Below are 140,822 nucleotides of genomic sequence, written 5' to 3' on the forward strand. Positions count from 1 at the left end.
GGGCCTTCTCCTTGGTTTGTAGGCTCGAACTCTTCTTCCACCTCTTGGATGTCCACGCCTTCCTTGGTCTTATAGGCTTGAGCCTATCTTCCACACACTTGAACATGTGGGTCTTCCTTGGTCATGTGGGCTTGGACCCATCTTCCAGCACTCCCTCTAAAAAATTTTCCAAGAAATATATTGAAGCCACCATATACTTTCTTCTTCATCAAAATAACCAATACTGACAATTGTCAACAACTGATAAGTCTTTCTTCAGTAATAGTATCTTAGTCAAAGAGACACAATAGCAACAATGGATATGGGCCAATGCCCAAATAATGAAAGTCCTTAATAAAGACACATGAAATAATTTGCAGTGAATCCATCCTTGAATAAGGAGAATGTGCACCAAATAATAAGTTGGGACCGAGTCATAAGTTGCATGTAAATGATGAAGTAAGAGAGTAATTTTCAAGCCTTGTAATCTTCAAGCTTAGAGCTAGAGCTATTGATTCTCTTAGGATTGGCAAGGGCTAATAATCAACTAAAGAAAGAATAGATATAGAACAAGCTCAAAAAAAAAAAAAATTTGTGAATAACTTTATCGCTAAACTTAGCCCGAGATGTCCTTCTTTGCTAAATTGAGGTAGCCCGAGTTGATGATGGGCATAGGTCAATTTTCCATCTCAATTTTTCATCCACTAATTAAGGAGGCTAGTAGTAATAACTTCACAATAGCTCAAATATCAATTGGCATAATTTGTTTAAGAAGAACCAAACCAAATCAAAGAGCCCAAGTAAGTGACAACATAAACCAACTTGGCTCAAGGAAGAATTTGAGCCCAATCTTCCAATTTCAACTTGAACTCAATTATTGACTTTAGTCAATTAACCATGCACTTAATTAAAGAAACTCTTGGCTGGCCAAAAATCATATTTGTCTTAATCTAAAGGATGGTAATCAAATTATCCACCAAATCATGATCTTGAGAAGATGTTTTATAAAATCTGCCACTTCCAAATATAAATAATGAAACTTTACCTTGTATTATGGCACCACTTGCCAAAAAATCAATCTTTCCTTTCTTTAATACTCAAGGATATCAAATTAGATTCTTGTAATATTACCAAATCACCAACAAAATCTCACAAAATTCGTGGCTGGCCAAAAAGGTTCATAATTCAAAATAGGAACACTTCTTCTCTTTGACAAATAAATCAAAGAATTTTTTTAAAAATAAGACTATCTACTAAAGACTTTTTCCAGATGTTGTTAGTTAACAAATAGAAATTGTCCATGGGTAGATCATGAGACTTTTCCTGAATCATGAGATACTTCTCCTTGACCTTTGTTGCTTCAAATGTCGATTTATCTTTCTAAAAAAAATTGATCTCAAAAATTTTTTTTAAGTTGAAAACTAGACTCAAATATATAATTTTCTATATGAAACATACAATAGGCGAGTTAAAAATCCAATAAAAAACAAAAATTATTTAAAGAAAACTAAAGGAAAAACGAGAAACTCCTCTTGTTTCTTTTTCTTTTTTCTTCTTCTTCTTCTTCCTTCCTTCTTCTCCATCTTCTTCTCCTTTTCCATCTTAGATCTTTCCCCATTCTGATACCATGTTGAATTGAGGATCCCACGATTAGAATCTTGAGTAAAGTCAGAGATGGAGAAGAGGAAAAGAAGAAGAGAAGAGAAGAGGGAAAGGGAGAGAGAGAGCCTTTAGGCTAAGAGAGAGCTTGGACAAATTAAGAGAAGGGGAGAAAGCTTGAATTCTCTAGCCCAAGCCAAGAGCCTCTATTTATAGTTTTTGAGAGGATGTTACAATGTCAATAATACCCTTAAGCCTACAAGTTTTACTTAAGAAAAGACATAAGTAGATATGTTCCTCCTTGACTAATTACTTGTGCCATATTTATGAGAAGTCTTCTTATTTACAATGATGTCACCTCTCTTGGACATGTGGATCTTCCTTGGTCATGTGGGCTTAGGCTCATAATAAGAGAGAAACTCTAGCTGCTCCCTTATGTCGTGCAAATTTGAAGTCATATCTAGAGGTTACCAAGACACAAACTCTGCTCTCTATTGCACTACCTTCTTTTGATGATATTTGGGCCATAATGCTTCACATCCCAACTAATGAATTTGAAACTAAAGCCATGCCTATAGAGGCATTTGCCATGTACACTCAAGGAAGAGGAGGAGGATCGCCTCAAAGAATAAAAACAAAAAGTATAATTGAATAATCTAACATGCTAATGGGGCCTTTATCACGAGTACTAGCTTGAGGGTGCTGGAGTTTGAGTAACATCCGAGCCCGAAGCGCCAATGGTAGGCTCAGCTACTGCAACCCATCCATCATCAACAGGAACTGTAAGCAAAATGAGAAAACTTAAGTGTTAATAGATCTACTTGGAAGATAATCTTTTTCATCAAATTTTGATGTTGCAACAGAGTCCAATGCATAAAAAACCTAAAAGTGGATTTGAAAATAACTAAGCAATTTAAATCCACAGAGAAATACTAATGTTTACCATTTTTATTTAAAAAAGGAGGTGAACAAAAAATATCACCTGGAGCTGCAGTCCATTCAACCGTAGGTATGCCAAGAATGACAGCCAGTGGAGCTATTGTTGTGTTCCCCCTTGTTGTTTGCCGAATACCGATATCAACAAAACACATTGGTGAATCTGTGTCACAGAAAGCAATTGTTGGGATGTTACTGTTGGGAATTAGACACCCTAATTCAATACTAATGAAAGCAATGATAATCGCAGAGGAAGAAAATAATCAAACACGAAAAACACAAGATTTATACAGGTTCACCTCAAGGTGAGACTATGTCCCGTCTTCTACCGCTGCAATAATTTACTATGATGATGAAGTAGTTTACAAGAAAAATTGTACACACTCAAGTATTTTTTCTCTAACCTCTCTCAGTCTCAACTGATGATCCTTCTTGATGATAACTATAATGATGGTGCCCTCGAATATAAAGAGAAAACTAGGGCAACCGTAATTGAAGTGTGAAATCTCCAAACTACCCTTAATGAAATAGTAATCAATATATCTTGGTTCCGGTCGATTCATGTACCAACTCTGTGTAAGGCTATAATTAGGTTCCACAACTTAACAGTTACCAAGTGTCGCTTCTTTGAGGCGATCTGAGGATGAGGATACATCGTCAGTCTTGTGGTTCCGGTCTCATCTTATCACCAGAGCCAACTATCTGTGGTGCCTCCTAACCAATAGTATCCTTCTGAACCCATGGGCCTCTCCATTTGGTGAAGTCAAACTTACTCACCTTCGTCTCATCAATGTTAATTTCCCTTGTTATATTGATACTTTCCTCATTGGTGAGGTCAACCCCAGAGTTTTGAAGGATGGCGGTGATCTGTTGAGCAAATGAGAGTCCATTAACTCTGGAGCTAGACGTGATGTCCATCATCTGACTGGCCATGAAATATCCAAAGTTAAAACTAACCTTCTATGTGATGGCCTACATCCAAAAGTTGTTAGTTGTGGTCAATCTAGAGAATGTGCCTTTCCTCGGATCAAGGAAATGGATGAAAATCTCCATAATGACCCACTGATCCATGCTAAGGTCCTTGATCTTTACCTCATAGGAGCTTCCCGCTATTTGCCAAAAAACTATCTAAATTGCATCATCTGACTGGCCATGAAATATCCAAAGTTAAAACGAACCTTCTATGTGATGGCCTACATCCAGAAGTTGTTAGTTGTGGTCAATCTAGAGAATGTGCCTTTCCTCGGATCGAGGAAATGGATGACAATCTCCATAATGACCCACTTATCCATGCTAAGGTCTTTGATCTTTGCCTCATAGGAGCTTCCTGCTACTTGCCAAAAAACCATTTGAATTGCATCATGTATAATTTGGAGAAGCTCACTATGTAAATCCATCGGCCAAATCTCCTAAACGTACTTAGTCATCTCAAATGAATGTTAACCCAATGGCATCATTGAGATCATTGGATTGGATGGAGATGGTTGTCTTCTAAGAAATTTCTATGCAAAAAATGAAATTAAAGATGAAATGAACAAAATGCACAAACTAATTTTACGTGCTTTAGCCCTAGGAGCCTAATCCCCAAAGAAAAGAGAGAATGGGAAATTTTATTGAATCAGAATGAATTTTATAATTAATTCAAGCCTATTTATAGGTTAATGGAGATTTTTTTATTCTGTAAATTAAGGATTCGAATTTCCTTCATTTAAGAAATAAAAAGTCAATCGATATTTTCTCTTGATTTTTGGAAATTATGACAAATCGGTTTCTTTATTTTCTTAAATTATTAAATAATTTAATTGTAAAATTTTAATTTAAAATTAATTTAATTTCTCTCTTAACATTCTCCCTCAAGTTGTATTGGGGGTAAGAAGAAATACAACTTGTTGTCTTGTAGGATAGGACCTTCATCTTGTGAAGGGAACTTTCTTTGTGCTTGGCATTGTTGATGGTGTAATGAAATGTCATATGGGTTGGAGAAAATTTTGATGAGATGGTAATTACTATGCAGGGGGCCATCCGACTAGCATGTCATATATCCATCCAATAAAACAAATTATACAAGCAAATAATGTGATAAAAATTAGACGAAAGAGAGGTAGATGGTGTATGAAAAATATATTAATATGATATTTAAATTTTAAAAATTGGTTTAGGATATGAGATTGTATCCGACACACAACCCCTATTCCTAATACCAAAAAAAAATCTCCCTATTAATTCAATAATAAATCACTTTTCAATTCTTCCCCCTTGTTTAAAAATAAATAAATAGAGGATTTGTTTTAGAAAAATAATGGTGAAATTTTCATATAAATTAAATGAAAAATGAGGAAAATATGAAAGTGTTTTGTTTGAAAAAAAAATTGGTCCAATTCAAGTTTAAAAAAATGAGACAACTAGACCAAAATAGTAAACGAATAGGGGCCCAACACATAAACCCAAGAGATCTCAAGGGAAGGAGAAGAGAGGAACTCTAACTCTTGGGAGAGAAGAGAAAAGAAACCAAGGGAGACAAGGAAGAGGAAAAGAGAGAGAGGTGTATTGACGAATTTGAGCCAAGAGGAAGATGCGTGAATGCTCTACCCCATGACTTGAGGTTGTATTTATAATTTTAGGAAGGTGCTTAAAATCACTACGATGCCCTTAGGTTTACATGCTTCAAAAAGAAAAAGACATAAGAAGACATACACCAGTTTACATAATTATAATTTTATGCCATCTCTATAAAAATTCTCCTTATTTACTAATCATGTCACCCCTACACACACGAGTGTCTCTTAACACTCCCCTCAGGTTGGTGTTTATAACTTCACTTGCAAATACTTTTGGTCAAGAAACTTACGTGCTTGAAAAAGAAATTTTGATTCCTTGATTTGATTCATCTTCTTCTTTTTCACATCTTGCTTGTACTCTTCATATTGTCTCCCCCTTAGTTGGATATTCTAGTCACATAAAACTTGATTACCACAACATGTGAAATTATTCATTGTAGATAATATTTCTTCTTCTCAAATGATAGCAACATCCATATTTCAATTCGAAAGAAAGGGTGACCATAGCAGAACTCAACTACCAATCTTATCATTCATACTTCTCCTTCTATTCTCCCCCTCAAGTTGGAAGGTAATGACAATGATACTAGTTTAAAACAAACAAAAAAAAAGTGTAGTAATTGTCTCCTCCATCAATGTGTCCCAAGGATAAGTACTCAATTGGACACAAACTCTCAAAAATTAAACATGGGTGATAAAGCAAAAGTCAAAACAAAACTTAAATGATTTCGAACAAAATAGTGATAATAATTACTAAAGTGGGTAAAGCCGATCACTCAAAAGATGGTGATAAAAAACCCAAAGGGTACCAATAAAAAAATCTCAATGGCCTTAAAAACACTCGTTTATAAAAAGGAAGACCAACCAAAGCAATGCACCAAGGGATTGGCCTAAGAGGGTAAACAAGAGTAAAAAAAGGATGGTAGGAAAAAGGCAACTGAGTAAAAAGGAACGGGGGATTAAAGGTAGAGAAAATAATTGTCATTATAATAAGAAGGAGATTGTAGTAATAGTACTGAATTAACTTAAAAAATTTGACCAAGTATGACTTTTGGGGGGTGACCAAGTTTGACTGAAGAGGGAGATAAAAAAATTATTCTTCTATGAACATGATGATTAAGTAAACTTTAAAAAACCCTAATAAGAAAAGTTTTGAGATGGAACATAATAATGGACACTTTCTAAAAATAGACTTCTCATATAAAGCAATTACCACACCTTGACCAATCTGGAAAGAAAATTCAAGAGATAAATTTTGGCAAGAGTGAGATTTAAGATAACTAATATTTCGAATTTAGAACAAGGAAACACGACTTTTTAATTCAAAATTTTCAAACTTTGTTAAAAAGGAAACTAAACTTATATAGGGAAAGACTTCTCATAAGGAAACTCATCTAATGTGAGACCAAACAAAAGAAACTTTTAACAACGGAAAGATAATCAAGCTGGTTAAATCTTGAGTAGAATTTGAAAACAAACAAGAAACTCAACCAAGATTAGAAACTCAAAAATTAAATACAAACTTCAGCTTAAATTCGGATCTTCACATGCAACAGGATACCAACATGATATTTTATTCTTCCAATGTGGATAATTTTCTCTAGAAAAATCAGATTGAGAAACTGTTTATTGGGAAAGAAAGTAAACTCAGATATTTTTCTTCTTAGATATATTTCTCAATATAAATCTTCAATAATGTTGGTACAAACCATTCAAGAATTTTTGCTGCTACACGAAACTTTTTTGTTGCGTGACCTTTGTTGCTTTAGATGTTGATTTCTCTTTCTAGAAAAATCTGATAGCAACAATTATATTTTAGTTGAAAAAATAGACTCAAAGATATTTCCAACAGTATATAATTTTATATCTTAAAAATACATCAAGAGATTCATACATCCAATGAAAAAATAAGAATTGGCAAATAAGACTTGAGAAAAAACGAGAAACTCCTATTTTTTTCTTTTTCTTTTTCTTTTTCTTCTTCTTCCTCCCTGTATTCTCCATCTTCTTCTCCTGTTCCATCTCAGATCATTACCCACTTTGATACCATGTTGATTTCTAGGGGCAACACATAAACCCAAGAGATCTCAAGGGAAGGAGAGAAGAGAAGAACTCTAACTCTTGGGAGTGAGGAGAGAAGAAACCAAGGGAGAGAAGGAAGAGGAAAAAAAGAGGTGTATGGACTAATTTGAGCCCAAAGGAAAAGGCTTGAATGCTCTATCCTAAGGTTGTATTTATAGTTTTAGGGAAGTGCTTACAATGACTACAATGCCCTTAGGGCTACATGCATCAAAAGAAAAAAAGATATAAGATGACATACACCAACTTGCATAATTACAATTTTATGTTATCTCTATGATATTTCTCCTCATTTACTAGCAATGTCACCCCTACACAACGAAACGGGTCGAATGTTCTATTCATATCACACGTTGGATTTGGATTCGAGAAGTTGAATGCAATGCGGATACTAAAGCATATGCAGTATATTTATGCAAATTCTTTGTCAACTTTCCAACTAAGATCCGAAATTGTGCATTGGATTGTGTGGCAAATCCTTGAGTCAGAACCAAACCTGCGTGCCGGATAGACAAGCGGTTAAGCGTTGTGGACCCGATACCATCGTATCGAGTCTACGCACGGTTCCTCCATTAGACTCAATTTCTGAAACCGAATGCGTGAACCAATGTGCCTATTATGGCGAGCCACGCTAGCTCATCATCTTCCTCTCGATGCAAAATAAACCAAAGATTTGAAATCTCAATTGCACCATCATTTCTTGATGGATTTTGACGAAACAAGAGAGGAAATAATCGTATTTGAGTCCTCATTCAAACTAGTGCTACAATTTAAATAAAAAACACTATATTGCAACGGAAAAGTCGTTAAAAAATATGGTGCCCATCGGTAAAAAACACAAAATTATAAACTATTTATGAATGGATTTTGATGAAAAAAGAGGCAAATGCTTGTATTAAGCCGATTTATCTAATTCATAAATCATTTTGAATTAAAAACAACGGAATAAATAATACACAAAAATTATGCAAAAATTAACAACGAAAGAAATAGCCAAAATCAGACCTTCGACTCTAATAACATGAGAAATTTCTATGCAAAAATAAAATTGAAGATAATAAGAACAAAATGAGCAAACCAATTTTACATGGTTAAGCCCTAGGAGCCTAGTCCACAAACGAAAAGAGAGAAATTTTATTTAATTATAATGAATTTCACAATTAATAAAAACCTATTTATAGGCTAATGAAAGATTTTTTTTATTCCTTAATTAAGGATTCTAATTTCTTTAATTTAAAAAAAATTAATCAATTTTTCTCTTGATTTTATGAAATCATGACAAATCATTCTTTTTAATTTCCTAAATTATTACATGATTTAATTCCAAATTTTTAATTTTGAAATTAATTTAATTTCTCTTGGGGACTAATTCTAGGGTTTTAGTTTAGTGTAAATCTACCATGAACTAATCCATTTGGATTCGATTTTGTTATTGGTGGGTCAAAGCAAGGGTTTCGAAAGCTCAAGGTGTGAGATTTGAATTGGGGATTTTCAAAATAATTTGAACCCTATTTAAAAAACTAGGTTTTGGGCAATGTTCGGTAACTGGTTATAAAGGATGATCGATCATTTGTAGGATGAGCAATCATTGTCTTAAGTGGATCATCGATCACAAGTTTAGTGACTTTCCAAAATTTGATAATTTTTTATTCTTTTCATGTTTTCATTTTATTTTAATGAGGGATACCTTCATTTATCGAAAAAGTTTACTTGAGTAGACTTAAGAGAGTTACTCATGCCTTGTTCTTCTCTTCACTTAAAGAATCAATCAAATCCCCCAAGTTTTATGAAAATGTCTCCTAGTCGTTTTTTGATATAAACAAATTCAATCTTAATTGTCCTAGTTTGAACCAATTCTTGAATAATATGGTGTCTAATTTTAATGTGTTTAGATCAAGAATGGGGAACTAAGTTCATAATAAAGAGGAATTTCATTTTGATTCAACCCTCCTAGCAATAAGGGGCAAGAGTGAAATTTTTTCTTTTAAGACAATAATGAATAACCTGGCCATTTTCCTTCAGCGTTTTAGAAATGGAAAACCATCCCGTCCTCCCATGATCGCAGCTCTAGGTAAAGTCTGTTGTCCTCCTCTCCGGAAGCCCCCATCATCCCTATCATCTCCTCTCATGGATTTGAACCCGGGAAGCTCGCGCATTGGAATCTTAGCTCAACAGCTCCGTCTCTACAAAGCCCCTAGTTGGTCCGACGAAAACGAAGAAGAAAGATCCGGTAGGATCATTTCTCAAGTTGGTGTCCCTGAGTCTGCATCGCCGATTAGTTCAGAGTTGAAATTTATCCCCAAGAGAGCTGCCGTCCTCATCTGCCTTTTTGAGGGAGATATGGGCGATATCCGTGTTATTCTCACCAAAAGGTCTTCTAATCTCTCGACCCACTCAGGTTGTCATCTTCAATTTTCTGAATGGGAGAGGAAATGTTTACTTTTTGAACTATGGGTAAAGATTTTTGTAGAAAATTGGATTTTTTTTTTTCTCTGCAATAGGTGAAGTGTCGTTGCCGGGAGGGAAAGCGGACGAAGCCGATAAGGATGACTGTGATACGGCGACGAGGGAAGCGAAAGAGGAGATCGGCTTAGATCCGTCACTCGTGAACGTTGTCACTGTTCTCGAACCCTTCCTGTCCAAGGTACGAGGTTACCATAATTTTTGTAAATTATGATCGATATAGTCTTGTTTACCACTGCAACAAGTAAGAAGGAAGATTAAAAGAAAGAATTCCAAGGTGCAGAGAATAGCTTCTTTTTTTCGCAACAAATAACAAAGGTTAAATGTTGCACGGTGCTACCGAAACTGTTCTTTCAGACCACCGACACTGACATTTCCTATTGTCCTTTGATCGTTTAAAATTTCTGGGAATGGTTAACGAAGAGACGGAGGCAGCTAGATCTTAGCCCTAACTTCTAAGAAGAAACTGAACCGACCGTTGTGTTCTGTCTAACTCTACAGCATCTTCTGAGGGTAACACCAGTTGTTGGCATTCTTTCCGACAAGCAAGCATTCAAGCCTGTATTGAATCCCGATGAGGTCGAGGCAGTATTTGATTGCCCATTAGAGATGTTCCTCAAGGTAGTCTTCTATTTCCCTTTTCGTCTTCCCTCTAATTCCGTCGATTCCTCAATTCTCTGTGATTTGGATGCAGGACGACGACAACCGGAGGTCGGAGAACAGGGAATGGTTGGGTACCAGTTACGTGGTTCATTTCTTTGATTACCAAGCTGATAATAAGAAATTTGTGATTTGGGGCATGACTGCTGGGATATTGATTCGTGCTGCTTCAGTAGTTTTCCAGCGGCAGCCGTGCTTTGACGAACGTAGGCCTAATTATAAGCTTCGTCCCGATAATGCCGAGAAGGATCCGCAGCCATAATTGACGTTTGTTGTTGTCAATTGCAAATTAGAGCAAGAACTTGCGCTCACTTCTGTGACAATTATTTGCTTATTACCATATGTAATGGTGTGATTCTATTCAATATCTAACATGCTATTGGAAAAAAAACATAAAGCCAGATAAATTTTCTAAAGCAATGCAGCACAGCTAATCAGGGCATGAGATCTGCCACAAACTTATCAAATGGGAAAATTATATTTGGTGCTTTCTGTTTCTGTAAAAATGTTCAGAACTTCATGTAAACTAACTGGAAGAAGAATTTTGTTTCTATTTGACGGAACAGAACAAAATCAGAACAAAGATTTAAACAGAGAATATTTATCTCTAGAATTAAAAGCTGAGTAAAATGCAAGTGTATATCTCTTTTGGAATCATTTGATAGGCTAACTCTTGCACAGACTGTATTCTTGTTAGAGATTCAACAGGTGTTTGGATCCTAATGGGTGTTATAGAAGAGGACAACAAATACTTTGAACTGATTTTATTTTCTGTCACAATTGCTATAGCCAACTGAAGCTTCAGAATGGATGATGATTAACCAGTTACTGCCTATTTGCTAGTCCAAACACTGACTTTCAGTGATCAAGGGCTGGTTAAGCGTAACAAACCAAATCTAATTTCAGGCAGTCCAGTTTAATAATAAAATGCAACAAACTCGCAAAGAGCCTGTGGCCCTATCAGATATGTCAACTTGCAAGAAACTTTTCTTGCAAAAGGAGGAGATTAAAAGAGAGTAGTGGACAAAGTTTCTCAATACAAGCAATGGATTGAAAAGTTCTTCAAAGTTGGCTCACAAAAGAAATCTTTGAGCAAAGGTCCAAGCCATTTACTGTAAATAGAGTTCAAGCAGAGGCAAGGATCCCATCACCAACAGGTATATTACATAATCCTAATGGCCACCTAATTGCTAAAAGTCTGTAACCTGAACCTTTACATTCAACACCTCATTTAAAAAACTGGAATAAATCAGAAACAGTAAGGATTCCCCAAGCTACAAGGTAAGCATACAGGTTGATTCCATGAAAACAGATTCATACAGATAGAAGCTATTCTCTGTAAAAAAAAAACTGATTTCCATTGATTAGAGAGCATTTTTCCTTTTTGGATGGTTATAAATCAAGCATTTGACAACAACATGCATAGGAAAGAGACAGGACTTACAAATGAGAGTATTACATGCATGGCTCATCCCACAATTCTTGATACACTCCAAGAAAAAACATACTGAGAACCCGTCAGCCCCAGCTCACAAATAGAGCATATTGTCAGTTTTATAGTGTCTCAACTCACAACCTATGTTGCAACCTATGAACTTTAAATTTGTCCTTGAAATAACAGAAAAGAAAAGAAGAAATGTTATACAAGAACTCAAGGTAAAACTTCCAATTGAAGTCGAGCAATAGAACGCAAACAGCTAATGGATGGTCAGAGAGATATGTCACTCAGCTAAACACTTCATAGAATTTCTCTATTACAAGCAAACCTGAATCAATTGATTCCAATGGATCCTTCCGCAGCCGGTGTCTCAAACAGTTTGGTATAACAGTGGCTATGTCTTCTGATGTCACTTTGTCTCTTCCCTTCAAAGCTGCCAGAGCTTTTGCAGCTCTATTTGTCACAATATCACCTCTTAAGCCATCAACGTTCAATTCAGCGCATACTTTTGATATCTTAATACGAAGATCATGATCAAGCTGTACAGAAGAAAGAGAACTCCTAGCTGCATCAATCTGGTTTTGGAGCTTCTCTTGCTCTGCCGTGTAGGAATCTCGAAACTCTTTCGGGTTACTGTCAAAACGTGCTCTCTCCTCCACAATTTTCACTCGAAGTTCAGCATCTCTCACGGTTCCCACTTGAGCATGCATTCCAAACCTATCAAGAAGTTGGGGCCTTAATTCCCCTTCTTCAGGATTTCCCGACCCAATAAGTATAAACCGAGCAGGATGAGAAATTGAGATCCCTTCCCTCTCCACAGTATTCCATCCAGAAGCAGCAGAGTCTAGAAGGACATCTACCAAGTGATCATCCAAAAGATTGACTTCATCCACATAAAGAATCCCCCTGTTGGCTTTAGCAAGTAAACCAGGTTCAAATGCCTTCACCCCCTCAGTGAGGGCTTTTTCTATGTCAATAGTTCCACAGACACGATCTTCTGTAGCACCTAGAGGCAAATCAACCATATTGATTTTGGTGGTCACAACTGGGAGCTTCTCCCCTCGCATCACACTTTCTCTTACTTCAATGCCCATGGATTCAGGATCTTCCGGGTCAGAATTGAAGGGATCACTGGCAACAACCTTAATTTCTGGGAGTAAGTCTACTAAGGATCTTACAGTGGTGGACTTGCCAGTCCCACGGTCGCCCATAATCATAACTCCACCAATCTTTGGATCAATGACGTTTAAAAGAAGACATAGTTTCATTTCATCTTGGCCAACGATAGCAGAGAAAGGATAAACAGGACGCTGACTTTCCTTTCTAGCAAGCTTCTCGGCCTGAAAACAATTAATTGCATTTGAAGTTTACACACCAACTAATCTAATCAAGGTTCTGATTTCCAGCCCCCATGCTCAAACACTAACAAATTTAAAAGACGGGATAAGTTCTTAGATGGTGAAGTGTAAGCAAATGTTTCTTGAAAAAAAGCAACAACACACAACGGGCTGGATATACGAATTGCATAGAGTTGCAGGTAAATAAGAAGCAGGCATGGAAAAAGGGGCTTATGAGATACATACTTGATCAGTGGAACTGATTTCAGTGGCGACATTGGATATGTGGAGATGAGGCCTGGCATTTTTCACCGGAACACCAAATGCGCTATGGAAACTGCGAGCATAAACTGTACCTGCAAAATTTCAGCTATGATGAGATTTTTGCGGCCGTATTGAAGTTTCAAAATTTTCACCCTAAAATTCGTTCCAACAAGAATTCAATCTATGATGACAAGAAAGAAATCAGCTGACCAAGTAAAGGTGAAGAAGCTAAAAGAAAGAAGAGGCATTCATCTGTCTTCTTTTCTGAATAGCTTCACATACCTGAAGTGTAAGAGACGGAAGGACTGGAAAACTTGGAATGTCTAGAAGCAAAAGGGAGTCTAGAAGCCAAGACAGCTACTGAAGTAGAGTAAGATCCAAGTAATGCCCCCATGAATGTTGTTCGTTCCTTCGGTTCAGTGAGCAGAACGACGTTCACTTAGCCATGAACTCAGGAAGATAGCATCTACGGATAAGAGGATAGAAGAGCCCGACGATTCTGTGCGTTCTCTTCTTGTCGACTTCCGCCGTAACTCGAAAATTCTTCGATGAAGTAGCTACCGACGCTCGATCGGGGTCTCCGCACGAATGCCAGCGTAACACGTATTTGATCAAATATTGTCCACTCAACGAGAATCGCGATCAGTAGTGGTGCGGGTCCACGATTTATAGGAGCCCAATTACTCAGGTTCTGAGTGGGCTAACTAGGAAGCGACCTGAGTGTAGTTTCTTGACTTAACCACGTAGGGCAAAGTCGAAGATGGCTAGGAGGTGGGACATGATCACAAACACATTATCATTGTTGTCTCCAAATTATATCTATAGAAAGAAATTACATAAGAAGGGTCAACTCAACCTTCTATGACTATAAGGTGACTGAAGGGTGCACTTCTTACCTAGATTTGGAGCTTCAACCAAGCTAGGCCTTTGTTAACTTAAACTTAGATGCATGATTTTTTTGACAAATGAGAGAACACATCAACCAAAGCATCTAGGTCAAAGAACTTGTTGATTGTACTTCCTATTAGGAGTATGTGGGTCTCCAAATCTTCATTGAGGTAATTTTGAAGATTGTAACTTTTTAAGTTACTAATAATGTGTATCAAACATGACTTAAAGCTAAAAAAAACCCAAAGAAAATTTTTGGTAGCATATTCATTCGATTGGCAAAAAACATTGAACGACCCATACCAAAAGGGACAAGAAACTCATGTTAAAAAGCACATTGTTCGATCAAGCTAGAAGAACTTATTGACCTAACAAGAGAGAAAAACTCTTTTGAAGCAGCTATTTCGGAAGCTGTTTGATTGGCCTCAAAGAATGTTCAATATAATAAGTAAAAGAAGGTATTTTCAACTAGATGATGAAGAGCAAATCAGAAACTCAACAAGAGAGAGAAAACTCTTTGTTAAAGACGGTTTGCCTAGTTGATTGAATGACCATCTCGACAAAGGCAAGAAGAGAAAAAAAAACAAAGAAAGATCTACAAAGAAGATCAGCCAATTGGACTACCACCATCCAACTAGACATGAAAAGAGAAATAGACATAAGAAAATCGAGGAAGCATTTAAGAAATTTGACTGGTTGGACCAAGACTGTCCAATTGAAGAAGAAAAGGAAAAGGCACTAGAAGAGTCCATTAGACAATCTGTTCAAACAACCAAGCCAAGGAAGTTGAATACCTAGAAGGCAAGAAAGAAGCATTTAAAGAAGACCGTCTGACTAGTTTGTAGTCGTCACAATGGTGGATTCTAGACAATTAAGGAATGAGAACCAATGTTTCAATTTGGCCACGATAGGTGGTTAAAATCTACGAGTGACCTATTTATGTAATTAATAGCTCCTCAAAAAAATTTTAGGTACTTTATCTAAAATTTTACTTGAGATTTTTAAGATGGCAAAAAAAATCTCTTTCAAGCGCGATGGTTCAAAATTGAATGTTGAGAACTTGTCCGTTAAGTCGATTTACCGTAATGTTTATTGCTCTTGACTCCTAAGGCTACACACACTTGACATCATATTTGGAGAGTGGATTTGCAGTTTCTAAAAGCAAGTAACTATAGAGCTAATTATCACTAAGGTCATATTTTTAAATTTTTGTTTGCTTGGCATTTTTTTGCATGTGCTCTTGTACTTTGAAATATTACCACTCTAGCATATTGAATACTAGGGCATTTTAAAAGAGGATATTTATACAATCGTAAATATTTGGGCGGTTGTTTTCAAAATCCAAGCATCACTGAGCTTATACTGTAAATTTATTGATTTAATTTGGTCTCACAAATTTGAACAAAAGTTATTATGTTTAGATCACTCACTAGCAAACTTGTATTGCAAAATCATACTTGAGTTAAGCTGATTTATGTGCTATCTTTTGTTTGCAAAACCAATCTAATTTTCATCAAACTTATATTGTTAGAAAATATAAGGAATAGGGGTGTTAGTATAATCAGTTCATGTTTTAGATTGTACTCCTACTCTTTATTTCATAATATGTCAAGAGGCATAATTTTAATTACAAAGAAAAATATTATAATAATAGAAAGAGAGAGGCCGAAGGCACTTTTTGCCCAACATTTTTTTTTGGCTTTGGTGGCATATCAACAACAAGGGTGAATTGAGCATAAAATAAAAATTTAAGTTGTTAAGGTGCAATTAAAAAGTAAGGGAATAAGCAAAATGAAATTGCATGCACACAATTATAAGGAGGCCAAGTTTTTTCATTATCAATGCCTCCCTAGTAATATTCCCCACACAAGAACCCTTGCTTTTGAAAAATTTTAATATCTTGCTCTAATAGGAAAATACAAAGAGATTTCGGTTATCTTTAGGCCAATTACACTTGCCCAATCTCTCCCAATAGATCTTCTCACAACTAGATTTTGGCTCTAATGGGCACTCCCTTTTAGATTTAAGATTCAAGAAAACCTCTTTAAAAAAAAGTAAAATACAAAAAGAAAACAAAAGACTTACTTGATAATAAGCTATATCAAGGAGTCTACGACGAGTCTCATGAAAACAATAGCTCACAAGTTTCATTGAGTCTAAGGTGAATTTCAAGCAATACAAGTCTCACAAGATAAGCAACCTCGAAGGAAAAAGTTGTAATTTAGGAGGATGTTGTTGACGTAGGTTGACCTAAGTTACCAAGGCCTTACTCCAACGTATAAATGTACCTGATTTCTATTGGGGACATGATGTTCTCACTGCATGTTTAATTATTAATTGATTTCTTTCTTTGGTTCTCTACAACAATTCACCAATACTCCATCTTCCTTCATGATAATGTTTTTCCCTTCCTTAGGTTTTTGGATGTATTTATTTTGTCCATGATACATATCTTCACACAACCAAGTTGAATCTTTGGTCTATTAAAGGTATTTTTTTTAATACTCTCGTACCCAAAAAGGATATATATATTATAATCCCTCCTTAAAAAGGTTGTTTATGTCAAAAGATGTGACTTTTTATGAGGAGCAATCATTTTATCAATTGGGCACTGCACCACCTAGATTCTCTCTTTCTATAACTTTTCCTAAGATTATGATGTCATTGGAAGATCCAATTACTTTTATCACAAACAACAATCATCTCCATCTTCTTGCTCCACTAGCTAAATACACTCTTGTAGAATCTACAAATCCTCTTGAAGTTAGTTCTTGTCGCTCTTCACATATTATGTTTGGTCCTTATATGTCACTCGACCCCATTACTATTAGGAAAGAACTATTGTATTGCACTCTACCATCTACATCTCACCCTATGTCTATTTTTTATCTACTCATTGGTATTCTTCTACTTGTTGCACATATCTTGCTTCTCTTTCTTCTACACCTCATCCTAGGTCTTATCATAAGGCTATTCAACATCTTTTATGGAGAGCAGCAATGGAAGAAGAATTGGCAGTTGTATGAAAATCAAACTTGGCAAACTATGAAAATGGGTGTTCATAGTTAAACATAACCCGATGGCACGAGGTAAGGGTTAAAGTTCGGCTTATAGCTAAGGGATATACTCAATGAAATGAAATTGATTATGAGGAGACATTCTCCTTTGGGGTTAAATTAAATTTGGTATGAATTATTTTATCTCTTGCTGAAAAAATTTTATGGTCCTTATATGAATCTGATGCTATGAATGTATTTCTTAATGGATAGATTAAAGAGGAGATTTATATGGATCAACCACCTGAGTTTATGGTTGAGGGGGAGACAGTGTGCAACTTATAAAAATCTTTATATGGCTCAAATAGTGATCAAGAGCATAGTTTGATAAGTCTAGCCAAACAATGCTTCGATTTGGCTTTAATAGATGTATAATGGATCACTCAATATTAGTTAAACATGCTAATAAGAAGTGATTCATAAAGTATCAACCAAGTGAAAGAGAGCCTATGTAATGAACTCAAGACAAAAGACTTGGGATTTCTTAGATATTTCCTTGGAATTGAAGTGTAGAAATCCATATATGACATTATTTTCTCATAAAGTAAATATATGTTTGACCTGCTTAGTGAGATAGGGATGCTATGATGTTGTCCTGCAAACACTCCTATGGACACTAATATAAAATTTTGTACTAGTTCTAGAGAAGATGTAGATGTGGGAAAGTCTCTAAGGATAGTAGGGAAATTGATATACCTTATTGTAACTAGACCTGACATTTCTTTTGCAGTAAATGTTTTTATCCATTACATGCATAACCCTCTGAGCTTTCACCGGCAACCTCTAGCATGTATGATTCGATACTTAAAGAGATCTCTTGGACAAGGACTCTCACACAAATGCCATAGTCATATTAATGCTAAAAGCATTATAGATGTTGATTGGATAGGTTCTCCAAATGAAGGAAAATCTACATCTAGCTATTGCATTTTAATTGGAGGAAATGGAAGAACAAGAAGCAAGAAGCAAAATGTAGTTGCTTGATCTAGTGCATAGGCAGAATATAGAACCTTGGCACATGCAATTAGGGAGCAAATATGATTTAAGTCCATGTTGATAGAATTTTGTTTTAGTAGTAATACTCCAATGAAAACCCATTGTGATAACTAAGCAGTCATCCATATTGCCTCCAATCTAGTCTTCCATGAGAGGAGAGCACATTGAGGTTGATTGCTACTTCATCTAACAAAAATTACAAGAAAAAAATTATAAGCTAGTATCATAAGCCTTGAGTATGTTTTGTATCAAGATCTAGTTGCTAAAATATTCACAAAGCTTGTTGATTCAAAAACATTGAGAACTACAAACTCCAAGTTGGGAGTTTATGAAGTTTTTGCATCAGCTTGAGGGGGTGTTCGAGAAGATAAGAGAAGAAGAGTGGCATACTTATAATCCGTCTTATGTTTTTATTCTTCATTTCCTACTAAGGTTTATGAATATTTATGTAATGGTTTAATTTTAAATCCTTAAATAAAGTTTAAGGGGGAGGATTATGCTTTTACTTCAAAACCCTAATCTCTCCACACCCTCTTTTTCATTCGAGCTCCTCTCTTCCTCTTCTCTACTTTGAACTCCCTTCTTCTCTCTTTCAACTCACCCTCCCTCTTCTTCTCCTCTCACCTTCCTCTCACCCTGAGGTCCTTTAAGGTCTTGATAATGGAATCCTAAGATTTAGCACAAATTTTTTTAAATCTGATTGAAAGTTGTAAAATCCCTTAAATTGGGACCTAAGGGCTTGTACCAAAGAGTTGCTAACCATAATCTCAAGGTGTTTGGCCTGGTGTTATATTTGTGTTTCATGAGGCTTTAAGTTGTGGATGTCATGTTCTCTAATTATAATAAAACCCTTAAATCTTGTTACTAAAATCATTTATAGAGATGACAAGAACCAAGAAAGTAGGGTACATATACAATAAATAGCTGACTAGAGCTGGAACTTACCTCAACTTATACTCATAGGCAAATATTTTGTGAGCACTCTTTTAAACCTTTTTTCATATTTTTTTCTCACTCATTACAAGCTCATCTTCCATTTAGAAAACCCTAGTCCACTCTTCTTTTCCGACAGATTCATCATCCAAATAATACAGAATAATCATGGCTTGGAGTTTCCATCTGTATAGATCCTGATTCTATCCACAACGATGGCTTGAACATTACCGTGTAATAATGAAATTAAACATGGGTAAACTCTGTAAAAAAACCTCCGATGAAATATCCAAAGAGATAAATTCCCTGTCTGAAGAATCAAATGAAAAGTAAATTATAATCCCTGATACGATACTTCACTGCCTCTGTAAATCCTCCACCTGATCGACCTCAGCAGAGACTTGTAATCTTCGATCCGATCTCTCTCTACTAAGTATCCTTCTGAAACTGAACGAGCTTAATCGCGAGCTTGACGACGCACTCGCTTTCGATGTCTGACCTGCGATGTCCGATGTACCCTCTCTATCCAACGGTGGCGCCGACGGTGGTACGCCCCCGGAATTTTTGGTCACCTCCTCTGGATGGGGCTCCGCCCCTGTCCGGCAAATAGGGCACGTCGAGTGGGAGTTCAACCACATGTCTATGCACTGCGCATGGAAGGTATGTTTGCAGTTCGGGAGAAGCCTCGCTGCTTCGTCTTCCTGCAGCGCGCTTAAACAAACTGCGCACTCGATCGCGGCTTCCTCAGTCGGCTGGGTTGGTTTGTAGATGAATATGGGAAGAGTAGAGATAACGGACGGATCAAGTCCGGTCTTGGGCGGCTCTGGGTGTGCCTCTGCTCTGGCGGATTCCACGTCGACGCCCATTTCACCCGCCATGGCCCGACGCCTTGCTCGGCGTCGGTTCATAACGCGTCTAAGGTATAGTTGAAGTAAAATTAGCAGGAGAACTAGGACGCATAAGGAGACGACAGCGGTTATCATGATCCTAGAGCCATTCTTCCTTCTCATCCACCAGTGATCTTCGTCTCCCATGGTGCCTGCAACTGCAAATTTTGCTCAATATCGCTAAAGATTAGATGCCGATACGCATGCTACTTGTCAAATAATAGCAGTGAAAACTCCGAAAAGTCATCGCGTCGGTCTCAAGTTTCTTCCATGGCAATGGAGCTTTCATCGAAGTCGGTCTCTTTGAAATTCTGGGGCTGTACTGAGATTTTTAAAAGAGATATAGACTTGAGGGGGGTCCGTGAAGGAGAAAGTCCATTAGGGGACCAGCAGTCGGCAAAGACGAGCCATGAGTTTGGTTGAATTCAGAGGGAGCTGCCGTGCTCCAACTTTCTAGTGCTAACGGCTCAGTCACGTTGAGAATTTTTCAACTTTTTAAATATAATTAGATAAATAATCCATTTTTTTAACTTATTTGCAAATACACCCAAATTTGACATGTTCAACTGTACATATGTACAATCAAGAGTGACATGTAAGCTTTGACCGATTACGTGGTGCCACATCAGCACTCGATGAATTGAACAACATGTCAACTTACACATCATCTTCAAAACACGTCATTGTCCATGTAGGATGACACATCATCTACCACTCACCCTCTCTTTTGCTTCGTTCCTCCTCTCGTCTAAAATATTTTTTTAATGAATAAATAATTTAAATTGATAATAATAGGTACTACATGGAAGATGACAAGGTTTGATGACCTCAAGGGTTTTAGTGCCATTTAATGATGTGGCATCCTATGTAGATAATGACGTGTTAGTTCGCTTACCGGGTCAAAGTTGGGTGTTTTTGCAAATAAGTTTAAAAAATTGGATAATATCCTAAAAAGTCCCGTATATATGTAAGCCAAAATGTCTATCTCAGGATTTGGTGGGAGGAAATTTCCTGCACATTGCGTGAGTAAAGGCGACAATGAGAGATCTCTCTTGCGTGTCTGTAGTCTTCATCAACCATTACGGATTCAAACAAATTGGAGTCTTTTCCCATTGCTTAGATGGTTTTTGAAAATAAAAGAGAGAACTGCGTTTATACGGTGGCGGCAGGTTATGGTTGTCGTGATTTTGATTTCCAGTGCCGGACTCATGCATCACTCCCGGAAGGATAAGATATTGGTAGGTCACCTAACTTGAGGTTCTTCAGGTATTCTCGATATGGACGTTGAGTTTAATAGTTAGTAGTTGACATAGCCGAGGAAAAATGGAACCAGGTAGCTCGCCATTGATGGGTTCCATTCCTGGTCAAGTAATGGGAGGAATCAGGTAGAGAAGAGGAACAAGCTGATTTTGAGTTAGTCTTGAATGCCCTATTCCTCCAACCTTTCACTGTTTGTAGAGGATTAGAAGCCTTGGATCTTGGGGAACTAGAAACCCATTATACTACGCAATTAACTCACTTACTAACCAACTCAAAGTAGGCTGCTGTGAGCTTGGATGCCATTCTATGCTACTTTAATGCTGATACTACTTTACTTGAGCCAACTCTATGCTTATATCTTTTACTACAAACTAATGTCCTCTAAACTTACACCTAATAGACAATTTTGTAAGGTCCAATGAAGAACAAACCTAGAGCGGGGCGGGGTTTTAAATTAATCCCATTGAGTGTTAACAATTTTTTCAATGTGCAAAGTTAATTTCTCAATCACAAGCACCAAACAGAAAATGAACGCTCTAGAATTGAGATGAAAAAAATTACATCACATTCTTAGAGGGCCATGACCCTTTGCGCCTCCAATATTTGATGAGACTAATTACCAAGTGTGGAGTATCAAATGGTAGTATTCATTTAGTAAGAGTTCCTAGATATGTGGGAATCCATATATCATAGACCCAATTTCCCATCTTATCGATTTTCAAGATTCCATAGCCCTAAGAGAGAAGAAGAGGAAGAGGGAAGAGAGAAAGAGAGCAAGAGAGACGAAAGCATGTTGGGAGAAAAAAGGAAAAAGAATAGGGTTATAGACTTTTGTGCTAACCCTCCCCCTTAAGTAGTATTTATAGATGCCAAATATTTAAAAAAGTACAAGCATACATTTACCCTAGAATGAATAAATAAGGGACAAAGATCATAAAATAATTACAGCAATGACACCCAAGTTTGCTTATGTCTTCTAAGACTCCCCTCAAACTCGTGGTCAAAAGACATCATATATCCCCAGCTAGGTACATGCAGTGGAGAGAACCTCAGAGTTAATTGACTTTAGGAATATAAGCAAGTTGTGTATGAGTTGAGACATGTTTAAGACTTATAATTCCTGCTTGAAACTTTTCTCTATCAAAGTAACAGTCCACCTCGAAATGCTTAGATCTCTCAAGAAAAATTAGGTTGGAGGCAATGTGAATTGCAACTTGAATGTCATAATGGAGTTCCATTGGGCCGTCTTTGTGGAATCTCAACTCTGTTAGAAGAGAATTAATCCATAGAAGTTCGCTTACCGCCAGTGACATGGCTCTATATTCTACTTTTGTGTTGGACCTTGCAACTACATTTTGTTTTTTACTCCTCCATGTAACAAGATTACTTCCAACTAGAGTACAATATCCTGAAGTAGATTTTCTTCATCTAGTGATCCAGCCCAATCCACATCGGCAAAACTTTCAACTTTGCAATGACCATGAGGCTTATATAGAAGTCCTCGCCCTGGTGCATTTTTCAAGTACATGAGAATCCTCTCCAATGCCTACCAATGAGACATCCAAAGTTTAAGCATATATTGACTTATCACACTAACTACAAAAGAAATATTTGGTATAAATAAGTTTCCCAACTAGCCTTTGGTACTTCCCCACATCAATTTCTTCTCCTGAGCAAGCACATAATTTTGTATTTGTCTCCATAGGGGTGTCAACATGATGACATCTCATCATTCTTATTTCTTTAAGCAAGTCAAGTACATATTTTATCTGTGATAAGATAATACCATGCCTGGACTGAAGAACCTCAATACTAAGTGTTAGATTTAGGATCCCATGATAAGGTACTCAACCAAGAGGGTGAGAGATGAAAGAAAAAAGAAGAGAAGAAGAAAAGGAGAGGAACAAGGAAGAGAGGAGAAAGGTGAGAGAGAAAGAGAGAGAGAGAGAAATGTCTGAGGACAAATTTGAGAAAGAAGAGGGGAAACTTAATGATTTACCGCTTGCCTTGAGTCTTTATTTATAGTTAAGGAAGGAAGTTTACAATGACTACAATACCCTTAGGGCTACAAGTTCTCAAAAGAAAAAACATAAGTAGACATACATCATCTTTTCTAATTACACCCTTATGTCATCCTTATGAAATTTACACTATTTGTCATCTCCTTGATGTGAGAAGGTATTTACCTTAATACCCCTTTGAGATGTCATCTGACACTCTCCCTCAAGCTGGGGGAGAGAAAACGTCATAGAGATGCAGTTTGCTGCATATAGTCGTCTATATCTTGGATGTGACTTGTTTTGTGAGTATATATGTCGTTTTTCCTTGAGATGAAACATGTTTCATGGACATAATGTCATCTTGAAATTTTTTCTCGTATGAAATGGCAATCTACTTTAATATTTTTGTTCTCTCGTGGAAGACTAGATTTGAAGTAATGTAGATGGCTACGTGGTTGTCACAATAGAGTTCCAAATGAGTCTTTTTGTGGAACCCTAATTCAGTAAGGCGTTATTTTATCCATAGAAGTTCATTGACTGCATAGGCCATAACTTTGTATTCTGCTTCATCACTGGATTTAGCAACCACATTCTGCTTTTTACTCCTCCATGTAACCAAGTTCCCTCCAACTAAGGTACAATACCTAGAAGTGGACTTCCTGTCATCAGGCGATCCAACCCAATCTAATTCCGCAAATCCTTCAATGTTGAGGTGACTATGACATTTATATAGAAGTCCCTTGCCAAGAGCTCCTTTTAAATATTGGAGGATCCTCTCCAATGCTTGCCAATGAATAACTTGTGTTTTATGGATGTTCTAACTAACCACACAACATATGCTAAATCTGGTCAAGTTACTATAAGATAGATGAGTTTTTCAACAAGTCTTTGATATTTTACCACTTCCACATCTTCGTCAGAGCTTGCACACAACTTGGTGTTAGCATCCATACGAGTATCTTCTGGTCAGTTAGAAGATGGGCTCAAGCCCACACGTCTAAGTGATGGCATATGGGTTATATAGGATGTTTCTCATAAAGATGACATGAAGGTGTAAATACTTGTCCTTTTATGTCTCTTCTTTTATAAAGTTGTAGCCCTAAGGACATTGTAAAAGCTATAAATAAACGCATTGGCTAAGAGGTAGAACATTGAAGCTCTCTCCTCCTTTCTCCCAAATTCGTCTAGCCTCCCTCCTTCCCTTGGTCGGCGCACCTCTCCTTCCTCTTAGTCCAAGCTCTCTCCCTTTTGTAGTAGATCCTTTCTTCCTCTCTTCTCCTTCCTCTTCTTCTTCTTGGTTGATCTAAGTCCTCTACATGGGATCCAAAATTCTACATGGTCGATATTTCATCATGCCCATGTCTTCAAGCAGATCAGGAACACACTTCCTCTAAGATAAAATAATCCCACATTTTGACAGGAAGACCTCAATACCCAAAAAATATTTCAGAAGTCCAGGTCTTCTGTTTTGTATTCCTTGTATATATTCGTTTTGATTTCTTGTATTCTTTTCATATTACTAACATTTAAGACAATATCATCTACATAAATTGCCAGTAATATGCTTCCCTTCAAGGTGTTCTTGACAAATACGAAATGATCAACGGAGCATTAATGGAACCCAAACCATAACATTGCTTGGCTAAACTTGTCGATCCAAGCCCGAGGAGATTGTTTTAAGCCATATAATGATTTTTTTTCAATATGCATATTAACTCCCCCTCAACTTCAAAACCAGGTGGTTGACACATATAGATCTCGTCCTTAATATCATTATTTAAAAAAGGTCTTTTTCACATCGAGTTGATATCCCGGCCAAGAAGAATTTGCAGCAAGTGATAATAGGATTCTTATCGAATTTAACTTGGTCATTGGTGAGAACGTTTCCTCATAATCAACTCCATAACACTAAGTGTAGTCTTTGGCAACAAGATGGACTTTAAGATAGACCACAGAACCATCATGATTGTGCTTATTGGTGAAAACCCATTTACAGGCTACAGGTTTCTTCTTGGAAGGAAGAAGAAGCAAGATTCATGTCAGACTCTCATATAGAGCATTCATTTCCTCTTCCATTATTGTCTTCCATCATGGATGTCTTAGAATCTCCTAATATGACTATGAGACAGATAAAGAGGAGATGGATGCAAGAAATTGACAACAAGAAGAAGTCAACCGATGGTGAGAAACAAAATTTGTATCATCTTATACTGGAATGGAAACTTTCATGTATGGTCATCATCTTGCTAGAAACTTTCCAGAATAATAGCAATGTGAAGGCTTCTTCCAATAATATTCTCTGAGTAGAATCAGCTTCCCCTTCCTCTAAAGCACACGTCTAAGAGATAGTAGCACTAAATCAACTTTCTGAAATACAACAATCTATCTAGCAATTCGAACAAGGGAGGCTTCTGAGTAGCAGTTGCATGTTGGGGATTACTATCAATGTAGGATCCCAGAAAAAAAAAAAAAAAAAGTGCTTATCAATCCAGGTTTTTCAAGAACAACACTCAAATATTCTCAGAGATTACTGCTCTTCAATCAATAACTCAGGAAACACCAGGTCATGACAACACCGAGACAGGATATACATGAGTTTTTGAAAACTCGTGAATATACCCTTCACACTAGAAAGAGTAAAGAAGAGACAAAAGATATAAGATATTTACATCAATGCCACCTAAACTTCTCTATATCTTTCAACATAACCTTTATCTTGGATGCAATTAACGTGTTGCAACAAACTCTTGTGGTGACTCCTTACAAAACCTTGTAACCTCCAAGTTCATATCATGTGATTGGCGTACTTCCTATCAAGATTCCCACTCAATGCCATACCTAAAACCTCACTCCCCAACCTAGAGAAGTATTTGTCATGCTCGAACTCTCATCGTTGTGTGTCTTTGTGTTGTTATTGGCAATGGGCGAAACACAAATCTTTGGCTTGATCGTTGGCAAGAAATGGCCATGTCTTGGATGACCAATTTCTCGGTTATGGTTGATCGATCATGCTTTATAATTCGGGCCTACACAGTTCTGGTTGATCGATCATGGTCAGTGATTGATCAATCATTCCAACGCCAAATAAAATTATATTTTATAAAGCATGAAAATTTCTCTCTAAGTGTTTTAACATGTTTCTAAGTGATATATATGTAATTCCAAACATGTCTATATGCAATTTAATATCCTAAAGCTCCAATCTCACAAGTACTTAAGGAACAGGAATTAAAATACTCACTTACATAAATTGATTGAATTTAAATGTTTGCCTATTGAAGCTCTAAATTAAGTCTTCAAGTTGACCTCTTCCTTATGGGTGCTTCTTGAAGAGAAGTTTTTCATTTTGTGTTTGAGGTCTTTATTTTGACTTTGATGTTATATACCTTGAGAAACTCTAGAAGGTTAAATATCTGAAATACTAGATTTACAAATTATTAATTGAATTAAATTTTGTTATCATCAAAAGTAATATGAGAGTCAACCTGTGGTCAACATACTCCAGGTGGATCTTTCTTTGTTGTAGCCTAGTCTAGTATATTCAAAGTGACCCAACACGAACCTTGTTAGGACTGAGGGCCCGTGGGAGAAGAGACCCACTCTACTGAAAGTCATATCCTTCTTGTGACTTTGTGGATGGGGTAAACCCAAGACTAAATCATGTTTGTTTTAGTGGGAGTTAGTTGATGACTCAATGTGTTTTCTTCAAGCCCACACTAAGTATTTTGAGCACATGGTTTTCTTATGCTTGGCTTTTTCATTTAGATAATGGCATGCAGTTTTTTAGAAATTTCACTCACTCTTGTCCTTCAAATTTTTGGGATTTCTCCTGGATGCATCTCCATTTCATCATGCAAATTTTATTTTATTTTCATTTTCGGAAATGAAAATTGTAGCATTGTTGTATTGGTAGTATGGCTAGAATGGAATTGTCTGGTGTTTGGGTGATGCTTGATCCCGGTTTGGTTAAGCTCGGCTACAACATAAGAGTATTTTAAGACAAACTATCGTTCTCTTGTGAATCATGATGTTCCCACCCTCATACCTTAAGTACATAGACTTCCCCTCCCCACATTGGGTTATTGTGACTTTGGATGGGGCCTCTTCCATTTATATATGTTTTGTAAGTGCTTGGTGCACTGTGAGTGATGCATTTGGGTGAATTCTTCTCTCGTTTGCTTTGTCCCTCTCACACAGTTCCAACAACATAGTTGTGGATTGACTGCTCTCTCTCTCTCTCTTTCTCTCTTGTATGTGTTTCATAGGTCATACATACTCAAGGGTGACTCCCTCCTCACCATTAGATCTTTACAGGGAGGTGCTTGCCTTTCATGGTCTTCTAGATCAATAATCATAAGCTAAACAAGTTTGTTGGATGGAGAGTGGAGAATATCTACTGAAAACTTAATCTTCAAGCAGTACAATTCAACATTTCCTGTGTTTATTTAATTTGTCTTTTGGTTTTCCATCTAGGACTATATCAACTGAACCATCTTCCATACTTTTGCTCTCTTCTATTTACTTGCATTAATTCTCTGTTGGTTTTCCAAAAAAAAACTGTGTCATCGTTGTCTGGTTTCCCTAAGGCGGGTTTGGAACTACTGGAAGCAGCCACCATAAACGAATTAACGACAGACATCTAAAATTTCTCAAGTAAATTAACTGTAACTCTTTCAAGTCAGGTCTCCCAGTATATGAAAATTCACTCGACGCAGTGGTGGTTCCAGAAATTTTCCCCGGACAGTTGGAGACACTGAAATGCCTTCCTCCTCGGGCAACGTTCCGTCATTGGATAATCCATCTCGCAGTATATGTCAACAGAGCTATGGTTAAAGGCCGAACCCATCCTCCTCTGTTGAAGGCGCTGCTCAGGTCTGGTTCGCTTGTCCCCCCAACAGACTGACTAGATCCTGTAAAGTTGCTATTCTTCACAGAAGAGCTGCACCAATCCAAGTAATCGCAACTAGTTGATGAGATCATCTTGTAAAAAAATTCCTGATTTGACATTTGAAAATGAAAGTAAAAACAAGCTAGAAATTTCCTCTGTAGAATCTGGGTAGTTCTATGTTGTCGAGAATGTTAAAAAATTAGAGCAGACAATGTGACATAGCGATGGGAAGGCCCCAGAACATGATTCCGGAATTGATGCAGAGGAAGGGTAAACTGAGCGCAGTCAAGAACCTTCTCAGCTCCTAATCAACCATTATCGCTCTCGTTTCCTCTGAGCTATCCTCTGAGTCATTAAGTTTTGATAATTGAATTCTAGTTATGGAAACGATGAAGGGATCTTTGAACTGTAATAAGTGTCAAAGAAAAGAAGATAAGGCAATTGAGTATAGTTGTCAGCTTACCCTGATTGCAAAATGCATTTCCCTTGGCCTGCAAGGCAGAAACAGGGTATTTTCATCAGCAGAGTTGCATTCCAGCAACCAGACAGAGATCAAACTGTGGAGATGGGAAAAGTGAAGACAGAAACTTACTGGGGTTCAACACGGTGACTGCTGCAGCACCATTGAAAACACACGCCTGCGGGTCGAGTCCGTGTTTCAAAAAGTAGTCATTGAAGGCGTAGGAAGCGTGAGATTGGATGTCTTGGGGCTCGAAGCAGTCCCCGCCTTGTTGAATCGCGCCGCAATCGGCTCCTCCCGGACCGCACGCCCAATCAATCGCCGCTTGCAAAGCCCCATCCTCTGCGTTGTTCTTTGCCACACACCACAGCTGCTGCTGCTGCTGGGCCTTTTCACCCCCGTTGTCCGCTTTGGAATATTCAACAAGTCCTCTTCGCTCCTCCCCATTATTCAGCCGCAACGAAGAGCTGATGATTATAAGGATGAAGGAAAGACGGAGAAGGGGAGAGAAGCTCGCCATCTCAGATTCTCAAACTTCACTTTTGTTTCGACAGCCGTTGGGTGAGAAATGGTCGTACTTGGAAAAAAAAAAAAAAAAAAACTTGCCCAAAAATAAATAGAAGGAGAAGCTCAGGTTACCGTTGCGGCCAGACTGGTCGGTCGCGGAGCGGAGTGATTCCCAGATGCCAAAGCTTAAGATCGGAACCTCAGAAAGACGACTGGATGGTGACCTAAATATATAATATAAAAGGTTTTCTGTAAAAAATTGTTGTCGTTTCTTCACCTTTTCTTAATTTTACATTTGGAGGGATTTTCTCTGTCATTTGAACAGTTGAGTGCTTCTTTGTATGCTCGAAGGATCCCCAAGTTTCCTACACATTTCTCCCATTTTTCTACTTTGGAAGTTTTAAGCCTCCTGGACTAATCACGACAAGTAAATTGTACCAGAGAAACAAATATCCATATTTGACCTAATTTTAAGAATAGCAAATAAAGGAAATTAACCCAAGTTTTTGAGTGAAGTTTAGTCAATTATAAAGCCATAAGAAACATCTCATGAAAGGAGATTCTGGTCAGTATTTAAATGCTCATATATCAACATTCAAATGGCAGAAATAATGACTTTGTAGAAAATATTGGCATTCAAATACTAAACCAGCATCCAAATGTCCAAATAGAAGAAACCAAACGAAGCATCTGAATATCAGTCAAGCAATATTCATTACCATATTGAGAGCTAAGGAATTATTTGGGCATTATAATGCCAACCCAACATTCAAATGCCCAAGACAACAGACATAGTTCTAGCATTTGAATATGAGACTGGCATTTTAATGACATTAAGTATAAATTCAAATCTTAATCTTGTGGGCTTTGATCTAGCCTGTTAACTTTTATAGCCTTCTGACATGATTACAAAAATTTAAAGAGAAGAATAGAAGAGACGGAAAGAGAAAGAAGAGGAAAAGAGAGAAAGGAACTTGTCGGAGAGAATAAGAGGAGAAAGAGAGAAAAGTCAAGAGAGGAATGAAGCTAAGAGGGATGGAGCTTGATGCTCTAACCCACACCTTTGGATCATATTATAATTGTGAGAAGTTGTTTACAATGTGTTAGAAGATGGGGCAAAATCCACACGATCAAGGAAGACTCATATATCCAAGAGTGTTAGAAAATGGGCCCAAACCCATAAGATATGAGACCCACCATGATCACGTGAGGTGGCATAAGAAGTCTAACAGAGTCACAATTATAATGGAAGTAGGTCTCATAGAGGAGTTTCAGTTTAAAGGTGTTTTAGTCATGTTAGTCTTCTATTTATATTGGGTTATTTAATTATGTTAGGACTTATCTTTTAAGTGTTAGAGTTTGAGTGTAATTGGGACAAAGGTAATTTAATTGTAATTGGACTCTACTATCTCCCTCTATTATAAATAGATGTTCATGTACTCTGATTACATTAAGTCAATGATGTATTTCTCTTTGCCATAAATTCAACATGGTATCTAAACAAGTTTTGTGAGTTGACTCGGTCAACCCACAGAGATAATTTGATACTTTTCTGATTTATTATCTCAAACAGTTTAGGTTCGTATTTATCTTTTTTTAGTCCTTATACCCGTTATTTGTTTTACATTTTTCACCTCTATACTACTGTTCTATTTATGGGAGTTTCTGGTTCATGACCATCGACCGCGACGATTCCTCTCTGTTTCTGAACCTGCACCACATTGATTGCTCTGATAGTTGGTATCACTATCTCTAGAATTATTTCTGGAAGGAAGATTGTATTTTCAGCAACCTTCAATCTCGTCCAGTAAATTGCCTTCAAGCTGGAAGATCGTATTTTTAGATTTTAATCTTACTTTGTTATTCCGGTATTGGTTCTTATTTTGAAAAGCTCTCCGCTGGAATTTTTATTTTTCTGGAAGGTCACTTCTGGATTGAATTATTTTCGAAAAGCCCTCTTTGTTCAAAAGCGCATTGTTGTTCCGCTCTATTCGACTAACAGGGAAAGATGACCCACTGTTGTTGATTTAAATTGTTTCCGAAGAGAACAGACTTCGCACGGTTCTCCACTCTGCTCGGCAATCACCAGCACTGAGTTGTCATCTTTGGCATTTCCATACCAAGATACAAATCCCATGAGCTTTCGAAAAAAAATTATCTTCCTTTACTGGATTGATTTTTATTCGGATGAGTTTATTCTGGAAGTCAAATTGCTCTGCTCTGTAAATTACTCTATCTACTCAATTGGAGCTTGATTAGCATACTGTGATTAATTTTTCTGGATTTTCGATGTTCGTCGCTATCTCTGCTATTATTCGTCACTATCTCTGGTTTTGTTTGGCGTTGTGGGGAAGAAGCACTGCTACCGTATTAATATTTTTTCCTAAGTTTGGAATGAGTTGATTAAATCCGGGCCAAGCCAGTTCTGCCCAACCCGGACCGACTGACTCACTACTTTAGAAGTGGCAGTAGATGACATTCGTGCATCACAGGCCGCTATCTTGGCAACTCAAGAGCAACTGAAGACAGGTGAGAACGAGATTCAAGCCGGTCTTCTTTGCCTCAAGGGTATGCTTCAAGTGATACTATGTCGTCCAACTACACCCTACCCTCTTAGCTAGGTGTACCCATCTAGTCCCTAGGACCAACTATTTTAACTCCTTTGTACTTGCATTTGCTTATATACCATTTGTATTCTTTGTGAAACATTTGTAATTAGTACACATTTTGTAAAGATTGAAGACATATATGAAATGGCCATGAGCCAACTCTTTTTATTACTCTTATGTCTTCATTGCAAATATTTTTGAGTATGACAAAAAGGGGGAGACAAAGATAGAAAGTTGGACATAGACCCATTAGGCATTCTAGAAGTTAAAAAATTGGAAACTAAGTGACTAAAAAAAAAATGCAAAAATTAAGGGGGAGCCTATTTCAAAATTACATAATTGATTTAGCTCCAACCATACAAATAATGTATGTTTTAAAATTTTCAAAGTTAGGTTTTGTCATCATAAACAAGGGGAAGATTGTTGACCATATGTTATCTCATTTCTTGCTTTTCATGATAACGAAATTGAATAGAGTTGACAAAGTGTAAATTAAGTATTTTAGATACTTTAACTTCAAAAGACATGCATCTCAAGGTTTTAAGCTTTAAAAAAAATCAAGTCACTCAAGACCTCAAGCTTCATGGAAAGTCAACTCTTGAAGAAGCACTCTTGGAAGAAGAAGACAAAGCGAAGACTAGAGTTTAGGATTTACCAAAACATATGAAAACTCAGTCCATGTAAAAGAGAATTATCCAAAATCCTTCAATGTGAAGTACAATGCGAATTTGGAGTTTTTAAGACATACTTTGCATTCAGACATATTTTAAAAATATCATATACATCTTTTCAAACAAGTTAGAATACTTAGGATCATTCATTCCCATACTTTTAAAAGTCAAATTAGATGAACTGACATTGGAATAATCGATTAAGCTTTGCCAATGATTAATCATCCAAAACATGGTCATTTCATACTATAATGCATGATCGATCATCCTACTTGGACTGATTGATTAATACTATCTAGGAACATGATTTTTACATTGAATGATCAATAACTAACATGACTGATCTATCAGACAAAATCTTGCCAATCAGAGACATAAATCATGATTGATCATAGGAAGTTCATTGATCGGTCATACTTGCATTGGACTGCCAGAAGGAACTTTGGTTGATTGATCATACAGGGGCAATGATTGATTAACTTGAAATGCCAGACCCAACGGGAAGTTATTGATCAATCATACCATCGATTAATAAGACACATTCTAACAAAAAAATAGTCGTTACACATGATTGATCAATCGGTCATTTTACAATGATTTATCAGTGTAAACACTAATTTTGACAAACAGGCAAAAACCGGCTAGTTGGGCTTGGAGAATTTATAAATACCTCACAAAACCTCAATTAGAGAAGTTAATGAGCATTTATTGGCATATCATTGAGCTTTTATTCTCAAAGTCTTGACATTACTTCTCAAATAGCTTTTGAGTGAAAGGGAGAGTTATTCCCTTGCAAATTTCTAAACTCTTTCCCCAATTCCTCTCCTTGTGTATGCATTAGACAAGTTCCCATTCATTACATTGCGCTATAGCATTGGATACATGGATCTCTCAAGGTAAATGTACTCTCCAAGTGAAAGGGTGTAAGTGTTTTACCTTTCTTTTTATTTTCCTTTTGTTAAAGGTTCATCTAGAACCTAGTGCAATCTAGATAGAAAGGGTTTAGCTAGAGCTAGAGTCAAACCAATCTCTTGGGGAGATTTTTGTAAAAGTGTGTACTTGAGTTACATGTGGCTTAAAGGGTAAAAGAATCTCTTTGATGTAAATTCCAGCTATTAGAGCAAAAATAGTGAAAATTTCCCAAGCACGGTTTCTTGGATGGTGAATACTAATAGGGGAACATCGATAAAAAAAATCGTGTGTTATCCTATTGTGTGTGAATGTGTTTACATTTAAATTACTTGATTGCTTGCTTTACAATTCCACGCTTTAGTTATATTTTAATTTGTAAATCTCAATTTTCCCTTCGCTTGAGAGGCCACCTAGGCCAACACATAACAGCTCTCATTAGAGGTTTTCATATTTACCACTTATGTCATCCCTACATGTGGGTGTCATTTTAACACTCTTCCTTAACTTAGTGCATTTGCATTATGCATTCCCAACTTAGTACAAGTGTCATGAAGAGTTGTTGTTGTTTCTACTTTGTTGAAGATGTCTTATGTCCCCAACTTGCAGTTTCTCTCTAATAAAATGGCAAACTATTTTAATATTTTTGGTTATCTCATGAAATGCTAAGTTTGTTGCTATGTTAATTGTTGTTTGATTATTACAATGCAGTTGTGTAGGTTTTTTAAAGTCAAAACCTAATTCTAATAACAAGGAGTTCAGTCATATCATCTCACTTACAGCATAGGTAATAACTCGATATTTTGCTTTTGCAGTAGATTGAACTACCACTGATTGTTTTTGCTTCGCCAGGTGACTAAGTTGCCACCAACCCCTGTGCCATAACTGGAAGTGGATTTTTTGTCGCTTGGGGATCCAACTCAGCTTGAATTGAAAAACCCTTCTATTGATATGTCCATGGTTTTTGTATAATAACCCATGTCTTGGATTTTTCTTGAGAGATTTTAGAATTCTTTCACAGGCATGTCAATGTGATATATGAGGATGATACATAAATTGACTAACAATATGTACTACAAAAGAAACACATGTCTGAGTTACAGAAAGGTAGATTAGTTTCCCAATAAGTCTTTGAAATCTTCCCACATCTACCTCATCCCCTTCTTTAGTGTGTAAATTGGCATTTGGATCATATGTGAATCAAGAGCTTGACATCCCAACATACATGTTTCTTCCATCAGATCTCATACAATTTACATGTGATAAATTGATGTCATGCTTAGATTGCAAAACCTCTATGCAAAAGAAGTATTTTAGCAATCCCGAATATTTCATTTCGAATATCTTGTTACATTCATCTTTAGTCTTTTGAATCTCACTTTTATCACTTATGATCAAGATAAACAACTATAAGTATTATACCAGAATTAGTAGGTTTGACAAATACAGAACAATTAGTTTCACATCTTTTGAATTTAAGACCAAGGATCACATTTATAGATTTGTCAAACCATGAACAAGGAGATTGTTTTAAGCCATAGATAGATTTCATTTAAAATACACTCTTGTGTGTAAGGGTGGCATGGCTAGTAAATAAGGAGAACTTCCATAAAGATGACATAGAATTATAATTATGCATGCTAGTATATATCCACTTATATCTTTTTCCTTTTGAAGCAAGTAGCCCTAAGGGCATTGTAGTCATTATAAATATATTCCCACAACTATAAATACAACCTCAAGGCATAGGGTAGAGCATTCAAGCCTCTTCCTATTAGCTCAAATACGTCCTTACACCTCTCTCTCTTTTCCTCTTCTTTCTCTACTTTTGTTTCTTCTCTCCTCTCTCTGAAAAACTAGAGTTCCTCTCTTCTCTCCTTCCCTTGAGATCTTTTGTGTTTATGTGTTGGCCCTACAAGTCACAGTGGTATTAAAGCTGAGATGGAAAGGAGAAGAAGATGGAGAATAAAGGGAAGAAGAAGAAGAAGAAGAAGAAGAAGACGGAAAGAAAAAAAAAGGAGTTTTGTCATTTTTCCTTTAGTCTTCTTTCCCAATTCCTGTATTTCATTAGATGTTTCAATCTCTTACCGTATGTTTTATATAGGAAAATACATACAGTTGAAAATATCTTTGTGTTTAGTTTTCAACTAAAAAAGAATCGTTAAAATCAGATTTTTATAGAAAGTGAAATCAACATCTGAAGCAGCAAAGGTCAAGCTGTAGAAAAGTTTTGTGTAGTCGCAGAAAGCCTATACTTTCTGAATAGTTTGTACCGACACTGCTATTCTGCAAGTATCTTGTTGGATACGAAAATCTTAATATAAGCCAATTTTTTTGCTTCACTTTTTGAGTTGCTAATGTTGATTAAGTTTCCTATTTGTTTTTAAAATGTAGTCAAAATTATACCAACTTGAGTATCTTTCCTTCATTTAATTTTTTTATTTTTATATCACATCATTTTAGTTTCCTTAAAAGAAGTCTTTCCCTATATGAGTTTAATTTCCTTTTTGACAAAGTCTAAATTTTTGAATTAGAAATTCTTTTTTCCTCATTCTAAATTTCAAATATTAGTGTCATAAATCTCCTTTATTCCAGAATTTATTTCTTGAATATTTCCTTTCCAATTAGATAAGGTGTGTTAAAAATTAATCACTTTATGTGAGAAGTCTTATGTTCTGAAAGTTTTAATTATTATGTTCCTTATCAAAACTTCTTAGTAGAGATTTTTTTAAAGTTTCCTAAATCATCATATTAATAGAGGAATTCTTTTTATCTTCCTCTTCAGTCATACTTGGTCAATTTTGTTGAGTTATTTCAGTATTACCATTACATTCTCCTTCTTATTATGGTGGTGACTATTTTCTCGTGCCTTAATCCTCAGTTACCATTTTACTTGGTTGTCTTTCTCCCACTATATTTTTTTTTTTATTCTTGTTTACCCTCTTAGGTCAACCCCCTTGGTGTGTTGCTTTGGTTGGTACTTTTTTTATATGTGGGTGTTTTTAAGTCCATTGAGACTTTTTTATTGGTACCCTTTGGGTTTTTATCATTATCATATGAGTGACAGGATTACCCTCTTTAGTGATTATTAGTACTAATTTGTTCAAAATTCTTTAAGGTTGGTTTTAACTTATATTTTACCACCCATTTCGAGATTCGGTGTCCGATGTTGGTACACTATGATGCAGGAGCTTATTACTACATCTATGTTATTTGGTTCAAGTTGGCATCATTGCCATTACCTCCCAACTTGAGGGGGAGTATTGGAAGATATGATGTAATTAGGGTAGCACTAATGTAATTAGTTTATGATTTATGTCTCTTATTTACTCTAGCTAGGGTAAAACATATTTTTGTAATATTAATACTTTTGATATCTATAAATACAACTTAAGGGGGAGGGTTTGGACAAGTTCATTAACCTAATCTTCCTCCTCTTTTCTCCAAATTCGTTTATCTTCCTCTTCTCCTTCTAAAACCTTCTCTCCACAACTTTTCTTCTTCTTCTCACCCCTTAATTTTCTTCTACTGTGATTATACATCATGGAATTCTAAGTTTCAATAGTAGCACAATGTTAAATGTTTGAAGGAGCATTGTCTATGTGAATGCAAGGATTGGATGAAAGAGATGTGGGATATTTCAAAGTATGTGGTTCTCTCCTTTTTTTTCCGTTGTTTCTCTTATAAAATCGATGGATATGTACTCTCTTACCACCTTTATCCTTGGAAGGATGATTTGTGGACACTTCAAGGGATATTCAATGTTGATTTTGCTGATACTCCTCTTTAAAGGTGTTACTTTAGTTGTTTATCCCTTTCTAGGCTTTTCTCCCTCCATTCCACTTTAGATTCAAGATTTTTATTTTATATAATTATCTTATTTTTATTTTTATTTTCTTAATGAATCTTTAAGCTAGAAATGGAAAGAGTGCTCAAAGATTCTTTGAAAGGATGGTGGTTCAAATCCACCAAAATCCATATTATTATTTTTATTTTAATATTTATATGTATTTTAGTTATTATTCATGAAAAAATTTCAAAATAAAGCAATCATTAATTCAGCACTAACTTTTTATAAAAAATAATCTAGGAATAGGATTGGATAAACTAAGGATAGAAGTTCAACCTAAAATCAGATTCTCCTATTCTGAGTTCTAAAAGGTAGGTAATGTGTTTGGATTTGCCACATTTGTTTAGATGTTCACTAATTATTCTTTTAGGCTAGATTGAGTCATTTCCATCATTAAAGCCTCTAAAAATTATTTAGAAATATTATTTTCAAAATAAAAAGAATTACTAAAATTATTTTCCTAAGATTATTTTAGATTTTACTATAAAAATATAAAACTAATGTCTTGAAAATTTTCAAATTCATAGAAATACTAAGAACACAACATGTTTTTTTATAATAAATTTACAAATAAAACTCTATTGATAATATGCCAAATAAAACTCTATTAATGATATAGTTAATATTTCAATACTAGTCGGTATTTCAGTTCTTAGGCTTGTTTTTCTATTTGATGTTCGCATCCAAACAAGAAATCCATTTCCTCTCTCATTTTTCATAGGCATCCAAACAAGAGAAACGGCTAGGTATTGGGCCATGTCCAGATGTTTTGTAGAATGTATAGGTTCCGTATTAAAGCGCAAATATTACTCTTTAAAAGTATTTCTTGCGTCTAGTTGAAGTCCAGGCGAAATGTTGGAGATGCTTTACACAATAACATATCAAATTTAAAACTTATTTTTGGTAGAGTATCGTAGTCTCAAATAAGCATACTTTCCGAGATGGGATTCTCTGGTCAGCCAGTTTCTATCCATGGCGTACGCAGTACGCAGTTAATGGAGCAATTCCCTTTACATGCCAAGCTCCAGTCCTTGTACATGACACGAGGATGGAAAAGAAGATATTGATCTGGGTCAGTGGCTCTTGCCCATAGACGCCTACTTTCTATCATATATATCCCTAAGCAATTCCCTTTCTGCATCAGTGACCTACCCACATCAAGTACTTCCAGGAAAACGGCAGTATTCTACAGATTTCTTCAGAAAAGAATCTGCATTAATGGAGCCATTTCAATGAAACCTACTAGGCAGGGAAACTGATACCACTGGGACCGAAAAAATGGTGTCCAGAAACGATAGACTCGGTACATCCTTCATGAGAAAGGGCGCTTTTCACTTTCCTTCCTCAAAATATACCCATTAATGGAAGGATATTATTTGCATGGGAAATCACTCATTCTAGATTGCATTTAATTGCAGAGTGGAGTTGAAGAACTCTCTTGGGTTTTGACAGTCTGGAACCTGGATTCTTCTCTCTCTCTCTCTCAAAATCTTAACCTCCCTTGCTTGCTTCGGTTCAAGGCTCTGCCTGGAAGTTGTGAAGCTACCATAACGAGGAGTTCAATTAACACTTGCATTCATGTGATCCATGTGGATGAGGAGAGATGGGGAAGTTGAAGTTTTTGATCAGTTACAGGCAAAACTTTCCACCTGTTCTACGATCGAAGCCTCGTTGTGTGAGAGAAAACGGGTGAAAACTCCACTCTCCATTAAAGTTCACAACAAAGGCAATTGGTTCTCTCTTGAAAACATAACAGTAGTATTTGGGCAAATGTAATAGACATTTACAGACTACCAACTAAAGGGCTTTTTAGAGGATGGATGGAGAAGAAGCTTAATGGAAGCTAACCAGGCAGCTCCTCTGTCACACTCCGTCTGACGTGAGGAATTGTGGGTTCTGTTGGACCTTTCGCAGAGAAAGGAAATGTATTCTTCCATAGTTTCAATACCACTTTCATGGAGTTGGTTGAGCAAGGGGCTAACCCAGAAAAGGCAAATGGATTCGGAAAGCAGAAGAAAGATCCACTGGTACGTCACCACAAATCGGAATTAACGGACCCATTGCCACCACCTTTTGCCCACAGTTGGTTGGATCTTGGAAATTTTACACCTTATATTGTCGGCCAACTGTATCTGTATATTGTATGGGATGCACGTCACAACGGCTAATATTTGACGGACGAGAAGTGTACAGAAGAGGGAAAGATTACGAGTCAGGATACCTGTATTCTGTGAAAGAAAAAAACAAAAATTGCAGGTGAAACGAAACAATTATAAAGAAATGGAAGTGATGAATATTTTATTGGGTTTCACATAATATAATCGCAATCTCCAACCTCCCAATTAGCGTTACTCAGAGATAGGATACACGGAAGGGTTGGATGAATCCACTTGGGGGTTTCCAACAAAGCCAGTGCCAAGTGCCAACAGCCATGGCGCGGAAAGGAGAAAATGCACCAGAGCAATGAATGCGATGAAGAGAGCTAAACGCCCCGAGCTGAGAGAGAAATCAATTTAATGGAGGCAGGACAAACCACGGATAGGCGAGCCTTCGAATCAGAGCCGCGTGGGTTCGTGGGTCCTGCGCAGAGGGTACCAAAGCAGCAATTGGTGGCTGCATAAAGAGGTAAAATGCCACGAGTAGTAGCGTAGGCGAGATTCTTGTTTTGGTACTAAAATGGGGTCCTCCTCTCGAGTCCGAATCTTCACATTTAGATATGGGGATTTGGCTGCATTGCTGGGAGCGATGCTAAATCGTGTGCCTTGAGCTGGTTTTAGTTCTATTGCGGTTTTTCTTTCTTTTCTTTTTCTGTTAGGATTTGGTTTTGGGTGAATGTGTTGGACGGTATGATCCGCAGGTGTTCATTTGAAAATATTTAAACAGTGATGGTGGTGGTGGTGTTGTTGTTGCCGGATTTCGAGGAGTTTCGGTGAAAAAGATCTATAGATCTATAGAGTCGGTCACAGGAGAAGGTGAAGCAAGAATTTGGGCGACAAAAGGGAGGGGAATAGATTCGATAACGTTCTTGGATTTGCGTGGTTTTCAAGGGAGTTGATTTGTCTCTCAGACAGAGCAAATGGGGGGAGAGATCTGCGCCTATCAAATAGATTAAAACCATTTTTTCTCTCTTTTTAAAAATCTTACTACTTTTTTGCTTTCCTTTAAATAGTCCGTATTTGACTCACGAGACCGCGAGATCTTCGTTTCTTGGCTGGCTTTTTCAGATGTGAATCGTCTTTTTCTTTTTCTCATTTTCTGCACTCTCTTCTCGGTTTTTTCGGATAATTGGGTAACAAACAGATTTCTCCTGTGTTTCTGTCTTGACTTTTCTCAGCCCTCTTTGTTGAGTATCTCATGAATTTTCAGAATCTTGACGCGATGCATGTTTTGCTAAGTGAATCGATGTGAAGGTTTTAAAGTTGATTCACAAGGCACTACTCCATATTTATAGCCACATTCCAAGCAGAAGAATTCGATCAGTTCCGTCTTCTTCATACCCAAAGAGGTGCGAGCAGTAGTTGAATCGATAAAATGCTGGATCTATTCTCTTGTACTGAGATTTTCCTGGCTGATTGATACTCTCTGTCGTTTGCTCGAAGATATTACCGTATGTCTCGCATCGAATGTTTCACCGAAGCATCAAATGGCTGTGATTTGAGATGAGATGAAACATTATGGTAATCCCTTTCTTGTGTTGCAGCGATTCGACCTCTACGGCCTAGTTAGTTGAACTCGAAGAGCGAAGAAGGAAAAGAATAAAGAATTTTGGATCCCTTTGGGTAGATGGCAGTTCTGATTGAACTGGTAAAATACAAGGATGCTACCCGAAGATCAGCTCCAGCACCAACATCAAAATCAAAGATCCAGCAACAGCAGTAGCGCTGGATGTGGGACACGATCTTGTAGAAAAATCAAGCAGAAAAAAGTGCCCCAGCGTGGACTAGGCGTTGCACAACTAGAGAAGATCCGACTGGAAGAGCAACAAAAGAAAGAGGCTGCTGCGGGGTCGTCTTCCTGTTTCGTTGTTCCTCTTCCCGCCGATGCTTCGTCCCCCAATTCTCACTTCCAGGCGGGGATTTCAATTCCCAACCTGGAAATCTTTAATCCTCCGCCACCCCCCCTTCCAGTTCCCATTACACCTTATATGCAACGTGACATCATCACCAAACAAGTAGTTTCAGGCCCCTTGACCATGATATGGAATGGATTGCGCTTTGATCAGCATGACGTTGATCCTCTGTTTTCATCTCGTTCGCTCTTGCACAATGATCCTATTCCGCCCTCAGGTCTTTTCAGTACAAAACAACTTCCGCAGCTGCAACAACTCTCTTCCCTGGTAAGGGAATTGAAGCTTTTAACTATACTGTGAATGGCTTGTCAGTAACCATTGAGTCTATCACTTCAATTTTCTGTCTAATATAGCTGAAATTTTTATTCAACACCTTGTAGGTGAATGTTTCACCACCTTCATCATCGTCTGGAGTCAATCTTCAGATGGAGCCCCCTTCAAACCAAAGCTACTGTAGCAATTCAACTCCTATATGGCCAGAGGAAGAAAGGGTACGTATCTATCTTTATCATGATTTTTCATTTTCCTTTTCTGGGTCTATTTTTGAACAGGAAAAACCATCTCAGAATCTCCAATACTTGTTTGGCTGAAAACTGAAAATGAGAATGGGTAACACTAGTTCTTCATCTTGACGTATGGAGCTACCAACTGTAAGTTGATTGTGGACATTCTAGGTGTGTTTATTCCAACTAGGTCTCTCTTTCTCCTATAAAGATGACCAATGGTTACATGCATACTGGACACCATTTGCATGCTGTTTAGTAGTTTATTTCAGCAATTTCTCTTTTTTCATTGGTTAATCAGTTGTGCAGCTTAGTTCACTTCATTCATTTAAGATTTTGTCACTCTTGTGTTTCTGGGAGGGTGGCATATGTATATTCTAGGTGAAAAGTTTGATTTGAAGAGTTGGGTCTCTTTGTGATTGTGGATTTGGTTAGAATGTAGTATAGATGGCTGGCTTAAAGCGCTCCTGGCCCTTTGCTGTTGAGCATGCACCAGGCAGCCTGACATCCTACCTCCGAAAATTGCCAACATTTACCTCATCATCTAATGAATTGGAAGAATTCACTGGTGTACCTGATTCTTTCAAATTCGATCCAGGCAGCACTATTTTCAGGTCAAATTGTGTTTTAAATTTATGTCCCTTGGCATTCTTCAATGTAGTTGCTGATTAAGTTGGTTATAAATTGATATGAATTGCTCCACTTGGACAGGGAGGGTCCTGGTCCTAGCTCAAATACAGTTCAACTGGAATACCCTAACCCTGGGAAGTGTACTAAACAGAGTGGAGCAATGGATGGTGGCTTTCTCTCATTAGCTCCCCCAACTACACCTCTTATTTCAAAATTCAAGCAGCCCATCTCCTATGATGAATTGGATTCACACAGAAATCAAGTAAGTGTGTCACTGCTAAAGATGAAAATTCCCAGTCTTTCTGATAAATGTGATTTTGACCCGTCTTTAATCCCCGTAAAATGTTCTAGGGGAGCATGGAAGAAGTGCTTGACAGGATTGATAGGTCGAAACAAGAACAGTCACTACAACAACAACCCTTCTATAGCTTCTTTCCGGCAGGTCCGACTAGCAGTGCAGCGACATCCAGTGATAGGAGGGGCAATGGAGCAGAGAGTGTAGATCTCAATCTAAAGCTGTGACAGGGTGATGTGGGTGAAGCTCATGTTGTGTTCTTTGGTATACAGAGATGACACCTGACTTGTGAATCCAGACCTCAACCCGAAGAGATCTGATGTGCACATTGGAGGAATTTGATTACTTCAGATACTTGAGTTAGCCCATGCGAGTTTTAGACCGGAATAGACGAGAAAGATTGTAGATTCGTTTTACTAGTGTGAAAAAGCAGAAAACTAGTAATCTTTTGACTTTCGTTGTTTTTAACTTGAATGAGGAGAAGAGTTGAGATAATTTGAGACCTGAAATTGATTGTTGTCTCCACCGAGGGGCTCAGGAGAAAGAAGCAGTGCAAGTAAATCGTAATGGCTTGAAGTTGTTATGGACTAGTTAGTGTGAAAAGCATCTCTGAACTGTGCATAGACCAAACTGATCATATGCAATTTCACATAATAATTTTGAAATTGATTGTGAAGGATCAATATAAAAAATTGTAAAAGTTGGATTGAAAAAATAAATACAAAATCGAAGGCACTTTTTTGGTAAGTTGAAACTTACAACTCTTCAACAGCCTTAGATCAATTAGGATTTTGATCAGTTTCTTGGAATTTGAATAGTACCTTAGAGTGGGATCCACAAGAAAATTTGGTGTAAAATTTTATTTTTGCCCCTAAGGTCACACCTATTAAGTTGTGGAGCTAGCTTAATAAACGCCCTATGCTGAGTTGGTACGCAGATTGACCTTCGCGGTAAGGTCACCATGGGGGTTGGAAGGGGGGCAAAGCCTTCGCCAAGTCCACGATATATTAATTGTTGTATCATTAAGGGCAATTTGGGAATTTCACTCTTATAAAGCGGTTGCCCTAATTTTCTCTTTATATTGGGAGGGGTGCACTACTAGGGTCTTATGATTATCATCTGAGGAGCATTGGTTGCGGCCCAGAGAGGTTAGAGAAAAACAACACATGTAAGTGTATGCAAGCTCTCTTGTAAATTATTTCATTTTTATAGTGGATTACTGCAGCGGCGGAAGACATGACATAGTATCACCTTGAGGCGAACCTTTATAAATCTTGTTGTGTTTTTTTCGTGCTTGTTTTTTTCCTTCTTCTGCGTTTATTATTATTGTTCTTATTAGTTTAAAATTAGAGCGTTTAATCCATAACAACACCTCCTTGCTTTCTTTTTGCTTTTATTGCCACCTTCACTTGCTAATTCTTGTTGTTGACTCTTCCACATATTATATTGTGCTTCTTTGATCTTCTTTCTTCTCATATAAGTTCTTTTGAGGGTTAATTGAGTACTTTATCATTCCACCCTCTTGGCCACCAACCTTGCCTTCAAGGTTGAAGAATAACAAAATTGTTGCAAGCTTTCTTCTAATTAGGTCGAAGTGCATATTGTGATATCTTCTGATATGCTGAAATGTCACCTAATGTCACCATGTACTAGAGTAGATATTTGTTGAATTATTTGAGCCTAAAAGAAGGCAAATATTTGTGCAACCTTGCAGGCTCAATTAGCAAGGTGATCATTAGCTTTGTATGTATGCAAATGGACTTTAGCTAACGTGTGTTGGAGGGATTTAGAAAGTGGAGGTGATTGGTTAAGAAGTGGTGGTAGTGGTTAATGTGTAAGGGACACATGTGTGGCATGAGAGTTAAGGTTGGGAAGGTGGTATGTGTGAGGTTTGATTGGTCGAGACAAGTTAGGGTTTGTACTAAGTGAGATGGGTTGGGGTTGAGTTGGAAAATAGGGAGGTAATGTGCAATATGGTTCTTAGAAGGAATAGGATGGGGATCATCATGGGGCCGGGTGGCTGGAAAAGTAGTTCGGTAGTGTATGGTTTGGTGGTTTGTTTTATGGTGTAGTGGGGGTGGAGAGGATTTGTTTGGGAAGGAGAGGGAGTGGTTGAGATTGATGGAGAATTGTTAAGTTTCTTTTGGTGGCACCTCCTCTTCTTTCTAATTTTCTTATTCTCTCCTTCTTTTGGTTCTTTGGGGGTTATTTGGGTTTCTATTTTCTACAAAGAATCAAATTACTATTTTTACCCTTAAGGTTGTGGCCCTTGAACTTTTTAAAAATAAGTGCCCCTAAATTACAAATTAGCCAATATTTGGGTTTGCATTTTCAAACTTATCCCTACACCGCAAACCTATTGTGACAAGGGTGCGCATATTGACTTTCCAACATGTATCATACACCCTAATATCCAATATGTATTAGTTGTATCAGTCAATAAGCTCCCACACTAATACATAAACCATATCAGTTGTATCTCTTATGGAAAATCTAGTACATATCAACGATGTGCCTACCCCTACACACCAATGAACCCTGTCCTTGCCCTATTCTTGTGACCCATGGGAGGTGCCCATGAGCCACATCTCTACTAATCCTCATAGCACACCCAAGCAATCTTTCTCATAAGTAGTCCCTACAATTTTATTATCTTACTTTTTATTTTAAATTTTATGTTGCCATCACTTATGTCCAGTTGAAGTTTTTAGGGCTAATCTCATTCCTATGCCCAATCCCATGCTAGTTTTTAAGGGGAAACCCATCCTCACTCGTAGGGTAAAATAAGAAATGTGTTCCCGCCTCAAGCAAGTTAATAGGGGTTGGTTCCGCATTTAATCCTCCCCATTGTCATTTCTATTCTTGCACACAACTTTGTAATTGTAACTAGTTAAGATTTTAAAATGACTCGTGTCATAATTTGCTGACAAAAAAACTTATTTTGCTAATGCAGGAAGACAAAACTAAATTTTTATAGAGAAAAAACTTTGAAGAAGTATATTTCTCTCTTGAGGAAGGTGAAAATACACAAAAATAGTGTACAATCTTAACATGTTATCATAAAGTCTATAGAATAATAGAACAACTACAAAATTTTACATAAGATAAAAATTTTGGCTAAAAAACCTATCTTTCAAACTAAGTATTTGTTTATCCACATCAAGTTTTGAATGTTTTGGAGGAAATGTGAGAGTACTGGGAGAGAAAGTGAACCATTAAATAGTGGTAGAAGAGAGGAAAGGTATCAGTTGCTAAAACGTCAAACTTTTTTTCTTTCCTAAGAATCCACAAAATCTCCATGCTAAGATGCAAGATGAATATAAATAAAAAAAACAAAATTCAAAAATAGAAATAATTAGCTAATCTAATACGTTTTTTAAGGAAATTCTTGTTATCTTTATGGTTACATAGGTGAAGTTTAGGAAGCTTGTAGTAAATAATACATGAAAGAAATAACTTCATTTCATATGGGTAATATAGTTAGTAACTTCAATTAAGAAAAGCATAGCTCAACTTCTCTAAGATCTCACTTCAAAACATCAAATTATAATAGATGAAAATGCATTTGCTTCCCCTCAAAAGAGATAAAAGATTGGTCACTAAATAACATTCCACACCATCAGTACTAATTGTTAGGTCCTGTGAGGAATAATACTAGAGGGAGACGAATGGGTTTGTTAGCTTTTACTACCTAATTTAACTCTTTTTTATCTTAAATCTATCTGTTTAATGTACACAAGATTTATATGGATTCACAATCCTTCCATAGATTGCTGATCTACTCCAAAATATTTTTGTACTTCGGAGTTCCACTAATTTTAGGTTGCCCTAAGGTATCTATAGTAAATCGCCTATAAGGACAATTATAATTGTTGCACACATATAAACTTAAGTCACTCAATTGACTATAATAGCCAACTTACAATAGCACACCCTCACTTAGTCTACAACTACAGTTTAGGCTTCCAGTCTGGACCCAACAAAAGGATTTTCAAAGGCACCTTAGGGAATCCAGCCTAGACCCATATATGATTCTCAACAGCAAAATACTTCACACGCAAGGCCTAAACCAACAATGGGATTTTCAATAGCATTTGCCTTCACCAGGACTTATGGCTCATAGTAGTAGCAAACAAGGCTTAACAACTTCTTCCCACAACTTCAACAGCTTAGAGCAAGTTTCTTGAGATGGGGAATGATCATGCCTTACCAAGGAGTGACATAATGAGCAAGAGTTGTTTGCTTTCACTTTCAACTCAAACTAAATGCCTTTTAATAGGTAGATTTCATAATATGTGAGCCACAAAATAGGTACAAAAATTTTAAGTACTGGTTTAACTTAAATCATAGCTTAATAAGTCCTTGTATGATCAAATTTTAAAATCAAAACTCCATAAAATGGGGGAATCAATCGAGTCAACTTGACTCAAATATGATTTTACAATTCATGCACACTAGTCAAGGATTGCATATCCAGTTTTTCTAAACCAAGTTCAATCAAAGAATTTCAAAGTATGTGTGCAATGAAACTTGGATTTTAAATATTGTGGCCCAATCAATCAATTAGGTGTAATAACCCATTTTCAAATACCCCAATCAAATTCAAATTTTATAATAGCCACTTCAAACTCTCTTGTTAGAATAATCAAAATGATTTCAAAATAATACGACATGAAATCTAGCAAGGATATAACTAAGTAGAAAAGATTTTAAAATTAATGCATAAGAAGTACTTAACTCTTTTTTGTGGGTTTTTAAATCACAAATCAATCCTCCACATTTGATTTCAAAATGTAATAACCCTTTGGAGTTGTCACTTTTCATCCAAAAGTCGAGAGAGAGAGAGAGAGAGAGAGAGAGAAAATTTAACACGAAATCAACTTAAATACTTGAATTTTTAACATTCAAAGATCATTGAGCTTAGAAAGGGAAGTTTTGTCCTTTTTTAAATACTGACTAAACTCGATTAAAAATCTTTTTAAATCTTTGAAATGAACTGCTAATCACATATATAGGTCACTATAGATTTTGGACAACTATTTTGGCCAAACTAAAACCTTCAATCTTATTCCACAAATTTTCTAGAATACATTGTCTGATCAAATCTCACTTGGTTAGTCGATCTTCTTCAAATACTCTTTCTTGTTCAACTTCATTTGATCCAGTTGTCCGATCATGTATGCAAACAACTTTGAACAAATATTTTTTTGTCTCAACTTGTTTGGTCGACATTGAATTGTTTGATCGACTTTCTTAAGTGCACCTTCTTCATCATGTCTTCGTACACATTATTGGTCTGGTAGCATAACCTTTTTATCTTTCTAATTGTTGGGGCAACTTGCAGTTTGATGGTTGGCCTTCTTTGTTTTTGCTCTAACTTTTACATGTAACATTCGATTGATTTGACTCGAACGAATGATTTTTTTCTTCCTTCATCTTTTCTTTTCTACTTTGTTTTGATTGGGTCATCTAGTCAACTTTGATCGTTTTGATGACTTGCTTCTCTTCTTTGTTTTGTTCTTTTTTTTCTTTATCTTCATTTTGGGGCTTTCTTGCTTAGTATGCTGAGCTTTGTCACTTTGGCAAATGGTGCTGGTAGGCCATTTAACAGTTTGCTTCTAACATGAGCTATTTGCTTTCCTCTTTGTGTGAGTCATCTAGTTGGATATGTGTCGGTTGAATGAATGTATTGCTAAAAATTTCTTTTTGGGATTTAAATTACAAATCAATCTTAATATTCTTCATTAGTAAATTCAAAGTCTTTTATCATCAAAATTATTTTTCATGGAGATCTTAAGCCCAAATAAATATCCAATTAGTCAACCCAAAAGGTTTGCTCTTGCCTACCCCTTTTAACTAAGGTCAACCAATCAATAGATGTAGGCATACTTATAGCTAAGGCTCAAATGCACATGAATTTTTTTGAACTTCTTCAAGCGAAAGTTTGATTGGGTCCCCACAAATTTACCTTATCGTAGTGTTTTGTTTGCTAACCTCCACATGAACATTGTCAATGCCTTCATGCCATAATTTGAATACTTTTAGTCGGTTTAAAAGTGAAGCTTCTCTCACCACTCAGTGATGCTTCAAGTGTGCCTTAGTGTGGCAGGCATGTCGATGACTTTTGGTGGTCAAGGATAAGTAGGCAATGTGGTTCTATGTTAGGTGTGGATGTCTACAAAAGTTCAAGACTATGGATCGAACACTAATTATAGTCAAAGCATGAGGGTGAAGTTCTAATAGGAGAAGCGAACTCAACCAATTTATCGATTCAACAGTTGAAACAAAGAAACAGTCGGTTCATTAAATTTTCACTCTTTTCTGATTTTTAAGTTTCAAGAGGTGAAAAGAATGTCTAATTTCGGATAAACCCAGTTTAACCAACCAATCTATAATTTGTAAAAGATTGGATCCTCTTTTTAAACTGAAATAGAGAGGTATAATGGAGCATCTTTGTGTCTAAAGTAGAGAAACATCTCATAGTGGGGAATATATTTTGACTCCTTCCCAAATTCAATCTTAGCAGCAACAATCTTCACCTTTTGAATCTGGGTCCCAGAACTACCACTATTGGCACATCAGAGTCAACTTCAATGTAAAAGCTGGAAATCTTACTCAAATTCAATCTTAGCCATCCGATTGTTGAACTGGGAATCTGATCACGATCACGATCACGATCACTTTGGAGTGCGAGGGCTGCCCGGGGTTTAATCAAAAGAAGAGCAATTCGAAGAAGAGTGGAATCGTTCTTATTCCAGCGGGTGGTCGCCTGGTAGCCTGGTAGGGTTTGCAGAAGTAACCGAGTGGAGAGGAGGCATAAGAGAGGAAGAGAGACACATCCCCGAGGTCCGAATCAATTTCTTCTTCTCCACCATCATATCTCAAACCCGCCATGGGAAGAGGAAAATTCAAGGGCAAGCCCACTGGCCGTAGGCACTTCTCTACCCCGGAAGACATGCGTAAGCACTGCCACCGTTGTCCTTCCCACAATTGTCTCTTTTCTATTACCCCTTTACCGAACTTCTTCTTCTTATTATAATCTTTTTGCTAGGTCTCTTATATTCTTGAACTACGTCCGGGAAAGTTCTGGGTTGTATTACGGTAGTTCTTGTATTCTACATGGGCTGCTTATTCTACTTCCATCGAATCACGCTTGTTGGTTTTCTAGAAAAAAAAAAGGGGAAAAAAAGGAAGAATTTCTCTTGTTAGCAGCTGTTCTATAGCTCCCACAACATTCGTAAGGAAGTAAAAATGTTGGACCTATTACTAAAAAGGAAGAAATTCTATCTATTTGTCGAAGTTAAAAAAAGTCGGCTTTTTTGTTCTATATTTGTGTAGATATCTCAGTGATTGTCAATATGGCTTATTGTATCTCCCCAGGAAAGAATAAAAAGAATCTCATTCATCAGGGCGCTCCACCTAATAGTGCACTCTGTATACTTTGTTTGATTTCCTTGCTCAGATGCTCTGAGAATTAGAGTGATTCACAGTATTATATATATTTAATTTCATCTTCATGCTGTTTACTACAACACCTTCCAATTTACGAGGGAAGATCCTGATTCCACATTCTTGTTTCTGAATGGATGCAGTTGCTGGTACCTCTTCTCGTCCTCGCTCCTTTAGTAGACAGGTAAATTACTTCTGGATAGGGGAAAGATTGTTATTTTGCTTAAGAAATGTGCACTCCTGATTGCACCTTTGTTCTGTAAATCTGTGAAAGGAATTGTGGTGCCAATAGCTTCTGTTTTGGATGTTATAAACTTCAATGCTATACTATGAGTAGCTCAAGTAGACATTGTTGAGAAAAAAATAAATCAGATCTACACGCTATAGTGGTATGATAAGGTGGGAAGATAGCCACAAAGGCTTATAGATGTAAACCAACCTGCTTGAACTGTGGAAAAGCTAGGTTTTACCACTCACATCCGAAATCTGCAATAAGCCATGTCATATTGTGTATGATACCAGAATACAAGACTTTTTTTTTTTTTTTGTTGAGTCAGAATACAAGACTTATCATGCATTTATATGTGTCCTGGTGTTTAAGCTACTCGAATTGACACATTATGGCCCATATTTATGCTGAGGAATAGCAGAATGAGTTGGTTATTTTCAAGCATTGAATTGTAAGTCGAACTGGTAGTCACATGATTTGATCCATTTGTAATCAATGTGAACACCTACTATAGATGCCTGAGATCCTTCAGGAACATGTGAGATCTGATCAAATACCTTACATTTAGAAACCCCTGACGGGGCCATTCGAAAGCCTCCATCCTCAGTGGATCTCTTTATTCATCCCCTAAATGGTTGGATCTTTATGAATTTAATCCCATAGTCCACCTTTTTTATCGGTGATCATCAATGAATGGTCCACAGAATGTTATGAGATGTAGAGAATAGACCAAATGGGTTATTCTTGACAAAGATGATAGAGAGATTATAGAATTGGAAAAAAAGGACAAAAGAAAAAAGTTAAGGCTGATATTTCCAAAAGGTATATATTTGTTACTTTGTTTTATTTCTATTACCTTACTTTTTTTTTTCCATTACTTAGGTACTAACTTTCTCTGATACTGCCAGGAAGAACCTGTAAAAGAAGAAGAGGAAGAATCAGAAGAAGGATCTGAAGAGGAGTCTGAAGATGAAAGTGAGGTTAGTGTAACTCCATTCATTTTAGCTACATCTCCAGATCCCTTTATACATCTTCTTTTTGGCACTATTTGATTCTCAAGTTGAATTTTTTTTTTATGATTATTCATGTGCTTTTCATTTTTAATTGAATGATATCAGAAAAAGAAAGGTATCCAGGGTCTCATCGAGGTTCAAAATCCTAATTTGGTAAAGCCCAAGAATGTGAAAGCCAGAAATGTTGATGTAAGTTACTATACCTTCCTAAGTTATTAATGATGTATGTAATCACCTTAAACTGTAGATTTTATTCGTGAATATAAGGCCAATGATTTGAACCTTTCTGTTTTCTCCAACTTCAAAAAATACCAAAAATATTGCCAAAACAGGATTCCTTTGTATTGGATAAACTTGAAATGCTGAAAAATGTATATTGTTTGCATTTATCATTGTTGATACAGACATGATTATGTTGCCTTGTGCAACTTTATGATCACAGAAAATTGACTTGACTTGCTCAGCTGATTATTGACCATTATTCTCTTAAATATGGCTTCATCTTGGTGATAAGTTTACAGTTAGTTGCTTCTTCCTTCAAATTTTATATGTATAGAGTGGGCCAAATTTTGTTCTTCATTTTGGTTCATTGTTCTGTTGGGTTCTATAACTTGGATTTATGTTTTATAAGGTGCTTAACTGCATAAGAATTGTCATTTTTATGGTTTGCTTTTAGATAGACATGCTCTGCTTGTATTATCTGAAGGTTTGAGTGAATGTAGATACTAATATCTTTTTTTTAACTATTAGTTCAGTTCTAGCACATGCAAGGCATCATATTATTTGGTGTATGATTCCGGTCTCTCAGGTTAAGAATCAGCTTTGCACATAATAATGGTGTACAACTCTTGTCTCCTCTTTGTTTACCTAGTTCCACATAGGAGTGGTGTGCAACTCCATCTCCTCTCTGTTGACCTATCACTGACATTTGCTTATTATCTTAACTCATTATTTCAGTATTTCTTATTTGGTTTGCTTGGTGTATATTTTGGTCCAGCAACTGAAGGGAATATTTGTCTGTGTTCATGATTTTTATCCTTTTAAACATTATGTTTAATTCAGTAATTCTGTTATGTTGAATAATGGCATTGCTACAATGCAGACAGAGAGGACAACGGAGCTCTCAAGGCGTGAAAGGTTTGTAAATGATCCAGATGACCTATTCAAAGCTTTGTTACATATACCTTTGATTTTTTTACTTGTTGTTGTGTTCTGAGGCATTTTATTGCATAGATTACTTTATCTAAAGTAATTAAAGAACGATTGCTTCACCAATCTGAAAGAGTTCTGAGTGGCTATGTTTTGCATGTTCTATTTTGCTTAACTCATTTTATCATCTTAAATGTCAATGTGTAGCTTATATTATATCTTGTCTTGAAATGAGCAAATTGTTTTTTTGCTATATTAGTTTTGTACATAGATCATGTGCTCAAGCATGTTTTTTTGTCAGCATTCCACAATAACATCTTTGCTTTCTAGATTGGCTCCAGCACTCAACCAACTCCTTGATTGATTTTCTTGCTAAATAGGAGGTGTCCCTTCAATCCCTCATTGTAAGGGTACCGGGTCCTAAATTTTATTTCCACTGCCTTTGGGCTTTTAAAATTTTTGCCTTCTCAAAAAGAAAAAGGATCTTCTCCTTTTGAAAAATGATGTTCTAAATGATTTTTATTTACTCTTTTCCCTAGTGATAATTTGTAAGTAACTATGAAACTCCATTCTAAAAACAAAAGTCATTCAGAAACTTATATGGTAGATCAAATAATTTGATATGGGAGCATATGCACAGTTAGGAGCATATTTTTTGTTACTTCTTTCTATTCTATATATTTTTCTGATTTTTCTCATAGATCATTAGAAGGTTCTGTTTGCTTATTTGGTTTTAAATCCATCAACTGGGCCTTCTCAAGTTCTGCATAGCCGGTATTCCCAATTATGCCCTATCTTTCATGTCTTGCCCTATTGCAATTTGTAAGATTATGGATAGGCTAAAAAGGCATTTCCTATGGAGAGGATCGAGCGATGCATTCAAGTACCATCTGGTTAGCTGGGATGAAGTATGCATGCAAAGAATATGGGTGGCCTGGGAATCCGGAAAACCAGAGAAATGAATCAAGTTTTGTTGCTGAAATGGCTATGGAAATTTAATACTCACTCCTCAAATCTCTGGAAGGAAATAGTTCTCACAAAGGTGGGTGGGGACCCTCACTGGTGGATGTTTGGTGGGAATCGTAGAGCCCTCTCCCCAATATGGAGGGCATTATATCTTCTGCTTCCTAAATTCCATTCGGCTAGCAGATTCTATGCAGGCAATGGTAGCTCGCTCATGTTTTGGGATGATTTGTGGATTGGGCAAGAACCCCTGCAGGTTGCATTCAGGAGTCTTTATCTTCTCACCACTCGTAGAGAGATATCAGTAGCAGAAGCTTTTGAGGGGGGGGGGGGAGGGGATATGAATCTACATCCTAGAAGCGGTCTCTTGGATAGTGGGGCTCTGGAGGCCAGTCGATTGATGGACCTTGTTGCTTCATTTAAAATTCGTCCATTGGAGGCTGATAAGCTCATTTGGTGGCCAGACAAAAAGGGCTCCTTCACGGTCTCATCAGCATATGGCTTTTTAAACAGCGGTAACTCGACTTGGAGGGTGAATGAAATCAAATTTGTATGGCATTTATGTGCCCCTCCAAAGGTAAAGTTCTTCATGTGGAGTGCCTATCAAGGTAAAATTCTCTCGGCAGCCGTATTGAGAAGAAGAGGTCATCCCTCAGTGGATCCCATATGTCCACTCTGCAACTCTGAAAATGAAACTACTAGCCATATTTTTCTCCATTGTAGCTTTTCTTGGAAGGTGTGGATCAGCATTCTTGGAAAGTTTGGTTTTCAGTTCTGCATGGCGGCTGATCTGCTTTCGTTCAGTAAATCTCTCATGGGTACCCCTATGCCGAGTCTTGGAAAGATGATGCTCTCTGCATGTGCTAGTTTTATCCCGTGGTTTTCAGTTTTGATGTTAAAAGTGAATCTTTAGATCGAGTTGCGGACAGAGTGGTTGGGCAAATATCAACTTGGCTATTGACCAAGAAAGCTTTCTCTCCTTATTTGGGTTCCTCCATTCGTGAAAATTGAAGAAACTTGGCATTGATGCATATTGGGAAAAAGCCTCCAGTTATGAAAGAATGGTCTCCTCCTGATCCTGGTTTCCTAAAGTTAAAATTTTGACGGTTCATCTCTTGGCAACCCTGGTATTTCTGGTTTCGGAGGAGTTATTTCAAGTCATTCCGGTAATCAGCTCTTCATTTATACCGGACCCCTTTGTATATAGACTCTACGTCTGCTGAATTGCATGGTCTCCTCTCCGGTCTTCGTATCTTCAGAGATAAATGTAGGGGACCTCTCCACATTGAAGGTGACTCCAAAGTGGTGATAGGTTGGTGTGAGAACGCATCTTCTCCTCCATGGAGGCATTGAGATACATTTAAAGAAATTTTAGATATTACCTCAATTATTCCTTGTATTTGATCTCACATTCCGAGATCCGCAAATTCGGCGGCTGATGTGCTTGCCAGGCAGGGAGCTACCCTACAATCACTGGTTGTAAGGGATGTGCTCCCTCAAATTTTGTAATTCTCTTTCGTTTTATAAATACATCTTCTTCTTCAAAAAAAAAAAAAAATCCATCAACTGGGCCTTAGGAAAGCCTTTTTCCCTTGTAGCCATCTTTTGCACTTTATCAATGTGGTCAACGACATTGTTTATGTCTTAATGTCACTTGCAATCATACTTCTAGATCAGCTAATAACATCACAGAATCACTTGCTAGATCTGTCTTCTCCCAGCAATGTCTCATTGTGGGAGATGGCCTTCCATTAGATTAGTTTTTTTGTTTCTTTTTGGTTTTTTTTCGTTGTTCTCTTTTTTATTGTATTTTTTCTATATGCTTGGATGTTTTATAGGGTCCTCTCGTCTTAGAATGCAATTTTCCCCTATTTAGTGCTCGTGTACCTCTTGCCTCTTCTTGCAATCTCATTCTGATTTTGTTAAAAAAAAGAAAAGAAATTGGTAATATATGAACTGATGGTGGAATCCTCTCGTAATATCTTTTTTGGTGTTATCAGTTTTTCTTTGGGTTATTTATTCTTTCCAAATTATTTGCATTTAAATCTTCTGTCTTGAGGTTTTGTTGTTATCAATTATGTCATGCTTGTTCCTTTGCCAAGGACATTTCTGTTTTTGAAGTTAGCAGTTTTCTGTTTTGAGTTCTTTTCACATTTTTTTCTTCAGAGAGGAACTAGAGAAACAAAGAGCTCATGAAAGATACATGAGGCTGCAGGAGCAAGGTAAAACAGATCAGGCAAAAAAAGATTTGGGTAAGTTACTCAGTTATCTTATAGTCTGTATTCCTTGTTTTCTTTTTGCTTTTATTGTGTAGCTTTTTGGGTTTTGGGTTTACTGTTTTGTGCTTAGATGGTTCCTTCTTCTAGCCTAAAATGTAATGAATTGCTATAAGTGTTTTCTGTGTTTAGCCTCACTTAAACATGCTTCAGTTCTAAAAACTAAAAAACTGATATAATGAGTCGTTTATAGTAATTGATGCAGCACCATCCTAATGTGGTAGATCTAGCTGAAGAATATCGAAGGACTAGCTAAGAAAATCCTAATGTGGCAAAATCTCTCATTTTTATGAAAGAAGAGGTAAGAAAGAGACTCAATTTAAAGAGACTTGAATATCCTATTTTGGACTCAAGCTCCAAGATAAAATGTCCTAAATTAGAAAGTCTCTCTAAGTTGTAATTTCCTATTCCAAACTTGCTGAAATTAGAAGTTTTATTGGATAGTCAGTGTTCTTTTTGCTGGATTTTGGGGTTTGTATGAGGTGGCGACTACATTAACAGTTCGAGAACTTTATTGGTGGTTGAAGGTTTGGAAGAGTGCTGGTTATACCACTTCTCAATAAATTTTACCTTTTCGATAGCATAAAAAACATTCATGATAGCTGGGAGGATACAGAATTCCTGTATATATGGTGTTCTATGCCACTAACATATCTTGCCATTAGATACTTTTAACTTTCTCTAACTCTTAACTGTAGCAATTAACTCATGACATTCTTTGGTATATTCATAAATAGAATGATTATGTTGGGTGTGTTTGTTAAACCTATCAACTTTTCCTCGTCGATAAGTGAAAGGCAAAAACTCCTCACTCATAAAACTGTTTCATGTGTTCCCATGTCCTAACTTCTTCTTGGGAAATTCCATTTTGGTGTATAGTGAGGGCTTGCCATCAAGCAACAGTTCATTCCCTTAATCTGTTTGCAATCATGAAAACTTCCGACCTTTGGCCAAAATTTCTTAATTTTGAACATATTGTCAGTGACATATGTCCAATTCAGATAATCATTGGCTTCTTGTCCATCGTTGAATTCAGGAATCTTCACTCTAGAACCAGTATCCCATTTGGTTTTTGGAGTATATGGGGACTCCTTTTATGCAAAATTATTGTCATGACTTTTCTCATAAAACAACTTGGATGTGAGCCCTTCATTGGTGATGGGTGGCTTGGATAAAGTGGCTGAGGGGTTACTCATTCCTTGGATTTATCTCCAACTTGAGAACTCCCAGCTCTGTGAAGCTTTTGAAATTGTTGAAAGATTAAGTCAAACTTGCTGGCCAATTTCGCTCGTAACCCCTCTTGGGCTTTTTGGAACTCTTCTTGGGTGATTGTGGTTTGACTTGCCTCCATGTTTTCAGTACAAGAATGAAATCAACAATTTCATAGACTTGTACGAAGGATTCCTTGAATCTGACTCAAAACACAAATTATAGTTCTGATATCAATTGATGCAGCATTTTGGTTTAGATCCAATGAATAACAAAGTTGAATATTTCCTTTAGAGTATGCATAACTTAGATTTCAGTAACATTTAAGTAAACTACAACCTGAGTACAAGTTTGTAGATTTTAAGAAAAATAGCAAACATAGAAAATAAAATCAAAAAAATAAGTTTATCCAAAGAGGGCAAAAACCAGAACTTTATTCAATAGCAAAAGTGTAATTTCTGAATCATTTAAAAAAAAAAATGTAATTTTTGTCTTACATATGAGAGGCTTTTATAGGCTTACAGATGAACAGTTTGGAGGGTGTTTTCTCAATATCCATTTGATTTGCTGAAATTCTGAAACTAGACTATTTACCAACACACTCCTTCCTTGCTGCTCATGATTGGCTCTTCCACTTTCACACCCATGAGGAAAAAGATGTTACCATCAAACTCTCCCTCACCCCTGGTGTGAACCCCAGAAAAATCAATGAATGGACACCCTCTGCCCCCAACCATATCATCGGATAATGGGATCAATATTTTGGGACTGTCGGCTGAGCTTTGACACGACTAAATCTTTGTCCAAATTGCCGAGGTTTTTGGTAAACCGGTGGTTCTTGATGACACCACTCCCCTGAGGACTTTTCTTGATTTTGCAAGACTGTTCATCATACCGCTAAAGCCTGGCCCATCCACACCCTTCTCAAAATCTTTGTCCAAATCATCTTTCATGACCTCTCCCCTTAGAGATATCTGGTCACAGTCCATTGCAAGCAGGGAGGACGATGAGTCCACTCGGCCACAAATGACTCACCCAGCGACTGTGAGCAGTGGCCAAATGATTCGACTGCCACTCTCTCACCATGCCAGAACGTTTCAAATTCAAATTTCAACCCTTCAAATCCTCCACCTGAACTGATCCTATCCTGATAGCCTGGTCTCCATATCCTGAATTCCCTTATGAAACCTATGATCCGAAAAGCCTCTGCCCAGAAAGTGCTTTTCATGTCATGACCCCTTACCATGACCCTCATCCCAATGCTGCACCTGGTCAAACGACCTTTCAACCTGATGGCCTGCAAACCAGCAGCGGTTAGTCAACCGACAGTGACCGATCAACACCCCAAAACAGCCCCTCCCCCCTCACCCAATCAAACCCGTCAAGGCATCACTCTCCAAACAAACCCACATTTCTAGTGAAGCCTCTCTAAGCACCTGGCACAAAAATTATCACATTTCAGCTAAGAGCACTTCTCCCCCCACCACCACAACAGAGCCCCTGCTGCACATCCCTCCTGCAGCCGTGCAGCCCTCTTCCACCAACCTTTGCTCCCCATTTTTGGAATGTCCCTTCCTCCGCCATCTCCCTCTTCCCAACACCATCCAACTGACCAGCTCTCATACACAGAATAGATGCTCCCATCACAAACAGAGAACGAAACCTGTTTCAGATTCCTGACCTCCTCCCAGAAAATACCTCCCATCCCCTTTTGGCCACCTATCAAAGATAAGGAAAAGCCCAAACCAGAAGACTTCTTGAGGGCGAATCAAGTAGCCCTTCTCTGATCCAGAAACCGGTCAAATTCCCTTCCCTCCTCCATGGGAAAACTCTCAAAAGCTTGTGGCCAAGCTGCAATCTGAACGTCCTAAGTATGATGATGAGACATGGACACATGATGTGATTAGCAGAGGTTATGGGAGCCATTTATCAGGGGCAGCTCCCTGGAATAAAGCAAAATTCGGGAGTCCAGAAAGCAAATAAGAAATTATTATTATCTCTTGGAATATTCATGGAATTGGCTCCCCACTTGAAAGTGAGCGACTATCTGAAATCTCTTTGCTTCCTGTAAGGCTTCTACTGTCTTTATTCAAGAAACCAAGGTTCAATGCATGGATGATCAGATGGCCCATGACCTGTGGAATTGTTCATCGCTCGCATGGACTGCTGTTAATTTAATTGTCATTCTAGTGGGAATCTTGCTTTCTGGAATTCTAGCGATATTGATGTTCTTGACGATTGCACGAAATCTTACTCTATTAGTTTGAAAATTCACAACCGATGCATGAGCAGCATCTAGGATCTTTTTGGTGTTTGTGGTCCCACCTGGTACAAAGACCGAAGCAGCTCTAGGGTGAATTGTCCTCTCTATCTCAATGATGGCTGCTGGCACGGCTCATTACCAGTAACTTTAGTGCAATTCGGTACAGCAATGACAAATCCGCCTCCTACAATGGCTTTAGTTCTTCAATGAGGAATTTTGCTGATTTCATTAGTAGGTGCAAACAGGAAGAAATCAATCTATTGGGGAAGAACTACACTTGGACAAACGGCCAGAAACAACGACCTGTCCTTTCAAAACTTGACTGTTTCCTCGTGAATGGAGATTGGCTTCATCTCTATCATCAAGCTATTGGAAGGATTCTCAACCACGTCTGCTAGGATCACTGGCCTATCCTCCTTGACACCAAGATTGGACAATGGGACCCCAAATCTTTTAGATTTGAGAACTCTTGGCTTCAACAGGATGACTTTGATAATTTTATCTCTGGCCAATGGTCATGCCTTGCCGACATGGGTGCAGTGGGATGGCGTCTTCCTCAAAAACTTAAATTACTGAAATCTCACCTCAAATCTTGGGCAACCGTTCGACATGCCACTGCCACCTCTGAGAATGCCTCTCTCCTTGCCAAAATCTTTGATCTTGATGAAATATAAGAACAATGACCGCTCTCGACCATTGAATTCCAAGATCGAGTCTCGCTACAATCTCAATTCCAAACCTTCTTTCACAGAGAAGGAATTTAATGGAAGTAGCATGCTACATTTAAATGGCTTTTGGAGGGTGACACTAACTCCAAATTCTTCCACGCGATTGCATCGGCAAAGCGTAGGGTCAACTGAATCACTTCATTATGCCTTAATGATGAAGTTACTTCAGATAGGTCCTCTATTTCAATGCTTTTTTTTTTTTTATGTCTTTACAAGGAGGAATGTTCTACTTGCTCCAAACTTCAACACATTCACCTTTCAAAAATTCCTGCCCCGGTTGTTACTCTATTCGAATTTCCTTTCTCTACCAAAGAAGTTGAGAGAGCCACCCTTGGTATGGCTGCTCACTGTGTTCTTGGCCTCAACAGATTCAATGGTGAATTCTACAAGCGATGTTGGGCTGTTATTAAGGAAGATATTCTTGCCATGGTCCCATCATTCTACCATCGTGGAATCATGTTCAAGAGCATGGGAGCCTCCTTTATTGTGCTAGTTCCAAAGAATGAGATAGTTGAGCACCCAAGGACTTCTAGCCTATATGCCTCATTTCCAACACATGTAAAATCATTGCCCATCTTCTTGTGCACCAGTTGAAGGCTGCTTTGCCCATGGTCATTCATTATGGACAATGTGCTTTTATAAAAGGTCGAGCCATTCCCGACTCAGCCATGGCCATCCATGAAGTCAATCAAGAGGTCCGAATGCCTGTGTTTTGCTCTTAAGCTGGACTTGGAAAAAGCTTTTGATCGGGTTAATAGGACCCTCTTTGATGACCTTCTTGGCAGAATAGATTTTGGGGGTAGGTGGAAATTTTGTATTTGTAGCTGCATCTCCTTGCCCTCCTATTCTCTCTTGCTAAATGGCATGGGTTTTGGATACTTTGGCAGCTCTTGAGGTATCCACTAGGGGACCCAGTCTCTCCCTTCTTTAACATCATCGTTGAGTATCTCTTGTCCTTCATATATTCAGGCAAAGAATTTTGTTGGCTGAGGCCTGTTTACCCTCAATCGGAGTTCGACATTTCTCTCTTTGATGACACTATCTTCTTTGGCATGGGCACGTTGGAGCAGGTCAAACAACTCGAAGCCCTCCTTGGCCACTTTGAGTTAACTTCTTTCTAGAAAGTTAATTGGAAGAAGACCATGATCATTGGATACCATATCGAGAATGAGTTGATAAACAACATGGCTTCCTATCTGGGTTGCAAAATCACCTAGCTGCCAATTACTTATTTGAGCTTCTCACTTTTTGACTGTCGGCCTCACGAGCATCTTTGGGATCCAATGATTGAAAAGCTTGAAAGACGCCTGACCACTTGGAGAGGTCATCTTTTGTCAAAGGCCGGTCGTCTCACCCTTTCAAACTCTTGCATTACCGGAATCCCCAATTACTTCCTCTCCTTTTTGCCTTGCCCTGTTGCTGTCTTCCAACAAATTGAAGCCCTCAAAGCATCATTTTCTTTGGAGAGGCTCAAGTGAGGCCTTCAAGTATCACTTAGTGAACTAGAATGAGGTATGCTGTCCCAAAGATCGAGGTGGCTTGGGCATATGGCTTACAAATGACATGAACTAGGCCTTCCTCAAAGGTTCTTTTTTTGAAAGGTTCTAGAAATTCAACTTCTCCCCAATGTCATTTTGGAGACTGATGGTCGTGGCCTAGCTGAATTCAACTGATCCATGGTGGACTTCTTGTGGTCGGCGACAAAATCTCCCCCCCTTGTAGCGATCTTTCTATTGTCTCCTCCACATGTTGGAGAATGGAATCTGGTTCTATGCTGGGAACGGTGCAACATTAAGCTTCTGGTATGATTGGTGGAGTGACAATGGTCCTTTTCTGCAATTCTTATGCTTTGCTACTTCAAATAAGTATAGGACACAACATTTTTGTTGCTGAATTGGTGGACTCCAAATGCTAGCTGGAATTTCAATTTCTGGCGTGGGTTGTCTGATGATGAAGCTCAACTTGTGTCTAGACTCATTGTGGAGCTTGAGCCAACCAGATTTCGTAAAAAAGCTCATGATAAAATTATCTACAGACACGAGGACATCGGCCAATTCTGCCTACAAGCTTGTTAGGTTGACTCTTCTCTCTCCCCCCCCCCCCCCATGAAGTCGCTATAGCATGGAGCCTTTCAGCACCTTTGAAAGTCAAGATTTTTGGTGCCCCATTCTCAATAAGATTATGATAGCCGACAACCTTAGAAAGCGTTGCAATAGCGCTCCTTGCAATCGCTACCCCTTTTGCAATGCAGACGTTGAAATGCTTTCCCACCTCCTCCACTGCCCCTTCACCTGGAAGGTTTGGGACTGCACAATCACTCAGACGAGCCTTCAATTTTGCCTCCCTAGCAATCTTCTTGCACTAGTAAGCTCATATTGGGTACCTCTATCCCAAAATTGGGGAAGATTTTGCTCTTGGCATGTCTCGGCCACATTCCTTGGGTCCCCTAGAAGGAGAGAAATAATGGAAGGTTTAATTGTAAAGTCAATAGTGCCAAGGATGTTCCAGCATCATTGTTGGCCAGGTCTCCTCTTGGCTTCACACCAGAAATGAATTTGCTAGCCTGAAAGGTGCCCTTCTTTGTACTAACTGGTGCGTGTTGGCTAGCATGTCTGCTTCCACCTGTCTTCCCGCTACTCTGGCTTAGAAGCCACCTTGCGTAAGCACCCTCAAGCTTAATTTTGAGGGCAGTGCTCGTGGAAAATCACAGTGGAGAAACTATCTTCTCCTATGCTGGGCCTGTGGGCATTGTAGATTCTACCACTACGGAGGTGAATGCTTTTCATCTTGGGTTGAAGATTTTTAAAGATAGACTTCAGGGGAAGCTATTGATTGAGGGAGACTCTAAAGTGGTCATAAATTAGTGCTCTAATTCAGCCACTCCCCCTTGGCGGCATTGGCCAATTACTTCTTCTATTACAGATATTGTATCTTCCATTTCTTGCACTTAGAATCACATTCCTAGGCCAGCCAATTCTATGGCTGATAGACTAGCTAAATTTGGAACCTCCTAGCAATCTCTCATTGTTTGGGACGGCTCCCTTTCCTTGTAATTTTGTTCATTTGAGCCTTTTAATATAACTTAGCACTATTTCAAAATAAAATAAAATATGTAGAGCCTCCTTGGAGGCATTGATAATCATATCATGAAGTCATGGACATAGCTTCAGATTTTTGTTGTCTTTGGAACAATGGTATGAGATCGTCCAATCATTTGGCTGATTCTCTTACTAAGTAGGGGACACCTCTATAATCCCTCATTTTCAGGGCTCCCCTCTTGTTCTCATGCCTCTTGGTTTTATTTCACCTTCCTTGAAAAGAAAAAAAAAACACCTGCAGGCCAAGATTGCAAACAGCTAAGAAGGGGGGCTTCTAACAGAGTGAGTGTTTTAGAGAGCTAGGGATATGAATCCAATCTGGAACATGATTTAAGGCTAGGTCTTGAATCTCATGAATGATATCCCATTGCCATTCTATTTGTCATTGGGCCTTTGGCTGTTTTTCTTGAATAATATTTTTAAAAAAGAAAAAAATTAAAATCGGAGCTGTTTAGAAAGTGCTCTTAATTCTTTATGTATAGGGACAGTGAAGAAGGAGATGGTTGAATGTCTCGCCAAAGGAACTTACAAGTGCTGTAATTAATTTTCTTACCTCCCTCCTAAGCTTATGAAGGGCACTTCAATCAAAGAAGAGAAACTTTGGAGTGGCTGAAAACCAAAAAAAAATTGGTGCATTTGGTTATGTGGGAGGATGTGAGCAAAACCAAAAAATATCGGTGGTTCAAGCGCTCAATTTGACATCTCAGTGATGCCATCTCTGGTCCTTTTGTCCAAGAGAGGCTACTGAAGTAATCTTGCAGCCGTCTTGGGAATACCTACACCCTAATTATTTTTATTTATTTATTATTGTACTCTATTTTATTTTATGCAGACAACGATCTATGGGTGAAAGAGTAGGTTATAGCAATCTTGCGTTTACATCTTATAAAAGTGACTGTTGGGCCTGCAAAGACTTTCCCATGTGCTCAAAACTTCTGTCCTTCTGTCATCAGATTGTGCCATCAATGAATCCTTCATTAACAGTCTTATTTCTCTTGTTAGAACGCCTATCTTTGATACGACAACAAAGAGCTGATGCTGCAAAGAAACGAGAAGAAGAGAAAGCTGGTAAGCCCCTCCGTGCAGTTCTTCAATTTTGGTTCCTGTTCGTTTTTCTTATTTTGCAGATACAGAAACTAAAAAGTGTTTTCTCTCAGCCAAAGAGCAGAAGAAGGCTGAAGCTCGCAAGTGATTGGTGCCCAGGGAAATTTCTCGTGTGTTCATTTGGTAGTAAGAAGTATACGCTTCATAGACTGTGTAATCATTTAATTTTCATTTCAAAGGGAGGTTGTCAAGGATGCATGATAAGTAATGGTTACTCGCTCTGTTCTTGTTTCTGATAACAAACGGTGCAATTGAAAATTTATAGTTTGGGTTTAGGGTGTTTCTGTGTATTAGTTTGCCGGACAAGTTATGCATCGCCTACTTCTTGCCTTTACCTGGTTCCTTTTGCTTAGGTCCAACCTATAAAATTTATAATACGCAGCAGGAGCAAAGCCTTGTGAAGAGCTTCCACTTCCTACAGGACATTGGACTTATCAACGCTGATGAGAGCATATGGCCAAATGAACTTTTCAGATAGTAAATGGGAGGAAAGCGAAAGTCATGACGACTCTCCATTGATATTTGCTATTCGAAAAAAGATTAATATTTTGGTTTATGGCGTGTGGGTTTCTTGCCAAAATAGCCGGTGTCAAATGACGACACCATGTTCCGTCCTTGACTAGTCATGTGGAGATGAGTGCCTTTTCTATTCAGGAGAAGTCATACTGAAAAATAAGCACAGGTAGGAGACAACTCTGATAGTAGAGTCAAAGGGGAAAGGGGGATGACAGGGGAAGACGACCTATTTACGCCTTTTCGTCGTCATCATTCGGTTCCTCCAAGCTTCTAAATCCCCATTGTTTTCATCTACAAACAAAAAACCGAGTTCATGATTGTGGGCCCGCCACGGCGGCTTTGCAAATTGGAACGAATCAAACTTCCTGAGCCAACCACGCCTCCTAACTCGGCATGATTACATTGACAAGGAACGAGTCAGAACTCATGAAGAAGTTACCAAATTTTTTAATATGTAAAATTAAAAAGCAGGTAGACAGTAAAATTACTCCAGACGCCACAGTTTACCCGTAAACGACGTGGCGAGGAAGGATTGGCCGGACGTGGAGGCTTGGGTCCTCTTTGCGTGCGATTACGTTATCCGAATTATACAAGGAAAGTGTGGGAATTTAAAATAAATAACCCCGTGGGTGTCGTGGGTGCCGTACCCCTTTCTTTTCGTCATTAGTCTCCCTTCCCCTCATCTCTTCCCTACAGCTTTCACCCTCCTCACGTTATTCGTCTGGTAGACGGAAGGTATATTTCCTCTCCCTCTCTCTCTTCGACGTCTGCTACTCGTATCATACAATTTCCCCTTTCTCCTTCTCCGAACAAATTTCTGTACTAGTTCTTCTCTTGATCGCTCTCGCCTGACCTTTGGTTGTTCCGCGATTTGTGGACGTCTTCGTCGGTTCTCGCAATCTGCGATCACGTTGCTGTTTTTATGATTTTTGAATTTTTGTGCGCCTCCGTGGAGTATTTTTCTCGAAATTTCTGTAATTTCTCTTCGACGCTTGATCGATATATTCCTTAACTCGGTGACGGAGGTGTTTTATTGTGGGAGGTACTGATCGTCTAGTTTTTTTTTTTTTTTTGCAGGAAGTTTCTCTCGTCGTTTTTCTTTACCTGGACTGGATTTTTCCTGTCATCGATAATTGCGGAGTTAGATTGGCACTGCCACTGCTGCTTGATAGACGTCGTCGACCTCTGCTGATTAAGGAGGTCTGATTTCTTTTTTGTGTTCTTATTTCTATCTTTTTTTTTTTCCGGATTAGATCACTTGTACACTTTTTTTACTTTCATGAAAATAATCAACGGTCATGCTTTATATTGGTTGTGCAACGATGCTTCTGTTAATGAATTGCATTAGTGTAATTTCATTACTTTATTCCGCTCTTATGGAAAAAAATGTATTTACGAAACTGTTGCTTGATTCCCAAATTCTCTCCCTTGATGTGGGATTAGGTAAACCCTTTTTGTTTGGCGTCGTATATAGAGAATATGTTTTATCTGTTCTTCCATTAGAGAATCTAAAGCTTTCTCTGACAAATTTTAGAGTAAAAGAAAAAAATAAATGTTTTTGAAGGCAGGAACAGCTAATCAGAGAGTCTTCTGTATTTTTAGCCTATGAACTGGCTATGTCTGGTTATGTACCCGAACATAGCCCTGTCAAGTGAGTGCTGGGAATCTGTTACCTACAGTTTTGTCTTATCATCTTCTTTGTTCTTTTCGTCCCATTTATCCCTTTTCCTATACTTTTCCCTAGTTCTACTCATGAGTGCAGTAATCTTATAAAAAAAAGTTATGGACTGCAAACAATGGTTGCTCTTGGGATCCTTGATCTTTCTCTTGATTTTGCTGTCCCTTTTTTGTCTAGGTTTTGAAGGCTGCATTCCTTATATGTATGAGAATCTTCTCATTAGCCAAGGTTCCCTGGTCCTATAATCGTCTCTTCTCTCTTTATGCATACTTCTATCAGCTGAAAAAGTAGTAGAAAAAAAGGCTCCTATCTTCTCTTGATTTTCGTATTTTATCTTTTGGTCGTTGTTCTGAGTATTGTAACTTAGCCAGGTTGACCGAGGGTGGATATCCCTTTTTCTTCTCTTTGTAAACTGATTGAGATCGTGGTGCAGGATAAAACTGGTCTGTTCTGTATTCGTACAGCATTGGCATTTAATCTTGTGGAATGGGAGTTGCTTCATCTCCACAGCGCATTGCTCAGTGTGCGAGGAGTAAGTGTGATCCTTTAGCAAGAGGAACCACCAGTCTGATGCAGAAAATTAGTTTCACTGATTGTGAGTGTTGGACATATAAGAATGTGGAGTGCTACTCTGTGATGTTTTTGATGTATTCCATCTCCATGTTTCATGGAATGACTATCCTTTCAGACTGAGGCCAAACTGTTACCTCATTTTTGAAATCCAGCACTGATACCAAACCTTGGACATCTTGCCTGAAGATGTCCATTTGTTTTCCTGTAAAAGTACATCTCGGTGGTTAAGCATAACTCATGCTTTGGAAGCTAAAAGAGCCTGATAAAGCTTCATGAGATTTCTAGGTGGTGCCATATCTCTATGAAAAGCCTCATGTGGGTGGTTGGTTCTTGATTCGATCCTTATTTAGGTGGCTTCTATTTCCATGGAGTTAATCGTGCGAGGTGCCCCCATTTCTGTTAATAAGGACAGATCGGCAAGGAATAACTCATCTTTCTTAGACTTGAAGCATCAGAAACAATAGTTGTTACTGTATAATGGGATTCTGTCACTCCCTGTGGTTGGCTAATGATTGAGATACTTTTTGCCACATTCATACTGGTCATGGTTTTAATCAATCTGTCAAGAGTGTAATTCTGTACTATGACATGGATTGTACTTTCTTTAAAGAAATGGAATATCAGATCGGCAAGGAATAACTCTTCTTTCTTAGACTTGAAGCATCAGAAACAATAGTTGTTACTGTATGACGGGATTCTGTCACTCCCTGTGGTTGGCTAATGATTGAGATACTTTTTGCCACATTCATACTGGTCATGGTTTTAATCAATCTGTCAAGAGTGTAATTCTGTACTATGACATGGATTGTATTTTCTTTAAAGAAATGGAATATCATTTGTAATTAATCTCATCTTATAATTCTCGACAGATTATTTATCTCGATGTAGTCGTATTTGAAATGTCAAGCAGCTACTTTCATTTTATTTTATTCATTGTTCATTAGTGGTACCTCTACCTGTTAGATAATACATGATCAAAATAATTTTGGTTTATGGGGATGGTTTAGAAATTCTTAAAAAATTAAATAATGTGGATCACTGTTTTCTCACCAAGTCTCTACCAGAGACATGGGTGAGGAACTTTTTGTATTTGACATATAATCAGAGGCGGGTCTGCATGCCCTTTTTGCATTTCAGGTTAAAAATACAACTGAGTAAAACTTGAATCAAAGAAGTTACTGCACTTTGAAGAATATTTCAATTTATTGTCATGGGACAAAAAAATAAATATGAAAGTGTATATCTACAACAAGTAGTCTAGCCATAAGAAATTTAGTTTTCTATGTTCATCTTTATTTACTTGCTTAATGGTGTCATCTTTTTCAGTCCATGTGGTTTCAGATTCCTATCAGGTGTGTCTGGCAAATTGTGGCAGCTCCACTGAGAGTTTCATTGTCTATTTGTTAGATTTTACAGCCAGTTTCAACAAAAATGTCGATCTTATACATTCAAGAGGTTGCTGGCAAAGTTTTAAGTTATGTCTATCACTATGTCCACACCTTAGGTGATGAATGTTGTAAAAGTGAGGGAACATATGTTTTCATGATATTATGTTGTGCCGGGAATGCTTCTATCTAGCACCTCAAATAAAGACATGATGATAGTTATTGAAACAAATTTTATCATGACGACTTTATACATCATTGCTGAGCTTATTCATGTTCTTATCCTCTTCTGTGAGATAGATGAAGCCTATGTATCTAGTCAATATGCTGCAGCAGAGAGGGTATGTTGATTACTAGAAAGTACTTGTTGAATCTAGCACTTTTCAGCACTAAATGATGCAAGTCTACAAACATAAATTGACTGAAGGATGAAATTTTAGACTGTAGAGTGGATCCAGTTTTTATCATTTTCAGGCGTCTTAAGTGACTATAAAGTATGGTCTTTGGGAACCATGTAACTTTGGACTTTGAATTCATGGAGACTTTTTGCTTTGTTCCAAATTCTATCTCTAACATAATATATGTGTTGTAATACGTCTAAGGATGATGTTAAAACATGTCCTGAATTGGAATAATTAACTGCTGCATGAACTATTTTGCTTCTCACTGGTAGGCACGTCTTCATGATGGAGCTTGGAATTTTAATGAAGGACATTTCCTGTTGAAGCCACTTACTTCGGTTTGCTGCAAAAGTTAATTACTTTGAATTGTAAGATATTTGAACAATATATTTTTCTGAACAGAATGATGCCTTCAGAAAGTTGTATCCTGCTAACTTTGTTGACTCTCTTATCTGTGGGTAGGTGGCCTTGTTTACCAAAAGAAAAGAACTTTTGCATTGAAGACTATGTTGAATGCTTACCTTCTTTGTTAGTCTGAAGGCTGTTGAGTACTATTCCACAATTTTTTGTTTTCTTCATATTCGAATGGTAGTATTTGTATATCCTTTCTGTCCGTTCTGCACGCCACAATCCCAGTTGCATCCTCATCTTAGTTTCGAAGATACTCTTTCCAAGCCATGTCCATGGATCTTGTTATCTTCTATGGAATCCCGATATTTCCTAGTAACCACCTTCTCTCTTCTTTTCTCTAAGTAGTGCTTGATGAAAGAGCAAGCTAGAAAAAATGTTATCCTCTCTTATATGTTTCTATGGTCCTTTTATAATAAATTTATTTCACTTGCCTTGATGTTATTTGTTCTAATTCAGGCACCCTTGACTTGTATGGTTCCCCCATAGATTGTTGTATACCTTTATATCAGAAACTCACCTCGTCCTACTTCAGCAAAGATTATATTTCCTTCGAAATATTAAAAAAAAAAAAATACATTTGATTTCATCAGAAGATCTCCTTTTTTATCATGAACTTTTTTATTTGAACTAATGCCTACATGTCTTGCTTGTGATTCATATATGGTTTCAATCTCCTTGATTCTGTTGTCTTTGACTGAAGTTTGATTTTTGCTCTGTACTGTGGCATTAAAAAACTATTCAATAGTTACTTACTTTAGCAACGTCAAGAGTCAAGTTACATTGAGAACATACCGGGAGTCCAATTATGTTCACAAGAAACATTTCATGAGGAATGTCTGAAGCGGAGAAGCTTGTATGGCTATAGTTGGACATAATTATTTACAAAATGTAGTAATTTTATGATAGATAGCAGCCAGTATCTTCCTTCTTTCATGTGTTTTCAGGTAGATAGTGGGTCTAGTCATCAAATTTTGACAGACTGGACCTTTGAAGACCAGGTCATACTAGCTAATAAAGACCAAAAAACTGATTTAGAAAGCATTATTTTCATATCGATTTTTATTAGTTTTTTAATGCAACAACCCCTTCATAGTGTAATATTGGATATTATGTCCATTTATTATGGTGAGGTTTCCCAACTAGCTTTTGTTATTAGAAGATAAAACCATAGTATAGCGGTGTAATTTTCTCTTGATTTTTGTCCCTTTCTCATTCTTCTTAGGGTAAAGGGTAATTATGTAATTATAGTTCCTCTCATCATTATAAATATACAATGAGGGGGAGGATTAGTCACGTCACTTGACATAATCCTCCTCCCTCCTCTCAATCTCGTTCCTCTCTCCTTCTCTCAAACTCTCTCTCTCTCGTTCTTCTTCTTCTCTTTCTTCTTCTTCTCTCAAACTACTCCACTCTCAGTTTCTCCTCTTTCTCCTTCTCGTGTGATCAACCATTTCACCATCATGGGAGATCCTAAATCCAATGGTATCAGAGCAGTGGATTTAAGATCCCCACGTCAAGATGAAAAATTGAAAGGTTCCATTGTGGATTTAGGATCCCCTCGTGTGATCAACCACTTCACGTGGAGTTCTCCTTGTTGACGAAGCAGAATTTTTTTGAGTTGTGCCAAGATAAGTTCTTTTTCTCCTATGAGATTATTGCTGATAGTCTTTGATCTCTGAAAGATGGTTTATGGATGACTTTCTCGTCTAATTTGAATGACAAGCTGGTGATTATATTCTTTGCTTTGAAAGTAGTGATTATGCTCGCTTTTTTATTCCCCATGCAAGACCAATTGTGTTATTGCTCTCTTGCATATTGTGCTGATGTTTGTGACTGGAATTTGCATCTGGATCAAGGTTCACTATATCTGCTATTGGCATCTGAGTTTACTATGATTTAAGCTAGCTGTTCTACCAGCTTTTTTAGTTATTATATCGGTTAGTTGTTGCTCTTCTTGTTTCTTCCCAAATAGCTCTGAAAATGACTGTTTTAGAGGGTACTGAGGAGAATTTTTTTGTTGACAAGGTTGCTGGTTCTTTGCAAACATTTTTGGTTTTCCTTCGCTGTATTATCCTCTTTGGAAACTTACCTAAAATATTTGAGGAAAAGAGAGCAAGAAAAGGTTGTGATTCAATCATCTAAAGTTGGCGCATATTTATAGAAGGAAAATTTCCCTCTTGAAGCAAGCCGAGAGGTGCTATTGTTTTTGGTTGATTTGAAGCTTTCTCTTATAAAAAGATTCAGTGGTATTTTTTTCCTAATCACTTTAAGGAAAGAAGAAGCAAAGATTGTGATTTTTCAATTGTTAGGTGGTGCATTTGACAAAGAAGGCAACTTTCCCTCTTTGAAAGATACTCCAGCTGGATTCCGATTTGATTCAAGTTTGATTACAGATTTGATTTGATTTGATTTGAGATGATTTCCTAATTGAGAAACATTATAATTCTCTCTAATTGGCATGAGTAACACATGATTATTATTCTATTCTGGTTTAGTGCTTGTTTAAAACATGATAGTAACTTACCTCCTTTTCTCTCTCGGTTGAAGATCCTCTCCAATCTGATTTACCTATTTAAGTTCACGTGTGATAAAGCTATGCGATCTACCTTGTATGAGACAACACGTGGACTTCTCTTTGATGAATGATGGATGATGTATACTATTTGAGCTCAAGTTGCTTCTTTCTTCTCAAGTTGATTTATATATTTGCCTCGATTTGCTTTTCAAGTTGGTGATTGGATTGACATATTGCACATAAAAAATTGTTTACTTATTGATCAAAGGCTGAAGATTATATGGGAAGTAAGAGTGATCTTCTTAAAATGATCACCATATTCTTGAGAAGGTTGTCTTATTATCTGAGCTGGTTACAATTAGTTAGGAGGTTTCTCATTACTCGAGATTTCTTAGGCCACCTAACCAAACCATCTCTACCGATTGATGAAGAAGATAGTTCTTATATGAAATGGCTCAAGAATGACCCCTTAGTCATTAGTTGGCTAATTAATAGCATGGAGAAACATGTAGCTAATAATGTTATTCACCCTGAGACTGCAAAACAAATTTGGGACACTTATATTAAGTTGTACTATAGTACGGAAAACTTACAGAAGTTATATGATGTGTTCCAAAACATATTCAATACAAAGCAAGGGGACAATCTACATGAATGCTTGGCTCGATTTAGAGGACTGATTCAAGAGTGGAAGATTGCTCAGCCCTACTCCATCAGTTCAAGAAAAGCAACAGGAGGCCTTAGCAATTGCTATTTGTTTGTCACCACTTGGCTTGATTTTTATTTTTTTTAATCGAAAAAAAAAATATCAAGCCATATCTAGAGGTGGTGAAAACCCAACTTTCCAGCTCTTCAACACTTCCATCATTCAATGAAATAAGTGCAACACTACTTCGGATACCACACCATTCTTCTACCTCTTAGATTGAGGTGTCATCTGCTATCTACTCAGGTAATAGGGGTACAATATCTACCCAAGAGCGCGGTAGAAATTATAGAGGAGGCCGAATAAGAGGTGGTAGAAACGGCTATGGTTCTTCAAGGTTTGACAACCGGGTATGCACTCACTGTGGTGGGCTGGATCATTTGGTTGACACCTGTTGGAAGCTTCGTGGCAAACCAGACTAGGTTACTGCTAACCAGGCCTTAATTAATAATAATGAGAAAAAAGAAGACAAATCTGAGTTACAGAATGCCACGAAGACTGTTGTCGATGATGATTATGAATTATTGTAGAGGATATCTTCTCTTGCATTTTCAACTACTGCTACTACCACCACTAGTTCAGGTGTGATTTCTACTACTTCCTCTTTATCCTAGATCATTGACTCAGGGGCCTTCGAGCGTCCTTCAGGTAATAAGCGTCTATTACATTCCATATCTCCATTTCTACCTGACAAGTTTGTTACCATAATTGACGGATCCCAAACCAAAGTTCTTGGGAAGGGATCATCACTTCTACTTACTAATGTCCTATTTATCCCTCAATTTTCCTTAAATTTGTTATCTTTTAGCCAATTAACAAACCAATTTAATTACCTCAATTTTATCTTGTATTTGGTCTCACATTCCGAGATCCGCAAATTCAGCAGTAGATGTGCTTGCCAAGCAGGGAGCTACCCTTCAATCGCTTGTTGTCAGGGATCTGCTCCCTCCTCTTTTGTAATTTCTTTTGTTAATATAAATAACATCTTTATAAAAAAAAATTAACAAAACAATTTAATTACTCCATCACCTTCTCACTTTCTTCTTGTGTTTTCCAGAATCTCAGAACGAAGTAGGTGACTAGTGGCGGCCATGAACATGGGGGCTTTTATTACTTAAACTTGCCTCCAGTCACTGCGGTTGCCACTTCACAGATAGAGGCAAGGTCATGGCACAACCGGTTTGGCAATCCATTAGCATCATCGCTTCAACATTTATTTCCATCTTTAAAAACTTTATCAAATTTCAATTGTTAAGTCTGTCAGTTGAGCAAACACTAGAGGATAACATATTCTACTTGAGCTGAACTTAAAGGTGTTGCTCCCTTTTCATTAATTCACTCATATGTATGGGGACCCTTAAGTGTCTCAAACATATCTCAAGTTAAGTATTTTGTTACTTTTGTTGATGAATTCACTCAAGTCACATGGATATTTTTGTACAAAATTCGGTCTAATTTTTTTCAATATTTAAGTCCTTTCATGCCATGGTGTACACTTAGTTTGGGAAAAAAATACAAGTGTTTTGGTCAAATATTGCCAAAAAGTACCTATCTGGTGAATTTTAATCCTTTTGTCATGATGATGGCATTATTCATTAGACATCTCGTGCCTACACCCCTCAACAAAATGGTGTAGTTGAAAGAAAAAACCGTCATCTCCATACCCATGGTCTACTCTACTCTATGAACTTACCCCATATTTATTGGCCTCATACCATTCTTACAACTTGTTTCCTTATTAATAGGTTACCATATTCAGTACATAGCTATAAATCCCCATAGTCATTGTTATTTCTGGATGAAGACCCCTTCTTCCTTCCTTTGAAGGTCTTTGGTTGCACACATTTTGTTCATGTCACATCCCCTCAGAAGTTTAAACTTGACCCCAAGTCTCTAAAGTATATTTTTTTGGGTTGCTCTCGTACCCAAAAAGGTTATGTTTGTACAATCCTTCTCTTCGGAAGTTTATTGTTTCTAGGGATGTCACTTTTTTTTAGGACACATCTTTTCATTCTTCTAAAGATGTACCTCCGGGTCTTTCATCAGTTCAGGCAGATCTAAAGCCTGTTTTTCACTTGATGCGGATCTACTTCAGCCCCCTAAAACATCAACCGATACCACACCTATGGAGCTTATAGATCCCTCTTAGGTTAATATCAGAGGCTTGTGGGAAAGCTCATTTACCTCACAGTGACCAGACCAAATATATCATATGCAGTAAATGTCGTGAGTCGGTATATGCACAAACCACAACTTATCCATTGGCAAACCTTAGAGAGGATATTGAGATATTTAAAAGGAGCTCCGGGGAAAGAGATTCTCTATAAGAATCATGCAACTTCAACATAGAAGGTTTTTTGGATGCAAATTGGGTCGGATCACCTGATGACATGAAGTCCACTTCTGGGTATTGTACCTTAGTTGCAGGTAACCTGGTTACATGGAGAAGTAGAAAACAAAATGTTGTTGCGAGATCTAGTGTAGAAGTAGAGTATAGAGCTATGGCCCACATAGACAATGAGCTTCTATAGATTAGATTCCTCCTTAATGAATTGGGATTCTATAAAGGAGCTTCTATGGATCAGATCCTTTCTTACTGAATTGGGGTTCTATAAAGGAATTTCTATGGAATTATATTATGACAACAAGGCAATTATTCATATCACTTCAAATCCCGTCTTCCATGAGAGGACAAAACACATTGAAGTAGAATGCCACTTTGTATGGGAGAAATTTCAGGCTGGTATCTTATCTCTTTGACATGTTTCATCATAAGGGCAGATGGCAGACATTTTTACAAAACAAGATTTTAACCACTATATGCGGCAAATTGGGTATCTACGATGTTTTCTCTCCCCCAACTCGAGGGGGAGTGTTAGAAGATAAAACCGGCATAATGTCATTTTTTCTTGGTTTTTGTCCCTTTCTCACCCTTCATAGGATAAACGGTAATTATATAATTGTATCTCCTCTCATCATTATAAATATACAATGAGGGGGAGGATTAGTCATGCCACTTGACATAATCCTCCTCCCTCAATCTCGTTCCTCTCTTCTTCTCTATCAAACTCTCTTTCTCTCTCGTTTTTTTTCTTCTCTCAAACTAAATCCAACATTTGTCAAACATTGTACTTTCACTACATGAATAAACACATACCCCTGGTGTCAATCATCTACTAGATAAGCCACTGCTTTTCCTGAGCCATCAGCAGGGTATCAAATAACTGACGTCTTTTGCTAAGATCTAATGAATGGTTGCTTGGAGGGTCATGTGGAGCCACATTGGTTCCATTGTTATAATATCTTACAAGCTTAGATTAAACTTCAGGGCGTCTTTATGGGGAAAAAAGTTAATGATAAAAATTGTGTCATAGGTTTATTTGGAAATTCTTGCAGTTCAGTTTTTCATTAAATAAATCTTTTTCTGATGGAAAATTTCTTAGCAGATAAACTTTAGTCTTACACATATCACTAGTGATTTTGGATATAATGTATGTAATCAACATTTGAAAAAATAGTACAAAAATTGAACATAATTAAGGAAATGAGTACATGACACAATTAAGCTAATCTTACATAATAATTTTGTTGTACTTTGCATTTATGTCTTACATCCTAGTTACCAATCTTCAATGTTTTTTCAGCATATAATTTCCTTGTTGATAAACGTATTGTCTATTTGTGTCGATACTAACTGCTTGCACTCTTTGTTTTGAACGCAAGGTTGTTACCAATTTATCAAGATCAGCAAGAGGTTATTGTCTGGGACGTGGCATTTTTTCCCTGTAGCCTGGGAATCACTCAAGTAAGATGGAGCAGCGAAACATGCTATGCACACAGCAAATGCTTGAACTGGATATTGACCAAGGGCAGATTCATCACCTAAATCCTGAGCCATGCATCCTTTTGGGTAACCTGGTTGATTTTCCAAATAATAATATTCATCAACTCTTCTCAGCTACAGGGCCCACTCCTAGTCTTGATCTCCGCCACTTACCTGATCATCATGATTGCAATATGTTCTATACCAATCCATACAACAGCCTTCAACACCGACACCCAGTTTTAGGTGGGTCTGCTCCAAATTTCTACAACCCTTACATGGTTCCTTCATCTTCGAGCAGAATTGGTCCTGTCCCACTTAATCATGGAACTTCTGAACACTTTGCCTCTTCAAGTAGTCATGGTGTGTCTGGTGTTAACTTGGATGAGTATGGGAGGAGCAACCACTTGATGGATAACAGTAGAGGGTCATGCAAAAGAAAGAATGCAGAAGGGGTTCCAGGTAATTACTGTTATGTTAATGGATCTGCGGGTTCTAGTTCTTCATCTCTATGTGGTCCCCTGAGTTCTGCTCTGCCTCTGTGGGAGGAACGATTTGAACCAACATTGGGTTTGATGGAAGCAGCTCCACCCTATGGTGCATCAGAATATAGAGGAAATGGAGTTCTAGCCATTAGTGAAGGTGGATCTCGGAGAAGTGTGAGGAGCAGATCTAGTACCATCAATCTTCAACTTGACTCGGTGTTAGCTCATCATAATAACCAAATTGTGCAAGTGAATCATATGGGACGATCGTTTCTGCCTGCCAACAGTACTTGGGTGGAGCAGTTTGGGAGTAACAATGGTGATATAGGAAGCTCCAATTTGCATTATGCACCTCCTATGCCATATTTGCAAGGTAAAATTGTCAGTGGTTCTTCAAGTGTTGTTGTCTATTCAGGATATCTCTGATCATGGTTCTTTTGTTTTTCTCTCCAGGAAGAAGTGTTAATGGAGGTCTTTTGGAGGTTGGAAGTTTGAATGGACAGGGATTACAAGATCCTGCATCCAGTAGAAACTTTGGGGTCTTACATCCATCATCTATGCACCATCATTGTGGTCATCATGCTTCAACAATACAAGGCATGAGAGGAGGTCATTGTTTTGGCTACAATGCTCAAGTACCTGCGCCTTCTTTTAGGCATCCAGCAAACCATTTGCATCCTGGCATGCCAAATTCTTCACGAGATGGTCTGGAGATATCAGGATCGAGGTACCCAAGAACCTTGCCTTCCAGTGGGGATCGTATCTACAGGCCCCACCGAAGGATGCCTCAGACAGCCCAGGAAGACATAAATGGACGTATGAGACTTCTATCTTCTGAGGTGATTTCATTTTTTACCTTCATTGGCTTTGTGTCCTGTTCTTACCATGAAGACATAAATGCCCTTTTACTGGATCTTGTAGGATATGTCAGTCATTTAAAGCAGTTTCAAAGATTATTAGCTGTGAACTGGGTTACCTTTTTTTGTTTTTGTTTTATCTTCTGTTCCTACTATTATCTGTCTATCTCTCATGCAGTGAAAAAGGGTGATTTGTTGTTTTTGGTTGTTGATTGAAAATAATTTTCCCGATATTTGCTCGTAGGATGTTGCTATATTGGAATATTCAGGCTTCTATGGAGCAGGAAATTTTATTGATCAGCACAGAGATATGAGGTTAGACATAGACGACATGTCTTATGAGGTAAGAAGAGGATTTTTCACCCTCTATATGAATAGAAATGATACATACTCAGGTTTCCACTCCCTGTAGAAAATCCTGACTACAAAAAGAAAATTATCCTCAACTATGGAATGCCCTATAGATTTAAACTGTATTTATTTTAGAAATTTAAAAGTTGTTTAGATTATTATAAAATTGAAATCTTCATAAATCTACCTCAGAAAGAACCTTGTAAAAAGGGTCTCCACTGTCATTGTCGTCCAATCTGGTGATCCTAAAGCTTGGTAAATTCTATTGCAATCACAGGAATTGCTAGCCTTGGAGGAGCGTATTGGAGATGTAAATACTGGTTTATCTGAACAATCAATTGCTAAGTGTCTCAAGACACGGTTACATTCTTCGCGCATCTGTTCCAGACCTGGTCAACCGGAACGCATGGACCACGAGGAAAATGGGACCTGTATTATATGCCAGGTATGGTTCCTTGCTCTGAGGGATTAAGAATATTGTCTTCTTCATTGTGGTGAAGATTTCTTTTGATACTTGCTGAATCAGATGCATCATGAACAAGATTTTGACACTGATGTTTGTTTGAGTGAAAATATACCAAAAAAAATAGCCACAGATTAAAAAGAAATCGGTTTAATTCATCTCTTTTCTGCTTCAGTTGGTGAAACCATTGTGAAACTACCCTGAATCATATCTCATTGATTATGAAATTCCAATAATGTTTCCTAAATTTTCAGGTGGAATACGAGGAGGGTGAGAAAATTGGAACTCTTGACTGCGGCCATGATTACCATGCAGATTGCATATGGCGATGGTTATCGGTGAAGAATGTTTGCCCCATCTGCAAAACGTCTGCTTTGTCCATGGACAAAAACGAAGGACGATGATGGACGCTGGCCAGCCCCTCAATTCGCATTCTAATCCATTTGTTCAATTTAGTGTTGTACATAAACGATATCGACAATGATGATAAAACATTATCTCATACAGACTGTTCATTTCTTGACCTTTGGAAAAAGTTCGAACTTTGAGCACTTAACAAACTGTACAAAAGTACCCAATTCAATTTGTTCAAACTCTTGTTGGTTGTAGTAAGATGCTATTTTTAGCTGAAGACAGTTAAGCGCCTGTGAAGGGACACTGGCATTTTATTTTAGTTGGCAGCTGTGTTGCTGTCTTACTTCTAAAGCGGCAGACATTTTCATTTCTGGTATTAAATCTCGTGCACTAGACAATTTCCTCTCTTTTTAGGGTACACCTTCAGTGGTTATTTGGGGTGTAAGTGGATAATTTTTTGTAGTTTTTCTTGATGAAAATGAATGGTCAATGTTGTTAAAGAAGAAAGAGCACTTAGTTCGGTTCGATTAAAGAGTTCAAAATTTATCATTTTTTTTTTCAAAATAAATATATTTTATGAATAAAAGTTATAAGTTGATGAAAGGTATCGAAGTCTAGTTTTAGAACGTGAAAATTTTATATCAATTAGAAGCAAGGTTCAAGTTACATAACGAAGCAAATCAAGATGTTATAAAAGATCCAAGAACAAAGTTTATTTTTTGTCAAATTAGGTATCAATTTAAATTTCTTTGATATTAGTTTCTTGTGCAACAAGCCATCTGTGATTCTGAACTATATTTTTGGATAAATCAATATCAAAAGTACTAAAAACTCTCTTTTTTCTTATTTTTTCTCTTATTATATCTCCATGCATTGACATAAATTGAATTTCCTTTTCTCATAGAATCCTAGTTTTTAGCCAAAATTTTCTTCTAATCAGAGTCTTTTTTGTTAGGATTAATCATTCCATAATATGCTCGTTCAAGATATGCAAAAAATTTCTTCTTTGATATTATATTTAAGTTTTGCTTTTTTGTTACTTGGTTGTGAATCTTCTGCATAATTAACTAAAAAAAAATACAGTCACCCCAAAATTGTTATACTTGGTCAAATTTATTAAGTTTTACCTTTATAGTCTCCCCTAAATTTCAAAAAAAGAAAAGGTCACTTTGGAAGTATGATTGTTGCATAATCGCCTCCTTCCGATTAAAGTTGTTTTTCTCTAGTATTTCTTTAGTTTATCTTTTTGCATTTTCATCACATCAGACCAATGCCTAAACCTACTACCCAAAAAGTATAGGAGTGTGCCCAACATCCATTTTGAGACAAGTCTTTTATTCTTTACCGAAGAGGTGATTTGTGTTTGAACTACCCTTATAAAGTGAATAGTCTTTTTGTTAAGCCCTAAAGTTGGGCCATTTTTCTACCTTTAAAATTGAGCAAAGTGTGTTTCAGACTATGATTATTTTATTTGGTATATGAAATTTTTTCGTATGGCTAGGAGTGATTTTCTTCTCCCACATTGTGTTTTGTCCAAGTTGGATCTTTATGTTCTTTTTATTCGCAGTTTAAGGGAGAGAAGTAAAAGAAGAAATACAAGAAAGGGGTATTTTGTTCGACATATTGTGGTAATTTTTATGTGACCAAAATATTTAAAAAAGGGGGAGAATAAATGTTGAAGATTTAACATCTATGAAAGAATTTTAGCCAATGAAGATTAAAGACCAAAAATCATTTTCATTGCAAGTTGAATTTATAAGCCCTAGGTTGAGGGGGAGTGTTGAATAGCAAATATGAAAGAGTTTTAAATGACACACACAATAAGAAGTCACACATAGACAAAATTAATATCGTGGAGTCTTACAGGAGTCTCACAAGAGGAGGGGTATCATAGAAGAATGTTAGTTAAAGGTGTTTTAGTTATGTTAGTCTTTTATTTATGTTTGGTTGTTCAATTATTCTAGGACTTATCTTTTAATGTTTAACTTTAGGTACAACTAGGATAAGGGTAATTTAGTTATAAGTAGATTCTACTTGTTTCCTCTATTATAAATAGAGGCTCATTGTACTCAAATTAGAACAAGTTAATGAAGTATTTCTCTTTTCCAGAAATTCAACATGATGAGTAGATAAACCAATTAATGCTCATTAACTTCTTAAAATTACATTTGATGGGGTATTTATAAGTTCCCCAAGCCAAACTAGCTATTATTTTCCTTTTTTGCAAAAACTTGCATGTCAATGATTGATCAATGTAAAGTATTGATCGATCAATCATGTGTAACGGGGTATATTTTTTTTAGAAAATGGCCTATTGATTGATGGCATTGTCGATTCAATTTCTTCCATTTGGATCTAACAAGTTGACCAATGGTTTGACATTGATTGATCAAGCTTTATGTCCTAGTTGGCAAACTTTTGTATGACCAATCATTCTAAGGGGTTTCATCAATCATTCTTCATGTTTTTACGTTGCTTGGATATTATTAATCGATTAGTTTACAAGGGACTATACAACATGTTTTATAGCGTAGTTTGGCCAAGTTCTAATTGATCAATCAATCGTGCTTTATATTTTTTGCATGGGCACTTCTGGTTGATCGATCATTGGTAGATGTTGATCAATCAATCTGGCGATCCTAAGTGATTGTAACATGTTTAAAACACATGTATGCATCGATAAAAAAACATGTAGACAATGTAATTTTATCCTAAAGCTCCAAAGATTTCCATTGTACTTCTTCAAGTATGAAGATTTGGGGTAGCTCTCTCACATAGATTTGTCAATGTTTGATCAACTAAGTTTCGTTATCATCAAAATCAAGATGGGAGTTAATGCTCGGTCAACAAGTGAGACTAAAAAAGAAAAAGGAAAAATACATTTTTTTTTGGAGAGTCTTCTCCTAAAGATATCTAAGTTTCCAATCCTATAAGAATGGAGTATGAGGAGTTTTGATTCAACTAAGAATATGAAGTAATTTGATAGAAAATGATGGATTTAAGCAAATTCAATCTTTTTCTCTCTAAAATAAATGCTCAGTTATTACTTTTCAAAGAGTTTGGAGATCTATTTATAAGATTCCCATCCAAAACAACCGTCTTTTAACCCTCTAGAAAAATATACAAAAAGTTTGTCCATGTTTTATACAATTGGCAAGACAATGTTCTTTATGATCGATCGGGCTATAGTAGATGATCCATCATGCTTTATAAATTCTTCTTTACAACATTGTATATGATTGATCATGCCTATGCAAGTTAATCGATCAGGCTTTATTAAGTTTGCCAAGCTAAATTTTAGATGATCAATCAAACCTATACAAGATCAATTCTGCATACTATCAATATGAAAAATTGATTTATAAGCATGATTTAAGCCTTTCTAAGGGATTTAAAGTTCATTTTATTTGTATACATTGATAGAACATGATTTTAAAGAGAATTCATAACCTAAAGCTCCAATGCTCATATATACCTTAGGATTGAATTTTTTATTGACTTTCTTTTTATAAAGCTAGAATTTTTAAGATTTTTCTCTACATCTTGACTATAAATCTTTAAGTCTTCCAACTTCTTTGTAGGTATTTCTTCAAGATGACTTGACAATTCATTTTGCCATGAGTTTTTGTAATGTTTTTTTCCCATTCTTCTTCGTACACCTTGATTTTGAGCCTCTTGAAAGAAATGCATATAAAATTCGTGAATTATAAATATCAAATCAACTAGGTTTAAATTTTATTACCATCAAAATATGGGATATGAGTAAACCTGAGTCAACATTTTTATCATCATAAAAATATTTAATGGTGATTTTTACACTTTAGTGGCATTTTTCCATGAAACAAAAGTTTGTTTTTTATAGTGTTCCCATTGGGCACCAACCATAGAAAGGCTTAGTTTCCCATTCTATCACTTCTCTTTCCTCTCCAGAGTACTCCAGTGTCCACCCATGTTCCACGATTCTCCCTAGCCTATTTAAACCCGCAGTCCAGATCCCTTAAGCCATCACAACCCAAAACCTTAGTTTTCTACCCATCCCCGAGTCCGTGACACCATGCTTAAACAAACTGTAATCAACAATATGACCATCTTTATCTACACAAACACAAGACCAGTCGAACAGGAAATAAGTCCAGAGAGGTCAATAGCCTCACCTCCTGCTTTCTCTGATATGAAATGCGGCGGCTATAGCTTAACAACCCATCACATGGAGACTTCAAGAAGTGATCTTGGGCGCGCAATACATATGTTATGCTTGATTTGCCTACCAGCAGATGATAACACCCCACAACTCAATGTCATGACGACCAGCCCATGGCACTTAACGGTGCTTTCTTCGTCTGCAATAGCACTTAAGAAGTTCCAAGTGATTCTTCTATGCTACTTGATTAACAAACCAGGAAATATTTTTGCAGCAAATGGTGGACGTTTGCGAGTGGGCAACCATGGTAGTTGTGGTCTGTGATTCGCCTCAGGAAATCATTTTTTTCAGTGGACAGAAACACAAACTAAGCACAAATTTATGATCTATAAGAGTTTCCTTTTATACAAATTCAGTAGGTAAAGCATGAGCTACTATTATTCAAAGAGCACACTCATCAATTCGACTCTTATGGAGCTGAAAAGCAGGGTTTACCCACGTTCCACAGCTACATTGCATGCCTGCCCAGTTGAATGAACCCAAGCGAGCTTTACAACCCATGCACTGAAGCTTCTCTTCCAGCGTACCTTCTTGGGCTGCCAAAATTAAGAGTTAAACATTGGCAGGTGACTAAAATCCAAGAGACTTGTGGAGAAAATGTTCACAAAATGAATAACCTGCTTCCATCCACTTCAAGGGCTCCACAAATATAGAGGAGCATTCAGGTTTCTTATCAACTTCCAATTGATCATCACGTTTCTTCCACTTAAAGCATTTTTCACCCTCCCCTTGCTTATGAGGAACCACATTTTCTTGTGCAGCTACAATCCTTCGGCATCTTTTGCAGCGGAAGACCTTTTGAGGCCTCGCTTCAGTATTTGCAACATCCATCGATTCAAAGCTATGTGAATTCCCTTTACTCTTACTGCCAACGAACACATTTTAACTTGATTAATCTACAGAAACAGAAAAGTTTCAAGAAGTCAAAGATGGTATTCAGTTTATAGTATTGGTTGGCTTTTCTTTGGCCTAACCATTAGTTAACCGATGATTCAATCCTTCTTCAGCCTCATAAAAGAAAAAGCATTCCCAGTAGACGTATAAGCAGATCATGCATTCCTAAAATTAGAGTCTTGAGCTCATGAGAAAAATCACTGACAGGTAGATGCATAAGCAGTTCATGCATTCCTTGAATAATACAATTGAACTCACATAACAGACCCTCGTTGCTAGGCCCCTTGCTTGCAACCAAACAAGTTTCCGCAGAAGTCAATTGCACCTGCTGCATTGAAAACTTCTTCCAATTCCAGTGGCAGCAAAGGAATGGTGAAACTAGGTAAACATAATGAACCATGTAATTCATTTTTCCACAAAAACAATAGGATTTACAGTAATATGAAAAAGATGAAACATGATTAAAATCGCATCATTGATATGGGTTATTCTGCATCTCAAGGAATTTTTCTCCTGCAATAATACCCAGTAATTATGTGGCTTAATAAAAACATCCACATCTACTAAATTGAACAACCAAGTTGGAGGTATTTCATTAAGAATCTCAGGAAATGAGGGATGCAGTGACAACACAATGTGTCAAATTTTCTTTCAATCATATAACAGGGAAAAGTGTAACAGTAATGAGCTCAAATGTATACAAACATCAATTAGTAACTCTTTTTTTTTATGAGAAAAAGTAATCGAATATGGACAAACACGAACAGATATCAACCACAAACCGAGCCCTCCTCTGTCAAGCTATGGTACTAACAGTTCACAAACAGTTAATCTAATTTTGCTTAAAAAATTCTCACCCCGTTCAGGAAGTTGTTGCTATCATGTCATATTTCAGAAAAGTTTGGCCCCTGCCTACATTACGAGAGAAAAACACACCATAGTTACTGGTTCTCCCTGTCGATCATTTGGGTACTGTCTCCCCACCCAGACCATATATTTCTGCTAAAGCAAAGCCCTAATGACCAGCACGAATGTTTAACAGGCACGAAAGAAGTCAATAGATATTTTACTTCTCTTCTTCATCTTCCTTAGGCTAAGAAAATCAGTTTTCAAAAAAACAATCGGCACTTGCATAAAACAGCCGAATTTGGGGTGAGAAACCTAAATCGAAGTTTCTACTTAACACACAGGGAACTTAATTGGATGGACCGATGAAGTGTTCCACACGGACAGAGAAGTCGAGTAATAGGAAAGAAAGATTTCAATAAAAAATGCCTACCTCTGATATCCGTCGACAAGGAAGCAAAGACGACGCTCTAGCTCTGTGATCCGGCGGTTTTTTTATAAATTATGAAGGCGAAGAGTTAAGCAAAGTCTCGGGACAACTTTATTTCTGATGTTAAAAACATTATTAATTAATATAAATATAGAGTACAGTAAAATCCTTCAAAGTAGTCTAACTCTTTGTTGGCCCAGGTGCCTTCTCAAGAGGGGGATGAATTGAGATTTATAATTCAAATTTTAATTAAGGCGTAGAAATATTAAGCATGCAATTATGCAATTTCAAAGTTAAAACATTCACCCTGTAGGGATAACACAATTGTTTTTGTTATTGATGTTCCCCTATTGGTATTCACCGCCCAATAACCTTTACTTGGAAAATTCCAGTATTTTTAGCTCTAATAGCTGAAATTTACATTAAAAGATATTTCGACTCTTTTTAAACTAAGTTTGCGGAGATTGCTTCAAACCATATAAAAATTTCTATAAGCGGCATACCAACTCCCCCTCAACTACATAACCAGGATGGTTGTGTTATATATTTCTCCTCCTTAATATCACCATCAAGGAAGACATTTTTTACATCGACCTAATAGATCGACCATTGAGAATTCACAACAAAGGAGAGTAAAAGGTGCATCGAATTAAGTTTGGCAATAAGTGGGAACGTCTCCTCATAATCAACCTTGTAGCACTGAGTATAGCCTTTAACTGCAAGTCGGACTTTAAGACAAGCCACAGAACCATCCGGATTATGTTTCACTGTAAAAACCCACTTACAGCCCACTGGTTGTTTAGCAAATGGAAGATGAGCAAGTTGTCATGTCTAATTCTCATAAAGAGTCGTCATTTCTTCGTTCATAGCCACTTTCCATCCTGGATGTCGGAGGGCCTCCTATTAAGATTGAGGAATAGAAGCGAAGGAAATAGAAACAAGAAAGTGACATCATGATGGTGATAAGTGGTGAGTAGAAACAAATTGAAATATGGGGTGAGATGTAGATGATCGAGTGCAAAACCGAAGCTCTTCGTAGAGAGCAATCAGACAAGTACCAAATGAAGGACCAAACAGATGAGGAGGAGAAGAACTTACCTCAAGAGAATCTGTAGAAGTCACAATTGAGGTATCAACCATGGCCTCATGGGGTTGAAGACATACATTATCGCAGCCAAGAGATGTGGAGTCGTCAATGGGCACAATAGGTTTCAAGAACTCAAAATCATGGAAGAACCTGGGGGAGCACCTGTAAGTGAATAAAATGGTTGTTCTTCAAATAATGTTACATCTCTGGACACAGATATTTTTGAAAGAAAAGTATTGTAACACACGTATTCTTTTTAGTACGAGAGTACCCCAAAAAGATACATTTAAGCGCAATAAAATCTATTTTAGTGGTGTAAAGAGAGGTGACATGGGCAAAACACGTATAACCAAAGACTTACACCGGAAGGGAAAACATGTCATCACCAAGACTAAGTTATAAATAAGAAGTAACACTATTAAGAACAAAAGATGATAATTTGTTGATAAGAAAACACATCATAAGGATGCATGTAGCCAACAGAAGTGATGCACATGCACATGTTATAGATGGGCCCATGCAACATCAAGGAGATGGTGATTCTATTTATTCGATATATCGATTTATGACATTCCACATAATTGCTATTTATTTATTATTAGTTGATAGAACAAATAGTTTGATAAATAAATGAAATAATAACAAAAATAACTTGTAATATTCTTAAACCATAAAAAGTATAAACAAATTATCCTAAAGTATAAAAAAAATTAAGAGAATATTTTAAAATCCTTAAAAAAAAGCATTGAATCATATTTTACCCCTAACAAACAATACTCAAATAAAAATTTATTGAATTACTCTAATATATAACCGTATTATTGAGGAATTGGTTAATTAGATACGAAATAACCCTTTTCCATTTCTATTTGATTTAATAATAAAAAATCAGCAATCGAGTCAAATTCTCCAAATACCTAACAAGGGAAGCATTTTTTTTCCTTTTTCATTCCATCATACAAAATACAATATTAGGTGAATATTCTCGGAAGACATACCAAAAAGAGAAAAAGATAAAACTAAAAAACTCAAATGAAACGAAAAGATAACTGTTATGACTCTTTGAGGATAGACCACATCCTCTACTATCTTTCATGCTTCAGCCTGTGGATGACCCTGTATCTCGATACACTGTAATCTAATTTACTTTTACTTGACCCAGAGGCACACTAACAGACCCTATATCTCGATACTGTGTCAGTAGCTCAAAATCAAATTTAAGCTGGAGTTGTGATGAAAAACTAGTCCACCCAAGCAACAGTCGCGGAAGATTTAACCATCCGGGTATAGAGTCCGTGTTGGGTTCGCTGGAACGAGTAAATTAGATAGAAACTGAAGTTGAGGTTCCTGAGCAGCTGTCCATTTGATGTAGTCTTAGCAGTTTCTCCTCAGGGTTGCAGAGACCTGTAAGAAGATTTTTGCCGCTGGTTAGTACAGGAAATATGGTAATTTGAAAGAAATCCTGATCTTCGGAATCCTCATCCAAATATGTCGGCCATAAGCTGCATGCTGGTTCCAGGAATAGAGGTGGAAAAGAGCATGAATAACCTACACAGGCTCAAGCCTGAATAACCAGGCATGAGCTTAAGCCTGCCAGAGCATAATTTCATAACCTCGAGTTGAGTTTCGCTAGGCAAAATTATGGCTCAGCTCTGAAAACATCATGTTTCAGCTTGATCTCTTAAATTTTTGCCTCATGCAAAATGACATCTTTGGAAAAAGAAATTTCAATCCGGCTTGTGACTATCAAACTGAGCTCTTAAAAGATTAGGCCCAGCTCGTTTTAGCTAATGAGCTCGAGTCCTAAGCAAGCCAAACAGAGCCCATTCCAAGCCACGGCCGAGCAGCTAGCGAGCCTGCTTGGCTCGCATGATTATCTTTGTGATAACAGCACTTTTTTACCAGTACTTCTATTTTTATATGAATGTAGACAAACCTTCATCACTACCAAGAATTAGTCCCAAATGGAAAAATTAACTGTTATAGAGACACTCAACCTACAACATGCGGTATAGTCATTGTTCTTAAGCTACTTCACCATAAACATGAGGCAGAATTTGATGCATAAAATTGTTTGGAATCTCTTCATTCATCTTCTTAAAGGAGTTTTAACTCTTCACTGTTTTTCGTTTTGCCCTTAGCAAGTGTAAGTGCATGGCTTGTTTCTCAGAATTTATTCTAGTCTCTCTTCTTTGGATCTATTCTGCATAAGCTACGAAGATTAGAATGAAGCTGCATTGATCTGTTATTGTAGATGGTAACAAAAACAGTATAAGAGACGAATCCTGGCATAGTCCAGAAGACAAGGCAAAAGCTGGTATACACTGAAAGAACTGGGGTTGATAGAGATGTAGAACAACCTTAGCACAGACTGCCCAGAAGAAAAAAAATAAAGAAAAAGCAACAACAAGAACAAAACTAACCCGAGCACTTTGGGATGTCCCAGACTGCAATTGATGATGGATTACAATCAGAATGACATAGTGCTCTATTATCCTCATGGTTCACATTCATTGCAAGCATCCATGCCCCAATAGTAACATCCTCATTGCTAAACATTCGTACACTGCAAGAATGGAGATTCTTACGAATAAGGAAAACAACTAAAAAACTTGAAAAGGACATGTATAACAAGTTAAATGATTTGCCTTATCCAACAGCTTCATGCTATATTAAGTATGAGATTAGACTCAAAGTTGACATTGAAAACAACAGTATGTTTCATTTGTAGTTGGTTCACTACAAAATTGTACCAGAACTAATAAAAGCTCATGTCAGAAGCATAAGAAACAAGGTTTACATTCTATGAGTACATGGAATTGAGAACAACCAAAGCTTAAAAGTTCAAATTTTTGTATACACAATACTTATGAAAGAGGACTTTCTCTCAAGGGGATCAAAGAATAACTTACCTGTTGTTTCTTAGGGCTACCAAGCCAGCGACAGCATCTGCTGAAAGTGCATATATCGGACCATAAGCATGGATGAAGTATTCCTTTCCAAGTAAAGAGGATAGAGGCTCATACCTAAAACAATTACAGAATATCATGAACCAAAAAAGCTGGCTAGTAACAGCATGACTTGCTACAGAATGAGTCTTTTTTGTTTCCACATTCATCTTTCTAAAGGCGACTGACCATTTGAGATTTGGATCAGTGAAAACAGGACCCTTTTTCATACATCCAAGATAAGTTTGACGATTAGGGCGTTCTTTTGACAAAAGCAATGAAAGACGATCTGTCATCAACAAATCGAGTAAAAACATCAATTTTACTGAGAAATATATGGATTTTAAGCAATGAATCAAGAAATGTAGATAGAGTAAGTAATTACCTGGCCGTAGATAAATGTCATCATCAGCTTTAACATAAAATTCAGCGTCGTAAAGTGCATAAGAAGCTTTAAAGAAAGCTAACCTAGAATAAGAAGATAAGATGAGACATACTGCAACATAACAAATGGACATGATTTCACGTAAAATGATGATTCACTCACGTTTTATGTGGAAGATTTCTGTACTCTTCCTCGATATCCAAGAGCATGAAATCATCATATGTTGCTATCTCCCTTCTGAGAGTCAACATTTTTGATACATCATTGGTTCTTCCAATCACAAACCGGAAAGCCAAGCCAGTTGATTCCTCCAAGCTGCAGGTCATTTCAGCAGTAAAGAGTGTGGAAACAATCACATGCATAACTTGTGATTAATTGAGCACCTACTTCGCAGCTTTTACTCCATTAAAGATATTTCTACAAGAATAACCAATCTTACCAAAGTAATCTTGGTTCACCTCGACAATCTAGTTCCATAGCCAGCAGTAGGTCAATTTCAAATACAAAAAATTCTAGGTGGAAACGTGAAAATAGTACAAAGATCATATTGGCTACCACCCAAGAAAAAACCGATACTGGTTATCAGGAAATAAATGCTTCTAAATCCAATCCGTATCTTAGTAAATAAGTAAAAAATAAGAAAGGCACATAGTAAGCTGGCCAGTTGCCCTAAATTTAATTTGAATAGTTTACCGTTGAAGGCCCCGATTATCTGAAGGCATCCAGGTCTTCCTCAAGGATGCTCTTCTCCCTGCCGATCTAAATCCTGTCTGAATTCCGACAAACCCCATAACCTTGAACCTCTTTTGAGAGGCTGTATCACCTGAATTCCTATCTGCTACATCCGTCTCACTCACCCAAGCAACAGAAACAGATCTAGGCACGGAATCTCTACATCTATATCCATTCAAAGGCGTAAAAATCGCGATCAATCCAAAAATGGTCCCGGCAATGCCCAAAATGAAGCAGACCAAGGAAAGTGTAGTTCGTCGAGATTGAGAAAGCCATGACTGGCGAGCGTAGAAGAACTTGGGGGACGAAGGCATGTCTTGGAGATCATCAGATCTAAGAACCAAGAAAGCTAGGATTGGGCTTGAAGAGGCTTCTTTTGGCAGGAATTGATTACAGGAGAAGTGAACGTAGGTGGGTTCCCGGCGGATTGAAAGGGAAGTACGCGTGAGCAGCGTTACTGGAAGCTAAATATGCATTTTTCAAATGTCTGAAGCTTTTGGTGAGTGCAAGCACGTCGCTTTCCGAGTTTTCGTGCGCGGCTGAACGCCGGGAAGGGAAGACAGGATTAGCAAAACGAGATCAAAGCTTCATAATGAAGTATAATAAAAATTAGACCCAAATAGAATTTAACGAGTCCTATCTAGTGATTCCAAGGCTTGGATACTTGTGAGGTCTTCTACCAAAAACGAACTAGGAAGATTAGAAGGTTTAGAAATTTTTGGATGAGCATCTTTAAGCACAAATGAGCCGTTAGGAATTTTCGTTTCAGAGTACATAAAATAAATTAGGCCCCGTTATTATATCCCAGGAAAAATTAGAAATGATTTTCCTAAGATACACATTTCCTAAGAAATCTTGAGATAAAATCCTATTAGTATATTACAAGGAAATTCCATGGAAAATTTTTAAAATTTTTAAAGAAAATTAAATAGACATGTTAGTGCATTTTTCCAAGGAAATAAATAGAAATTAATAATTTATCTCATACATTACCGTACTTATTCCATAAATTTTTAATAAAATAAAATATCAAATACAAAATTACCTTGTGTTGAAAGTATTATAACATCAATTGTCAAATTAAAAAAAAAATCATATGGTTTTTCGGCCCATCTTTGACTAGAAAATCTTACCTGAAAAATTATATGATTTTTTTAGTAAGAATTTCTAGCTAGAAAAGTGTTTCTAAGAAATATAAGCTGAAAATGTATTTCTACTAGAAATGTCTTTTCATAGTTTTCTAGAAAAGGTACATTACAAGAAAGAGATTCTAACTCTCCTTCAGATTCTAGTGTTAGCAGTCATTTTTATATAGATTTAGTAAGGTTTTAGATGAACCTATCAAGAAATAAAAAATTACAATAAAAAGGGTAAAACTTACACTCTTTAATCCGTGGAGAAATAACATTCTCCTTGAAAGATCCAAACTTCCATAACTCAACTAACACAAACATGTTAAGACCAGGCAACAGAAGAAAGAAACACAGGCCATGGGTAGAACTCAACAAATTGAGAGACAACTAGAAACGAATATGAACAAAGAAAAGAACTACAGAAACAAAAATCTAAACCAAGGGCAAGGACAAGGACTACAGAGAAAGAACTCTTCTTTGAATCTATGAAAGGAGAATGAGTAGGCACCACGTTTTGCCTCAAAAGATAAAGAACTCGGGTAAAACGAAAAAAACTGCTCCATTCGCCAATATGAATACATTAGAGAAGGTTTTCTGAGTACAATCATTAATCAAACAACAGTATATGAAGAGGCTAAAAAGGAAAAACAAAAACAAAAATCGGGTAAAAACAGAACGTCTTTAATCAAATACAAAGTGAATGATGAATTTCAAGCATGTTCTGAACCCCAATCGCTCGCTATGATATATGGGTTTAAAATCCTCATTCATGCACAACATATCTGTTTGAATGAGTCATAGCCACCGCGTGTGATATGGCCTGCAACTAAATGTTAGGAAGAAATCAAAGAGGGGTCAGAAACAGGTCATTTCATTTCCTCCATTCATTTCCTAGGCAGAGCAGCAACCAACTTTCTTAACTGCTGATACATCATCTTTTGTCCCCACGTTGATGGTCTGTCCTTTAGGCAAGGCTGCTGGATCCTCTCCTATATCAAGAGCTTTTCTGCTCACGACTCGGTAAATCTGAGTAAGAACTTCTGTGAAGGCGTTCTCCACATTCATGGACTCCAATGCAGAAGTCTCCATGAAGAAGTTGTTCTCTCTCTCTGCAAAGGCTCTTGCATCTTCGATTGAAACTGCTCTCAGGTGGCGCAGATCGGCTTTGTTTCCAACAAGCATGATCACAATATTGGAGTCTGTGTGCTCTCTGAGTTCCTTCAACCATCTCTCTACATTCTCAAATGTGACATGGCGAGTGACATCGTAAACTAGCAATGCACCCACTGCTCCTCGATAGTATGCACTTGTAATTGCACGGTACCTTCACAAAGAAAACGAAAAGAGAAAACAGATTATTTTCATAGTTATTATAATGCTAGCAATCATATGTTTTCCATGTAAGCAAGATGGGCTTTGGAAAATAAGGGCCCACATCGTAAGAACACTCTGAACCAGAAGTAAGAATACCATAAACTGACCGAAAAATCAACCTAAAGGAGAAACCAATTCTATACAAATAAAATTTGAATGACTGAAACAGAAAAATGATCGACAACGGTAGTTATAAACACATATCTTGAGCTCTCTCCTCTGACAGATAAAATTGACAAAAAAAGGTAACAGGTACAAAAAGAGAAAGTTCACTCATAATCAGGATTCTAATCACAGTGACAAAATCAACGAATCCAAAAATGTGCAGGCATTGGCACGTCATGCAACTACCAAATTTTTCATGAGATAAGTGTTTAATTTTAGACAATACATTCCAGCCCAGCTCACTAAATTGAATTTTATGAAACATTTGACAGCATATCACCATATGTGTTGTACAAAATTTGCGAGTAATTGATGCTTCCAGCAGTGGGCATAATATGTTTGAATATTAAAAAAAAAAAAGGGAGAAGAAGAAGAAGAAGAAACAGTGCCACCACAATTACCCAACCTAATGTTAGATATACGTCTTTAGAAGAATTTCATCCTTGAAACAGATATGAATCTGATTATTTCCTGAAATAGCTAGTATGGAACTGTCCCAATTGTTATCCGCAAAATCCCCAAGACCAAGAAGCATTTTCATTTTTGGTTCAACAGCCATCACGCTGGGTGGTTGCAGATTGATATCAGAAAATTTAAAAACAACAAGAATGCTTACGTACAAAACTAAAGATTCCAGTAATTTTTAGCCAAATGGTTAAAAAAATCATCTAGTACCATCCCAAATCCCTTACATTTTCATTCAAGCTTCTCTTTGGTTTCAATGGCAAACATAAATATTGTAGGTTTTTTTTTCCAATGGCACAAAACATCATAGTCATTATCAATGCCATCGTTTCTTTTTTTTATTTGACTCAGAATGCCATTATTATTTTTAAGTGTGAAGGTTCAATTTTTAAACTCCACACAAACATATGAATAATGAATCTCAAAAAAACTACTACAGAATTCTTCAATACTATCGTCCTATGCTATGCTTGCTTTGATGGAGAATCTCACCTAAACGTCTAATTGTTAGATCACACAAATGGGAATTGATAGAAAAACCACATGCAAAGACCACATTGAAGATAAAATAAAGTTTCAAGTAAAATAAGTGCACAGTTAAATATTCTTGTAAAAAGAGAAGTTGCAGGTAATGAGGCAATACGGAGACCTCAGCTGGCTCAAAAATGGAGTCTCCTTGCCATGATGATTCAAATTATTACCTAGTAAAATATGTTTACATCTAATCCAAATTTTAAGCATTCCCGAGCATTGGAGTCTAAATCATCATGATATACAAAGATAATAAGGACACATACCAGATATTTGTTTTATGAGTAAGATGGTATGGCATTTTAATCACTAAACCCAAAAACGAGCAAACAAATAATAAAATTATGGAAACCAGCAAAACAGCTTGACAAACTGGACTGCAATATGTGTTGGAGATTGTCCCTACAAGGTTCTCTGCTTCAACATGCATTCATGGTTATCATTAGTAATCTCAGTCCGGTCACTTTGCTCAAAGTTCACAGAGAAACTCAGATAATAAAGAAATATAACAGTTATGATTTATGAGGTCCCTGACATAGACGCCAATTATTTGAAACTCAGCTACTTCATGACTAAAAGCTCAAAGACCTGTATTCATGGTTTTCATTATTACCCTTATGTCCCCCTTACATCCCACTTGTTCAACACATACAGGGAAACACAGCAACTACAGACATATTGTAAATACGATGTCACTGGCATAAATGCCAACAGCTTGCAACATACAATTCATCTATAAAAGTTATAAGACATGAATACGTAAAATGCATGTCTGGTGGTGGAGAAGCATGTAGAGATTTAAAATTAACCAGCAGGAAACCTGGACTTGATCATACTTGAAAAATAATAGCATCAAAGAAAGAAGGCACCAAATACCATATCATGTGTAAGCTCAAAATGAGCTAGCACCATAACAAACCATAGATAATAATTTCAATAAATGATACTCAGCAAAAGCATCTTAATCGAAAGTACGATAATGTCTGCTGGCTTCACCCTCAAACCGAGATCTTAAGCATAATAAAAACACTTATTCTCCATCTCCTAAAAATATTTGGAATAGATAAAATGATCAAACTTGAGCAAAAGTATGCCTCTAGAGACCTTTTTTTTTTTATATAAGATGTGTAATATGCCTCTAGAGACCTAAAAGTCTTGCTAAAGTCACTCCTCAGTAAGTGGGAACTCTATTGTGTTACCGGACCAAATGATTGACTGTAAAGTCTTCATGGAAGCCTGCTTATCAAGATATCTATCATCCGATGTCTACCAAAACGAGAGATATTAAGGTGTCACCTGAAATATCATTCGTATACAGAGGAAGTTAATCTGGTAAAAATGGGTCTTAAGTCTTCATGCTAGGCCTGATACACGAACTGGACCCGGAGAGTAAGACCTCATGTTTATATCTAGAAACATGGGAATTATTCTTTCAAAAAATAAGATGTATCTAATAACCCTCCTTTTCGTGAGTTTAGAGCACTGGCAAAAATAAATCACCAGATCTTATCAATGCTGACAGGGGCATGAAATATGGTTCAAGGGAGAAAGAAAAGACATGGGTTACATGTACTTCACACAATTCACCGTACCATCTTTAGGTAAGTGATTCGAACACAGGAAGATCAGGAATAGTAGCAGACAGGATCATGAGAGAGTAAGCCTTTCCCATTAAATAGAGAAAACCCCATAGCCACATTACGGATCCGGGATATAAGATCCTTTATTTGAGTAAAAGGTGTAAAACTACCTCTTCCCAATATTTGCATCAACAAAGTAAAAGAATTTAAAATAGACAAACTAGCACCAAAATTCATGAAAACCGAGAAGAGTAGAACCTTTCTTGGCCAGCCGTATCCCAAATCTGCGCTTTAACGACCTTATCGTCAACGTGGATGCTCCGAGTAGCGAATTCGACGCCGATAGTGGATTTTGATTCAAGATTGAATTCATTTCGGGTGAATCTGGAGAGGAGATTGGATTTTCCGACGCCGGAGTCACCTATCAAGACGACTTTGAAGAGGTAATCATAATCCTCATCTGCTCTGTAAGTCATTATAAGAAGAAAAGAAACGATGAAAGAAAAGGCTAGGACAGGAGCTATGAAATGACGAGCCTCTCCGCCAGTTCTACAAGGCACAAGGGCTCGTTATTCCAAATCTCCACATTCCGGTAATGAGGAGAGACGGGAAGCGAGAGGAGCGCGAGAGAGATGGGAGCAGGGGCCAAGTTGGTTAAATACCAGCCTCGACACAGCTTACCGATGACATTTACACGCAGGACATTGATACTTTTTACTATTTAATTAATTTTAAATAATAATAATAATATAATTAGAACCACGGTTTTAAAACCCGGACCAGTTTGGATCTAATTGACCCCGAGTCGGGTTTAGAGGAAGGGTTGCTCTTCCTCCACACAACAAGGCATAAGGAAGGGGAAAAGGAAGAAAAAAAGGACAGGAAAAAGGGGATGGAGGGAGGGGAGGGTTCCAAATTCTAATGGTGGGGAAGCTGGTGGAAGCCCTTCCCCCACCGACCAAAGGAGGGGAAGGCGGGCTTTGCCACCTCCCTCTCCTTATTTATAACCCGTAAATCTTAGGAATTTTCTTTTTAATAGATTTCTTTTGTTGAAAGATATGATATAATTAGTGTCAATGATGTAATTAGTTTATGTTTCTTATCTGTTCTTCACTCTTAATAGGGTAAAAGGGTATAACTATAATATTGTGACAGAAATTATAAGTGTATCATTCACGCTAGAAAGAGTGAATAAGGAACAAAGATCATAAGATACTTACATCAATGACACCTAAACATGTTTATATCTTTTAAGACATATCATATGTCTCAATCTATGGATTGAAGGAAAAACTCCATTTTTACCTTCTAATATTCATAGTTTGTTCTATTGAACTAAGGTGGACGGTTGGCAGATTGTCCTTCGGGAAGGAGCAATTTGTCTTATAGGGGGATGAATTGAGAACTTTGAATTTTAAAACTAAGTAGTGTGTGTAATGAAAAATCATGCATCAAAGTAATTTCAACGTAAATCAAATATGGACAACACACCGTAGGAGACAAAAGAATTTTTGTTATCGATGTTTTTCTATTGGTATTCACCACCCAATAACCTTGGCTAGAGAAACACTCACTCTAGGGAGGCACTTGGATGGGCTATTGAGAACGTTGGACTCGCGCATGTGGGTAAAATACATTATCCATTTCTCATTTCATTTAAAAAAAATAGAAAAAATATTGATGCTATTTTACAGCTAGGAATAGATGTAGGAAAAGGTTGCAACAATAGCTACTAAATCGGAGTACGACGAGATAATAAACTAGGTATTGGGTGTTGGGTTGGCTATGAGAAAAGGATGGGTCATGGTGCACCCCATCTCCCACATCTTGGAGTCTAGGTTCACACATTACTTTAGCCAGGGTAGTGTACTTGGATAAAATGAGTGTGGAGCTAGCACAAAAGAAGGAAGAATTAGTAGATAGGAGGTCTGGTATGAGTTAGTAGAAAGAGGTCATTGGATAACTTAAGGCTTGAGTGATAAGAGTCAGTCTAGGAGTTCAAATAAGGAACCATTTCACATTCATTGCTTCATGAATTCTCACATTTTGAGTGGTAAGAAAGGTCCAATGATAAGAGTCAGTCTAGGAGTTCAAATAAGGTGGTCCATGGACTAGCAATAGGACTAGTGTTGGAATATTTGTTTGTATCGACTGGATCAATCCTTATATAAGATCCGTGAGGTCGCTTTCCTAAAATGTTCGAGCCTTTTAGCCCACTGGTTTCAACAACTAGTTTCTTACAATAAGGTGAATTAGACCAATTATGTGCTCTATGTGAAGTGATTTTGCTTAAAACTAGAGATTAGGCACAAAGGGGGTGATAATACAAAAGAATAATAGATTTACAAGCAATGAGTTCTAACAACTATGTTCATGTCACCATTAAAATTTCTTTTAAAATTGAATTGGAAAAACACAGTGGAGATGTCACAAAGAAGATAACATAGCCTCCAAGAAGTCGCTCCCAAGGTCCTGCAACTCCACCACGTCCAATTCGTTTCTAAGCATATCTTCGATGGACGTTAATCTCTTCCAAACAGGTGCCTCTATTCCCATGTCCCCGTTCGATTCCCACTCTCTCTCTGCTCTTTTTCCGTTGCTACGGGATGTTTGCCGGAGGCCATTACTGTGGTATGCCTGACAAGTAGAAGATCCGGCGGGTTCTCTTTCCGAGCGAGTAGCTTCAGTCACCGTTTCCAGAGGGAAATTAAGGTATGTTCTTGGCCCTCTCATCTTTAAAGCAGCTTTATCGTAAGCCAGAGCAGCTTGTTCAGCCGTGTCGAATGTCCCCAGCCAAAGGCGAGCTCCTTTCCTTGTCGAGTCCCGTATCTCCGCTGCGAATTTTCCCCAAGGTCTTCTCCTCACTCCCCGGAAATGTCTCGTCGATGCCTTCTCCGCTTTGCTAATTTTGGGTTCGGAATCATCGGCAGTACCGCCGCCATCTGGATTTCCATTTTTACAGGGTTCGTCATCCATCGTGGTTATGATTCCATCTAGCAGTTCTTCCCAGCTTTCCGCTCCCATGGAAATCCACCTTCCCAGACTCGGAAGCCTCTGCAGGATCTCCTGCGATCCTTCTCCTCGATTCAGTTGAGGAAGTTCTTCCCACGTCTGGGATGAGGTGGGCGTCTTGGTTTCCTCCTTGTGGGAGCTTCCAGATATGAAGCTAGCCCAGACGTTCTCCAAAAGTGTGTCTGATGCTGAAAGACGTTGTTCCAGTTCGATCGCCATCCTTGTCAATTTCTGGAACCTGAGACTCTGAAATTGAATGAAATAATTCGAACGATCAATCCGAACAGCTGATGCCCATTTATCTGTGAGGAGGAAACCCGAACGCCGATTGGGATCTTGTCCAACAAGGCATTGACAATCTTATTTAATGGAGGAAAGTCGGATTGAAGCAGCAAAAGGAGGTGAAAAACTGCGTTGTTGACTTGTCCGATTGTGATAATCATTTGTTTCTCTCCATTTAATGTTTAAAAGTACCTGGTTAAGTTTATAAACAATCGATAAAGTGTGGAATAAAACACCAAGACCATTTATGAAGCTTGGCATCTGAATCAGCGTCTGTTCTATCCTTATGTTGCTGCACTACGAAGTAAACAGTTGTGTAGTTTGGAAAAAGGAGCTGGTTCTGAGAGGTCATCCGCTTTTCCTTGTGGATTACGTTTCACGAAGAATTTTTAAAGGTCATTTCCATGGAGATTCTTGCCAAAAAGTCCAAAACTGCTGCTCGTTAAGATCATTCCCCTTTCCCTCATACTCATATTAATCTGGGTTCTCCAATTTATATAATTTTTTCCTTTGACAAATCAGTGTGGAAAACCGTGTCATCGCCGTATTTCTGGCCATTAAGGTCTACTCAACGCAGTCGCGTTGAAGTTTCTTGGAGTTCATAACTTCATCCGAATTCATCCCAAAAAACGCTCGATTCCTGTTCTTATGCCGTGGGTTACACCTAAGCAGGACGGTTTTCTGCTAAATCTTAACGAGTAGAAGCGGTCAATAAAACAAGAAGAGCGTTCATTTTCACTGGAAAATCATGGATGCAACCTGAGAGCAGTTGGAGCCAGAGAAGATACCCTGCAACGCATAAACGAGGACGATGATAAGGAGTCGGAGTTGAAGAGAGTTTCACCACCAGACTTCTCGCAAGAAAACGAAAAGAATAAAATATTTCAAAATAAGAACAGAAAAAAGCTGAAATATCCTCGGCTCTCTTAGAGAAGAAGCATTGCCAGCAAGAGAAAAGGAAGAACAGGCCCCCTTCCCGAGAGATTGAGTTGAACAAAAAATGCATAAAAAGGAAGAAAACACCATGAATGCCCACGTACGCGAGTACCAGCCATGACCAAGAAAGGGATGACGATCGAAATTCTTCTGGTTACGGCAACGATTATAATAAAGGCTAAATTCTTGTGTATTTTCTTGCTTAAGGAACGGGCAAATGAAAACGCGCTCACGGGCGCTTGAATCATCGAAATCGAGAATGTTTTTTTCTGGTTGCGTTAATGATGCAAAAGGATCTGTAATGTATTTTATACCCTATCGATAATCACCACCCAAAAACCCTCCCTTCTAGGTTCCAGATTTTAGAACACCTCTGAAAGAATATCTTTTGAGCATAAGAGATGGTGATTTGGAGCTTGAACGCTATGAATGCTTGAGTGATTTAGAGAAAGATGTGATTTTTGCAAATTAAACAACCATTTTTCTCTCAAAATGGGTTTGTAAGAGATTTTCAAATGAATAGAGTATTTGAATGCTTTGAATTGCAATATATGCTCACTTAATGCTCCCAAATGAGTTTGGGGGCCTATGCATAACTTTTTCAATAACTAGCCTTTATTTGCTCATTTTCAAAAAGCTTCAAAAAATGATGATCGATAAAAAAAAGTATGATCAATCAACCATGTGTAATGGCTATATTTTTAGGTTCCCCAAACTTGTTGATCAATCAGGTCTCAATCAACGAGCTTCCAACCTTTCAGAAAACTTATTGATTGATCAACCCAATTTGATTGATTGATCATACCTCATAGACCTGGCAATGCAATGTTTTCTATGATCGATCATGAAATAGGGTGTGACTGATCATGCAACAACGTATGATTGATCATGCTTTATGACCCAACTTGCAATATTTTGTATGATTGATCATGCTTTATAAGCCTTGCCACATTGTTTTCTTTATGATCGATCATGCCAAGTAGGGTGATCGATTATGCCAAATACTAGAGTGTAATTTTGAGTTTAAGCATGAAGAAAATATGACTAAGGGTTTATAAAGTTTAAATTAGTTATATGCATCATTTAAACATGAAACAATTAGTGATTAATTTGTTACCCCTCTACATCTTAAATTATCGTTTACATACAGTTCATATATCCTTGAGAGATTGCTCTCCAAAGACAAAGTTGAAGGCAATGTATTACACATCTTCTTAGCAATCAGACAGCTCAATATTTGATCACTAAAATGGGATTCTACGTTGTTGACCAACCAAGTCATCACTTACCTTCTACTTCCCTCTCTTCTGTCATGGGATCAGAAGGATCATCCCTAATATATTTGGCTTTCTTTTTTGCCTTTAAGAACATGATAACAAAATAAGACCAATTTATATAATTGGAACCATTCAATTTTATGGAATTGATTTGAATAGAGTGAGAGTCTTTACTCAATGAGCTCTCATAGGGCTTAATTATGGCTGATACATAAATTAATAGTAGTAGTGATTCCAATTCAGAACCTTCTATGGGTAGTAAAGCATGATTATGTTCAATTAGCAGCAAAGACCACCATCATCCATATTGGCTATGACAAGAAAAGGAAAAAAATGATTTTTACCTTACCAATAAAGAAATTGGTAGAAGTAATGAGAAACTATGGAGAGAATCCAAGAAACTTGTAAAAGAACCTCCAAGAACCGGCTTCCGTTGCTCAAATATCATGTAAAATTGTAAAATTGGGAATAATGGGGGATGAAAAGGGCGAAAAATAGAGAGGAGAAGAGTTGAAGAAGCAGGTTCAAGTGCTACATGGGTTAAATTTAAAATGTCATTACGAAAAGTCATTTGGTGTGAAACATGCTAAATGGTTATTTCAATCATCCGATAATGATCGGACGGTTAAGATAGTCATTGATTGGACAACTGAGATAGCCATTGATAACGATTAGATGACTATGATAGCGGTTCATATGTTTAGCACCGCAAAGCTAGTATTTTAATAATATATATTAGATTAGATTAAGATTAAGATGGATTGGATCCGGGTCCACTGCGGCGGGCATCCGATTCTCAAACCGAAGCCTGAGAGGCAAAGCTGCTGTAGGGGCAGAAGACTGAAGACTAGGGAGAGAACGTAAGACTCAGGCGAAGCCATGGAGAGAGGTGGGAGATTCTTGTCCCTTGCTTCTGCCTTCTTTCTCGTAGCATCTTCTCTGCCTTCGACCCGCCCAACAGGACCCCTCCTTGGTGTCTCGCCACAAGGTTTCTCTCTTTTTGATCTTTTTCGCTAACTTAGCAATCAAATTAAGCATCATGCTTAATGTACCCGACGGCCTGCTGAACATTCTGGATTTAATTTTTCGGTAACGGAGTTGCAGACGAGAAGTACTATCGATCATCCGTGATCGCGTGCAAGGACGGGTCCAAAACTTTCTCCCTAGACCGTCTCAATGATGGATTCTGCGACTGCGTTGATGGAACTGATGAACCTGGTAACCTTAACACTTATCTCATTTACGGACGTCCATACGATCTCTCTTGAAATTTTTTGCCTCCTCTAATTGTTTTAGCAATTATTAGGCGGCTCGGCTTTGGGACAGGACAGACTAAGCTGATCTTTGTAATCAATGTACTATCGGTGTCCCCTCCGAATGGTTTTCCGAATTGAGCTGCATATTCTTCATTTTATTGAAAAATGTCTTTTTGGACCTACATTCATCAAGCTGTGAGTTCATGTGCAAATAACTTTATTTGAATTTTTTCATTTTAGTTCGAAAATATTGACTGTTGTAAATATTGATCTAAAGTTAATGCCGAGTCGCAACGAAGGTGTTGAAGGCGGTTAAGATATTGACCTATTCGTTCCTCTCTTTCCTTTTAACTATCCTTGTGTATTCTTAGAGGACGGCTGGAGCTAGACCTTAAATAGCGTTCTTAATACCTTCTAGGTTGATTCATTCCTTCTAACATGTTGCTTGTGGCTCCTGTGTTTTAGGTGGTTTGAAAGGAGAGAAAGGCGTAGGCTGGGAACAGTATATGGTCTTATATTAAGATATTTGTGGTTTTGGGTTGTTTTAGGTTTCAAGGTTACATATAACTTCTCAAAAAAAGAATATATGTTCACCACACGTGGAAGATCCTTCTTCAATGTTGTTCCCTTTGGTGTGGATTATTGAATTCTACTGCCTTAACATTGGAGCAAGAGCGATTTTGTTCTATTGGTTGAAGGACTGACAAGACACATAAGCAAATGGTAAAGCATAATGGAGGAGGATTCATGTAGCAAATGCTAGGGTTTCCCTCTCATGGTTGCGACCAGGCTCTAATGAATTCAACATTAGTGGGTGTTTCTTGCTTCACTTTCGGTGGATTGTTATCCCTTTCTGCCTTTTGATGGTAGAAATAGACTGCATCTAGTTTGCAATTCATCTAAGTGGTCATGTTCAAGTCATTGAAGAAACTGACCAATGATTGGATGGGGATGGTGGAGAGATCTTGTTGGCAAAACCCACCCTGTCCTACCACATCATCCCCAAACTCTGGCTTTGCCTCATCCTCCCAAAATCCGCTTCTTTCCCAAAAAGTTCAATTCTTTTTTTCTTTTTGTTTTGTCATTTGTTTAATAACTGAGGGCTTTTCCTTTTGAGATTTGTTTTACAATTAAAGACATAAAGTAAATCGCTAACAAAGGTCAAAATTTTCTTTCCTAACTAATCATTTTGTTTTAACATTGCTTTTTTTATATATTTTTCTTACTTTAAAAGCTATGGCATTGCTAGAAAAAGTGAGGGGTATACATGTAATAAAAAATTGTGGGTTGAGTTGGTTTTTTGAAGGATGACATCTTCTTACTAAGTCACCAGTGTGGTCTTTCCTTGCTACTGGTGGCCGTCATCTACCTCAACAACACTCTGCAAGGGACTGCTAGCAAATGAACAACACCACTAGGGGTGCACACAAGTTGGATTCAGGAAATTTTTTTGAAAATGCAAACAAACCTTGTGACACTAACTCAAAACCTATCCTTGTGAAAAACCCGTGAAGGGGTTTAGAAGTCCAACCCTGTGCCTGCCTCTTGAAGCCCCTCCCCAATCCCTGCCTTTTTCCTTACCTATCCCCACATCCTTGGTCCATCCGGTCCATGGCCATTTCGACCTTCTTTCTAAAAAGCCTGTTAAAATACCAGTCCGAGGGTATTTTAGTCATTTCACATATACTGATTGATCTTAGCATGGTTCTATTAGATAGTTATTTTCATTAAGCTCTTACATTTCAAGTTTCATTCAATTCTTTGTATTGCATGAATTATAGGAGTTTTTGTAACTAAGGGCATTTATGTGCTTTTTTGTAATTTTGATTTAAGTTATGAATAAAAGGGGAGAGCTTGTGCCTGGCATGAACTCCAAGTGAATAATGTAGTACATCTCCAATGTTGAAGAAATTGCTGAAAAATATGAGACAAACTAAGTCATCCTTAATCATTGAAGGTTTATAAAAGGAGGAGGCAAAAAAGAAAAGAGGGAAGATTGAAAAGACAAGGAATTTTTTTTTGGAAAGTCACTTTTTAGGAAAGTATTATGTTTAGTACTTTCTAGCAAAAGAAAGTCAACAACTTTTTACTTGGATTACTTTCCTTGTTTGTTAATAAAACAGGAGAGTTTTGTTTAGGAAAGTGTTTAGTTAGTAGTTTTCTTTATTATTAGTAGTCAATTTAGGAAAGTCTTGAAGTAAGTTCATTGTTGGTGGTTTCTAAGTTAGTGGCTGGAATTCTTTTTTACCAAGTGGTTTTCTAATTTAGTAAGTCACAATTCAATTGTAAATGGGAGGTTTAGTCCTAAGTTGGGCATGTAACTTGTTTTGGCATGTCACTAGTTGTTTTAGAGTCTATGTATAGGGAGATATGCTGTATCTTTTAATAAGTTTTCAAAATCAATATAAATTTTCTTTTTGGGTGCTTGAGCACCATTCTTCTCTTTCTTTTGATGAGAACAATTTCTTGATGGATTTTTCTCTTGTGCTGGAATTACAAAACCTCACCTGAAAATTCGAATTCTTTTCTTGGAACTTGAAAACTAGGAATTTTCTAGAGTTGATGATGTTGTAGTCAGATATCTCATATTCTAAAATGTAAGTTTTATCTATCAACTACTTTTCATCAGTTTTGCGGTGTTAATAGTACCCCGTAAACTTGACTTTGTCCACTTAGTAATGAACCAATGAAGTTCTACATCTTAGTCTTCGTTCCTACATAATATTCTGGTTTTTAATCTATTTTTCAGAAAAGATTATTGTGATTTGCATTTTTGGGGAGATGTAAAATGAAGGTTTTATCAAATGTCTGTGACCCGAATGAGGGTGTTAGAGTTGGATTAGAAGATGTGTGTGACCACACTAAGCATGTTAGAGTTGGATTTTATATATTTATTTGCTGATGATAAAAAAGTGAGTTCTTGAATGCTCATCTCTTCCTTTTCATGCTCAAATTGCCCTTAGATGAGTACTGGCATTATATTGTTTTGTCACCTCTGGTTAATGACCCAAGTGGCTTGTTCTTCCCAAATAGTTGGTATTATTTTTCTTTCTTTTTCTGTAAATTGAAACTGTTTCATCAGCTAGTTTGTTATTCAAGAACTACCTGATTTTTAATCTTCTCTATTCCAGGAACGTCAGCCTGTCCAGAAAGCAAATTCTATTGTAGAAATGCTGGAAGCATGCCTCAGTTGCTGTTTTCTTCACGTGTTAATGATCATATTTGTGGTACATAGTTTTACCAAATAACATCCTTATTTAGCTATTTTGTTGATCTTTTAGTTTATTGCTTTGTGATGGACATCCATTCTAGAATGAATATTTCCAAGGACAAAAAAAAAAAATAAATAAATAAATAAATTAATGAAGGCACCAGGAAAATGCAAAAATAGCAGGATTGCCAAGAAAACAAAAAGGCTGTGAAAAGTAAAAAAATATGACCCAGTTGCTCCCATATCACCCAAACTAAAAGGCAGAGAACCAATGCCAGAATAGTATCTAAGTTAGCAGAAATCTTTGGTCGTTAGCTTCTTGTGTTGCATTGCCTTTTCTTTTTTACATAGAGGCTAGTCTTGTTAATTTGCTTTCATTTTCCATTATTTTCCAGATTGTTGTGATGGCAGTGACGAGTATGATGGTAGCACCTACTGCCCAAATACATGTATCAATAAGAATGTTCTTGAGAAGGGATACAATTCAGTGAAATCCTATGGGGATAACACTAACTTATTTGAAGCAAAGAGGAATAATTGGAACGACCTGATTCTGAAGCTAAAAGGTTGGATTAGTGTTTTTTTACAGTTCTAGTTTCAGCGGATGAACAATTTAATTCAAATGCATAGCATGGTGTATGGTATACAGAGTTGAAGATAATTGTTACCATGGAGGTGTTTCTCCTAGTCTGCGTAATCGTATTTGGCCTCTCTCGCCGGCAAAACAGATTCAAAAGAAGAAGGCCCCATTGAAGAGATAAAGTACGTTTAACGCTCTTGCTCTGGTAAGCTTCATGTTGTCAGTGTTGTGTGCTCTTCTTACGTGCTGAGGATAATAAAATCCAGGTTGATTTGGTCGAGTTTGGTCTACTGATTTAGATATCATACCTTTCTAAAGTCCAGAAGTTCTAACATGAATTTCTGAAGCATTCTCTAGCAAAAAGGCCAAGGGTGTGTTGGATTGTTTATTGCATAATTTCTGTATGCTTATACTCAAATTGTTTATTTGCAAAACTTGGTTGAAGGCTATAAACATAAACTTTTGTTCAGAAGCTCTGAATCCAATGGGTATTGAATTTTTTAAGTCCCATTTTTGTTGCCTATTTGGCTTATGACCTCCTGTCATATACTTTCTTATGTAACAAGTACTAATATGTTGTTGTGTTGTACAGGAACCAACCTCTTGCGTTTTGGGCATTTGTAAATTCGTGTCGTCATATGTTCCCCATAATGTTTCATGCTTGTAGTACATACTATCTATGGCTCATCTTTTACAGCCACTCCATGAAGTAGAGTGATGGAGAGAATGACAATAAATCGTAACCATCATCACCACCTTCTTCGTCTTGTCTTTATCAGATGATGACCCTAACTTCACATGGAGCCATCTCAGGTACTTCTCTATTCCTGATAATATTGGCCTCTGCAACTTGACTGTAAATTGTGTAAGGGGACCTTCGTCTGGATCGTAAATGTAATTGAAGTCCATTAGATTCCAAAATTTTCATTAGATCTAACTACTGGTAATTGTTATAGATAAAGGATGTGATAGTGTTGCACTTTATGATGGTATTCACAATTTGATTGATAGTTGATTCACTCCCAAAGGTGTTTTGCACCTTATAGTTAATTCACTAAGTTCTGGTTGGCAAATTATATCTATAACAAATAACCGTAAGGGTACCCATAAGGATTTGTGGTAGATCACAACATCCAAATTATAGTACACCCTCTTGTAGGGTAATAGGAACCAACTAAGCTCTCTAGTTTAGATCTACAAAAAGATTTTTTAAGTAGCTAACTAAGCTATACAAGTCCCTTACAAGGATTTTCGATAACTTCCAAGATTACATTAGCTTAGGTCCACAAAAGGATTTCTAATAACTAGCTAAGCAATTAAGATCTACAGATTGTAGATCAAAACTCAAAATTATCTTGGCATCTCTTTTGGAATATGTTGTCATTAAACTGTAGGACCCATCACTCTAGGAGTTCCAGAGAAACTGTAGGTCATTAAACCATACCCTAAAGAGTGGTCTATGAATGATTATAAAATTACAAGAGCCTTGTGGATTGACCACAAAAAAAAAAAAAAAAAATCCAAACTGAGCAATTACAGGAATTACAGAATTAAGAACGATTCTCTCTTTCAGATGCTAGTGGCAATCAATCACATCAGCTGGGTGGGTATTCTTATATTCAAAGATCACATCTGCGAGAGCTTGAATTAGAGATTTTGGTTCAAAAAGGATCCCTAAGTTGGGATCATGCATTGAATCCGCACAGACCTGTAGGAGGAAAATTATGTTGGATATGAACAAAGAAAACAAATAGTATAAGAGAGAATCAAATGGGGTACCACATGAAATATTCCTCGAGTAGCCAGAGACTCTAGATCAACTCGAACTCGCCCGTCCTTAGGCACCACCAAGGCATTGATGTAGTCACCAGGCTGTGCAAACACGTTTTCAGAGTTTAAAGTCAGTGCAGTGTCACAATGCAGACTTGCACCAATTCATGGCCTATGCTCGGGGTGGCTGCCAATATGTTTTAGTCGTAGAGGAATAACAAAATGAGGTGTGCATGCCTTTTGGGATCAAAACAGTGGAACTGCTGGCAATGAACTCACACTGTTACTGAGAGAATTATGAGGGTCTCCATATGTGCGATTTAGAGCATCTGTGATGGCAGTAACAAAATCTGAAGCAGAAAAGCCAACAGTTTCCCTGTCATGTGAACCATTCAACAGCAGTACCTGCATTTTCGAGTTGAGTTAACAACAAAATACTTTATAAAAAAAATTAGTGGAGTATTGTATTAATAAGAAAAAGGGGGGAGAAAGACTTTAAACCCCCAGAGGAACAGAGTCCCCAATTACAAGATCAGATCCATGAGCACCACACTTTGTCAAATCATTAGCAAAATGATTAGCCAAACAAAAAACATGAACCCATTGTACATCCATCCCCAAACAAAGATGAAGAACTTCATCCAGAATGTAGTGAAGGCACCAGGAGGAAGATAGAGTACCAAGGGAACCATAGAAGAGTCGCCTTCAACAACAAGTAGAATATGAAAATGTTGAACATAAATACAAATACGAATAAGGAGAGCACAAATTCCAGCCCCTAACGCATCAACACGATCGAGAGGACCGGAAAAAGTGTCTCGAAAAACCTCTTGTACCAGCTAATCCAGGATTACCTAAAGAACTATCAAAATTCAGCTAGAAATAACCATCTGGTGGACTCCAGGGAACCAACTTAGGGAGTAGTCAAGGGCTGAAAGTGAACAAAATCACACCAGTTCCATCGCCCACAAGCACTAGGGTAGGACGGAATAATTATAAATATGAGCCAATGACAAAATAGAATGTATCACCTACTCAATAACCACCACCATCTGTGCATGCAACACCACCTCTGAAAGTTCGATTATTACTTTCCTTCCATAAATGACACAAAATGGCAAAAATAGAAAGCTTCCAAAAAAAACCTTCCCTTACTTTGAAAATGGGCTACCAAGATGCCGGGTGAAGAAGGCCCCAAGTGAGGATGGAAAACAAGAGAGGAGTTCAAACTTCTGAATATATAGCTCCAAACACAACTGTGAAAGGAACAATGGAGTAAAACATCAGAGGAAGACTCAGCAACTTCCCTACATAACTTTCACAAAGGATCAGGCACCATTTGTCCTCATCTAAGCAATTCATCACAAGTTAATATCTTGTTGTGGCAGGCTGTCCAAATAAAAAAACCACACCTTAGGAATGCATTTGAAATTCCAAGCAATATAGAAACGAGAACAGAGGTTTTTCACAGAAGGAAGAGACAAAAGTTTGCAGGAGGCAGCAGAAAATATTTCTGAAAAGTTCAAAGTCCAAATTGGAATATCAACCCCAGAGCCTTTAAGAAAACTAGAGTCCAAGTCCCTAAGTAGGAGAGCTACATCAGAAACTTCTGTATCCTTTTAGTTCCGACAAAAAATAGTGGTGTGACTTGCTGTTGAATACCTTTGTCTTGCACCACATGAAACAGTCTCAGAAATCTGACTTGGAGAGAGAAGTTCCCCAACCATCTACCCAACTACAACTCACAGGGACACCACTCTGATAACTTAACCCAACTTCAACACAGGAAGCAAATATTCACCAATTAAATAGGTTGGAGTAGCTGCACGCTTTCTTAGGAACAAGGGCAACAAAAAAAGCACCCATGCTAGAGGTTTAATTCCATTGGCATGAAAATCTTCAAACAAAGATAACATTTTATCCTTAAAGAAAGACCAGAATGCTTATAAAATTCGGGAATGAAACCATCTGACCCTAACGCCCTATCATTGGGCATTAACTTCAAACCTGCTTGAATTTCATCTAGAGTAAATGGTCTGACTATCTCATCTATCACAAAAGGGGAAATAGACAGAAAGACCAAAATTTGCGGACAAGGCCTATCAGGGCAGCCATCATGATAAAGATTCAGAAAATAATGAATAAAGGATGAAGATATTTCTGCCTGATCAATAGTTTGGTCACCAGTAGCAGAAATTAAGTGATCATGTAACTCCTTCAATGAGCCAAAGCTACCAAATGAAGAAACCTGTATTAGCTTCACTCTCCTTAAATCATTTAAATCGAGCTCTCTGCTTCCAAAATAATCTTTCTTGAGTAACAAGAGATTCAAAATCTTTTTTTGAAAAATCTCTCCAGAGCTTTTCAACATTGGAGAGACTTCTACTGGACTCCAGCTGATAAATTACTTAAATTTTCTGATCAAAATCTGCCCTGCAAAACTTAAACCACTCCCTTATTTTACCATTGCTCCAGAAGAGAAGAAAAAGATGCATCATGAAGCCACATAAGCTCAAATTGAAAAGGAGGGGAGCCCAAGACGGGACAGTAGTTTAAAAAAAAATATAGGATAGTGATCCGACACAGGTCTTGGGAGAATGCAAACAGCTCCAAAAGGGAAATGATTAAATCAGTCAGCAGATGCTAAAAACCGATCCTATTTAGATAATATAGGCATCCTCCTCTAATTGGACCAGGTAGACTGACCCCCAGACATAGGAAAATCTTTCAAGTATTTTCCATAATAATCTCATCGAACTGCACCGTAGAGTTATTCATACAACTGCCTCCATTTAATCCACAAAAAGAAAATTTTGAACTTACAAAAACAGATAAAAATGAAAATAAAAAAATCACTACTTTTTTTTTAAATAGAAAAATTCACTACTTTCTAATATCCCAAGAAGTTCAGATATCTCAAACAACCTTATTAGGAACATAGCATTTGGACAATTTTTACAACTACTGTCAACCAACCTTTCTAGGCACATAATTTGTTCAGCAATTATCACAAACCACTATATGCAAGATTCAATGAACTGCTAACCAGGAAAAATTTCTTGTACCATTCATAAAAAACAAGCACACCCTTGTTGTCTAAATTGGGCGGAAGAAAAGTTCACCCAGTTGAAGTCTTCATTTCATTGACACCCATATTTATAAGATCAATTGTAAAACAGCCGGTACAACATTTGACACTATCTCCTACACCTTGTTGTGGAGGAAGGCCCTCTTTCCTAGGTTTGATTTGTACTTCTGTCTTCTTTTAATAGTTTATACACACCTTTAAAAAAAAAAAACAACATTTGACACTATTGCCAAACAGTCGGTGCAATTTCATAGGTGTAGGGTTCTTTGTATTTCTCTTACTTGTTTTGGAATAATCTTCTAAATGGACAACCTACCATCACGTATTAATTGGAAAGAAAAACTTGAAACCAAGAGATACCACATGCTTGGTAATACCTTTGGACAAGACCTGGAGGCAATTACTTCTCCAACCCCAAGCAAAACCTAGAAAAAGGCCCAAGTCTGCATGTCAATAAGAGTAAAGACCAGAGTTAACTTCATGAAAGCAGAAGATGCATAGCCGCCTTATTTTGGAGTTTCATGCAAGTATAGCAAGCTGGCCAACATAACATAGTTGAGAAAAAGGCTAAGGTGATGCAGATTATGCAAGATTAGTAAGCATGGTCGAAGCAAGGACACTTAAGAACTTGTTTACTGATTCTTCACAGCCTAAGGCACATGCGCAGTCTGCATGCATCAAGTGCCAGCTACTTGGCATCAGTCAGACTTTGAGTACACTAGGGCAGGCCAGCTAAGTTTTGCCACATCAATAAATGTCGTACCAATAAAAAGAGCAAGTTCTAATCTCCAGAACACCATACAAAACAAATACATAAATGACCTGTGCTTCTCATAGCCTTTCATTTTTTCATCTGACCATCAAATTTCATAATATTCACCCAATTCCAGTCTTCATTTAATTTTATGTGGCACTCTGAAAATGGCATGTATTTATGTCTTCAGCTAAGGACAAATCTCAGTAGAAACAGTTGACAAAATGAGATCTTAAATTGACAAAAGGAAGACATCATGTGATCTCAGCAGCAAGCATGTAGAAGCAAGAGGCATCTTTGCCTAATGCATGCATAAAGGTTTCTCTGCTCCAAATTCTACAGAGCTCTTTAGCAGTGTGGAATTGGGCTAACTGGACTTGAATAAGTGAAACTCAAGCTTTGCGTAACAGATAGTCTAGAGCCGCAGGTCTTACAAGTGAAGGGCAAATTGATGTAAACAGGGATCCCATGGCATAAACAACACATTCCACTTTATTCAGCTGCTCCAGTACGGCAGGGTTAACCTTTGGGAAGACCTAGAGAATAGAAGGTCATGGATATTAGAAACATCTGAAGTAAGAAATTAGGTGGGCATATGAAATCAGTATAGAACATTATTTTAAAATAATTTGCCAACCAAAATCATACAAGACATGAAACTTCAACACATTCAGAGAGATATTTATGCATAGCATGATAACAAGGGTCGTACTATGGATAAAATATAACCTAAAACAAGTTTTCCTAAAAGTAAGTTTTGTTTGCCAGAATCTAACTATACAGAAATAAGGTTAATCATACATATATATTGTATATACATATATATATCCAAGATATCTCAAAATTTATATACATCCCCCTGAAATATTGTCCAAAAATATACTTTGCCATTAATTTCTGTCCATCACTGTGGGTTAACATGGAACAACATAAAGCATACCAAATTAAAATGTCTGAACCATTTTTAAAGTGACGTAATATCCTTTTCCAGAACTTGGTCACACACACACAACAAACGAAAAAAGTCCTACCCCTTTGAGACAATTGCATATGGCCATTGAGCTAAAGGGCGAATCAACAACCTGTTATCTCAAGACATGTTATTAGGTAGGTCTCTCATCTTTTTCCAAGTGAACTCAAAGGTACTGTTCACAATAAAGAAAGAGATTTCTTTCTTACAAGGGTACTGTTGACTTAAAAAGAGTCTTTTTTAGAAATTAAAAAGCATTTTTTTCCAAAAACAATGAGAAAGATTTCACAAAAGACAAATATAGTAAAATAAGCACCGAGAGTTGCAAGGATTACAAAGAAAGTCAAGAAAACATGGAAAGTCAGAAATAGTAAAAGCACTAATCCAAATGGAAAGAAGTTGAAGTACAAGCGAACTGATTGAACTGGAAGTAATTTGATGGCAGGACAGTGCAGTTTCCCTGATACTAAATGGGTATAAAAGTTACTTATGAAATCCTTGAAATATGCATGTAAGTATCCCTTATGTATACAGGCAGGTCATTCACACCAGTGGGCAGTGAGCAAAAAATAAAAAATAAAAAATAAAAAAGTATGACGTTTACCTTAGTTTCGAGTACATGGGGATTCAAGCACACGGAAAGAGTTTGTAGATCCTTTAATATTTGTGAATCAGTACCAGCAGGTAAGTGCTAAATAAAAAATGTAAGAAACTCCAATGAGTTTCTTTTTTGGATGTTTTCTTCGAAGAAAGGCAAATTTTATTCGAAAGCCAAAAAGGCAAGAGAAACATGTAACTTTGTATTGGATATAAAAGTAGATCAACTTTTGTACTGAATGTGCTAAAAAGGAGCCTTTTTGTTCCTTTTATTTTTTAACACACTTGAAGAAAGTTATGAGCAAAGAACAAGTACTCAAACTTTGACTTCACTAAATAAGTCAACCATAATAGCAATAAGGATATGTTCAAAACCTTTGAAGGTAAATGTGCTGATGGTCTCTTCACTCTAAAAAGGTTCAGAAATCTTTTGTAACTAATAAACCACTTTAGAACCACAATCATAACAATTACAATGGAAAAGACACATGTAAAAAAACTATATTTGCATGCTTCTTAACCAAGGAATAACCATTAACTTGACGATCACCTCATGCAACAAATTTCTACCCTCACTTGACATGTAGAAGACCCGCTTAATTCTTGATGGAAGAGTTGGAACAGAAGAGAATTCCTGTCCACAACAACAAACTGAATTTAATATCTAAACTCGGTTCATCCCAACTAATCTTTAGGGTACTTAAAACTGATTTTAAAATGGTTATTTCATGTATTCAAATCATGCATAGGAGCAGTCAGCATGTTAATCTGCCTACCTTTTTTATGAGCGCCATAGAACCATTACATGGATGAGATATTTCATTTTGACCACGTATAATAGTTCCATCCTGGAAGGGAAATTTTCAAAAATAAGATTGGGCAAGTATCCAAGTGGGACAGATGATAAGGCAATGAGCGAAAAGATGACAGATAGGCAAAATTAATTGACCCATCTACTTTCTTTGGCCACTTTACATTTTGCTTTGTCTCTCCAGATTTTCAAAAACAATGAAGAAAGAAACCAAGCAAACTTACGTTGGCCCAAAATAAGTAGATATTGACCTCATCTTTATGAAATTCATTTGCTGAGAAAAACTAAAATCAAATAAATATTAAATGAAAGATATACCCATAATTCACAGCCTAACGTAAGCCGGTCATTAGAGGAAATCACAGGGAGGACAAGACTCTCTGTTGGGATATCTGAGACACGAGAAAATAAGAATATTGCAGCATCCAAAGATTGAAAGAATATGCGAGCCCCAGCAAAGAAGAAATTTCCAATGCTGCAAGCATGAGGAAATCAGTTAGAAGATAAGAAGATCACTTTCTACTAACCAGTGAAAAAACAACAAGAGGATAATTCCTAAATCATTTTTCTAAAAAAAAATCAATCAGACACTAAACAAAAGCCAAGTAAGACAAAAATTTCTTAGAAGTCAAACGAATTTAGCCAATCTCCAGGTACAAAATTGAGAGAGAGCAAATTCAAGAATTTGAAGGTCATGTTAATTGACGATTGGAAACTGAAAGAAGAAAAGGGATTAAAGTTGCTGCAAGGCATATAAGGGCAAAAAAAACTTTTCACTTACAGTGTAAATAAATATTTATTAATAATATATAAAAATATACTAGAAATAAAAAACTACTACTCATCGAGACAAGTGAGAGAGGGAAAATTACTATTCTATCCTTACTACTAAAATAAACAAACTACCCCTTGAATTCATTTCAACTCTCCCTTAAGTTGCAGCATTTATATCAAACAGCCCCAGTTTGTCAAGAAATATCTCAAACTCCTTGCTAAGAGCTTTATAAAGGAAATAGCTGAGTTGATCATCAGAGTGTACATGTGGGGATAGTCAAATTCAGTATTGCTCTATTTTCTTGTGAACACTAGATCGCTTCCAATAAATATTGCTGCTTGATTATCACAACCATACAACAAAACCAAACTCAATCACAAGACAAATCCATATTAGCCTTAGCTCTGCATTTAGCTTCACCAATTGATGTAGCCACCACCATTTGTTTGTTACCCTTTCAAGGGACCAAGTTGTCTCCAACAAAGGTACAAAAATCACTAGTCAATCTTCTGTCAGCCTTGGACCCTGTATAATCAACATCCAAAAACCTAATATCTAGGTATCCGTAGGGTTTATAAAATAACCCTTTACCCAATGCTTCTTTCAGATATCTCAATGTCCTGCTTACAAAATTGGGACTTTCCATAAATTGACTCACAACACTTATTGCATATGAAATGTCTGGTTTTGCCACTGTGGCATTAATTAGTTTACTAAACAGCCTCCAATATTGAGTTTGTCTTTCAAAACGGAACTATGTTTGTCATGCAAATCAGTAGTTGCCTCCATAGGTGTTTCTGAAAGTTTAGCTCCAAGTAGCCTTGTTTCAAACAGTTAGTAAGATACTTTTTTTTGAGATAGCACAATTCTAGAACTCATTAGCCATTGATTTCTTGGAGTTTTATTCTCCTACCTGGAAGTAGGGGAAGAGAGTTGAACAAGCCAGGTCATATCAAGGCTGGAATTTATATATGAAAAGGAACATCCGTGATTTCAAAGCTTTAGCAGCCAGTACATTAATGAGCTTGCAGAACAGTCTCCACCTTACCTAATAAACTCTACCGTCGCCTTTGCATAATAAACTGCTTGGAGTATAACTCATAAATCCGCACATAGATTCAACAATTCATCAACTAGAGCCGTACAGGATTCATAAACCAGTACCATATCAGCTATGAATCATATCAGAAACTTAAGAAATTTCATCAAGGACCATAAATCCGGCCTAAAGAAAACTATAGGGTATATGTCACACAGTCAGTGCAGATTCAATTCTGCTAGGATGGCGAAGCACAAGTTAAAATTAACCCAACAAGGGGGCACAAAAACATCATATGACGTTCAAAACCTCACATTAGAAAGAATAAAAGAACTTTTAAAGCCCACACAGACCTAAATTAGGATTTTGACTCTTTAAAAAGTTGAAAGGCAAAATTCCAATGGAACTCACTAGAATCGAGTTATAGCTCTGATAGTATGTAGAATTTAAAGGCTAGGTTGATCGAAGATGGGAGATTGAAAGTGGAAGAGAAAAGAGAGAGGAGAGAGTTGCTGCAGAACCTGAGAGAGAAAAGATAAAGTGTTGGTCGACCCCCTTTCTCTCAAAGGATAGAATTTCCCCTCTCACAACTCAAATAAGTACTTATTCTGAATACATAAATATATCTTAGAAATTACCAACAACTGCTAGTTATGGAGACATGTAAGAGAGAAGAAATTACTATTCTACCCTTTTTTTTTAAAAAAATGTATTAATAAAACGAGAGAAAATACAAAATTTGGGGGAGCATGTCCCTTACAACCAGCGATTATAGTGTAGCTCCCTGCCTGGCAAGCACATCTGCCGCCGAATTCGCGGATCTCGGAATGTGAGTCCAAATACAAGAAACAATTGAGGTAATTTCTAAAATTTCCCTAAAGGTATCCCAATGCCTCCACGGGGGAGAGGATGCATTCTCACACCAGCCTATAACCACTTTTGAGTCACCTTCGATATGAAGAGGCCCACTGCATTTTTCTCTGAAGACACGGAGACCGGAGAGGAGACCATGTAACTCTGCAGACGTAGAGTCAGATATACCAAGAGGGCCAACATAAGTGAAAAGCTGATTACCGGAATGATCTGAAATAACTCCTCCGAAACCAGAAATCTCAGGGTTACCAAGAGACGAGCCATCAAAGTTTAACTTGAGATAACAAGGATCAGAAGGAGTCCATTCTTGCATGACTGGAAGTTTTTTCCTATTGTGCATCATAGCCAAATTTCTCCAATTTTCACGAATAGAGGAGCCCAGATAGGAAGAGAAGGCTTTCTTGGTCAAAAGCCAAGTTGATATATGACCTACCATTCGGTTCGCAACCTGTTGTGCTCATTCCAAAGCCCCCACAGTATGAAATTGGCACAGGCAGAGAGCATCAGTTTTCCAAGGCTAGGCAGAGGGTTACCAGTGAGAGATTTACTGAACGAGAGCAGATCAGCCGCCATGCAGAATTTTAACCCAAACTTTCCAAGAATGTTGGTCCACACCTTCCAAGAGAACATGCATTGAAGTAGAATGTGGCTTGTAGTTTCAGTGTCAAAGTTGTAGAATGGGCACAAGGGATCAATGGAGGGGTGTCCTCTTCTTCTCAACACAGCTGCCAAGAGAATCTTGCCTTGACAGGCACTCCATATGAAGAATTTTATCTTTGGAGGGGCACATAAACGTACAAAGTTGATCTCATTCTCCCTCCAAGACAAATTACCGCCATTTAAGAAGCCATATGCGGATGAGACTGTGAAAGAACCTTTTTATCCGGCCACCAAATTACTATTCTACCCTTACTACTAAAAGGACTAAACTACCCCCGAATATAAACGTACATAATTTAACACAAATTCAGCTAGTTAAACGAAGTTCTTAAACATTGTGCAGAACCTTATTGGACTATATAAGATTTTATCAACAAATTAAATTAATACCACATAGACACACAACAAGAAAAAGTCGTACAAATAAACAAAGACATAAATATGAACCTTACCAAAATGCAATTAATATTTTTACTAACTAATACATTTTTATTAGCAATCTGAAAGTACCTTCCATTGCTAAAACAGAAACAGGCGGTTGCACGGCGGAGGATCTGTGCAACATAGAAATTTATGAGATAAAAAACTAAAATTAAATTTCAAGCAACTAAATGTGAAAAGACTTTAATTGGCAAACAGCAATCAAATCCTTAGACTACGATAACCATGTTCATTATGCATGTACCAGACAATCTGCCTGCAGATTACAACTTATTGCAATCATGATCATCATAATGATCTATTCTTCTTTTCTCCTTTTTTTTTTTTTGAGAAAGATTCTTCCTTTGTCCTTTCCATTTATTGTTTTAATTTAACAGCTCACCTCCAAAGATACCACATGCCTAGCAACTGACAAAATTCAGTGAAGGAAATAGCTAACACCAAAAACACATTTCTTTTGTCTTTGCAAAGTAGTGATGCAACTTCTCTGATTAATTTAAATGCCTATCAACAAGTAAACAAATGCTGAACTTATTGCATACCTGTTGTACGTTTATGAGAAGGTAGCAGTTACTAGATGAAATTTTCAAGCATCAGTTGGGAAAAAAAAAGGAAAAAAATCACATGTGCATGATGATCTAGCATGTTGGTTTCGTACAGGAGATGACTCATTTCACAATTTGTGAACATGAAACAGAAGGCTAGTATAATTAATCAATCACAAGGCCTAAGAGAACAGTCTCAGTTCATGACGAATCAGCAGGCAACAGGCACCCTTGACATTCCCTCACACACAAGCAGATTTGCTTCAGGTTTTAGAAATACAGACACAGAGAATACCTCATTCTGAAAATAAGCCAGAAAAGTACGAATAGTCTCCCGGTAAGGCTGTGACACTCCTTTCCATAGTGAATGCTCCCCTTCAACTATACTATACCTGTCAAATTTTGGACTCAGGACTACTCCATCAATCCTACTTTATAAGTTAGCATGTCAAGTAATATTATACCAGGTGTGAACCAGTATCTCAGATCACAACAAGTAGAGCACCAGATAACGAATCAAGCTCACAATCCGTTTTGGCTCAGTGCAAGTTTGATCCCAGGAGTTTTGTTTCTTTACTTCAAACCAAAATTAATGATGCAGTGGAAATGCAAGGGATTTGAACCCTGTAACCTTGAACTCAAGCTTGTAAATTAAGGGTGGCTAAGCCTGACCTATATTTTACTTAACATGATTAGCTTGCAAGGAAGGTTAAGTCAGTTCAGCTCATTCTCTTGACAGTAAATTTATCCGCCCTCAGTTGAGACACTATTCAGGTCCTATTCTCAAGCTTAAATACCTCAAACATGCCTAGTGTGACTTTAGCTCAAACAAGCTCAACTCAGCTCAACCAACCTGAAGTCCTACCATCATGTACAGCTGCAAATGTGAAACAGTACATTCACATGATTAACATAAACATGTCATGGAGACTGAAACAAGTATAACATATTGGGCTTCAAAGTTGAGGAGAAGACTAGGACATTAAAAAAAAAGTGAGCATCAAACTACAAAGATAACAATTTCAATCAAAGGGATATCTCTGAGTAGATATATGACTTCTGGTTGGGATAAAAGAACGTTAGTTGTTTTATATTTTTCTGCCATGCATCCCCAATGATTGAAACTACAGAATAAGTGTAACAATGAAGAGAGACAAAGAGAAAAAGGTGTACATATCCGGAGAGATAGCCAGCCCAAGAATTATCTGACTAAAAAGTATAGGAGAGTAAACATTGTTGACCAAAAAATTGGCAACAGTGAACAGATTCTGGCTGAGTGGGTCTTCTAGCCTCAGCCAATAAATATGTAAAAAGAGGAGATGTCTTCAATGCTACAACGAAATTTTTTTCCTGGCAACAGGAGCATCTTTTAGGTTTTAGCCTTAAAATTAGGTATATGGCTTTACTGTTTCGGAAGGAATAGCTTCAGTTTCTAGAAAGAGTCCACAGATCGAACAACATTCTCTATCCAATGATTTGAAATTTTTAAAGAAAACAAAATGACATGATCCACAAGAGCACGAAGCGAAGGAGATCCCCCTTAGGATTTATCAAGACGGCCTAATCTGTAAAATTAGTTCGCATGGAATACCATTCTGATTTCGCATGCTGGGCATCAAGAGGCAAACGGTAGCCAAGCAATGTCCGAACGGCTAGAGCTTCTGAAGTGCTCTCGTCGGATAATCTCAAACACCTCGACCGTATATCTCCAACCGCAGGCCCACCTGCATCCTAGTAAACTAGCTTACGTTTTATCCCGCGAAGAGGCACACTTTCGTGATAGACACAGAAAATGTTTTGAATAATAGAACGAAAGAAACAAACAATACATATAAACCCTAACGTACGTCGCACAGAATATGAAGGAACTGGCAATTCCTTTATAATACTTACCAAGCACTCGAACAATCTCGGCCGTACTCCCTCCATCATCAGAAACAGGAAGCACATGCGCAACCTGAGTGGTGAGCTTCTTCAGCTCTTCCACAACACCATTAAATGCAGTCCCACCTGAAACAATTTAAACAAAAAAAAAAATTATGGATCCGAAAAATGGAGATGAATCGAAGACAAAGCAAAAAGTAGGAGATTCAGTGCGAAGATAGCGAGACCTGAGAAGACTAGCATGGAAGGCTGCGTGAGGTTGAAAGAGGAGCGAGCACGGAACGCACTCCTTCGGGGCGAGGCCATTGAAACAGCTCCGGGAGGATGATGGAAGGAAAGGCGAGAAGATGATGGAGTCAGCAACGATAGCGACGAGCGAGCCGCACAACCCAAACATCCTTCCGCCATACTCCCGCGAACTAGCGAGAATCTCGTGGGAAAACATGTAATATATTAGAGAATAAGAAAATAATTTATTAATATTATATATTTGTTATTTAATTATATTTTTTAACAATAATTAAATATTCTATGATAATAAAATTCATGCTATACAAAAGAGTTGGGTTGGCAATAAAACCGGGTCGGGTTGGGTTTGGGTTGGCAATAATTATCTCAAGGTGTTTTTATAATGCGGTTGGAACTTCAACCATTTGTTAAACTCATTTTACAAACCAACTAATCATGCTTTTGTTTTTAGTTTATTCTCTATTTTGCATGCCGCCATGTTCAAATACAAGTCCAAGTATTATGTGTGGAAACCAATACCATTTATTTCACATGCCTAAAATTTCATCCAAATCCGTTTGGATAGGCCCCCAACTTCAAGTTTCGAATTTTGAACTCTTTTGGATAGGGTAAAGCGCATGGGCCACTTGGGCAGCTAGGCCGTGCATTGCCCGCATGCCCATGTATCGTTATCCCATCACAATAATGCAAACGTCCTTGGCACATTACCTTCCTTGATGGATAAGAAGAAGCACTACCAAACAGATGTGCTCCCTCGATCATTTGGCAAATCACAAGTTAATTGGGCTCCTCCCAAACTTGCTCAAAAATGTATCAAATAACACAAGAGTATGTAATCCCATTGCATATGCATTCGCCACGAACACAAATGTGCCCAAATTGGAAAACCGGTTTGTTGGCTTCTCATCAAGTTGTTTTCGATGCACATTCAAATCAAAGCGGATTTGTGCCAAAGTTGATGTTTTGTCACTTTGATCACCCCTTGGCATGTTTGCAATCTCCCTCCATGGAGGCAAGCTCTTTGACAAATTTTCTAGCATGAAATCCTTTTTTAGGACTTCCTCTTCATCAACCAGCATGGATCGACCATCAACCCAATGTTTGTCATCTGGCAAAGAAACAAGAAAACTGGACTATCTACCCTTAAGACCCCTCTTAAATTGGAGGGTTGAAAGCATTGCTACTTTCCCCTTTACATAGTCCCCTACACCGGAAATTACACAAGGTCCTTTCTTGTCCATAATCCCTATCATTCCCATGTACGGCATTACAAACATATCGCTTTTACAAAGGAAATCCAACCCACTTTCCAACGATGACACAAATGGGCTTAGCCACCCCAAGTACGACTTTGGCTTCAGAATTTACAGCATTTATTCGATTGTTTGCCACTTCCCACCTAAAGCGTAATCGTCTTGCTTCCTCCTCAGAGATGAGGTTGTGGGTAGCTCCTGAATCAACAAGAGTTTTCACCTTGCCATCATTTAGTAACGCATCAAGAAAAATCAATTTGGGCCTTATCAATTTTTTTACCATTACTTGGATTAAATTGAGCAACATCAACGAACCAACTTGATGCTCAACATGTTGATCGTCACCTAATTGCCAGACTCCATCATCCACTTTGATAGAATTTAGTAGCTTCTTTTTACTTGAACAATCTTTAACGAAGTGATCTCCTTCACAAAAAAAAATAAAAGTTTTGATTTTTAGGATTATCTTTTTCTGTGTAGTTCTTTTTTTTTCTATCATTTTTATTGTTCCCTCCATCTTTCTCAATAGTTCATCTCCAAGACGACTTCTTCTTATGGTTTTTATTGTTCCAATTTCTATCCATAGATGTGTCAGTATTATCATCGGGTTTTCTCTCAAAACCTATCAACTTTTATGTGGTGGCTAAAGCGATTGCAAACGTCTTCACCTCCCGACTCTTCAACTCTTATTCAGCCCAAACACGAAATCTCACAAGAAAAGAAAACAATCGATTCTCATCGGTCATGTTAGAAATGTTTAATATTAAAGAAGTAAATGACTAAAAATATTAACGAATCGTCCCTTTTTGTTTCAATGCACTCAATTCCTTTTGATCTAGGTAATCGACATCTTCAAGACAGAAATGGCGCTTCAACTAGCGCTTGAAATCTTCCCAAGTATCCACCTAGTTTTCACCATTCTTGTCATCACCAACCCTTCTTCTCCACCACAAGATAACATCATCAGTGAGAAACGTAGATGCAATACTAACCTTTACGTCCTCATCTATAAGATTTGAAGCTTTGAAATACTGCTCAACTTGCCATAAGAAGTTCTCGATTGCCTTCAGATCTCGTACGCCCCTGTACGGTTTAGGCTTAGGAACCTTGATCTTCATGTGCTTAGGAACCATTTCCCCATACAAAATGGCTCGGTTGAGAATCGTCATTCTAGTCTACATCTCTTTTAACTCCGTTTGCATATCATCAATATCATTGCAAGTTTTTGCATTTAAAACTGCAACTACGACATGCACATCGTCCTCTAGCCCTCAAACTACTTCAAGGTTATGTTCTCAGATGTTCGCCACTTCTTGAATATTCTCCTCCCAACTCAAACATTGACACTCCACTTTCTCGAGCCTAAATTCAAAAGAAGTTAAACAAGAGTCAATTTTGGAGACTTTCTTCTTACCTTTGTTCAATTGAATCTCCAATGTTGGTTCCAAAGAAGCCATGGGTGGAACGTCTTTTGCTTTGATACCAACTATCACACCACTAGATCAAGTAAGAAAAACTCCTAGTCTCTTAGCATACGGCCTAACTTATTTGAAGTGAAAAGTAAGCTAGTCAGCCTCTCTTTTAAGAAGAAATTAAGCCAAAAAATGAAGAGAAACGAGCCTTCACAAAAATGGAAAACTCAAAGCACGAATTTCAATATTTACAAGTGATTTACAAGGCCCTATTTATAGGCCAAAGAGGGATAAACCCTCTTATCTCTTATTCAAACTCTAACCAATGAGAGGTTCAGTATAGAGGCAGAGTATGAAACTATGGCTCACACAATTAGTGAGCTCCTACGGATCAAATATCTTCTTATTGAATTGGGGTTCTATAAAAAAAACTTCTAAGGAATTATATTGTGACTACTAGGTAGCCATTCATATCCCAACAAATCATGTCTTCCAGGAGAGGACAAAACACATTGAGGTAGACTGCCATTTTATATGGGAGAAATTTCAGGTTGGTATCTTATTTCTTAGTCATGTTTCATCACAAAGATAAGTGGCAAACATTCATACAAAACCAGTCACATTCAAAATCTTAACCACTATATGCAGCAAGTTGTATCTACAATGTTTTCTCCCCACCAGTTTGTAGGGAAATGTTGGAAGACACCCCAAATGGCATCATGGTAATATGCTTGTCTATGTGAAGGAGGTGGCATAAAAGGATAAATAAGTGTTTCTTCTCATAAGGATGACATAGAGGTGTAATTATGTAAGATGATGTATTCTACTTATGTATTTTTCGTTTTGAAAGTGTGTAGTCCTAAAGACATTATAGAGATCGTCCCTTGCCTTTCTCTCTTCTCCTTTTTTTTCTCTCTCACTTTCTTCTCGAGGACCTTGTCATGAAAACCTAAATCCAACATCGGCAAGGTTTTGTCTGATTGATCAATCTAGATGGATGATCCATCATTCCATGTTAATTCAGTTTGTTTGGATAGTTATGATTGATCAATACTTGTGTGATGATGGAACATGTGTTATAGCATAAAATGATCATGTCCTATATATTTGATCATACGTTATAGCATGAAATGTTCATGTCCTGAATGATTGATCAATACTTATGTGATGACGGAACATGTGTTATAGTATGAAATGACTATGTCCAATATATTCGATCATACGTTATAACATGAAATGTTTATGTCCTGGATGATTGATCAATCAACTATGGTTGAACGATCAAGTCGAATGATCGATCGTGTTTTATATTTCTGGCCTTAACAGTTATAGATGATCGATTAATCCAATGCCAGATAAAATCTTACCTAGAAAATCTTGACTGAAAAATCTTACCGGGTAAAGTATTTCTACTAGAAATGTCTTTCCAATATTTTCTCAAAAAGACACTAACATCACCAAAATAGTCTTTGAATTGAAAAGTCACTAATGTGAAGACAAAACAAAAGCCAAAGCCAACATCTATTTTGATGAAATGTCAAGCCCAATGTACTTTTCAATGACTTAGCCTCTATGCTAGTTTCCCATTTTGAACGTATTACATCAGCAATTTGACTAGTATAAAATACACCATAAGATCAGTTTCAGTGCAGCTGACTACTCTTCAAAGCACGCCCCAAGTCATGGAATCAAGAAAACGACTTATATAGTGATAGAGAACAGGTGACTCTGTTATCAGCACGCCAGTTTGAGGCGTCGAGAAGATGCTGGGCAACAGATTAGATTACGCTAACGTCATCCTTGGATTGGCTTAATTTTCACCTCCAACAGAGCTGTCGGAGTTTTCCCCAAGAAAGCTACCATTGACGCTAGTCTTCTTTTTCCTGTATGCGACTGTGGACCTCTGTGATTTCATGATTAAACGATTAATTTGGAATGGTAGGTGCGGTTTCAGTCAACGGAAGGTCACCTTTCCGCTCATAGCTTTAGAGCAGATCATCTTTGAAGCAATCATAAAGTGCAGTACTGTCGAGATTAAACAAGGACTGGTTCATCTTACAGAGATCACCGGATCATCACAGATAGCATGAAATCCACAAAGAAGAATGCAGTTATTTACAGTAGAATCATGGAGAAAAACAAAAGCTGAAATCTGTTGCTCGATTAATTTTCAAAGAAGGAAGCCGGAGCGGCTTCAACATTTCTTGTATTGTCTTCCCTTTCAGGAATCCTCAACAACTTATCCAAATACTCCGAACCCAAATCCTGAAACTCGACTGGTTTTGTGTCGCCTGGAGTGGTCTGGGTGGCATTTTTTGTGCTTTCGGTGGGCTCTGTAGCTGACGATATCTCCCTCTTCACTACTCCATAGCTGGAGATGTGGCTTGCTCGTTGATCAGCACTTGATGCAGCAATAACTACATCAGCGGGGAAATTGAGCAGCGCCTTGGCCCCGCGCATTTTGAAGGCTGCGCGGTCGTAGGCCATGGCTGCCTCTTGAGCTGTGTCGAAAGTGCCGAGCCACACCCGAACTCCTTGTCTGGACGAGTCACGAATCTCCGCGGCGAATTTGCCCCATGGCCGCCGTCTGACTCCTCTGTAGTGCTTCTTGCCGATATGCCGAGTCGGTTCAGTCGTCGTCCTCCGACCAGAGTGGGTATCTTTGGAAGAGGAAGGACTGATGGGGTAGCTGTTGGTGGCGCACATGGCCATAGCTTCGTTGAGAACCTCGAAGAGGACCATGTCTTGGGAATCATCTTCGTTCAGAGGGAGCTCGTTCTGCAAGCAAGGGACCATGATCTCTTCCTCCTCCAAATGCTTCCCCTGTTGTCGTCTTTGTGCTGTTCGCTTTGTGAAATGGTTCAGTTGGACTTCTCCTTGTTCCAAGGAGACCATGCAATTAGTATTTATATGCGTGGTGGCCATCAAAATTTCTAATAAAAGAGAGAGCGAAGGTGGGACGAACAAGGGGACGATGAAGACTTTCCCTATTTTTAATTTTTCTTTCCTGAGACAAGGATGTGCACAGCGAATCCATCCAGTAAAAATCCATTCAGAGTCGTTCTTTTTGCTCTAACCCAATTGACTGTGAGGTGGGCTGCTGATCTCATGATTTGACCAAGGACGATGATGTTCAGAAAATTTGGTGGATTCCCAGGTCGCTCACGGTCGTCGTTTCCAAACTCCCAAAGTGCCTGCATCTGCTCTTGTCAGTTTCATCTCCAGTAGAAAAAAAAAACACATCAAAATAATCAGAAAGCTTTCGTTCCAATCAGGGTCTTGGTCAATTCGGTACTAACAAGGAAGACCCGGAGGCAACGTAGATTTCCATCTTTTCTGCGGCCTCGAGCTTTTGCTATTTCACGTGCGCCACGGAAGTGACGCAGAAGGAGGGAATTTGGTCGCGGTCTTCCAAATTTCATACCTTTCTGGTCAGAAAAATTATTTCCTGAAAATTTCTATTCAGATTCTTTCGAATCTCTTCCAAGATTGAGCCAAGATTGTACCAGACGAATGGAGTAGAGCTTCCTCGAAATCTTTCCGGGTATTTGATCATTGTTCAAGGTATCTGGGGCGTGCCACACAGCATGTGAAAAAACTGAAAAGGATTTCTCTAAGACCGCTTGCAGCTTGTGGAAAATATTTGAGTTTCACAGTACCTCTCTAATTTGATCTTCGGGTATCGTTCAAACAGAAATTACGAGGTGGATGAGATTTATTGACATATTTTCAAGTTGGAGTTGCAGGGGTTGAACAAAGAACACAACAGCTTCAGTAGTATAAATAAAATAAAAAACTCCATGGAAGCTGAGCGTGTAAATTATGAAGCTGATCTTGCCTTTTTAAGCTCTACCAGTACGCTTGAAGCTTTTTCTACTGATTTCCAAGAAATACCCCAGCAAAGTCAGTATTTTGAAATACAAAGCGGACATTGTTGGAGCTCTGTCAAGGATCACCAATCGAAAACTAATCCACTTCACAGTGAAAAAGAACTTTTTCAACTAGATCCAAATCATTATTTCTCACGTAGCAGGAAGAGCTCACAGTGATTACAAAAACGTAATTATCTATACAAAACTTTCATTATATTGATCCCTGATCAAGGGAAACTGAAGTTTCATCACAGGGAGCCAATAAACAACATCCTGGACAATTACTGGTGAAGGATTGATGCAACTACTGTTAAAGTAATTGAACGTGAAGGCGAACATCAAATGATTGTAGGAGACACTTGCCTTTCGACTAAGCTGAGGTAATTAGATAACCACTACAGAGATGTACAATTGAAAATTAAGGCAAACTCGAACCGCCCCAGGTTGTTTCTTCCTCCTCTGTCTTCTTGTTTTGCATAAGACAGCTCCGACTTGGGTCTAGAAAGAAGAACCAGAAAAGCAGATTACCAAACCAATCAACAATATCCATGCCTAATCTGTCTAATATTTATAAAGATCAGAGTGACAAGTACGCAGTATATATAAGGGTACACAGGTAACGGAACTCTACCTTGGAGATGATGGTAGTAAGTGGCATTTGTGAGGCCACTGGTTAGTGGGGAAGAAGTAACAGCCGTTCGAGGAAGTAAGAAACCAGATTGAGGAAAGGCGACTTGCTTATCTAAGGAATGACGGTAAGGGCCAGGGGCAGCTTCGACTTGCGCTTCTAATCCAGGAACATAAGAAAGAGAGCCAATCTGTATTTGCGGGTGATTCATGTTTCTGTTGCAGTCAAGATAACCGGAAACAATGGCGGTATTGTTGCCGTTGTTGTAAGGGGAGGGAGCCTGGTGGTGGGTATGATGGTAATGGTGATGATCGTTGCCGTTCATACGGGCCCAGCCGTTATATTGAGGCTGCGGAGCTTGCTGGAGAGGAGCTTGGCCGCAAAATCCACACTGGGAGACTTGGCGTTGGAGCCTCAAGAATTGATCCTCGAGCCTCTTATACTCGCCGTAGCAGCCGCGGATAGGGTCTCGCTCCCACCAGCTTGCAACCCACTTAATGGCGTCGATTGCCTCTGTCACCTGCACATCTGTGGCATTCTTCTCCTTCTGAAGCCTCTCTATCATCTTCTGGATGTTGCTGACGCCGAAGAGCTTGTGCACCTCTTTGAAAGAGGAGTCCTTCTCCGCCGGGAAGAAGGGGGCCATCATGCAATCCTTGCCGCACTTCTTTCTTTGGTGCTTACACGATGCGCAGGCGGGCGACCTCTCTGATGCATCTCTTTCTCTTTCTCTTTCTCTGTCCATCTTACGCCAAGAAGAACCTTCAAGTAACAAATTCGTTCGTTTCTCAACTTTAGCAATCGAAAAAACAGACAAAGAAAAATCTTTAACATGGAAAATATACAGTGAAAGAAAGAAGAAAACTTATAAATAACCAGGAAGTGCAGCAGCAGCAGAAAAAGAAACAACGTCGAAGAGAGGGCACGAAAAGAGAGCTAGAGAAAAAAAGGGTTTCTTTAGTAAAAGGATTTGATTTGGGTATAGCTAGGTAGTTCACATGAAGATAGAAACTCTTGTTTCAGGAAAAGAAGGAAGTCGTGAACAGCAATGACTCTCTTCTGCAAAAAAAAAAAAAACAGGCAGAAGAGGTATTATTTAAAGCAACTACTCTACTGTGTTTCCCTTTAATATAACCCAGAAGAAGGCAATCTTGTCCAATCAGGAAAGATGGAAAAGCCACTTACCTAAATTCGAATGGAACTAGATTACCTCGGACCCACGTACGGTAGAAGATTAAGCCGGATGTCGAATGATCCCAGAGAAACAAAATCAGAAAAAAGCTAGAGCTAGTAGCGAAATATTTTTATAGGTTCTCCTTTCCTTGTGCAGATCTCTGTTATTGTTGAAAATATTAGTTACTGAATTCAAATCTAAACCTCTATAGAATCTTATTTAAACCATGAAAAGGAAAATTTATTATTACAGTTACGTTTTTTACTTTCTATAGATAGCAATTCCCCGACTGAAACTGTTTCTGCTGCTCATGGAGTTGTCATTCTTGGAACTCGAAGAGTAAATCCGAAGCAATCTCCTCAATTTTAAAGGCAGTTTGGTATACTTAATTGGACATGATTTGCTGCAGAAAGGGGTGCATTGGATGAAGGAGATAACTAAGATGGCAAAAGATATATAGCTCTTCTCCGAGCAAGTCTTTAGTATCAGAGAGGGATACCTCCTGCGTATTGATTCCATAAATACTCTCTGTTCCTGTAAGGAGCGTCGTTTTTACGACGAAAGAGACCTGATTGTCGAATAGATGTCGGTGCGTGACCGTGATCACCGCAAGCACCGTCTGGTGACGGAAATTGCCAGCGTCGAATTCGACGAAGGCAGAGCAGCGGCGCTCGGCCAGAAGGCTCCTCTCTGTGCGCTCAACGTGCCCGACGGCCGGTGTTTCTCGCATCAGCGTCATGCGTCGGAGATCGGCGCCGGCGATCATTCCGAAAGGTTCACCGAACCTTTGTTCTGCGCGCGGCTGGAGGTTGAAGACGACCTCCAGCACCAAAAAATATTTGATTAAAATTATAAGGTTTTTTGGTAATTTTTTCCGAGTTGTTCTGGCTGAGTCGATGAGACTCGCCATTCCAACTCCGCAAACGACTCGGTGAAAAAGAAAGACGCGGTTCGGGCGACTACCACAGGTTGAGTTGGCTCGCCGTTCCAACTCGCTAAAGCGAGTTTCTCGAGCAAACTCGGTTCTCCAAATTTAGTTCTTGATAAAAATTATAAGGTTTTTTGGTCATTTTGTCCGAGTTGTTCTGGTCTGAGTCGTAAGTGACTCGTCGTTCCAACTCGGCAAGCGATTCGGTGAAAAAAAGAGAGGCGGTTTGGGTCGAGTTGGCTTGCCGTTACAACTCTCTAAAGCGAGGACCGAGCAAACTCGGTTCTCCAAATTTAGTTCTCGATTAAAATTATAACGATTTTTGGTAATTTTGCCCGAGTTCTTTCGCGAGTCGCAGGAGGAAACTCGGTTGTCCAAACTTAGTTCAAGCGCCGGCGAGGATTCGAACCCGAGCGCAGGAACGCAATTCGGTTGCACTAACGATTAAGCCACTGACCTTCGTGTGTCTAATAAGTAATATTTTTAATACTTGTATTTTTATACGTTATGATATATAGTGAAATGCACGAAATTAAATGTTATGCATAAAATTATAATTTTTTAATTATGCGAATATTATGAGAATATTTTGTGCATAATGATAATATGTTAGTATGAGTTAAAATTATGCAATTCATAATATTCTCATGTTAATTTGTATTTATGTGATTTAATGTCTAGTGATCCATATAATTTTTATTAATTAGAGAGTAGCCACAACATCTCTAATTTAATAAAATTATATATTATGATTAGGATCACATAAATAATATTAGATATTAATTATAACTAATTTACTTAATATAATAAATTTTATCCCACATGAATTTTTATTATATTTGAGTTTATTAGTTAGGATAAAATATCAAGTTATTCATAATTTACCCACAAGAACTATGAATTCATAAATAATTTTTTAGATTTATCTTAATTTTTTAATAATAAAAAATAGACATTAATTGTAATTAATTATACTTAATATAATAAATTTTATCCCATATGAATTTTTATTATATTTGAGTTTATTAATTAGAATATAATATCAAGTTATTCATAATTTACCCATAGGAATTATGAATTCATGAATAATTTGATAGTTTTATCATAAAGCTTACTCATAAAGAATAATTGAATCTGTTTGAATTAAAATTTTAGCCCACATGCATTTTTTATATCAATAGATTCCATTTTTAAGCATGATTTATATAGGTAAAACATCATATTTTATTTAGGCCTCAGTTTTAACATATAATTTGTAATTTTATGCAGTTGTACAACATTTCTCGGATACTCATTGTGATATCCCTGATATTAAGGGGAATAACTATAAGGTTTGGAGGGAGAGAATTCTTCTTCATTTAGGGTGGATGAACATAGACTATACTATTAAGAAAGACAAACCACCAGCAATTACTAATACCAGCATTGCAGCTGAAATCATGCTTTATGAACGATGGGAGCGATCCAATCTCCTCAACATGATGTTCATTAAGACTAGAATTTTTGATGGTATTCGTGGTTCTGTTAATCAACATAAAAAGGTCAAAGACTTGTTGAAAGCCATTGATGAACAATTTTTCACTTCAGACAAAACGCAAGCAAACACCCTAATCATGAAGCTCTTATCCCTAAGGTTCACCAGTATGAGAGGTGTGTACGAGTACATCATGCAAATGAGGGATATTACGGTTCAATTAAAGAAACTCGAGGTTGAAATGTTGGATTTTTTCTTAGTGCACTACATCCTGAACACTCTTCCGCACCAATATGGACCCTTTAAAATCTCATACAACACACATAAAGATAAATGGTCAATTAATGAACTTTTGACCATGTGTGTTTAAGAGGAAGGGAGACGGGTGATGGAACAAGGAGAAAGTGCAATGCTGGTAACCCATCAAAAGGTCAAATATTAAGCCAAACATAAGGGGAAAGATAAAATACCTCCCAAGTTGGTATTAAGAAATATTCCAAGTATTTCTTCTGTAAAAAGAAGGGACACATGAAGAAGGAATGCGCCAAGTTTCAGAAATGGCTTGCAGACAAAGGTAATCCAACTTCATTTATTTGATATGGATCTAATATGGTTAATGTTAATATTAACACATGGTCGATTGATTATGGATCAATAATCCACATCTCGAATTCCTTGTAGGGATGCAAAACCTAAGGAAACTAGTGGGAAGTGAGCAATGTATCTTATCTGGAAACAAGATGAGCTCACATGTGGAAGCTATAGGAACTTGCAACATAATTTTAAGTAGTGGTTTTGTTTTAAAGTTAGAAAAGACCTTTTATGTTCCCAAATTTTTCTAAAAACTTGATTTCAGTTTCAAGGCTTGTACCTTATAAATATTCCTTGAATTTTTCAGACTCATCTTTCGGTATATTTTATAAGTCTAATTGTGTTGGGAATGATACTTTGTCTGATGGGTCTTTATAGCATCAATTTACAAAACAATGCCACTTATGATTGAATGCATGTTCACACTGGTACTAAAAGAGGTGTTATTAACGAGGATTCCTCCACATTGTGATACTAGATATTAGGTCATACCTCCATGGAAAGAATTAAAATATTAGTAAATGAAAGGGTACTTAATACTCTAGATTTTACTGATTTTGAGACTTGTGTAGTCTACATTAAAGAAAAGCAGACTAACAAGTCAAATAAATGTGTCAATAGGAGTTCAAACATATTAGATATCATACGTACTAATATATGTAGTCTAGCCATGGACTCACACGGTCATAAATACTTCATCTCTTTTATAGATGATTACTCATGATACATATATCTCTACATGCTTTATAACAAGAATGAAGCATTAGATGCCTTTAAGATCTTTAAGGCTGAAGTAGAGACACAATGCGGTAAGCAAATTAAGATCGTGAGATCAGATAGAGGTGGGGAATATTTTGGTAGATACACAGAGAATGAACAATCACCTGGGCCATTTGTAAAGTTTCTTCAAGAGTATGGAATAGTTGCCCAATACACCATGCCTGATTCACCGGACCAAAATGGTGTAGCAGAAAGAAGAAATCGGACATTATTAGGCATGGTGCGAAGTATGTTTAGTAGCTCCAATCTTCCTAGATCCTTGTTGGCTGAAGCACTTAAGACAACAGTGTATATATTAAACCGAGTTCCAACCAAAGTTGTTCTTAAAACGCTATTTGAATTATGGAAAGGTTGGAAACCGAGTTTATGACATATGCGTGTTTAGGGATGCCCGTCTGAAGTGAAAATTTATAATCCACAAAAGAAAAAGTTGGACCCAAGGACCATAAGTAGGTATTTCATTGGATATGTTGAAAGGTCTATAGAATTTCATGATTTTATTGTCCATCTCACAACACTAGGATTGTGGAATCAAGAAATACAAAGTTTATTGAAAATGACTTGACTAGTGGGAGCAATCAAACTCGGAACATAGTTTCTGAGAAGGATCATTTAGAATCTCAACTTTCCACTTTAAGTGATAGATTGATTATTGTTTACAACATCCCTCAAGTACAAACTGGTGTTGAATAACCAATCATTGAAGTTCCACAAGTTGTTGACAATATTCTAGTAGATCAGGTAGTTCAAGAGTTGCCAAGAACTTTTGAACAACTACTTGAACCATAGAGACAAATTTTGAGGTATCTTAGGTTTGTCTCAGGAAACCTGTATTAATAAAGTTTTAGAGAGATTTCGGATGAAGAATTATTCACCAAATGTAGCCCTCATTGTGAAGGGTGATAGGTTCAATTTAAATCAATGCCCGAAGAACAACCTTGAAATAGAATGTTCAAGTCTTCACAAGACCTGACATTGCATTCGCTATAGGAATGTTGGGACGATATCAGAGTAATCCAGGGTTAGGCCACTGGAGAGTTGCAAAGAAAGTAATAAGATACCTTCAAGGAGCCAAAGACTACATGTTGATGCATAAACAGACGGACAATGTAGAAGTAATTGGTTACTCAAATTCAGACGTTGTTGACTACATTGATTCACGCAAATCAACATCAGGATACATTTTCTTGATGACTAGTGGAGCTATATCATAGAGGAGTACCAAATAGACTTTGACTGCCACGTCCACTATGGAAGCCAAGTTAGTTTCCTATTTTAAGGCTACTTCACATGGTGTTTGGCTTAAAAGTTTCATTTGTGGGCTTAGAATTATGGATTCTATCTATAGGCCATTGAGAATGTATTGCAACAATTCAGCTGTTATTTTTATGGCCACGAATAATAATAGTGGAAGTCGAAGTAAACGCATCGACATAAAGTATTTGGCTATAAGAAAACGTGTTAAAGAAAAGAAAGTGGTCATTGAGCAGGTAAACACCGAATTAATGATAGTTGATCATTTGACTAAGGACATGCCATCGTTTAAATTCAAGGATCATGTCGTGAATATGAGATTTGGTTCCAATATGTAATTTTTTATTGTATGAATAATGTTATTTTAGTGAAATTCTTAATTATTGTGATTTTTTCTCATTTTTATGTGCACCTTAATTTTGAGAAAATTCATGTGTTGGACCAAGAATAAATATAGGGTTTATTCATAATTTTAAAAAATAAATACATTATAATACATAGAAATACTCGTCATTAGAGGACCTATAACCCTGATTTATGTATTTATTACTTAAATACAGATTATCGATGGATTTAAGATTATATTAGAAGTATGGACCAAGTGGAGGATGTTAACCGTTTTTCTATGAGAAATGGTTTTTTCATAGAGAGAAACAATTTTCTCATAGAGACTCGATTGGTCCTCAACTTCTTCTAGCAGTTGTAACTGCCCCTGCATTTACAACTCCCTCGGTGACAAAGTTTGATGGAACTTTGGCTAAAGAATGTTATGGTTTTGGGTCTCCAAGCTTGTGCTCTCAATCTCCTTAAGAAAATACACCATCTAATAGAGAGTATTTAGGCTCTGATACCAACTGTAAGAATTTCTAACATCATGAAATTCTATTATAAAGTGCAAAACAGAAGTTGAGAACAGAGCTAGTGCTTCATATTTTTCTTAGGAATCTGATCGCATGGAGAGAGGTAAGTTTTTGGGCTTTCGTTTACATTTTATAATAAAATTTCATTAAGTTAGAAATTCTTAGAAGAAAACCATAATAGAAAATCTGAATTACCTCAAACGGAAGAAGACAAGAAATTAAAATAAGAAAAAAGAAAAAAGAAAAAAGCAAGAGTATGTACCTTGTATTGTCTAACAGCAAAAATCGTGAATATAAATAACCAGGAAGTGCAGCAGCAGCAGCAGAAGAAGAAAGAATGTCGAAGAGGGCACAAAAAAAGAGCTAGAGAAAAAAAGGGTTTCTTTAGTAAAAGGATTTGATTTGGGTATAGTTAGGTAGTTCACATGAAGATAGAAATTATTGTTTCAGAAAAAAGAAGGAAGTCGTGAACAACAATGACTCTCTTATAAGTTTAACGTAATTTTTTTCTTAAAAAAAAAAGACAGAAGAGGTATTTTAAAAGCAACTACTCTACTATGTTCCCTTTAATATAACCCAGAAGAAGGCAATCTTGTCCAATAAGGAAAGATGGAAGAGCCAATTACCTAAACTCGAATGGAACTAGATTAGCTGGGACCCACGTATGGTAGAAGTTAAGTTGAATGTCAATTGATCATAGAGAAGCAAAATCAGAAAAAGCTAGAGCCAGTAGGGAAATATTTTTATAGATTTTCCTTTCATTGTGCAGATATCTGTTTTTGGTTAAAATATTAGTTAGTGAATTCAAATCACCTCTATAGAATCTTATTTTAACCATGAAAAAGAAAAGTTACTATTCGAGTTCCCTTTTTTACTTTCTATAGATCGTAATTCCCCCACTGAAACTATTTTTGTTGCTCAAGGAGTTGTCATTCTTGGAACTCGAAGAGTAAATCCGAAGCAATCTCCGCAATTTTAAAGGCAATTTGGTGTACTTAATTGGACATGATTTTCTAAAGAAAGGGGTGCATTGGACGAAGGAGATAATTAAGATGACAAAAGATATATAGCACTTCTCCGAGTGAGATAATGACCTTCTGAGCATCATATATTATTTAAAACTCCTCTGTAGTGGGTTCTTGTCGGATTGATATATGGTGCTTACCGTGGAGACGATGATTGTTAGTTGCGCTGTGGCCTTTGGCTGGTTTAAACCCTAACTGTGTGGAGAAGATAAGTTGCTTCTCTAAGTGTTTGTCTCGACCTGTCTCAACTTCGGGATTCTAATCCAATAACATAGGAAAGAGGAGAGCCGATTAATTTGTCGAGAATTCAGATTTTTGTAGCCGTTGAGGTGATTGGCGGAAACCGTGGCCTCACTGTTTCTCCTTGCTCTGAGCCTTAGTGTTGGAGCCCAAATATTGTTCCAAAACTCTTGTACTCGCCAAAGCAGCGTTAGATAGGCTCTGGCTCCCACCAGCTCGCCACCCACTTAATGTCGTCGATTGCCTCTTTCACCTGTGTATCTGTCGCCTTCCTCTCCTTTTTAAGCTGTCCATCAGCTTATGGACGTTGCTAATGCTAAAAAGCTTGTGCACCTCATTGAAAAGGATTTTTTGTCTTCAATCTTCATTAATCTCTCGTTCAGAGACACACAATAGTAGCAGTAAAAATGGGCTTGGGCCCAAATAACACCTACCAGATAATGAAAGTCCATAAAAATAAAAAGGATACATGAAAATCTGAAGAGAGTCCATTATAAAACTGTGCACCAAATAATATGTTGACAGAGGAATAAGTTGCCAATTAATTCAAGATAATACTCTAGCCAAAGACAAGGGACCGAGTTGAGCCGAGTCAAGTATCAGACCGATATAGTCTAGTCACGGGAGGAATTGGTATAGAACTCAGGACCTAGACCAGTATAACAGAGGCAGGAAGCAAGTGGACCGAGTCAGGTTGACCCGGACTGAGTTCACTTGGTTGAAGTTGATTCGACAAAGTCTGGTGCGGCTCAATAGCAGTGAGATGGGCATCATGATTCACTGGGTCAATTCAGCAAAGTAGATAGACGCTCTTTGAACCATGGTATATTAAACCACACCCGGTAATAACATCAAATCACGTCTCTCCCAGCAAGTTGAAATAGAAACACAACAGTCATCTTCTCTAGCAACACTCGCTTCCAAACAAAGCGAGGGTAGAGAACCGATGAACCAGAGATAGCAACGAATAGTGAAACTCTAGGAAGGTCAATCTGATCCAATGCCAAGGAAGATAAGAGCCACATACTTCCAAAAAAAAAAACTAATAGAGACAACGGTAGATAAGTTTCCAAAAAAAAGTAGCTCTCAGGATGGCAATCAGACATCAAAGAGACAAGCAAAAATTACGGGAAATCAGTAGCAAACAGTGTGGTTCAATAAATAATAAAAGTGACAAAAAAAAACTTCTGCAATAATCTTCCAGATATGCAACAACAACTGAATAATAGCGATGACAATAGGATGGCTTGCGGCAAGAGATAAATCAAACCAACAGAGTAGATAGAGATAATTGCGAGAAATAACTGAGCCAGAGACTTCTCAAAATACATTAGCCAACAGGCTGGATCAAGAAAATTAATGATAGCTTTCCTGTTCGACGAAGATACCTATATGTATATCAAATTACAGAGCAAATTACGAACAACAAAAAATTGGCTAGAAAACTTTCGAAGATAAGCTTCCAACAAGGAGATGGATCGTCCAAAATGGCAATACAAAGGAAAACTTCTACTACTTGTCTCCTTTGTTTATGTGAGTGAGGGAGGAAGAAAAGAACGGTGTCGTGGAGCTTCACATAATTGATTCTTCTGGTGATTGTTTCTAGGACTTTTTTATCGAAGAGATTTTAAAGCGCGGATGAAGTCTTCTTCATCATTCACTAGAGGGTGTCCAACATCCGTCATCCCAAAGATTTTAACAAAATCCGGGTCTTTCCTAGACCTGAAACTCACCATGGTAAGAGAACTTCCTATTTGGGTTGACTTAACCCATTTAGATACACAACGAAAAGTAAATAAAAACGAAAACGAAACGAAAAATTTGATCTTCATCTTCATCTTCATCGCATGCATCGACATGATCTTATCTTCGAAATCGGTGTTAGTGTGGACAAGTTCATCTTCATCTTCATCTTCAAAATTTAAAACCATTGATTTTATTAATTATAAAAATAAGTTAATTAAACCAAGTGTTTGAGTTAAAAATATTTTAATTACCACTATTAAATCACTAATACAATAAAGTAAATAAAAAATAAATATGATTAATGAATAAAAAGTATTATATTAATAACATAAGATAGATTTTTTGCATGGTATTAATTAATAATATATTTTGACAAAATTAAAAGTAATTAATTAATCAAATGCATACTTTAATTATATTTTATTTACCAGAGACTTAAATATGAAGTTTAATATAGTAATAAAATTGAAAAAAATAATAAATAAATACATATACAAATTTATTAATAACCTAAAAAATATTATTCAAATAACGAGTTCGTGCCTTTAATATTAAAATCAACAAGTTACAAGTTTAGTACATATAAATGACGCATGTTCAAAAGTAATAAGATACAACCATCATTTATCGTTCCACATGGAAGTCGATATGGCATCTCGAAATTGTGCGGCTCTTGTGGATTCTAATGCACTCTGCCTCCGAATGCATGTTATTTGGCTACCCACATCCTTAAAATCATCGCAATCGTCGCTGTCTGTATCATCCATTGCACCTAATTGGACCACATCACCTCCTCCACCGAGCTCGCCACCCGAATCATCATCTTCATCTTCAAATATATCATCATAATCCGAGACGCTCCTCACGGAAAAAAACTTTTTCAGACAACCTTTACTCATCACGGAAACACAAACCATAAAAAAAATACCATGTGGTGGATATGTATAATACCCGAATCTCCTCACCACATGACAAAAATATTCCATAGCACTTCAAAAATTCTCAAAAACATTCTCACACATTTCAAAATTAATTAAATTATTTTCACTATTGCATATGCACTAAACAATGAGAACACACACACATCAAGTCCAAATTCACCGAAGACCCCTGGTAGAACCCCATATAGCTTCTCAGTCACTATGAATTGTACCTCGTTAGTGATGGGGGTCGGGTTTCGTTGGCAAATGGACGCCCGTGTAGGCAACACAACCTTATTTGAATTGGACTAAAACCCCTAATAAAACCTAAACCATAAACCATCAAACCCTAAAGTCAAACCCTAAACCATAAAACATCAAACCCTAAAGTCAAACCCTAAACCCTAAACCATCAAACCCTAAAGTCAAACCCTAAACCCTAAATCATATATACCTCATGCTTCCATACCTCGTTAGGCAACTTGTTCCCTAAATTAACCTGCTCGACCAAGAGATCGAGCATTTTCCTATCGTATTCGAAGGTCCAAATGTCATATGGTTGACCACTTGGTTGCCTTCTTGCAGCAATGTATAATATAAATCCGAGATGGTCCTCATGGAAAATACTTTATCGAAAAACCTTTATCCCTCACGGAAACACAAACCATAAAAAAAAAACCTAAACCATCAAACCCTAAACCCTATCACCTACTAAACTCTAAACCCTAAACACTAATTCTAGAACTTAATACCTTAAAAGCCCTAAGCCCTAAACCCTACACCCTAATTCCAAACCCTAAACCCAAAAAACCCTAGAGCTTAATAACACAAAACCCCTAAAACCTTAAAAACCCTAAACCCCCTAAACCTTAAAAAACCCTAATCCCTAAAATACTCTAAATCCTTAACCATAAACCCTAATCCCTAAAATACCCTAAATCCTTAACCATAAACCCTAAACCCTAATTACAAGACCCTTAAATACCGAGCAACAAACCCTAAAAATAATCCATACACGAATCAAGAATTTAAACTATAAACCGTAACCATAAATCCCACAATAATGCATAAATAACCCCCAATTAGGCACTAAAAATAAATTTAATCAAATAAAACGCTAATTTAATGAAAAAAAATTAGGGTTTAGGCATACCTTCTGAAATTTGGGGAAAACTGAAGTCGAAGGGTGAAATTGATGCCGAATGGGGAAATCAATGCCTAATTGAAGTAGAAATTAAGTAATCGATGCCCAAATGTCCAAAATCGAAGAAAATCGAAATGGAAATGGGGAAATCGAACAAAATCAGAAGGTATTTTTGAGGGAAAAGAGAATAGCCAGAGAGAGAAGGGAGTGGGAGGCCGAAAGGGAGAAGAGAGGGAGAAGACAGAGAAGAAAGGGAGGCCAGGAGGGATAAGAGAGGGAGAAGTGAGAGAGAGTGAGTCCGAGAGAAGAGAGGGAGTCACGGAGACGAGAGAGGGGGTGCGAGAGAGAAGACTGAGAGATGAGGCCGGAGACGAGAGGGAGCTGAGATGGTGGCTGGAGACAAAAATTCGATCAATTTTATGGCAGCAGCGATGTCGGGGGCGCAGGGAGACGAGAGAGGGAGTGCAGGAGAGAGGAAGAAAAAATGAGAAATGACGGTGCACGAGGGGGGGGGGGGGGGGGGGGTGAGGAGAGAGAGGGGAAAAAGCCAGCGTCGCGCATCCTTCAACTCAAAGAAGATCAAACAAGGCCTTCTTTTCATCCCCTGCATCGAGATGAAGCTTTATCTGCGCTCCACTAACGACTTCATGTGTTGAAGGGCGTTATGCTGTTGAAGATCATCTCGTCCTTCAAGTTGACTAACACTTCCTAGAGGGTATCCAACATCCGTCATCCCAAAGATTTTAACAAAATTCGGGTCTTACCTAGACCTGAAACTCACCATGGTAAGAGAACTTCCTATCTGGTTTGACTTAACCCGTTTAGATACACAAATCAAATATTACATCTTCTATTGAAAGGGTAGGATATTGGTTTCTTCCCTCGAGGATTCAAATGTAGTATATGTTGAACAAAGAAGACCAACCAGATGTGACTTTCCTGGTTCTTATCCTCCTAGAAAAAAAAACCGGATGAGACTTCACCTTCCCAGATGTTCCACTCGGGATGATTCAACAA

General features: G+C 37.4%; 14 protein-coding genes across 24 annotated transcripts; 5 read left to right on the plus strand and 9 right to left on the minus strand.

The window, feature by feature from the left end:
* The first annotated feature begins 9,135 nt into the window (after window positions 1-9,135).
* On the plus strand, window positions 9,136-10,744 carry LOC137951386 (nudix hydrolase 15, mitochondrial-like). Its single transcript, XM_068798007.1, has 4 exons — window positions 9,136-9,549; window positions 9,653-9,795; window positions 10,116-10,235; window positions 10,309-10,744. The coding sequence occupies exons 1-4, from the start codon at window positions 9,147-9,149 to the stop codon at window positions 10,534-10,536; spliced, it is 894 nt and encodes a 297-aa protein (XP_068654108.1). The 5' UTR covers window positions 9,136-9,146; the 3' UTR covers window positions 10,537-10,744.
* Window positions 10,745-11,697: 953 nt separating this feature from the next.
* On the minus strand, window positions 11,698-13,867 carry LOC137951371 (magnesium-chelatase subunit ChlI, chloroplastic-like). Of its 2 annotated transcripts, none has more exons than XM_068797996.1 (3): window positions 13,596-13,867; window positions 13,296-13,399; window positions 11,698-13,052 (listed from the first exon to the last, which is right to left on the minus strand). In XM_068797996.1, exons 1-3 carry the CDS (start codon window positions 13,705-13,707, stop codon window positions 12,000-12,002), a joined length of 1,269 nt encoding a protein of 422 aa, XP_068654097.1. In that variant the 5' UTR covers window positions 13,708-13,867; the 3' UTR covers window positions 11,698-11,999. The 2 variants fall into 2 exon arrangements, with proteins under 2 accessions (XP_068654097.1, XP_068654089.1); XM_068797988.1 differs by having other exon boundaries at window positions 13,296-13,405; window positions 13,596-13,866.
* Window positions 13,868-19,251: 5,384 nt separating this feature from the next.
* LOC137948922 (RING-H2 finger protein ATL40-like) lies at window positions 19,252-20,220 on the minus strand. Its single transcript, XM_068795141.1, has one exon. It carries the CDS (start codon window positions 20,218-20,220, stop codon window positions 19,543-19,545), a length of 678 nt encoding a protein of 225 aa, XP_068651242.1. The 3' UTR covers window positions 19,252-19,542.
* Window positions 20,221-27,743: 7,523 nt separating this feature from the next.
* LOC137960972 (PLASMODESMATA CALLOSE-BINDING PROTEIN 5-like) lies at window positions 27,744-29,393 on the minus strand. The gene is made up of 4 exons (XM_068808332.1): window positions 29,321-29,393; window positions 28,814-29,220; window positions 28,685-28,712; window positions 27,744-28,272 (listed from the first exon to the last, which is right to left on the minus strand). Exons 2-4 carry the CDS (start codon window positions 29,199-29,201, stop codon window positions 28,119-28,121), a joined length of 570 nt encoding a protein of 189 aa, XP_068664433.1. The 5' UTR covers window positions 29,202-29,220; window positions 29,321-29,393; the 3' UTR covers window positions 27,744-28,118.
* Window positions 29,394-39,632: 10,239 nt separating this feature from the next.
* Window positions 39,633-43,219, plus strand: LOC137951394 (protein SPEAR2). 3 transcript variants are annotated; one of them, XM_068798036.1, is made up of 6 exons: window positions 39,633-39,852; window positions 40,928-41,563; window positions 41,677-41,787; window positions 42,247-42,413; window positions 42,511-42,691; window positions 42,781-43,219. In XM_068798036.1, exons 2-6 carry the CDS (start codon window positions 41,045-41,047, stop codon window positions 42,949-42,951), a joined length of 1,149 nt encoding a protein of 382 aa, XP_068654137.1. In that variant the 5' UTR covers window positions 39,633-39,852; window positions 40,928-41,044; the 3' UTR covers window positions 42,952-43,219. The 3 variants fall into 3 exon arrangements, with proteins under 3 accessions (XP_068654137.1, XP_068654128.1, XP_068654118.1); XM_068798027.1 differs by lacking the exon at window positions 39,633-39,852 and adding an exon at window positions 39,943-40,834; XM_068798017.1 differs by lacking the exon at window positions 39,633-39,852 and adding an exon at window positions 39,943-40,732.
* A 6,239-nt stretch (window positions 43,220-49,458) lies between these two features.
* LOC137961020 (uncharacterized) lies at window positions 49,459-64,480 on the plus strand. The gene is made up of 8 exons (XM_068808336.1): window positions 49,459-49,683; window positions 50,317-50,357; window positions 51,311-51,382; window positions 51,521-51,604; window positions 52,518-52,552; window positions 55,694-55,779; window positions 64,104-64,169; window positions 64,259-64,480. The coding sequence occupies exons 1-8, from the start codon at window positions 49,617-49,619 to the stop codon at window positions 64,291-64,293; spliced, it is 486 nt and encodes a 161-aa protein (XP_068664437.1). The 5' UTR covers window positions 49,459-49,616; the 3' UTR covers window positions 64,294-64,480.
* An 892-nt stretch (window positions 64,481-65,372) lies between these two features.
* On the plus strand, window positions 65,373-79,027 carry LOC137951409 (probable E3 ubiquitin-protein ligase ZFP1). Its single transcript, XM_068798048.1, has 9 exons — window positions 65,373-65,456; window positions 65,799-65,921; window positions 66,833-66,931; window positions 69,031-69,126; window positions 76,114-77,071; window positions 77,152-77,537; window positions 77,800-77,898; window positions 78,184-78,351; window positions 78,624-79,027. The coding sequence occupies exons 5-9, from the start codon at window positions 76,201-76,203 to the stop codon at window positions 78,771-78,773; spliced, it is 1,674 nt and encodes a 557-aa protein (XP_068654149.1). The 5' UTR covers window positions 65,373-65,456; window positions 65,799-65,921; window positions 66,833-66,931; window positions 69,031-69,126; window positions 76,114-76,200; the 3' UTR covers window positions 78,774-79,027.
* Window positions 79,028-82,582: 3,555 nt separating this feature from the next.
* LOC137961036 (probable inactive dual specificity protein phosphatase-like At4g18593) lies at window positions 82,583-85,171 on the minus strand. 2 transcript variants are annotated; one of them, XM_068808338.1, is made up of 3 exons: window positions 85,098-85,155; window positions 83,542-83,820; window positions 82,583-83,460 (listed from the first exon to the last, which is right to left on the minus strand). In XM_068808338.1, exons 2-3 carry the CDS (start codon window positions 83,753-83,755, stop codon window positions 83,306-83,308), a joined length of 369 nt encoding a protein of 122 aa, XP_068664439.1. In that variant the 5' UTR covers window positions 83,756-83,820; window positions 85,098-85,155; the 3' UTR covers window positions 82,583-83,305. The 2 variants fall into 2 exon arrangements, with proteins under 2 accessions (XP_068664439.1, XP_068664438.1); XM_068808337.1 differs by having other exon boundaries at window positions 82,584-83,460; window positions 83,542-83,789; window positions 85,098-85,171.
* Window positions 85,172-87,100: 1,929 nt separating this feature from the next.
* Window positions 87,101-90,835, minus strand: LOC137961062 (probable beta-1,3-galactosyltransferase 14). 5 transcript variants are annotated; one of them, XM_068808342.1, is made up of 7 exons: window positions 90,208-90,835; window positions 89,677-89,829; window positions 89,515-89,597; window positions 89,319-89,418; window positions 89,094-89,207; window positions 88,605-88,747; window positions 87,101-87,585 (listed from the first exon to the last, which is right to left on the minus strand). In XM_068808342.1, exons 1-7 carry the CDS (start codon window positions 90,558-90,560, stop codon window positions 87,503-87,505), a joined length of 1,029 nt encoding a protein of 342 aa, XP_068664443.1. In that variant the 5' UTR covers window positions 90,561-90,835; the 3' UTR covers window positions 87,101-87,502. The 5 variants fall into 5 exon arrangements, with proteins under 5 accessions (XP_068664443.1, XP_068664444.1, XP_068664440.1 ...); XM_068808343.1 differs by lacking the exon at window positions 88,605-88,747 and having other exon boundaries at window positions 89,094-89,130; window positions 89,208-89,418; XM_068808339.1 differs by having other exon boundaries at window positions 89,094-89,418.
* A 1,084-nt stretch (window positions 90,836-91,919) lies between these two features.
* Window positions 91,920-96,108, minus strand: LOC137951414 (ras-related protein RABA1f-like). Its single transcript, XM_068798061.1, has 2 exons — window positions 95,753-96,108; window positions 91,920-92,703 (listed from the first exon to the last, which is right to left on the minus strand). The coding sequence occupies exons 1-2, from the start codon at window positions 95,968-95,970 to the stop codon at window positions 92,271-92,273; spliced, it is 651 nt and encodes a 216-aa protein (XP_068654162.1). The 5' UTR covers window positions 95,971-96,108; the 3' UTR covers window positions 91,920-92,270.
* A 1,813-nt stretch (window positions 96,109-97,921) lies between these two features.
* On the minus strand, window positions 97,922-98,725 carry LOC137953048 (ethylene-responsive transcription factor ERF091-like). The gene has a single exon (XM_068800277.1). The coding sequence runs from the start codon at window positions 98,723-98,725 to the stop codon at window positions 97,922-97,924; it is 804 nt and encodes a 267-aa protein (XP_068656378.1).
* Window positions 98,726-101,816: 3,091 nt separating this feature from the next.
* On the plus strand, window positions 101,817-107,028 carry LOC137961088 (glucosidase 2 subunit beta). Of its 2 annotated transcripts, none has more exons than XM_068808346.1 (6): window positions 101,817-101,989; window positions 102,106-102,219; window positions 105,389-105,484; window positions 105,864-106,034; window positions 106,118-106,253; window positions 106,641-107,028. In XM_068808346.1, exons 1-5 carry the CDS (start codon window positions 101,881-101,883, stop codon window positions 106,219-106,221), a joined length of 594 nt encoding a protein of 197 aa, XP_068664447.1. In that variant the 5' UTR covers window positions 101,817-101,880; the 3' UTR covers window positions 106,222-106,253; window positions 106,641-107,028. The 2 variants fall into 2 exon arrangements, with proteins under 2 accessions (XP_068664447.1, XP_068664448.1); XM_068808347.1 differs by having other exon boundaries at window positions 106,118-106,230.
* Window positions 107,029-107,348: 320 nt separating this feature from the next.
* LOC137961107 (uncharacterized protein YNL011C) lies at window positions 107,349-120,602 on the minus strand. 2 transcript variants are annotated; one of them, XM_068808350.1, is made up of 13 exons: window positions 120,483-120,602; window positions 120,265-120,381; window positions 119,225-119,248; window positions 118,667-118,752; window positions 117,896-117,939; window positions 114,357-114,513; window positions 114,004-114,075; window positions 113,778-113,861; window positions 112,095-112,196; window positions 111,284-111,331; window positions 108,098-108,223; window positions 107,828-107,920; window positions 107,349-107,756 (listed from the first exon to the last, which is right to left on the minus strand). In XM_068808350.1, the coding sequence occupies exons 1-13, from the start codon at window positions 120,559-120,561 to the stop codon at window positions 107,625-107,627; spliced, it is 1,164 nt and encodes a 387-aa protein (XP_068664451.1). In that variant the 5' UTR covers window positions 120,562-120,602; the 3' UTR covers window positions 107,349-107,624. The 2 variants fall into 2 exon arrangements, with proteins under 2 accessions (XP_068664451.1, XP_068664449.1); XM_068808348.1 differs by lacking the exon at window positions 119,225-119,248 and adding an exon at window positions 119,963-120,095 and having other exon boundaries at window positions 118,667-118,763.
* A 4,730-nt stretch (window positions 120,603-125,332) lies between these two features.
* Window positions 125,333-126,064, minus strand: LOC137948930 (pathogenesis-related genes transcriptional activator PTI5-like). Its single transcript, XM_068795154.1, has one exon. The coding sequence runs from the start codon at window positions 126,062-126,064 to the stop codon at window positions 125,333-125,335; it is 732 nt and encodes a 243-aa protein (XP_068651255.1).
* Window positions 126,065-140,822: the final 14,758 nt, after the last annotated feature.

This window comes from Aristolochia californica, unplaced genomic scaffold (genome assembly GCF_029961685.1).
Source record: "Aristolochia californica isolate CCGP_79_NKW_82.1479 unplaced genomic scaffold, dmAriCali1.0.hap1 SCAF_1, whole genome shotgun sequence".
Lineage (NCBI taxonomy): Eukaryota > Viridiplantae > Streptophyta > Magnoliopsida > Piperales > Aristolochiaceae > Aristolochia > Aristolochia californica.

Coding starts and splice junctions, on each gene's coding strand:
- LOC137961107 (XM_068808348.1), bottom strand. CDS start 120,561: ATGGCCTCGCCCCGAAGGAGTGCGTTCCGTGCTCGCTCCTCTTTCAAC. Junction 120,382..120,482: donor TTCCATGCTAGTCTTCTCAG/GTCTCGCTATCT, acceptor AAATTGTTTCAG/GTGGGACTGCATTTAATGGT. Junction 118,764..119,962: donor CAGCATGCGAAATCAGAATG/GTATTCCATGCG, acceptor AAAATTTGACAG/GTATAGTATAGTTGAAGGGG.
- LOC137953048 (XM_068800277.1), bottom strand. CDS start 98,725: ATGGCGATCGAACTGGAACAACGTCTTTCAGCATCAGACACACTTTTG.
- LOC137961036 (XM_068808338.1), bottom strand. CDS start 83,755: ATGGATGTTGCAAATACTGAAGCGAGGCCTCAAAAGGTCTTCCGCTGC. Junction 83,461..83,541: donor CTTGAAGTGGATGGAAGCAG/GTTATTCATTTT, acceptor TAATTTTGGCAG/CCCAAGAAGGTACGCTGGAA.
- LOC137961020 (XM_068808336.1), top strand. CDS start 49,617: ATGGGAAGAGGAAAATTCAAGGGCAAGCCCACTGGCCGTAGGCACTTC. Junction 50,358..51,310: donor CTCGCTCCTTTAGTAGACAG/GTAAATTACTTC, acceptor TGATACTGCCAG/GAAGAACCTGTAAAAGAAGA. Junction 64,170..64,258: donor ACGAGAAGAAGAGAAAGCTG/GTAAGCCCCTCC, acceptor GTTTTCTCTCAG/CCAAAGAGCAGAAGAAGGCT.
- LOC137951386 (XM_068798007.1), top strand. CDS start 9,147: ATGAATAACCTGGCCATTTTCCTTCAGCGTTTTAGAAATGGAAAACCA. Junction 9,550..9,652: donor TAATCTCTCGACCCACTCAG/GTTGTCATCTTC, acceptor TCTCTGCAATAG/GTGAAGTGTCGTTGCCGGGA. Junction 9,796..10,115: donor TCGAACCCTTCCTGTCCAAG/GTACGAGGTTAC, acceptor CTAACTCTACAG/CATCTTCTGAGGGTAACACC.
- LOC137961062 (XM_068808339.1), bottom strand. CDS start 90,560: ATGCCTTCGTCCCCCAAGTTCTTCTACGCTCGCCAGTCATGGCTTTCT. Junction 89,419..89,514: donor TGACATTTATCTACGGCCAG/GTAATTACTTAC, acceptor TGTTGATGACAG/ATCGTCTTTCATTGCTTTTG. Junction 88,748..89,093: donor GTAGCCCTAAGAAACAACAG/GTAAGTTATTCT, acceptor CCATTCTTGCAG/TGTACGAATGTTTAGCAATG.
- LOC137951409 (XM_068798048.1), top strand. CDS start 76,201: ATGGAGCAGCGAAACATGCTATGCACACAGCAAATGCTTGAACTGGAT. Junction 77,072..77,151: donor TCCTATGCCATATTTGCAAG/GTAAAATTGTCA, acceptor TTTTCTCTCCAG/GAAGAAGTGTTAATGGAGGT. Junction 77,899..78,183: donor TAGACGACATGTCTTATGAG/GTAAGAAGAGGA, acceptor TTGCAATCACAG/GAATTGCTAGCCTTGGAGGA.
- LOC137951371 (XM_068797988.1), bottom strand. CDS start 13,707: ATGGGGGCATTACTTGGATCTTACTCTACTTCAGTAGCTGTCTTGGCT. Junction 13,406..13,595: donor TTCCGTCTCTTACACTTCAG/GTATGTGAAGCT, acceptor GAAATTTTGCAG/GTACAGTTTATGCTCGCAGT. Junction 13,053..13,295: donor AAATCAGTTCCACTGATCAA/GTATGTATCTCA, acceptor AATTGTTTTCAG/GCCGAGAAGCTTGCTAGAAA.
- LOC137961088 (XM_068808346.1), top strand. CDS start 101,881: ATGGAGAGAGGTGGGAGATTCTTGTCCCTTGCTTCTGCCTTCTTTCTC. Junction 102,220..105,388: donor TGATGGAACTGATGAACCTG/GTAACCTTAACA, acceptor TCTCTATTCCAG/GAACGTCAGCCTGTCCAGAA. Junction 106,035..106,117: donor CCTGATTCTGAAGCTAAAAG/GTTGGATTAGTG, acceptor TATGGTATACAG/AGTTGAAGATAATTGTTACC.
- LOC137951394 (XM_068798036.1), top strand. CDS start 41,045: ATGCTACCCGAAGATCAGCTCCAGCACCAACATCAAAATCAAAGATCC. Junction 41,788..42,246: donor TATGGCCAGAGGAAGAAAGG/GTACGTATCTAT, acceptor AATGTAGTATAG/ATGGCTGGCTTAAAGCGCTC. Junction 42,414..42,510: donor CCAGGCAGCACTATTTTCAG/GTCAAATTGTGT, acceptor CCACTTGGACAG/GGAGGGTCCTGGTCCTAGCT.
- LOC137951414 (XM_068798061.1), bottom strand. CDS start 95,970: ATGACTTACAGAGCAGATGAGGATTATGATTACCTCTTCAAAGTCGTC. Junction 92,704..95,752: donor GATACGGCTGGCCAAGAAAG/GTTCTACTCTTC, acceptor TTCTTTGTGAAG/GTACCGTGCAATTACAAGTG.
- LOC137960972 (XM_068808332.1), bottom strand. CDS start 29,201: ATGGCGAGCTTCTCTCCCCTTCTCCGTCTTTCCTTCATCCTTATAATC. Junction 28,713..28,813: donor AGTCACCGTGTTGAACCCCA/GTAAGTTTCTGT, acceptor TCTGCCTTGCAG/GCCAAGGGAAATGCATTTTG. Junction 28,273..28,684: donor AAATGCATTTTGCAATCAGG/GTAAGCTGACAA, acceptor GGATTGGTGCAG/CTCTTCTGTGAAGAATAGCA.
- LOC137948922 (XM_068795141.1), bottom strand. CDS start 20,220: ATGGGAGACGAAGATCACTGGTGGATGAGAAGGAAGAATGGCTCTAGG.
- LOC137948930 (XM_068795154.1), bottom strand. CDS start 126,064: ATGGTCTCCTTGGAACAAGGAGAAGTCCAACTGAACCATTTCACAAAG.